At 57.3% G+C, this 139,705-nt stretch overlaps 3 protein-coding genes across 16 annotated transcripts in view; 2 read left to right on the top strand and 1 right to left on the bottom strand.

Annotated features, from left to right (window-relative positions):
- TRAF3 (TNF receptor associated factor 3) overlaps positions 1 to 3,852 on the top strand; it is a 129,035-nt gene extending 125,183 nt beyond the window's left edge. For all 9 annotated transcript variants that reach the window (XM_062181742.1, XM_062181750.1, XM_062181748.1 and 6 more), the window contains one exon: positions 1 to 3,852. This exon is cut by the window's left edge and continues 1,745 nt beyond it. The gene's annotated coding sequence lies outside the window, so the exon portion shown is untranslated.
- Positions 3,853 to 10,819: 6,967 nt separating this feature from the next.
- AMN (amnion associated transmembrane protein) lies at positions 10,820 to 16,958 on the top strand. Its single transcript, XM_062181418.1, has 12 exons — positions 10,820 to 10,879; positions 11,334 to 11,452; positions 11,534 to 11,578; positions 14,042 to 14,129; positions 14,320 to 14,531; positions 15,209 to 15,346; positions 15,413 to 15,521; positions 15,625 to 15,704; positions 15,792 to 15,954; positions 16,357 to 16,543; positions 16,626 to 16,713; positions 16,791 to 16,958. The coding sequence occupies exons 1-12, from the start codon at positions 10,837 to 10,839 to the stop codon at positions 16,875 to 16,877; spliced, it is 1,359 nt and encodes a 452-aa protein (XP_062037402.1). The 5' UTR covers positions 10,820 to 10,836; the 3' UTR covers positions 16,878 to 16,958.
- A 7,346-nt stretch (positions 16,959 to 24,304) lies between these two features.
- CDC42BPB (CDC42 binding protein kinase beta) lies at positions 24,305 to 124,302 on the bottom strand. Of its 6 annotated transcripts, none has more exons than XM_062181144.1 (37): positions 124,099 to 124,302; positions 83,513 to 83,604; positions 75,840 to 75,923; positions 74,108 to 74,203; positions 70,339 to 70,487; positions 61,689 to 61,782; positions 59,712 to 59,912; positions 57,582 to 57,830; positions 56,886 to 56,965; positions 53,846 to 54,012; positions 53,639 to 53,758; positions 52,142 to 52,275; positions 50,441 to 50,683; positions 49,474 to 49,584; positions 48,252 to 48,496; positions 48,055 to 48,160; positions 47,659 to 47,783; positions 47,339 to 47,444; positions 45,893 to 46,041; positions 44,878 to 44,972; positions 43,791 to 43,870; positions 40,721 to 40,816; positions 40,493 to 40,570; positions 39,378 to 39,483; positions 38,770 to 38,906; positions 38,232 to 38,371; positions 36,817 to 36,898; positions 35,535 to 35,751; positions 35,356 to 35,418; positions 34,127 to 34,723; positions 32,034 to 32,131; positions 31,866 to 31,950; positions 31,610 to 31,727; positions 31,404 to 31,500; positions 31,007 to 31,112; positions 30,832 to 30,902; positions 24,305 to 25,192 (listed from the first exon to the last, which is right to left on the bottom strand). In XM_062181144.1, exons 1-37 carry the CDS (start codon positions 124,271 to 124,273, stop codon positions 24,956 to 24,958), a joined length of 5,229 nt encoding a protein of 1,742 aa, XP_062037128.1. In that variant the 5' UTR covers positions 124,274 to 124,302; the 3' UTR covers positions 24,305 to 24,955. The 6 variants fall into 6 exon arrangements, 4 of the variants coding, with proteins under 4 accessions (XP_062037128.1, XP_062037127.1, XP_062037129.1 ...); XM_062181143.1 differs by having other exon boundaries at positions 31,383 to 31,500; positions 124,099 to 124,301; XR_009864793.1 differs by having other exon boundaries at positions 25,104 to 25,192; positions 31,408 to 31,500; positions 124,099 to 124,301.
- Positions 124,303 to 139,705: the final 15,403 nt, after the last annotated feature.

The raw sequence follows: 139,705 nt of genomic DNA, 5'->3' as shown, positions 1-139,705 counted from the left end.
AGCCGTGGTTTGCCAGACTTTCTCCACCGCTAGGTGTTCTAGCAAGGGCCCTCAGACAGCTCTGCCTGCCGAGGGGAAGCCGGGCTCCACTGTCGGCCTCCGGAGCCTCCACTGCTTAGTTGTCACAGATTTCAAATCTCTCGGCCCCCGCCCGGCCTGCCCCACCCTGAGGGCGGCAGGTGGGGGGCATCAGCCACACCTCCCCGTGTCCCCAGCTGGGGCCCTGGAAACCCACACAAGCTCAACGCAGAACCCCGTGAGCATTCCAGAGACCGATGCTCTGGGGCGCCTGCCAGGCTGACCCACGGGCGGCCCTGAGCCACCGCGCTGGCGGAAGGGATGGCTGGGGCCCGCTCTCCCAGCCTGCGCCTGCCCGGACGGCACTCTCCACCACTGTTTACTGTTTCTCAATGGTCCAACTGTGATTGAAGCCTGGAGCCCTGCCCTGTGCCCCTTTTGCTATGCACCACGCTTCATGGTGCTCTTACCACTGATGGGTGCTACACGCAACGGGTGCTTCTTAGACAGAACCAATGTGTGCGAACCACATCTGTGCCACTCGCCCAAAAGACGCGCCCACGATTGGCCAGCTGGGCCGCGCACTTCAGACTGCCTGCCTCTGGGCTCTCCCCTTGGTGGCACGGGGACAGCTGGGTTGGTGCCCGGTGGCCCACCTTGTCTCTGGTGCTGCCATCTGTCCTGGGTGTGCCTTCGCCCCAGTGCCTGCTGGAAGTGCCCTCCCCCACGCACACCTGTCCCTGTGACCTCCTTGGTTCAAAGCACCTGTCCTGCCCTGTCGTGGCTCCAGCGCGCAGCCGTCCTCTGCTTCCTCCACCCTCCTGGGATGGCTTTCCGGCCAGAGCCTCGTGTCCTTGCACAGAGGGGCCGCCCATGCTTCGTGGGTGCCCCGGCTTTTCCAGGCCTGTCCGCTGGGTTCTGCCCTGGAGATTGGAGGAAGGGTCGCTGCTTGGCTGGCCTCCGGTTTCTCAGGCCAGGGAATCACAACAGAGACCTCCCTGCGACTCCTTGCCCTTCGCAAGAAGTCTGTACGGTTCCAGCAAGTGTAGGATGAGCAACATCTGGGTCTGGTGAAAAACCAACCATTTCCCCTTCTCGGGTTGAAGTCCTGGCCGGGGATTGGAAAGCCACCCTTGCTTTTTCAGCAGCTCCTGGGGGTGTGATGGGCCCTCCCCGCCCCCACCAGAGCCCCTGGGATGTGACTGGAGCAACTGGTCCTGCCCCCTGGGAGGAGGGCACGACCTGGGTCTTGTGATTAGGTGACAGCAGAATTGGGGGGTGCCCGTGCCTTTCTGCCTGTGTTCTGTGTGCGACACTTGAGGCCCAGGACCCGCTGGCGTGGTCTCGTGGACGCTGGAAGTGCCCTCCTGCTCCCTGTGCTTCAGGCGGCCCCGTCCCAGGACTCCTTGGTACCCTTGTTTGGTGCTCGCCGCGGGGGCCAGCCTTGGGCTGGGTCTCCTTGCGGCTGAGGCCCAGCTGCCCTACCTGGCAGCAGGGGGCCTCCCTACTTCACAGGGTCCTGGCAACAAGAAGTGAAGGGTGATGGCACGCTCTGTGTCTGGGTGTGTGCGTCTTCCTACAGGTGACAAACCCCCAGAGGTCACGGCCCACCTGAGTCCCTCGGCGTGAGTTCCGCCCTGTGTCCCTGGCCCTGTGCAGGTTCTCTCCAGTGCTGTGACTCTATCGCTGCCGCCACCAGGGCCACAGGGGCAGCAGGTGGTCCTGGATTGGACCCAGCTGCCGCTTGTGTGTGTGCAAGCCCCCCGTGGAGCTCAAAGCCCACCGCACCGGCTCTGGGGCTCGTGCTAGGGGAGCCTGAGGAACCAGAAGCCGTGGTGTGTCCGCAGCAAAGCTGAGTGGGCCCTTGCTCTGTGGACGCAGACAGACCCAGCCGCGCGTGGGCTGGCGTTGCCATGTGGGCATTTCTTGGGAGCTGGGCTTCTCGGCTGCCCGTGTTTTTAGTGGCCCAGAGGGGGGCAGGAAAGGAGTGTGTGCAGTTGTTTGTCCCCCGGACACCAAGTCTTGCAGGAGCCTTGGAGGCCTTGAATGCCAGCTGTGTGCTGCTGTGCAGGTAGGGGCTCTGGGTGAGGCCCTGAGCCGTAATCCACACCCCCTCCCCCCAGCAGCCTCCTGCCTGTCCCACCTTCGTTCCTCCCCGGGCAGTGGACACCTTGCCCACAGGGACGCCCACTGAATTGGCTCTTTGACAAGATGTCCCCTTGTCCACATGTGGCCCTCCCTGGTGAGGATGTGGGTGTCCAGTACAACCCCATGGGGACAGCCACCTCCTGACCGCCAGTCTGCCTCTGGGCTGCCAAGGTCCGAGGCCTCGTGTCCTGGCTGATGCCTGCTATTTATGGTGCCCCCTACACTTGACAGTGCCTGGACAAGGTTGTCTGGACAGATCTTTAAACATAGGTGGGTCACTCTGTCAGCCCAAGGGGACACCAAGGGGTGAGCTGACTCCAGCGACCAGGCCCACCTCCGCTTTCTCCCTCTGCACCTAAGGGGTGGTGCAGGGCCCCGCAGGGTGGCGGCGCTGCGCCTCCCTGAGCGGTCACAGGGTCGGTCAGAAGCGCATTCTCTCTGGGGGCCTCCTGGCGCCTTCCTCCGCTTGGGGTCATCGGCACATTGAAAGGGCTCGGTGGAGCTGTAAAATAGTGGTTTCTTACTTTTAGTCCAGAGCTTTACTTACTAGACTGCGGAAGGAGAGCTGGGGAGAATTCTGGGAGCTCCTTCATGTTGGATTGTGTGCGAGACGAGAGAGGGTCTGTCACTCAAATCACTTCTCAGCCCAAGACCATGGTTCTGTCTTCCGTTTGCAAATCTCTGTCACTCTGTCCCCAAAGTAGAAGAGGTGCCCACGGCGGGGTGGGTGGAGGGCAGTGTCTCCAGCACGCAGACGGTTCCCATCTTGTCCTGGCTGCCCTGCGGGTACCGTTGTCACCTGCACAGGGGTCGTGGGCAGTGGCACGTGGCAGGGCGGCCGCGGTGCGGGCCAGGAGGCCGGGGAGCAGGGCTTGCATCTCATTTCTCCTGCTGCGCTGTATCTAGAGTCTGTCCGTCCGTCCGTCTGTCCTGTGAATTCTCGCCGTGAAAAACGAGGCTAAGAGTCCCGGATCGCTGCACCACTCCTGTAGTTAGTGGTGATTGGTTTCTATAACTCCGTCCCCTTAGACAAGTAAGATAACCTTCAACAGCAACTCAATGACTAAATTGGACATCGTCAAAGCCGGCACCGTCCCAAGGATTTCTGTAGGAAGTAGCTCTAGAAGAACGTCTGTGACACAGAAGGCGTGCGAGCCACGTAGACACCGTGTGACCCTGTAGGATTGCATTTTCTGATGGCACACCTCTTGCGTTCAGTTCTGTTACCCACAAACAAAGACCAAAGAAGGCCAATCTCCCATTTGACTCTGTATTTTTAATCTGCCTGTTTAAAAAAAAAAAAACAAAAAACAAAAAAAACAAAGCCGTCCGTAGTAGCTGCTCGCTGTGAGGACCCATCTGGACAGTCCAAGTGATCGTGACCAGTGATTCACGTCCTGTGTTTTTCTGCTCTTCTAAGAAAAAAACAAAAAGACAGTCTAAGTTATTGCTCAGCAATAATCATGTTGTTAATATGCGTTAGCAACATGTCTGATCTCTGATAGCATTATCATGCTTTATATTTCTGTTTACTGTATATTGTGTGTGGTTTATTTGGTATTTATTTGTGTTTTTGAGGTCTTGCAATGTTTTTGTGTTTCCTATGCTAATAACTAAAGTTTGTAAGACTGTAGAATGCAAAACTTTGAAATGCTGAACTGTCTTATTAGAGGAAAATAAATCTGATTAAGGAGTCCTGGCTTCTTGTCACACTGCGTCTCCCAGGCCACACGCTGTGTGGGTCTGCCACCTTCTAAAACACTCAGACTTCAATGAGGACCCTGCACATTGTGTGCGGTCCATGGTGTGGCCTCGGGGCCTCCCTTGAAATCCCAGGCCCCGGCTTTCAGGGTGGCTGGCCGAGGAGCCTGTGCCAGCATCTGGCATGGGAGAGGCCAGCCCGCACTGCCGGCCTGGGGCTCTCATTAACCCTTTGTGGGACTTGGCGTCTCTGGGCCTGCTTCCACATCCCTAAAATGGAAGGGCGGCCTCTGCTTCCTTCCTGGAACCAGCGGTCACTAATCAGCGGCGTGGCGAGCAGGGAGGTGTGGCAGAGCTTAAGCTGCCACTTGAGACGCCTGCGTCCCATACGGGAGTCCCTGGGATCAAGCCCCACCCCCAGTCTCCCTCCCTGCTGACAGGCACCCCTGAGAGCAGGCGAGCCCCTGCCACCCTGAGGGGAGGCCCAGATGGAGTCCTGGCTTCGGCCTGGCCCAGCCCCAGCCATCACGGAGTGAACCTCTGGATGGAGGTCATGCGCTCCTCCCCCACCCTGTCGCTTCCTTTCAAAAGCCGAAACCCGGCAGTGCTGACCCCGCTGACCGACATCTAGGTGGACGCTGGAGCCCCGGCTCCCCGCCCCGCGGCCAGCTGCCCTTCTCTCCAGCAGTTGTCTGGGGCAGCTCGGGATGAGGAAACCCCACCTCGCCCGAGGCGCCCCAGATTCAGTGACGGAGCCATCCGAGCACCCCCGCCCCTGGAGTACACACTGTCCCGCAGCCTGGGCAGCGCCCTGCCCAGCCTCACTCCCTTCATGGCACACCATGGGGCCAGGGCCAGAGATGCCGGCAGCCATCCAGTGTGGCCCATCAAACAACCCCCCCCCCCCCCCCAGTCTTCCCTCCAGAGCCGAGGCTGCTCCCAGAGGTCCTGCACCGTTCCAGCCAGGCCCACGCTCTTAGCCCAGCCCCAGGCTGAGGCAGCCATACTGGCCTCGCCACAGTCCTGCCAGGCCGTGGTGCCCAGAGGCTGTCCTCATCCTTGAGGCCCTGAGTCTGTGAGCCCCTGTGCTGGTGGTGGGGGCCCATGCTTCAGCCTTCTCCCTGGCCTCTGGCCCAGAAAGCTACAGGTGTGGACGCTGCCACCTGTGACCCAGGCCAAGCCAAGGGATGGGCCAGGCCGGCTGGGGTGGCCGACCAGGGTTTCAGAAACTATCCTTTGACCCTTCTGGAATCTTTTCCCCAGGAACAGAAATAGATAGTAACCCCCGAAACCTGCTGGACTTGGGCCGGGGCCGGAGGCAGATGGGGCCCCTGCAGAGCCGGCTTCAGGTGGAGCTGTGCCAACGACACAGTTGTCCGGCAGCAAGAACAGGTTTGGGCAGGGCGTTTGGTGCCGTGGTTAAGTCGCTGCTGTGTCACCTGCCATCCCTGACCAGAGTGCCCAGCAGCTCTGTTTCCAGCGCAGCTTCCGACTCTCACCCTGGGAGGAAACTGGGAGGGCCCAAGTACTTGGGCTCCTGTCACCCACATGGGAGACCTGGGTGGAGTGCGACGCTTCTGGCTTCAGCCCGCCCCAGCCTTGGCTGTGTTGTACCATTCCGAGGAGTGAACCATCAGGTGGGGGATGCATCTCTTTCTCTTTCTGATGAAAATAAATAAAAGCTCAAAAACACAACATGATGGGGCCAGCACCGTGGCAAAGTGGGTAAAGCCACCGCCTGCATGCCAGCATCCCATATGGGCGCCGGTGCTCCACTTCCAACCCAACTCCCTGCTAATGGCCTTGGAAAGCAGCGAAGGTGGCCTAGTGCGAAGGCCCCTACACCTCCGTGGGAGATCCAGATGAAGCTCCTGGCTCCTGGCTGTGGCCTGGCCCAGCCCCGGCTGTTGTGGCCATTTGGAGAGTGAACCAGTGCATGGAAGACCTCTGTCTCTGTCTCTCTCTAACTCTGCCTTCCAAATAAATATTTAAAAGAAAAAAAAAAAAAAAAACACAAGAGAAACGTATTCTAGAGCCACAGGCCCCTGACCACAGCCTGACACCCAGACCACAAGGGGCAGGAGGGTGGGTGGCCCTCTGCACACCCCGCTGCCGCCTTCCCCTGCCTGTGGGGGTGCTCCCAACTCCGACAGTGGACAGGGCCGCTGAGACTGCTGTCCCACAGCCTGGGGTGCAAGGGCGTGTCACTGAGGGGTCAGCCACTAGTGCAGGGTCACCTGCCGGCAGCTCCGCCCACGGAGGCCAAAACCACCTCAGCCGGACCCCAGCGAGGACCAGACCTCCGGCAGAAGCGGCTGTCCGTGGCCAGAGCGCTCGGTGGAGAGCTCTGCAGAAGCGTGTGTTCCAGTAAGAAGGGTGAGGCCTGGAGAGGCCAGGGTTCGCGCAGGGTCTGGGGCGGCCCCGCCTGCTCTGGCCTCTAGGACAGCCAGGGACCAGCGACTGCAGCACTGGGCCCAGCCCACCTGCTCCCTAGAACCACAAACGAGTGAAAAGCTCAGAGGTCAGACCCCGAGCCAGAGTCCGGGGTGACACCAGCAGGAGAACCGCAGGGTGGTGTGGGAGCAGGCACAGCGGCTGGCTGTGCCCTGAGGCCCCGGCCCGAGTTCCTTGGTGAGAAGCTGGGGACCGAGGGCAGCACAGCCTCCAGGAGCCACCCCGGACCCACTCCCTGCACTCGGGCGGCTCTCGGTGGACCCAGGAGCTCAGATCCCTCCTGCGCAGGTCCCAGGGAGGGTGCAGTGCCGTGCACCCCGCGTGTCCCATCCGTCAGGGTAACGTTGGCGCCTGTGCCCGCGAGCCTGGACCCCTGCCACCTGCCTGCGGCCTTAAGCCACCAACGGCGCCATGGTGGGCTCCACGGTGTCTGGGGGCATGGCCTCTGTGGGCAGTGAGGCTGGCCGAGGAGATCCCAGTGAGCAACCCTCTCACTGCTTTGGTGCGGTATCTGGCTGGGGTGCCGGCGCTGCCCAGGAGACCGCTCTTGGCCAGCCATGCTTTGGCCCCTCAGACCACCCTGAAGTGGCCCCTGTCACATGCGCTCCTGTCCTGGCCGAGGCAGTGACCCCGACCTCCAGCTGGGGGCTCCTTTCCTTCATCCCCAGGGGCCTGTGACCCCTGTCCCTGCCTCCCGTCTGGAGGGGAGAGGTGGAGGCGGGACAGGGCTGGCCCCGCGAGAACCCCTCGCATCTCAGGACAGCGCTGGCCCCGCGAGAACCCCTCGCATCTTGGGGTGCGGCTCCCGCAGCGCGCCGAGGAGCAGCTCCTTTTCCCTGCGTCCGGGGGTGCAACAGGGGTCAAGAAGCCCGCGGCTGAGCGTCCTCTCCTGGAGCTCTGTTCCCCTCCGGCAGTCCAGGGCTGCAGCGCGAAGGACCCCAGGCCCTTGTGCCCCGTGAGGCGGGCGCAGCTACCTCCCTTTGCAGGCGAAGGATGGCACAGGTTGAGCGAGTGGTGGAGCTCACACAGCGTTCGAACCAGGGCCAGGCTCGGAGCTGGTGCAGCCGCTGCTGGACGCCCCCGCCTTGGCTGAGAGCCCGTGGCAGCCCCTGGGCCCGCAGCCTCCTGGGCCCAGCTCTCAGGCGTCGTCGAACGCGGCCCCAGCAGCAAGGCGCCCTGCAAACGCCCGGCCGCCCTCCCGCCCCTCCCCAGCCTAGGAACCGCTCCTCTTCCTGCCAATCAACCTCCCGGGCAGGGCCGCGAGCCCGGCTGGCCAATCAGAGCGTAGCAACCCTGGCCCTCGGGGATTTGATTGGTGCAGCGTGGGAAGCAGAGGCCAATCAGAGCTCACGGAGACCCGGGCGCGGGGGAGCGTCCGAGCGGACCGACCCAGCCCGGAGGGCAGCCGCCACTTCCTAGCAGCGGCCGGCAAGCCTGGCCCCACGTGTGGCCGCCGGCGACTCTGCCCGAGTGCTTGGCGGTAGTCCTGTGGCGGAGCCCCGCCGGAGGCCGGGCCGACCCCTGCAGCTGGCCCCACCGCGCCCCCCAGCAGCCTCCCCCTGCCCCGCCCGCCCGCCCCGAACGGTGGGCGCAGCCCCGCGTCCGGCCGGCGTTGAGGCTGCCTGCCCAGCAAGCCCGGCTGGCCGTCCGCGCGCCCCACTGCCCTCCCCAGCCGGCACAGCTCCTCCAGGTGGGCGGCAGTGGCCGGGGAGTTCTAGTCCCCAAGGCTCAGCGCCCCCGGCCCTGCCCTCGGGGCAGTCCACTTCCGACCTGCGCAGGAGCCCCCACCTCTGGCCATGCCTTCCTAGCCTCTTGGGCCCTGTGGTGGAGTCCACTCGGCCAGCCCCTTGCAGCCGAGGGTGCGAGCCAGGGAGGCCCAGTCAATCAACCTGCTTTCGAGAGATGCGAGATTGAGGGGCAGTAGGGTGCGGCCCAGACTGCCGCCAGAGGCCGGGTCTGGGAGCCCAGCAGGGGCCGAGGCCAAAGTCCAGGACTGTACCGTCCTCTCCCCCACCCGACTCTGACGGGCCGGCACCACTGAGCCAGAGAGAGCCGAGAGTCGGGGTCTTGAGGGCAGCTCCTCCCTCCGATGGAAGGTCTGTGCCCGCAGCGGCCAAGCCCAAAGCAGGGCTGTGGCACCTGTGCCCCGGGTAAGGGTGAGGGTGGAAGGTCCCACGCGTGCCCAGGCCTTCGTCCACCTCCACCCACCCTTCCCCGTCTGCTCACCCAACATCCAGTCCTCTAACCCAGCGCCCCAGCCCCCATCAGCCATGACCACTGGTCTCCCAGCACCCTCTGCTCATGCTGTCCCCTAGTGTCAACTCGTCATCCTCCCCACCACCCTTCAGCCAACTGCCACACACAACCCACCCACGGTCCACCCACAACCCATCCACAGGTTCACCCACAATCCACCCACCCACAATCCACCCACGGTTCACCCACAATCCACCCACACACAACCCACCCATGGTCCACACACAACCCATCCACAGTCCACCCACAACCCATCCACGGGTTCACCCACAACCCACCCACGGTCCACCCACAACCCATCCACGGGTTCACCCACAATCCACCCACGGTTCACCCACAATCCACCCACCCACGGTCCACCCACAATCCACCCACGGTTCACCTACAACCCACCCACGGTCCACCCACAACCCATCCACGGGTTCACCCACAACCCATCCACAGGTTCACCCACAATCCACCCACGGTTCACCCACAATCCACCCACCCACAACCCACCCACGGTTCACCCACAATCCACCCACCCACAACCCACCCATGGTTCACCCACAATCCACCCACAGTCCACCCACAACCCACCCACGGTTCACCCACAATCCACCCACCCATGGTCCACACACAATCCACCCACGGTCCACCTACAATCCACCAACGGGTTCACCCACAACCACCCACGGTCCACACACAACCCACCTATGGTTCACCCACAATCCACCCACCCATGGTCCACACACAACCCACCCACAGTCCACCCACAACCCACCAACGGGTTCACCCACAACCACCCACGGTCCACACACAACCCACCTACGGTTCACCCACAATCCACCCACCCATGGTCCACACACAACCCACCCACAGTCCACCCACAACCCACCAACGGGTTCACCCACAACCACCCACGGTCCACACACAACCCACCTACGGTTCACCCACAACCCACCCACGGTCCACACACAACCCACCCATGGTCCACCCACAACCCACCCACGGTTCACACACAACCCACCTACGGTTCACACACAATCCACCCACGGTCCACCCACAACCCACCCACGGTCCACCCACAACCCACGCACGGTTTACCCACAATCCACCCACGGTCCACCCACAACCCACCCACGGTCCACCCACAACCCACGCATGGTTTACCCACAACCCACCCACACACAACCCACCCACGGTCCACCCACAACCCACCCACGGTCCACCCACAACCCACCCACGGTTCACCCACAATCCACCCACGGTCCACCCACACCCCATCCATGGCTTCACCCACAACCCACCCACGGTCCACCCACAACCCACGCACGGTTTACCCACAATCCACCCACGGTCCACCCACAACCCACCCATGGTCCACCCACAACCCACGCACGGTTTACCCACAACCCACCCACGATCCACCCACTCACCCTTTCTGTGCCTCCCAGGACACAAACCCAGATTCCCTCACGACCCGGCCATCGCCAGGTGCGTGACACGAGATCCAGGCGTCCATCCTCTCGACACAACCCTCCACCCCCGATCACCCACCCATCCACCCACTCATCCACCTGCCTGCACCTCTCACCAGCTGTCCACTCCCAGTTCACCAAAGTCCATTCGCCGCCCTCGGAGCTCCCCTGCCACTCCCCTCCCCTCATCCAGAGCCCACCGCCTTTCCCGGCCACCATCGGCGTCAGCCCACTGCCCACAGATACACATCCCCCAACACCTGCAGTCGCCCTGCACTCATGACCGTTACCCACCTGCCCACTGCCCACTGCCCACCGTTCTCCTCCGTCCAGCCGTCCACGCGTTCTCCATCCCCTCATCCTCCACCCAGTGACCAACACACACACCAGGTGGCCACTCTCGGACCACTGCCCGCCACACGCTGCCACACCCACAACGCCGCCCGCCGGCTGTGTGCTGGCCACCCGCTGATGACCGCTCACGGCCCACAGTCCGGCACCCTGGGCCATCCCCGGTGGCCCCGGAGGCGGGGGCGGCCCGGGGGGAGAAGCTGTGTCCGACTTCTGCAGGCCGGCAGACCGGACAGAGAGGGGCCTCGCTTGCCAATCCGCCCCTGCACCCGCCCCCCTTCCCAGGGCCCCTCAGACCCCATGGGTGGGTGTGGGGCTGCCGGGAGGCCCCTCCGGAGGGGCCCGGGCAGGTCCGGAAGTAAATGTGTAACCGGCCCGGCGCCCCCACCCGGTCACGTGGCGCCCCGGCGGGCAAAGTCTGCGGGCCGCGACGCGGGGCGCAGAGGCGATGGGTGCGCCGGGCCGGCTGGTGCTGTGGCTGCAGCTCTGCGGTAAGCGGGGCGCGGGCGGGGTCCCCCGAGATGGCCTGGCCTCCAGCGGGGCCCCCGGGCGCCCTCCCCTAAGTCCCGGGAGCTGCGGAGGCACAGCGCTGGCCCTGCCCGCTTCCGCGAGCCCCGGCACCTGCCGAGACCCAGTCCCAGTCCTGCGCCCCCAGCCCCTTCTGCCGGGCAGGTCCCAGGTCAGACTCCTCCAGGAAGCCCTCCTGCCCATCCCCTCGACCGACCCTGACCTCTACTCTCGCTCCGGACATACTGGGGCGGGGCGGCCACGCGGGCTGGGTCCCCCCGGGCGGGGGCTGGGGGCAGGAAGGCAGGGACGGGGCTCCCATAGGGCCGGCTCGAGGCGCGCAAGGACCCTGGCCCGGGCCGCGCGGGACTTGGCCGCGCCCGGCGGGGACCCTCGGGGGCCGGGGCTGGGGCGCGCACTGAGCAGCCCCCTCCCCAGCGCTGGCCGGTGCTGCCTCCAAACGCTGGGTTCCCAGCACCGACTTCGACGCCGCCGCCAACTGGAGCCAGAACCGGACGCCGTGCGCGGGCGGCGCCGCTCAGTTCCCGGCAGACAAGGTGCTCGGGGCCGGGGGTCGGCGGGCGGCGGCGCCGTGGCGGGGTCCTCCCGCCCCCTCGCTGACCCGCTTCTCCCGGCAGGCGGTGTCGGTCCTGGTGCGCGGAGACCACGCCCTCTCGGACTTGGTGAGACGCGAGGCGGCGCGGCTTTGGCTGGAGGGGAGGCCTGGGGGGTCCACAGCCACAGGAGTTGGGGGATTGACCCCGCGGCCAGGCGCGGCCCTAAGGATTCTGCGGCTGAAGGCTTATTTATTTCCATCTACTTGAAAGAGAGAGAGAAGAGATTCTTCCATCCACGTGTTCACTCCCCAGTATCTGCACCGGCCGGGCTGGGCCAGGCCAAAGCCAGGAGCCAGGAGCTTTACCCGGGTCTCCCGTGTGGGTGCAGGGGCCACTGCTTTCCCACTGTCAGCAGGGAGCGGGTGGGACGTGGAGCAGCCGGGACTCGAACCGGTGCCCGTGAGGGATGCTGGCGCTGCAGTACGCCACAGTGCCGGCCCTGATTGGTTTCTACCATGAGTGGTGCCCTGCTTTTCCAAACGCGGCCCTTTGGCTGGCCACTGTCCCCTTGTTTCTCTTCTCACCCCATTGGCCGGGACCCCCACTCCTGTCCAGCAGCGTTTCGGGTCTGTCCCGAGTGTGCGGCTCTCGGGTCTTCAGCGTGATCAGGCTGTGCATGCTCTACTGCTAGTTGGATGGCAGGTTTTCAAGTTTTTGAATTAACTTATCTGAAAGGCAGAGAGACCTCCACCTGCTGGTTCCCTCCCCAAATGCCTGCCACAGCGAGCTGGGCCAGGCCGGAGCCAGGGGCTCCCCGGGTGAGCGCGGAGCCGGGACTCGAACCCAGATCCATCGCAGTCCACACGTGCCCGCTCGCCGCTGGGGAAAATCCCACGCAGGCCATGTCCCGCGTCTTTCCCATCCCTTGAGGTGCCTCACCCCGCCCTGTAGCCCGGGAATGAGGAGCTCTGAGGTGACCCCGGGCCACAGCGGACACTCCGGGACCCTCCAGTCCGGGCCGGTCGAAGGTCGAAAGAGGCGGAGAGAATTTGCTGGCCCGAGACTCCGCACTGCCCTCTGCTGGGCTCCCCCAGCCCCGCAGCCGGCACCTGAGCAGTGCCGGTGCCTCCGGTCAAGCACTTGGGGGATCTTGATCACCATGCATTTACAACTGAATTTTTTTAAATGGTTTTTTTTTTTTTTTACAGCAATTGGGTTCACAGCAAAATAGAGAGGGAGTCAGTCCCCTATGCCCCTGCCCCCCAGTCCGACCCCGCTGCCACCCCCCAGGGAGCTGCACTGGTGCAACAACGCCCAGCCGCCAGCCCCCCAGCTCTGTCCAGAAGTTCTGCATCTGGATTTCTGAGTAAAATGAACTCGTTCTTTCCTGTCCTGCAGTGGACTCGCGGCCACGCTGACCCCTCCAGGTCTGACCCTGCCTGGGACTCCCGGGTCTCGGACAGAGGCAGAGTGCCGTCCACTCTGCACACCGGGGGCAGCAGGGATGGCTCCAGGGCTTGGGCCGCGGCCACCCACGTGGGGCCCTGGCTCCAACCCGGGCCCAAGCCTGGCTGTTGGGGGCAGTTGGGGAAGGAACCAGCAGGTGGAAAATCTCTGCAGCTTTTGTTCAAATAAAATGCAAAAAAATATTAAATTTCAGCCCTCTAACAACTGGCTGACCCTTTTCCTTTCCTTTTTTTAGTTTTCCAGAACAACTTCTGGAACAAGAAATTGGTGCAGCAGAGCTCACCTGTAACGTGTCGGGCCGGGTTTCTGGGACTCCATGGCCTCTAACCTTTTCATTTTGTAATGCTTAGCGATCCGTTCAGCTTCTCTGTTGCTTCTTGTGTCAGCTTTGACACTTTAGAATTTACTAGAAACTAACATTTCATCCAACTTTCCTCCTTTTAACCAATTTATTGGTTTGAAAGGCAGAGCTACAGAGAGAGAGGTCTCCATCCGCTGGTTCACTCCCCAGATGGCCGCCACGGCCAGGGCTGAACCAGGCTGAGCCAGGAGCCTCCCCCGGGTCTCCCACGCGAGTGCAGGGCCCACGCACTCGGCTGTCCCCCGCCGCTCTCCCAGGCGCGGTAGCAGGGAGCCCCCCCTCTGGAATCCTTTAAGAAACAGCATTGCTGCTCTTGCTTCCCGCTGCTCGCCTGTCCCCTCGGGTCCCACTGTCCCTGGACGGGGCAGCCCCCAGGCCTGGGCGCACTTGGCCGGCGGGTCAGGCGCGGTGCTCCTGCAGGGGGCCTGGCACAGCGCAGAGGCGACCTCTCCCAGCCGCTTCCGCGAGCGCCCCTCTGCCCAGGGGAGCTCAGAGCCCAGCGGCTGGTGAGCGCTTTCTGACCCGGTTCTGGAACCCAGAGCCCGTGGCCTGCAGAGCTTCTGGTGGGGGCCCGGCGAGGCGGCGGTGCTGCAGCCTGGCCCCTCCCAGAGATGGGACGGCCCCCGCCTGGCCCTGACTGCGCCCAGTCCTCTCCCGGTCACCCTCTGGGCTCCTCGCACCTGCGACTCGCGGATCCAGGGTGGGCGCGGGCCGGGCTCGGACCCCCCCCGAGGCGCCATCTCAGCTCGCGTCTTCCGCAGCTCCTGCCGCTGGACGGGGAGCTCGTCCTGGCCTTGGGAGCGGGGTTCAGCGCCAAGGACGCAGGCTCAGGCCCGGACTGCGGCCCCGGTGAGACGGCGGCCGGGGCGGGGCGGAGGGCGGGGCCGGCGCGGTGCAAAGGGGCGTCGCGTGGGCGGGGCGGGGCCTGGGCGGTGCAAAGGGGCGTCGCGTGGGCGGGGCGTGGCCTGGGCGGCGCTCGGGGCGGTGCATGACGGGGCGGGGCGTGGCCTGCCGGCGCTGAGGGACGCGCGCCCCGCAGGTGCCCGCGCGCTCTTCCTAAATCCCGACCGCTTCCTGTGGCACGACCCGCTCCTGTGGCGCTCGGAGGACGAGGCGCGCGGCCTGTTCTCCGTGGACGCCGAGCGCGTGCCCTGTCGCCACGATGACGTGGTCTTCCCACCCGACGGCTCGTTCCGCGTGGGGCTGGGCCCCGGCGACGTGCGAGTCCGCAGCGTCGCGGCGCTCGGCCAGGTGAGGGGGCGGGCGCGGGGCGGGCGGGGGGCGGGGTCAGACGGCGCTCAGCCAGGTGAGGGGGCGGGCGGGGGGCGGGGTCAGACGGCGCTCGGCCAGGTGAGGGGGCGGGCGGGGGCAGGGTCAGGGCGGGCGGGGGGCGGGGTCAGGCGGCGCTCGGCCAGGTGAGGGGGCAGGCGCGGGGCGGGGTCAGGGCGGGCGCGGGGCGGGGTCAGGTGGCGCTCGGCCAGGTGAGGGGGCGGGCGGGGGCGGGCGCGGGGCGGGGTCAGACGGCGCTCGGCCAGGTGAGGGGGCGGGCGGGGGGCGGGGTCAGGCGGCGCTCAGCCAGGTGAGGGGGCGGGCGGGGGCGGGCGCGGGGCGGGGTCAGACGGCGCTCGGCCAGGTGAGGGGGCGGGCGGGGGCAGGGTCAGGGCGGGCGCGGGGCGGGGTCAGGTGGCGCTCGGCCAGGTGAGGGGGCGGGCGGGGGCAGGGTCAGGGCGGGCGCGGGGCGGGGTCAGGCGGCGCTCAGCCAAGTGAGGGGGCGGGCGGGGGCGGGCGGGGGGCGGGGTCAGGCGGCGCTCGGCCAGGTGAGGGGGCGGGCGGGGGCAGGGTCAGGGCGGGAGCGGGGCGGGCGGGGGGCGGGGTCAGACGGGGGCGGGGCGGGCGCGAGCTGAGGCGACGCCCCCGCTGCCCCGCAGACGTTCGCCCGCGACGACGACCTGACCGCCTTCCTGGAGTCCCGCGCGGGCCGCCTGCGGTTCCACGGCCCGGGCTCGCTGCGCGTGGGCGCCGCCGCCTGCGCCGACCCGTCGGGCTGCGTCTGCGGCAACGCCGAGGTGAGCGCGGCCGCGCGGGGGGCGCCTCCGGCCGGCCCGGCCCGCCGCTGACCCCCGCTCCCGCAGGCGCTGCCCTGGATCTGCGCGGCGCTGCTGCAGCCCCGGGGCGGCCGCTGCCCCCCGGCGCCCTGCCTCGACCCCCTGCGACCCGAGGGCCAGTGCTGCGGCCTGTGCGGTGAGCGCCCGCCCGGCCGCCTGACCCCGCCCCCGCTTCCTGACCCCGCCCCCGCCCCACCCCGCCCCCGCCCCGCGCCCCCTGACCCCGCCTCCCGCCGCAGGAGCCGTCCTCTCGCTGACCGTCGGGCCCGCCTTCGACCTGGCGCGGTACCGCGCGCGGCTGCTGGACGCCCTCGCGCCGGTAACAGGCGGGGCGGGGGCGCGGGGCGGGGGCCCTCAGCCTCGGCCGCCGCCCTGACGCCTGCGCCCCCGCCCTCTTGGCCCCCAGCCCCGGTATGAGGGGCTGCGCGTGGCCGCGTCCAAGGTGCCGCGTCAGTCCCAGCCGCGCGAGGCCGACACGGAGATCCAGGTGGTGCTGGCGGACTCCCGGCCAGAGGCGGGCGCTGCGGGGCGCCTGGCCGGCGAGCTCCTGGCCGACGTGGGCCAGCATGGTACCCCCCTGCCCCGGCCCCGGCCCCTGCCCCGGCCCCCGGCGGCGCTCGGCCCCGACTCCCGGGCCCCGACCACGGCCCCGGCCCCCGACCCCCGGCTCCCAGCCCCCGGCCCCTGCCCTGACCCCCGGCCCCTGCCCCCGACCCCCGATCCCCAGCCCCCGGCCCCGACCCCGGCCCCCGACCCCCGGTCCCCGGCCCCGACCCCCAGTCCCAGGCCCCGGCCCCCAGTCCCAGCCCCCGACCCCCAGTCCCCAGCCCCCGGTCCCTGCCCCTGACCCCGAGCCCCCTGCCCCCTGCCCCCTGCCCCCGATCCCCAGCCCCCGGCCCCGACCCTCGGTCCCCAATCCCCGGCCCCCAGTCCCGGCCTGCGCGGAGACTGAGCCGGGTCCTCCCTCGCAGGAGCGGCCCTGGGCATCTTGGCGGCCACCGTGCGCGAGTCCGGCGCGCCGATCGGGGGCGGCTCGGCGGCGGGGCTGCACGGGGCCGCGGCCGGCGCGGGGCTCGCGGGCGGCCTGGTGGCGGCGGCGCTGGCGCTGCTGGCGCTGCTGGCGGCGGCGCTGCTGCTGCGCCGCTCGGGGCGGCTCAGGTACGGGCCGGGCCGGGGCGGGGCCGGGGGCTCAGGGGGAGGCGCCGCGTGGGGCTCACCCGCGACCCGATCCGATCCACAGCTGGCCGAGGCGGGGGGAGGAGACGGCCACGGAGGTGCCCATGGGCTTCCGCAATCCCGTGTTCGACGCGGCGGCCTCCGAGCAGCTGGTGAGGGCTGGGAGCGGGCGGGGGGGGCCCCGGGGCAGGGCTGGGAGCCCCGGGCCCCTGACCGTCTGCTCCCGCAGCCCCCCAGCGCAGCCCCCGAGTCGGAAGCCGGCGGCGCCAGCCACAGCTACTTCGTTAACCCGCTCTTCGCGGAGGCCCAGGCCTGACCACCGCCCACCGAACCCGGGTTCCGCTCCGCCACCCAGGCCGAGGACCGCGTGGCCTTGCGCAATAAAGGGGTTCTCTGATCTGCCGTGTGGCTGCAGTCCCTCCTGCCCCCGCGGGGAAGGGCCCTGGGCCGAGACGGCCCCACGCAGGCAGCCTGGGCGCGGGTGTCCAGCGTGTATGGGTGGGGCAGCGGGCACCACCGCGCGCGGGAAGCCGCAGGCCCGAAGGCCCACTGAGGTGCAGGGCTGTGCCTGGGCAAGCTGGGCGGGCTCCCCGGGAGGTTGTGTGCGTGGCCCTGTGCGTGGGCGCGCTAGCAGGCACACGTGGGGTGTTCTGATTCTCATAACTTTCACACTTGCATCTTTTGATCAAGGTCTCTATCCACAGTGGTGGTCAGTCATCCATACTGACCTCGCTGCCCTTGGTGTGCACCCAGGGTGGGGCCGCGGGGTCAAGGGTGGCTCTGTTGTCCCTTGTGTAGGAGCCTCCACTCTGCTTTCCATGTGACGCCACCCAGGGTGCTCCACGCCCTGGACAGGACTGAGCTATGTGAAAGGAAAGCGAGAAGTCGCTCTGTTCTCTCTGCTGGGGGGTGCTGGCCCCGGAAGCAGCAGCTTAACTGCACAGCAACCCCAGCCCCGGCTTTTGTTTTGTTTTGTTTTGACAGGCGGAGTTAGAGACAGGGAGAAAGGTCTTCCTTCCGTTGGTTCACCCCTCAATGGCTGCTATGGCTGGTGCGCTGCGCCGATCCGAAGCCAGGAGCCAGGTGCTTCCCCTGGTCTCCCATGGGGTGCAGGGCCCAAGCACTTGGGCCATCCTCCACTGCACTCCCGGGCCACAGCAGAGAGCTGGTCTGGAAGAGGGGCAACCGGGACAGAATCTGGCGCCCCGACCGGGACTAGAACCCGAGGTGCCAGCGCTGCAGGCAGAGGATTAGCCAAGTGAGCCACGGCGCCGGCCCCTGTTGCTGTGGATTGGTTTCTGAGAGGAAGAGTGTGGTGGGGGCAAGAGGCCTGGAGTCACCACACAGACCCCGGGAGTGGGGTAAAAGCAGTCTTGAGGCAAGCAGCCCACAGGTTCGTTTATTTCAGTTGCTACAGCAGCTTATATAGCCGAGGCAGCCAATCCGGTCAAGGGGCGGTCTATGCCCCAACCAACCAACCAGAGTCTGTTGCCAGGCAGTTTCCAAAGCCATCCAATCACAGCCTATTGCCAGGCAGGCTCCATTGTCATGTGGTTTCCAAAGCCATCCAATCACAGCCTGTTGCCAGGCAGTTTCTATTGCCAGCAGCCATCTTGGCATGGCCTTCTCATTCCACCACATTTCCCCCTTTTCATTTATTTTTGAGCAACAGGAGGCATGATTCTTGGCCATACCATTGTTGACCCCGTTTCCATGTGGTCTCCGTACGCGGCTGTGCCTGTCTTAGGTTGTCCCCCAGGCGATCTTACCGTCGTTGACTAGCCAGCGCTCAAAACAGAGACCACAGGAGTGCTTGCTCAGATGGGGTGGGGATGAGGAACAATGGTAATCCGGGATGGCATGACCACACACAGGCTGTGGGCCGTTTGAGTGGCTGACCAGAGCTAGCGGGGTATAAAGCAGTAACAGATGTGGCTATGGGCAGTTTCTCGGGGTAGGATGATAGGGCAGGTGCGTCCACTAGCAAGGCGGACTCTGTCTTGTTCAGCTGGTTCTGGTTGACTGTCCGTTGCAGGCTTGATGTTTCTGGCTGGTACCCAAATGGGCTGTCCCGCATCCTCTGGAAAGACACAAGTGTATCCTCGGCCCTTGGTTAGCAGAGGCCTTTCTACGGACGTTGGAATCCAGGGCCTGAATTCTGCATCTGCTCCTACATTTACGGCAAACATGCGGGTGGGATGGGGTCTAGCAGCTGCCCTGAGAGCCTGGGGTGCCTGGGGACTGTCACAAACGTGGGGATCCTCACTGGGTGTGGATGGGATGACCTCACATGGGTTATTGCATCGAGGTCGTCTAAGTTCATCCCACGGGTATCTGGGGGTGGCTGACCAGGCATTGCTGCATTGTCTGCTGTCATGTCATTTTCACTGTCGGAGCTCTCTCTCCCTAAGTCATCCACTGTTGTCTGTGAGGCAGCGGCCTGGAGTGACAGGCTCTTACCATTCACAGATTCATTATGTTTGGTAGTATGTGTGTGCTTCTGAGAGGGGGGTATCTTTCCCATGTTTGAGTTTTAAGAGCGGCACGCCACGCCAACTCTAACCAAAGGAAAGACACGCACCGCACTGCTGCCATAACAAAGCAAATTCCTAGCACCTCAGCTGCTGATGGCATTCAGCAGGTGGTTCCCTACCCTAGACAGACAGTGATGTATCAGGTCGCACGTATGTCCTGTGCTTAGTGGGGGACTTCCTTGATTCGTTAGGTCAAGGCCGTATGCCCACACGGTGTCTCCAGAGCGTCACCTCTCTCGAGTGAGGGAAGATGACTTGGTTCCAAATTCTGGGATGATCAGTCCCTTATGTGAATTCACCAGGCGAACCGAAAGTAAAAGGAGGAGCCGAGAAGTGGCGTACACTTCTGGGCGGTGTGTGCCTAACCTGGGGTCACTTAGACCGAGGACAGACAAGGAAAGGGGTGTAGGAGGGGGTTCTGTGCTCACCCTCACAGACCCGAACAGCACACAAAACATCAAGGGGCCTACTTGCCGAAATCCAGGGGGACCTTGCCGAGTCCAACACACTTTTTCTCAGTCACGTTGGCGCGCCAGATGTTGAAGTTGATTTCTTTTGAGGAGGAGCGTGGTGGGGGCAAGAGGCCCAGAGTCACCACACAGACCCCGGGAGTCGGGTGAAAGCAGACTTGAGGCAAGCAGCCCGCAGACTCGTTTATTTCATTTGCTACAGCTGCTTATATAGCCGAGGCAGCCAATCCGATCAAGGGGTGGTTTATGCCCTAACCAATCACAGCCTGTTGCCAGGCAGGCTCCGCTGTCATGTGGTTTCCAAAACCATCCAATCACAGCCTGTTGCCAGGCAGTTTGTTGCCAGCGGCCATGTTGGCATGGCCTTCTCATTCCACCACAGGCCCCCTCTTGTTTTTCTAATAAGAGCTAGTCTAGGGGCCGGTGCTGTGGTGCAGGTTAATACTCCACCCACAGTGCTGGCGTCCCATAGGGGTGCTGGTTCGAGTCTCGGATGCTCCACTTCCAATCCAGCTCTGCTATGGTCTGGGAAAGCAGTCAAAGATGGTCCAAGCACTTGGGCCCCTGCACCCACATGGGAGACCCGGAGGAAGCACAGCTCTGGCCATTGCAGCCACCTGGGGAGTGAACCTTCAGATTGAAGACCTTTCTGTCTCCACCTCTCAAAATTTAAAAAAGAACAGTACATTGAAGAGCCAGTCTAACGAGTGGGATAATACATCATTGTAGATATATTTGTAAAATTTGTTTCGAAAGAAAGATCATCTGGTTCCCTCTCCAAATGCACCCAGCAGCCAGGGCTGGGCCCAGGGCAGGAGCTGGGAGCTCAGCCTGGGTCTCTTACGGAGACTGAGCCCTCCTCACGCGCCCCAGGGCTCCCGTGAGCAGGTACCCACGTGGTGGTAACTTGCCAACGCCTGCCCCAACCATAGCTTTGTAATATTTTAAAGTCAGGAATTGTAATCCTTGCTTTGTTCTTTTTGTTCAAGGCTGCATTAGCTATTCAAGGTCTCTGTAGTTCTGCACGAATTTTAGTATTTTCCTAGTTCTGTGGAAAATGGTACTTTGATAGGATTGCATGGAATCTGTGCATGGCTTTGGGGGTGACACGCGTCTTCCAGTGAACTCGGGGTGTCCTGTTTCTCCAAGTCAGTGTGACGGCTCCCCTTCCTCAGCTCTCTCACCTCTGGCCTAACTGCTCCTAGGTTTTAGTTTTGGGGGGGCTACTGGAAATGGGATTGTCTCCTTGATTTCTCTTGTACTTATTGTGCTACTGGAGTGTGACAGTGCTGGCGGTTTCGTATGCCACTTTGTCCCCCGGTCATTTACCGCGTCGTTGGCAGCAGCAGCAGGTGACGGCCTCCCACCCGGTCTGGGTGCCCAGCTGCCGTGGCAGGGACTCGCAGGGCGGTGCTGCGTCAGAGGGCGCCCTTGTCTCGTCCAGGTTTGGGGAGAATGCTTCAGCTCTTCTTCACTGTGGAGGGTTTGTCACCCATGGATTTTATATGCGCAGGCCCATCCCTTCTGTTCCTAATTTGTTGAGAGTTTTTAATCATGAAGGGATGCTGGATTTTATCCAGTGTCTTCTGAGGTGATCATATAATTTTTATATTTCTTTTTTGAAAATTTTATTTGAAAGGCAGTTACAGAGAGGCAGAGAGAGAGGTCTTCCAACTGTTGGTTCACACCACAAATGGTTGCAACAGCCGGAGCTGGGCTGATCCGAAGCCAGGAGCTAGGAGCTTCCTCCAGGTCTCCCATGCAGGTGCAGGGGCCCAAGCACTTGGGCCATCTTCTACTGCTTTCCCAGGCCATAGCAGAGAGCTGGACCGGAAGTGGAGCAGCCAGAATTCAAACTGGCACCCATGTGGGATACTGGTATTGCAGGCGACGGCTTTACCCACTGTGCCACAGCACTGGCCCCACTTTGTTTCTCTCTCTCTCCCTCCCTCCCTCCTTCTCCCTCTCCCTGCCCCTCTCTCCCTCCCTCCCTTCCTCAGAGTTACACAGAGAGAGGAGAGGCAGAGCGAGCGAGCGAGTGCAAGGTCTTCCATCCACTGGTTCACTCCCCAATTGGCTGCAACAGCTGGAGCTGTGCTGATCTGGAGCCAGGAGCTTCCTCCAGGTCTCCCACATGGGAGCAGAGGTCCAAGCACTTGGGTCATCTTCTGCTGCTTTCTCAGGCCACAGCAGAGAGCTGGATAGAGCAGCCAGGACTCAAACTGGCACCCAAATGGGATGCCGGCACTGCAGGCAGTGGCTTTATCTGCTACACCACAGCACCAGACTCGGACCCACTTTTTCTTTTTAAAAATGTATTTACTTGAAAAGCAGAGTGACATAGAAGGATAAAGAGATCCTCCATCTGTTGGTTTGTTCCCTAAATTGCCACAATGGCTGGGGCTGGGCCAAGCCATAGCCAGGAGACAGGAGCTCCACCTGGGTTTCCCATGTGGCTGCAGGGGTCCAAGACCTTGTGCCATCATCTGCTGCGTTCCCAGGCACAGACAGGGAGCGGATGGAAGCAGAGCAGCCGGAACGTGAACCAGTGCTCCAGTGTGGGATGCGTTGTCCCAGGTGGCAGCTTGCCCCACTGTGCGGCTTGCTGGGTTCTGCACCTGTGTCGGCAGAGGTCCTGCCTGCCTGTGGCGACCCTCCCCAGTGCTGCTTCATAGGATGAGTTTGCAGGTTCCTTCTTCTGTTTTGTGGGGTGAGTTCAGAGGATTGATGCTAATGATTCTGTAGCCTTGGGCAGAATTCAGCTGTGAAGCCATGTGGCCCTGGGCTTTCTTTGCTGGGAGACGTTATTGCTTATTTGATGTCATTACTCATTACTGGTCTACTTAGGTATTCTATTTCTTCATGATTTGGTTGTTTCTTTTAATTTTTGAGAACTACTTTAATTTTTATTTGGAAGCCAGAGTTACAGAGAGAGACAGGAGAGATGGAGAGAGAGAAACAGATCTTCCATCCACTGGCTTACTTCCCAAATGACTGCAAAGGCCAGGACTGGGCCAGAGCGAAGCCGGGAGCCAGGAGCTTCAGCCAGGTCTCCCACGTGGGTGCGGGGGTCCATGTACCCAGGCTGTATTCTGCTCTCCCAGACGTTATTAGAGAGCTGGATTGGGAAGTGGAGCAGCCAAACTCCAGTGTGCACATGGAATACTGGCATGGAAGGCAGCAGCTCTACCTGCCACGCCACAGTGCCGGCCCCAAGTAACCACACAGCCAGAACAGACCTCGGCCAAAGCCCTGAGTCCAGAATTCAGCCTCAGTCTCCCACGGGAGTGGTAGGGCCCCAGTACTTGAGCCGGTCTCCTGCTGGCAGCACAGGGGCGCAGCCATGACGGTTGCACGGGCAGCCGGGCCACCAGGCTGGGAAGGGTCCGGGACGGGCCCTGTCACACACTGGTTTGTATCTTAGTGGTGCTGGTGCTGTGCTACTTGGAGCTGGAGGACGTAGGCGTCTCTTTCTGTCTTTGCCACTGTAACAGCTCCCTATAGTATCAAAAAGTAGCTGTCGTGAAGGGATGCTGTGGCATCTGGGGAGATGACCCAAGCAGCTCACCCCGGCGCTGTGGCTCAGGTGCCTTTGTCCTGTGGTGTGGGGAAATGACTGGGAATGGCGAGACAGCAGGGTATCCTCGGGCCAAGTCGCCCGGAGTCTGTCACTGGGGTCAGCCGTGCTCTGCAGCAGTCTCATGGCACAGTGCCAGCCAGGCGACAGGCATGAAGTGTAAAGAGGAAGACATCAAACAGAGTGGAGAACGTCAGGCAAAGGAAGCCAAGCTGCACGCTCTCCGGCACGTGCGTGGGGCTCAGCTCCCCCAGGGATCGTCCAGTGTGGTCTTAGCACCTTACCCAGGAAGTGACCTACAGCAGTGCTGCCACTCGACCTCCGTGATTAGGCTGAATCAAGTGTTACTTTCGAAGTTGCTCTGATGGCCTGGCCCGGGCCACCCAGCAGGTAGCCCCAAGGATTCCTCAGGTCAAGGTGTGTCGGCACCCACAGGAGCTGCTCACTGTGAGGTGCGTGCCGCATCGTCCTGCCGACGGACAGGGGTCCTGGGTGGGTTCAGGTCAGCCAGTCCCTGCACACGTGCAGACCTCAAGTCCAGTGAGCACACTCCCCACAGTTGCTTTACTCGAGTCATCAGCACAGGTGGGAAAAGCTTAGAAACGGTTTCTGTTGTTTTGTTTTTCCCTGGCCATTGTTGTGCCAGATAGAGCCACTACTGACGTGAGTGCTAGGTGTCGGCCAAGGTCGTGAGGGTCGTTCTGAGAAGTGTTTGAGAGTCACTTTTACATTCACCTAGGGTTTTCCTTGTAGATTGCTATTTTTAAAATTTATTTATGTATATGAAAGGCATTTTTGGGGTGACCCATCTGCTAGTTTTTCCTCAGATGACCACAACAGCTGTGGCTGGGCCAGGCTGGAGCCAGGAGCCAGGAGCTTTGTCCTGGTCTCCCCTGGGAGGCGGGGGTGCAGTAGTGGAGCCACCAGCTCTGTTGTCTCAGGTGCATTAGCAGGGACTAACAGGATCCAGGCGTCCCACGCACGTCCCACGTTACTCCTCCACCACCCTGGCCACTGCTAGCCCAGGCTAAACTTTCATTTCCCCAAGGGGGGACTCCTATGTGCTGGGTTGCTGTGGAGTTACTGTAAATCGCAAAACCATTCATTTGAGGGTTTTCCCCCATCTTTGCCAAAATGCCATAGGAAAAAGTTGCAAATAGGCTTTGTCCGATTTTTAATTTTTTAAAATTTATTTGAAAGGCAGAATTTGAGCTTCCATCCACTGGTTCATGCCCCAAATGTCTGCAATGGCCGGAGCTGAGCCAGGCCAAAGCCAGGAGCTTCATCCACATCTCCCATGTGGGTGTAGAGGCCCAAACACTTGGGCCGTCTTCCTCTGCTTTTCCCAGGTGCACCAGCAGGGAGCTGGCTCGGAAGAGGAGCAGCTGGGGGTGGAACCGGCGCCCACATGGGAAGCCGGCGCTGCAGGCAGAGGCTTTACCCGCTGCGCCACAGCGCCGGCCCCTTAGTTTCTCTAAATGAAAAAGCGGAGTCAACGTAAGCAGAGGAAAGAACCCAGAACTATACATGCTCCTTCTTCACATGTATACATGTAACCTTCACGTTTGCCTTCTCTTTTAAATTTTTTATTCTGTTTATTTGAAAAGCAGACAGATCTCCCAGCCAGCGCTTCATCCCCCAGACGCCCACAACAGCCCGACGCTGGCCAGGCTGAAGCCAGGGCTAAATCCAGGTCTCCCAAACGCGAGGCGAGGGCCCAGAATGCAAGTCAGCAGCTGCCGCCCCCAGCAGGCAGACCAGCCGAGCTGGGGCCCGACCCGGGCTGACAGCGGTCCGCGACCCTCGGGGGCTCTCAGAAGTGCCTTTCCCTCGGACTACGAAGGGCGGTGGTGAGAAGGGCCTTCTCTGTGTGACCGAGAGTCCTGGCGCCCAGTCGGTCGGTCTCCTGAGGAAGAGAAGGTCCCGTAGTACTTGTCTGGGTTTTCAGGGCTGGGCCCATGGTTGGCTTCCTGGTCTTCGTGGTCCACGTCTGTGGCGCTCGCCGTGGTGTGTGGTGGTCAGCGTCTCGTGGTGAACTACTGCGTGCGTCCTACAGCAGGCAAGGCTGTGTTGTCAGGTGTCGCTGGCCCCTCACCACCGCGCACTGGGCACTCGCTGATGCCCGCGAGCTGTAGCTGCGCTGCCTCGCCTGCGCGGGGTCAGTGCTGCTCCCACCACTCAGGGACTGTTCTCTGCCCCCTCAAAGGCCGGGCGGCCCCTGGAAGGGCAGCTGTGGGAGTAAGCGGGCTCACAGGAGCTCCTGGGCAGAGCTTTGGCAGCGGATGCTCCTAGATTTTGCCATGTTCCTTCTGGGCTAGGATCATGGAGCCTGACTGAGGTGGCCTCGGCCCAGGGTATAGGACTGCTGGCCAGCATGGGCTGTGGAGGCAGAAACTGCGTTCCCATGGGGGGACCACGTGCTTCAGCCGTGGCCCCGGCCAGCACTCCTGCTTCCGTGCACCCCTGTGGCGGTGCCGCTGTCCTCTTAGGAAGCGCTGGTTAGCCGGAGCCTTCCGTGAGTGGCAGATCTCAGGCTACCTCGGCCCATCAGGCCAGAGCCCCACCCCCACCCCTTGGCTCCTCTCCGTGCACTCTGGCCTGCCCATCCATGAGGCTGCTGAGGGGGCAGGAGTGCGTGGGACAGTCCCCCTGCCCTGACCCGCGGCGTCTCTCACTGATCCCTGCCTGAGTCTCTAGTGGGACTTGGAGGCCTGGCAGAAGCAGCTGGCCAGTCAGCCCTGGCAGGTGTCCCCCTGGACACCCCCAACCTGGGTCTCAGCAGGTGGAAGCTCCAGTTATGGGAACCAGCTCCTGCCCCAGGGCTGCGAGTGACTTTGTGTGTGGCTTCTGACCTCGGTGTACGTGAGCGAGGACAGCTTGGGCAGGCAAGCTGGCTTCTGGGAAGGAATTCCAGGAGCCCGGACACGGGGCACAGCCTCGGCACAGGAGACCACTGAGAACTTTAAAACTGCCGTCTCTGCTTTATTGACAGGTAAATTGTTCAAAAATGTTCTCACGGTTCAATAATTACAAAGACTCAGACTTACATTAAAAAATTAAAAACCAGAACCCCCAGCAGGTGCCCGCCCCAGCAGAAGGCCCAGGAGGAGCGGGCAGCCACAGCACTCAGCACCGCCCCCAGACGTGGAGGGCGGGAGCACAGGCTGTGTCTGCTGCCAGTCACAAGCCTTTAAAGAGACAGGGCCACACACTTGATCACTCGACACTGGCTACAGGAAGCAGCGCAATTAATGTGCGCATGGGTGCTGCCACGCCCAGGCTGGGGCCGGAAGCAGGAGTGTGTCTGGCGGTGGATGCTATGGGGCTCAGGGTGCCATGCGGGGTGGGGCAGGTGTCCCCAGGCCTCCCCTCGGCCCAGCAGGGTGCAGACAGAGGACCCAGTGACGTCAGCAGGTGCTGGTGCTACCTCGTGGTTGTGACCCAGCAGGAGCTAGCATGCAGGGAAGCCATGTCCCTGGTCCCAGGCCTCGCCATAACCAGGCGGTCAGCAAGGACATCCACAGCTGACTATGCAATGACCACATGAGGAAAAAGGCCAGATTAACCTGCATCCGCCCCCCCCCCCCCATCTTCAAACTCCTAGTGACTGGGTGACCCTCCCCGCTACTCTGCCGCGGTGTTAGGGAGGCCGTCCAGGAGCGAGCTGCCGGATCAGCGCCTCCTGAGGCGACCTCGGCTCTGTGTGCCTTTTGGGAGGGTGTGGGAGGGAGAGGTGTGTGGTCCTTCATGTGCAAACGAACAGTGTCACCTCACAGCTGTGCCGAAAAGGATCTGGTCTGCTGCCATGAACAACACAGCATAAAACTGACCACTGTGACATAAAGGTCTCCGCCATCTCCGTGTCTACATTTCCGTGACCACCGGAGGGTCCGCTCAGTCTTGGCACTGACGCTGGGGGCCGTCCGGACTCCCGGCCCCGTGGCAGTGGTGGAGGGCTGGCGGCCTTAGGCATCGCAAGGCGGCTGCTCCAGGCCTGCGGGGGGGAGCTGGCTCCTGTGGGGGGAGTTGGGGCTGGGCGGGCCACTGGGGTTGGAGCTGTTTGACGGGGTTGAGTGTTTGGTGGAATCCGAGTCGGGCTGTAAACAAGAGGGGACACGTGAGAGCCGCCTGCCCATCTAGGTGCTGCACTGTCTCTTCCTCCCCAAGCGAGCTGCTCACGTGGAGGAAATGAGACGGCCACACACAGCCATCAAGTCCACAGTCAGAGTCCGGACACACGACAGACAGCACTCCTGAGAAGCCCACGGCCCCATCCTCGCTCAGGAACAACACAAGGACACTGCTCTCCCCAGTCTGGCCAGAGCAACCGGGCCAACAGGGAGGAAACCTCAACACACACAGAAAACACCCATCTGCCAAAGCCTGCTCGAGCCAGCAGTGCAGCTTCAAGGTCACCACAGAGCAGCAGTGAACAGCCTGAAAAGGAACTGTCTACAATGTCCAGAAGAGTAACATCCAGGAATGGACGTGCCCAAGGAGGCCAGAGACAGCCGCAACACGAGGAGGGCGAGCGTGCTCGCAGGCTGGGGTCACAGGGAGCTCGGAGCAGCCCCCAGTACTGAGAGATGAGGGAGCCTGTGTCTAGAAGGGCCCTGTCCAGACGCGTGTGCCTGCAGGCAGCTGACTTTCAGCAGAGGGCTAGCATCATCCATTGGAGAGAGCAGACTTTTAAACACATGGTGCTAGACGTCCACACACAGACCGAAGCTGGAATCCTACCTCATGCCACATACAAACATGAACTCGACATGCATCAGTGGGCTACATATAGAAGCTTAAGCACCTAAACTGGTAGATGAAAACCTTTGAGGGGCCAGCGCTGTGGCCAGCATCCCATATGGGCGCCGGTTCTAGTCCCAGCTGCTCCACTTCCAATCCAGCTCTTTGCTATGGCCTGGGAAAGCAGTGAAAGATGGCCCAAGTGCTTGGGTCCCTGCACCCACGTGGGAGACCCGGAAGAAGCTCTAGGCTCCTGGCTTCGGATCGGCCTAGCTCCAGCCGTTGCGGCCAATGGGGCAGTGAACCACCAGAGGGAAGAGCTCTCTCTCCACCACTGTCTCTGCCTCTCTGTAACCCTGCCTTTTATTTTTATTTATTTATTTATTTATTTATTTTTGACAGGCAGAGTGGACAGTGAGAGAGAGACAGGGAGAAAGGTCTTCCTTTGCCGTTGGTTCACCCTCCAATGGCCACCACGGCCGGCACCCCACGCTGATCCGATGGCAGGAGCCAGGTGCTTCTCCTGGTCTCCCATGCGGGTGCAGGGCCCAAGCACTTGGGCCATCCTCCACTGCACTCCCGGGCCACAGCAGAGAGCTGGCCTGGAAGAGGGGCAACCGGGACAGGATCCGGCGCCCCGACCGGGACTAGAACCCGGTGTGCCGGTGCCACAGGTGGAGGATTAGCCTAGTGAGCTGCGGCGCTGGCCTAACTCTGCCTTTTAAATAAATAAAAGTTCCAGGCTCCTGGCTTCAGACTGGCCCAGCCGGGTACCACTGCACACCCACAGGGCAGCCACTAAGAAAGGAGAGAAGTGCCAGGGAGGGTATGGAGGAGCTGCACTCCGCCTGCCGCAGGGGAAGTGCATACACACAGGGGACACAGGTGCCCAGACACACGTTCCCGAGGACCCGAGGTGGGGTCAGCCCAAAAGTCTACCTGTGGGAGAACGGAAAAACTCATCCATACACAGAGAGGAGTGATGTCCTGACACACGTCACTATGTGGTGCTCGTCCAGAGGAAGACGCCAGACACAAAGGCCAGGCACCCCAGTGTGTGACAGAGCAGAAGGTCAGTGGTGGTGTGGGGGCTGGGGACGGAGGAAGAAGGTGCTTATGGGTGGGGCTTCTACTCTGGAGCAATGGAGCTGTGCTCGGTGCTAAGGAGGTGGCCACCTGTGTCATGTGCGTGTCCCCCCAGTTTGAGAGGAGCACACGCGGTCAGGGCGGAGCATACACAACCCAGCGCCCTGACGAGGACTCAGCCTGTGACACAGCCTGATTCATGACAAAGTAAAACACAGCAGGGGTGGCCACAGAAAGATGGCTGACCTCCCGGAGTGAAGTGGACGCGTGACTGGGGGGGGGTCGTGGTGAGGACTCTGCCGCCGTGGCTCTAGGCTGGACGTTAGGCCCGGGAATGTGCTGGCCCCACGCTGGGACAATGTCTTCCCTAATCTCAGCAGAGGGGGCGTGGGAAAGCTGGGGTGCTGGGGCAGAGGCATGGGGGCCTCTCACTGTTGAGGTAAAAGAACCTGCTTTTCAGAAATGGGCAACAAAAAGGCTGGCCAGATCAGACTGGAGACGGGACCGCCGTGCACACAGGGTCCTTGCTGGGACTCTGGGCAGGCAGGCGCCCCCTCAGGCACACACAGGCACCGTCAGCTCGTAGGTCACTTCTAGCCGGTTCTCCCCCAACACAGGGCTAACACGGGTTACGGCACCTGTGTGTTGTTCATGCCACTCATTTTCATTGAAAAGGCAGACAGCGCAACAGAGGGGTAGAGGTCGTCCATCTACTGGCATTTCCCAGATGCCTGCACCAGGCCGAAGCCAAGAGCCAGAGCAGTCTCCCATGTTGGTGGCAGTGACCCAAGCACCTGAGCCACCCTCTGCAGCCTCCCAGGGTGTGCCTCAGCGGGAAGCTGGAGCGGCAGGAGAGCAGCCAGGACTCCAGGATGGGATGAGCGTCCCAGCCGTGACGTGACCTCTGCACCACACATCTGCAGCTCCTCTGGAGGTCTGACAACAGCGTTCAGAGAGGCCTGCGGAACCTCCCACCACAGAGCTCGGGGCTGCATAAACAGCCCTGACCACAGCTCGCAAGACAGCAGAGAAAGAAAGGCGCGGGCCCCCTTGCCCAGCCCGCACTGAGCACAATGGCTGCGGCGGCACGAGTCCTGGCGCCCTGGCTTAAGCCCTGCTAGGGCACCTGGACGGGGGGGGGGGGGGGCCTGCCTGGCACACATCTGGCTGCTGAGCACATCTAGGGAGTGGACCAGGAGCTCACTGGCTCCGTCTCTCCCTCCCGTCACTCTGCCTTTCCAATGAATGTCTAACTAAACAATTCATAATCCAGAGTGCAAGGAAATCCACGACTCCCTGCATGAACGGGTACGAGGGTCGCTGAGTAAAGTGTGAAGGAGGCATCTGGCGGTGCACTGGGAGCAGCACCACACGCGTGCTCCAGGACAGAAGAGGAGTCCAGGAAAGCTCTCGAAGAGTCTACAGGAGCATTCGTCTTCGCTGAAAAGGAGAATCTAGACTGCACAGAAAGTACAGATTTCTGCGTGACCAAGCACGGGGAGATCAGCGCCAGCGAGCGGCACCTGCAGCCGACGCCGCTCAGACTCCCGACTCTGGGCGAGGCCACGGCTCAGCAGCACCAGACAGGCAAGGGTGTGACACACAGCGGCCCTGCTGCCACCTGCAGAGCGGGCTCTCACACCCTCTGCTGGGCAATTCGTAGCCCACTCGCCTGCATCTCACACCCCCCCCACATAGGGGAAACTGAGGCACAGAGCAGTGAGGCCTCGGTGGGCATGAGGCGTTGGCGCCCATCGCCTGCTGCCCAGTGCTTCCTCCTTTCTTCCCACCCTCACCCTCAGCCCCAGGACCCAGGGGCTGCTGGGAGGGCCAAGCACCGTGGCCATGGCACATGCGCCTTACCTCTCGGTCGAAGTCCTGGTCAGGGTCGGACATGCTTCTCAGAGGCCCTGTCACCCCGGACTCCGACCCCCCTAGGAGACACAGGCAGCGCTCGTCTTAGGGGGTCACCATCAAAGCTGAACTCAGAACCTGGCTCCCCACTCCAGATGCAGCCTGTGTGGCGGCCCCTCCCTACCTGACGAGGGCCATGAGACGTAGGGCTTGTTCCTAGACGGAGGCTGCCGGGACAGGCCGGCAGGAGCAGGGCCAGGCTTTTCCTCCTGGGCAGTGGGCACAGCACTCTGGGGAGAGAACGGCTCATGAGATGGGCCAGGGGGCCAGGTGCAGGCAGCCCGAGTCATGATGAGCGAAACAGGGCCGAGGGTGGCAAAAACCAAAGCAGCCCAAGTGAAATCCTATAGAAAACAGTGCTGACGTAATGAAGGACAATGTGTGTGCACGCTGACAGCTGTCTCCTTAGAGGACAGCACTAAAGACACAGATGAGGGCATTCTGGTGGGGACAAGGTTGCATGGACACCCTGGGTGAGGGCTGTGTCCCCGGGCACGCACCAGAGGCAGGTCCATGAGCACCTGCCTGCCGTCGCCGGGGCCCATGTGTGCCACGTGGTTGAAGTTGGTTGGGTTGGAGATCATTTTGGATCTCAATTCTGGATCTCTGAGCATCTCTCTGGGGAAAAGAAGATCATTTTGAGATTTGTGACTATGCAAAAACCCTCAACTCCAGCCTACCTGCTCCCAGGGGAGAGGAGGCCAGGCCAGCGGGGTGCCACTCTCACCGCCGCTGCTGCAGCCGCTCCTCCTCTGGGACCTTGAAGACAAAGCGCCTTTTGCTTCTGGTTCGAAGCATCTGCTTCCTGCTGTTGTCGGAGGTGTCGGGCACATTGAGCGTCGCACCTGCAGGAGGGACACAGGCCCTGCAGCCACCACCACAGCCTTGATGCAGGACAGGTGGGCGAGGGGAGCAGCCGGCAGACAGCTGGGACCAGTCCATCTGAAAGGTCTCCCTCCTGCTCCCTGCAGAGCAAGGCCTACCCGCGAACTTGCTCTTGAAGTAGATCAGGCGTGGGGGCTCACAGCCGAGGAGGTTGAGGGAGCCATCGGAGTTCAGTGGTCTTATCTGCACAGGGAACCAGACAAGGTTGGGACACAGGTGGCAGGGCCCCGCCTGCCCACACCCAGGAGGGCACCCGGAGGCCTTACCCTCCGCAGGCCGATGGTCTGCACCCACTCCATGGTGCGCACGTCAAAGACGTCGACGCCATACTCGCTGTACACCGTGACGTGGGAAGGGCTGCAACCTGACCAGATGGAGCAAGGCGAGGTGAGCGGCTGGCAGGCTCCAGGCCTCACCTGCCTCCCTCCTGAGCCGGCCTGGAGCTGGGCAGGGTGCCCCCGAGGCGCACCTTCAAACCCTTCTGCCCTGGCCCAGGGTTCAGACAGTGTCCTGCGGCTGAGCCCGTGTGAAATTCCGAGGCGGCTGACTGCCCTGCTGGGAAGCTGACCCCTCCCTCAGACGCAGGGACCAGGCTCCTGGGAAGGCACCCAAAGCCCCACAGTGGACTACAGCTCAGCCCCGTGCGCCCCTTGTAGCTGCAAGCAGGTCCTGGGGGAATGTTCTAGGCCCCTCTCGGCGTCCCGTGTGCGGTCTGAACAAACACGACAAGGACACTTCCCCTTCCGAGCTGCAGCACTGCCGTCTTCCTCTTCCCAGGCCTCTGCAGCCAGCCTCCTACGTCGATTCCAATCAGGCTGTGCGACCAGCCTCCCCCCACGCCACCCCCCTTTAATAAACAAGAAAACAAAACCGGTTTTGGTAGATAGAAAGGAGATGCTTAACTGGTTACCAGACCGCCTCAGAAGTGACATTTCATAGACAAGCCCGTGAGGCCCTCTCTGAGCACCCACGGAAAACTGACCCCGGGCTCACTCTGCCGACAGAGCAATCCACTCACAGCCAGAGAAAAACCTCGACTACAGTTACAAGCGGGACGTGGCTGTGGAGCAGCCGAGACCAGTTACAGAAGCTCTGGGGCAAGGTGCGCCGGTCAGCACCTGCCCGGAGACGGACGCATTTGACCGGAGTTCCTGGGCTTGAGCCCCAGCCCTGCTCCTGGTTTCAGCTTCCTGCTAGCGGGCACCCTGGGGGCAGCAGTGAGGGCCCAAGTGTTTGGGACCCCGCCCCCGACGTGGAGACCAGACTGGCTCCAGGCCCTGGCTCTGACCTGGCCCAGCCCTGGCCGTTGTGGCCATGAGGAGAGTGAACTGGCAGATGGGAGACCTCTCTCATCTCTCTACTCCTATTCAGATAAATAAAAGTAAACAAACGGACTTGGCATCTACTGTGCTCAGGGCGGGGGCGAAAAGACCCTCAGCAGTGGAGGGCACAAGAACATCTGGTGTCCGTCTGGGTCGCTAGGGCCCTGCTGGCTTCTCGGCCCTCAGCCTTCTGTGCAGGGGAAGGACCCTGCTCCCACGAAGGCCAGCATCCTGTACTGGCTGCCATGATGGGGTGTGGTCCCTCTCCTGCCTGCGCTGCACACTGGGGCTGCCAGCTCACTCACAGGCTGGGTGTCAGTCCCAGTCCCCGGGGACACTGCCGGCTTGGCAAGGCCAGCAGCAGACAGACCCAAGCATTTCACTTCAGGTAATTCAGGAAAGGTGAACACCCACCTGACCCCAGCCACCTTCCCTGCCCCACAGCCCCACAGACGTTGCCCACTGTGGCCTTCTGCCCGCCTGATGTGGTGACGCAGGCCCCTCTGAATTCACCAGTGCAAGCCTGGGGCTTAAGGCTTCAGCGTGGAGCCCAGACCCCAGGTGGTGCTGGCTTTTAGCTTCCCAGACGGATCAGGGCTCTGGCTTCTGCTGGGCGTCCCCGTCCACAGAGGAGTCTGGAACTAAGCACACTAAGTGACGGCACCGATTTCCAGATGCTTGACCGAGAGGCACTGGGCTGGAACCCAGACCCCAGACTTGAACTGGCCACCGGACACCTTGAGCTGTTTCTATGCTGGGCCAAGAACGCCAGGTGCCTTCTCCTTCCACCAACAGGTGCTGAGCAGCAGGAACTGCTCAAGAGGGGAGGCCCTGGGTGCCCACCACGCCCACCCACGCCACGTGGACACATGCTGTCTATACACGCTGCACGGTGGGGCCCAGGGAGCCCACCGCTCCTGACACTTCCGCAGCGACAACTAAGGGAACTGGAAGACAAGTACAGCAAAATAGAACACAGCCGACTGTCGAGGTGAAAAGCAGCAGCAGGGGTATGGCAACAGAAAACATATACATACTACAGGCGACAGGAGCCGCAGGCCACATGAGCTCCTGCATGCGTGACCTCCGGCCTTGTGGGTCCACGTACAGTCCCATGTGGCTGAAGCAAAGCAGGTACTCCTCACTTTTGAGCTCCACAGCACAAAGGGCATCAAAAGACTGTTGTGAGAGGAACGTAAGCGAGGGGTCATTGGGATTTACCAGGTTGAGAGACTGCCCGTCTCCCTGGATGCTCAACAGAGAGAACCCAGAAGGGTAGCCAACACACAGCCTGTCCTTGAACACGGCCATCCACTGCACATGTCCGGGGGCCGCGAGCTCACTGAACTTTCTGTGGAAGGGCTTAGTCCTCTGGATCTCATAGCAGAGGACGAGCCGCTTCACGGCCACAAAGAGGCAGGTCGCAGAGCTCCTCTTCAGGGTGGCCGTGGCTATGAGCTGGCAGCCTTTGGTTTCCGGGAGCTTGATGTCAAAGCTGCCTTCTGCTCCATCCAGGGAGGACCACGGGTAGAGGTGCACGTGGTGGCTGCGGCCACACAGGAGGACGACCATCTTCTCTTTGGGAGCAAGCTCGATCTGGTGCACTTTCTTACAGTCAGCGGCGCGGACGATCACTGGGGTGGGGACAGGAGCGTGAGCCCCGCGGGGTGGCCCTGGGCTCTGACAGACACGTGAGCGCCCCGATTCCACCGGCCTCTGCCCAGCCCTCTCACACCCCCAACATACCAGGGCCCTGCTGGAAGCTCCCACCCCAGCCTGGAGACCGCCTGCTGCCCGGAGCCTGGGGGTGGAGCCTGAGCTTGTTCCAGCTCACCCTCAAACCAGAGCGTGTGGGGAACAAGGGTGGGATGCGGCCTCACTGTTCCCACACTCACCACACGTGCACTCCACACTAGGAGAGCCAGGCCTAAAGGACAAAGCCACCCTGGGCCAGCCACGGCTCACCCTCGTTCCCCGGTCTGATCCCTTGGGGTGCTTCTAGGGCCCACTCTGGTCCCGACAGGTCAGCTTCTGACCCTGGGCTGTGTAGCAGTCTGCCGTGATTGTCACAATGGGATGCCAAGGGGCAGCATTTCGGAGAGTCCCAGAGCACAGGAACCAGCCAGACGTACCCCAGGAGGCACTCCCTGACCCCACCCGTCCGTCCTCTCCTTGTGGACATCAACTGTGGGCTGGCCACTGAAGGCCTTTCCCTGTGTGACACGGGGACATGCACCCGGCCGTGGCCTCGCTGGGCCGCACTCACCGTCTCGGGTGACCTCAATGACGTACAGTCCCTCTTCCAGGCCAACTGCTATCCGGTCTCCATCTGCCGGGGATAGGAAGATGACAAAGATGCACGGAGGAGCTTGTCGACGAGTTCAAGGGCAGCACCTCGGAGACCCCCCTGCCCAACACCTGGCTGGATGCGTGCTGGGGACCTACCCACGATGGCCGCCGCCAGCACAGCCTTGATGAGCGGCAGCGAGCTGTCGTAGGCTTCCTGCGGGACGTGTACCACCTGGTTCCTCAGCCGGTTTTTATGGAGGATGGACTGCAGTCCTTCTAGAATCCCCACCCACTTCCTCTTCTCGTTCTCGTTCTCTGTCAGAATGAGCAGGGAGCTGGTCTTGGAAGGCGTACCTAAGAGAGAGGCCGTCACCTTCACGGTGGGAGACAGACAAGAACAGAGAGCAGCTGTCAAACCAAGCAGAGCCCAGGCTTGGTCCCAGGGCCCCTCTGCGCTGGGCCAGGTGGACAGCACAGCGCCCGCATGTGGTGGCTCCCAGGGCAGTCAACAGGAGGGCGGAACACGACCACCTCTGCACACCCCTTCCTGCTCAAGGTTGCAGTTAATTCTGCTCTTGCCAAACTCAGGCTTTCTTGACTAATTATAATTAAAAAGTAGATTATCAGAACGTGTGCCGGGAGAACAGGATCCAAGAGACCCCCCACCCCCGCCCTGGACGCCTGGAAGGCTTCAGTCCCACAAGGCGCCCATGACTGCAGCATGAGGACAGCCCTTTAACAGCGATGTGACTGGGCAGGGAGTGGTTCTGGTGTGTCTAGAACAGTGCCCAGCAGAGGCCCGGGGTGTCTGGTGTGTCTAGAACAGTGCCCAGCAGAGGCCCGGGGTGTCTGGTGTGTCTAGAACAGTGCCCAGCAGAGGCCCGGGGTGTCTGGTGTGTCTAGAACAGTGCCCAGCAGAGGCCCGGGGTGTCTGGTGTGTCTAGAACAGTGCCCAGCAGAGGCCCGGGGTGTCTGGTGTGTCTAGAACAGTGCCCAGCAGAGGCCCGGGGTGTCTGGTGTGTCTAGAACAGTGCCCAGCAGAGGCCCGGGGTGGCTGGTGTGTCTAGAACAGTGCCCAGCAGAGCCTGGGATGTCTTCTTCAGCTCCTGGGAGCTCCCTGGCACACAGACTCCAGCAATGGAAACACCACGAAACAAGGTCTGCGTGTGTCTCCGGCCCTTTCCTATCTCGGGCGACTGGTGCTAGGCAAAGGACATGAAGTGGGACAGTCACGGCTGACCACCAAGAAGCTGCTCTTGGTGCTGATAGACCTAGGCCACGTGGACACGAGCTCCAAAGGTCGGGTGAAGAGCAGGCTGTGGAGCCGGGCAGGCGTAGGCTGGCAGCCGGACTGTGGGGGAGGCAGGCACCCAGACTCCCTGTATTTTAACCATGGGATTTTCTTTTAGCGACTGGAGAAACAATCAGACAGTCCTACCCTGAATATACACGGGACGTCTCGGCGCGTGGCGTGGATGACATCTGAGGCCAGGACTGAGCTCACGGAAAACTCTTCGTCTCTGACAAGAAAAAAACTATTTAGAGCCCCGTGCAGATGGGCATGGCCTGGCCCCACCCTTTGCCAGCATGGTGCCTGCCAGGAAGGGCACGTCCACCCCCAAGGGCAGCCCCTCTGCAGCCCAGGGCTCCGGCAAAGGCACCAATATCTTGGAGGGGTGGGCACTCCCATGCCGGTGTTACACTATAATGTGCCCAAGTCCCACAGCAAAGTGTGGCCTGCACTTACCACAGGTCAACCCTGGGCTCTGTGTCTGTCACAGAGCAGGCTCTGCCCCAGACGGCGCTACACTTGAGCCCATGCCAGGCCAGGGCCACAGAAGCGGACAGCGTCACTTTGCGGCTGACGCGCCATTGGCTCTTGCAGTCCTGGGGGATGCCTGCCTGGCACTCCTGCTCCCAAGAAAATGCTGGAAACTGGGTCTCTGGGCCAGGCCATGTGGCACTGGGCTGACGACACAAAGTGGCCCTCACGTACGGACGGCCTGTGTGTACTGTGTGCAGCGCGTCCCTCACGTACGGACGGCCTGTGTGTACTGTGTGCAGCGCGTCCCTCACGTACGGACGGCCTGTGTGTACTGTGTGCAGCGCGTCCTTCACGTATGGACTGCCTGTGTGAACTGTGTGTAGTGTGTCTCCAGTAACTGGCTTGACCTTCAGCCCAGCCCTCTGCGTGGGCAGTGGGGTCCCTGCCGGTGTCACAGACACTGTCTGAGGACAGAGACGCGGGTGCAGGGCCACTCTCGCACGGGTCTGACGCTCAGCCCTGGCGCCAGGCTTCCGGCACAGGCTGTGCCTCTGCCAAGTTCCTGCTGTTCCTGGGCACAGATCGCACGCTAAATGTCGTCTATCTGGCAATTTTTTCCTAGTTTATTTATTTTTCATTTATTTGAAAGGCAGAGAAACAGAGAGATCTTCCATCCTCTGGCTCACTCTCCCAACGCCTGCAATAACTGGGGTGGGCTAGGTTGAAGCCAGGAGCCAGGGCGTCCATCTGGGTCCCCCACAAGCTGTCTCGAAGGTGCGCATTAGCAGAGCCTAGATAAAAACCCAAGGTGGGACTTGATCCCAGGCACTCCCGATACGGGACGTGGGTGTCCCAGACGCAGACAACACCCACCCCAGCAATCTTTCCAATGCACAAACAGCCAAAGCAGTGACGCTCACAGCCTCTCAGTAGTAACTAAACCTGTCCCGTGTTTGGGCTCCACAGTAATTAAGGAGGTGAAGGTGTCGATGAGGTTGAGGGTCACCAAGCAACCAACTCTCCATAACAGCTGCCGACATCTAGTGGGATCCCAGCCAGAGCCCAGGCCAGCACCCCGACACACACACCTGAGGTCCAGGACCTGGCTGGCGATGACCCCGGGCTGGGTGGACTTCCCCTCAGGCAGGTCGTACAGGAAGAGCTTGCAGTCACACACCACCGCGTACGCCCGCTGCCAGCCCTTCTTCACCCCGCTGGGCTTTGGGACCTAGAGACGCACAGCGACCACGCTCCGCTGGGCCAGGGCAGCGGCAGTGGAGGCCGCAGGGCCCAGCTCACCGCCTGCCTCTGGCTGCTGCGCACGTCCCGGCGGCTAGGGCTGTATCTGGGGAAGGCTCCGTGTGTCGAGTCCACCAGCAGCTGGGTCACAGTGGACAGGAGCCTTGCAGTCCTCCCACCCCACCTGACCCTGGACACCTGACCAGCCGGGGGGGAGGGGCACCCAGTGGGTTCCGGTCCTCAGGACTCCCTGCCTCCCAGGAGCACCCCAGGTCACCTGGCACAGGCACCGGCTTCAAGAGCAGTGGGGTGGTCCTCAGCCACTACCCCGGGACACTGAGGACTGAGTGGAAGGGGCCACCAACTGGAAGGCTGCAGCCCTCTTACCTTGACGTAGCCCTTGTAGGCTGTTCCTATGCCCCTCTGTACGTCCACGCCAAGAGGCCTCTTGGACTGCTCGGGAGGGATGGGGCACACCTGGGGGGCGCTGTCTCTGCAGGAGACGTGGCACGCAAAGGAACACACTGGGAAGGACAGAAAGACACATGTGACCCTTGGGACGTGCCCAGGGCAGCGTCACCACAACCCCAGAAGCCCAGCGATCTGGTGCTGCATGGACGTCCACCTGGCTTATAGGAAGGCCATCCCACACAGGCAGATCCCCAGTCTCCCAGGCCTGCCGTGTGTATAGACCAGGGTCCTGGCAAGCAACCCAGTGCTTACGAGTTGAAAGGAAAATGCTCCTGCTATCACACGGAGAACCAAGAAAACCACGAAGGCGGCTTCTGCACAGCCCAGGGGTGGCCGCAGGCTGACCCTCACCACCACTGCCTCGGGCCAGCCCCCCGTGTACAGCCTCACCCACAGGGCTGCAGGCCAGCGCACCTGGCCAGTCCCCAGCAGAGGGGAAGCGACGGTGCTCGGCCCTGGACTGTGTAAACCCCGTCTCTTCCCTGCTGCTCCAGGCCGGCGGGGAGGCGAGGCCGGACACTCACCCTCGCAGGCGTAGCCCTGGCGAATGAGCCCGACCATCAGGGAGGTGCAGTGGCTGCATTGTGTGGGGCTGGAGAAGGACTTGATGCTGAACTGGTGGGCCTTGGGCTGGGGAAGAGGCCAAGAACAGAGGTGAGCACGGCTGAGCAGCACACGGTCCCCTGAGGCCTCGCCACATGAGCCTGGAACCTCCTAGGGCGTGTAGGCCAGAACACATCCACCTTTGCTCGCTTCAGAGACACAGGTGGGCTGAGCCGCGGCCCTGGGAGGCGGGGCTGACTCTGGCATAAGCTCCCCAAGACAGACTACGCTGGGGCCAGCTGCCCTCCGAGCAGCCCTGCACGGAAGTGCTCCCAACAGGAAAAGCTTGGCAGGCCCCAGCACCGCAATCCACGGACCAGAGACCAACACAGGGCAGGGCGTGAGTCCCACAATGCAATCAGCGTGACACAGGTGTGAGATCGCTGGGAAGAAGCGAGGAGTGGGCGACCTAACACCCAGGGAGGGGCACGGGTAGTGGCTGGGCCGGTCACAGCTGTGCCGTGCAACACCCCAGCAGAGCCTGGGTATCGAATAGGTTCACAAAACGTAGGACGAACCTCTCGATGTGGTCCCTGACTCTTGAAGGCTCTTAAGTCCAAAAGCCAAAGGCCAGTTCATCTTAAATGAACCTCACTTGTTCCTCAGCGGGAACCAGGCAGACGTCAGGGCCACACCAACAGCGGCATCAGAGAGCCCTTGCCACGTGGGCTCGGAGTCAGTCAGGAGGGCTGGGCACACCTCCTTGTCACCACTGTGAACTGAGCGCTCTGTGCTGTCTACACCAAACACAAAGGGGGCCACGGAACGCAAGGCCATGACACAGAATCAGGGAGGCCTGCCCGTGCCAACTGCAGGGCCAAAATGACAAGGCTCAGAACCGTGGAGCGACACCCTCAGCATGAGCACAGGCTGTGTGGATGGCTGGGGAGGTGTGGTGACGCCAACACAGGCTCCCAGGCCGCCACCGACCCAGACCAGCTTGGCACAGGGCGCGAGATCCTACTGTATCCAGAACACTCTGTCTTCTTCACATCGGTTATTTTCTGATCTTTCTGAATGACGCACGAGGCCCTACCTTTGGTCCAGCCAGGGCGAGGGCCGGCGTGGTGGGCAGCGGCACGGCAGGCAGCCTTTGTGGCGGTCGCGCCAGGTCCTAGGAGACAGGCAGGAGGTGAGCGTGTGCACCTCGGCGTAGGACTCCCCTCTCTACAACGGGCTGCTAGCAACATTTGTGCTGAAGGGCGAGGCTCCCGCTGCAGGCTGGGGGACAGGGTCTTTGCTCCCCAAGGCAGCACCACCTTACCTCCTGCTGCTCGGTGCTGGTGGCCACAGAGGGCGAGGGTGAGGGCGAGGGCTCTGGCTTTGCAGCCTGCGCTTCCTGCTCACTGGCTGAGCTGCTCTGCAAAACAAAGGCGCACACGGTCCCGTGCAGTCCACACCTGCTCCACTCCCCGGGAGCCCGAGTCCCAGGCCCGCACCCTACCCCCAGCTCTCCTGCCCTGGGCACGCCCACGCAGGGGAGCCAGCACTGGGGCACGTGACCTGATTCTTCCGTGATTTTACCTCAACCTGGCAGTGTGAGGACGAAGGAGAGGCTCACCTGGGCAGAACCCCCTGAAGCTCTCGTGCCTCATGGCCATGTTTTGTGTTGTTGCCACAAATTAATTATTGTTTACTACGCATTCCTGAGAATAAACTTTCCTCATCAAGCCAACTGTGTTTACTCTGGTGGGCGGGGCGGCTGTGCTTCGGGACCCACAACAGAACCCCCAGTGAGCCGCAGCTGATCCCCACTTCCCATCAGCTGTGGGGCGGGCAGCCAGAGAAGGAGCACAGGAGACACGCCCACAGCTGTGCACTGAGTGCAACAACTCGTAAACAAATCACGCGGGAAAGGCTTGCTCAGTTATTGTCAAAGCTAAAATATGTAAGCAAATGTGCCCCGCAGATAAGGCTCGTTAGATGAGCTCAGGTCTGCATGTGCAGACGAAGGAGCAGAGCATCAAGTATGCAATCTTAGCCACGGGAAAGTCCCACTGGTTCCAGTCACTCGGTGAGTTAACTGAAAGGACCAGTTGTGGAAGAGCAGGGGTAACAAGCTGTCTGCCAACAGGGGAGGGAGTGGGGGAGGCGCCACGGCAGTCACGCACTTCTCCCAGAAGGCTGGCAGAAGTCAGGGACGAGGAGGAGAGACAGGAGGAACAAAGCAGTCACGGGCCACGCGGCGCCCTGGCACACAGACACCGGCGCGGCCTCGGCCTCAAGCCCTGTTCCGGCTGACCGGGCCACGTGGAGCAGACCCAGAGCTGGCCCCACCTGCCCCCGGGATCAGGGGCAGGAAGGAGGGGCGGGCCACGACGGCCACGCTCTCCTCACCCAGGGCCACTCGGTGCTGTCACGAGCTCTGGGCCTCTGCTACCTGTGCTCACTTCCTGCAGGCACAGGGAAGGCGGCCAGCTCTGCAGCCAGGGGTTCGTCAGAGTAAACACACTCGCGCCTTAAAGTGGACTCCAGCAAAGAGACAAAGGTCGAAAATTTTGCTTATCTCTTAATTAATGCTTTCTTCCTTTTGTAATTTTTTATTCATGTATTTGAAAGGCAGAGACACAGAGATTTCCATTTGTTGGTTCACTGCCCCCAGGTCAAAACAGGGAGCCAGAACCTCAAGCCAGATCTCCATGTGGGTGGCAGCCTTTGCCTGCTGCCTCCGGCAGTGTGCAGTAGCAGGAGCTGGAATCAGAAGTAGAGTCAGGACTTGAACCCAGGCACCTGGTTAGGGGATGCGGCATCGTAACCACTGCGCCCAACGTCCACCCACCAATTAAGATTAAAAACAAAAACAAAAACAAAAAACAAAACCACATTTTGGCAAGAGGTGGTCGACACTGTGTGCCCAAAATGGCTGCTGGCCTTGCCAACCTGCTTGGAACCTGGTCTGGGCCAGGATGGTGGATGATGCCGGTCCCCGAGAGGGGGACTGCACGGACACCTGCTGGCTGCCCCACTGATGACACAGACAAGTCTGGCGCCACTGTCTCAACCCAACAGCAATCGCAGCGTAGGCACTCTGGTCTCAGGGCCCTGCCCGGACCTGGCACCCAGCCGTGCACCCAACACGGCATCAGCAGGGAACATCAGACAGCTCCAGGCCACAGCTGCTCCACCAGACAGTTGGTCTGGACACTCGAAAAGTATCAACGTCACAGACGAGGGGAGAGGCAGGACAGTATTGGAGATGAAAGAAACGTGGGGCCGGCCCCGCAGCACAGCTGGCAAAGCCACCATCTACGATGCCAGCATCCTGTATGAGCACCGGCTGGAGACCCGGCTGCTCCACTTCTGATGCAGCTCCCTGCTAATACACCTGGGAAGGCAGTGGAAGATGGCTCATGGGAGACCCAGATGGAGGCCATCTGGGGAGTGAACCAGCAGATGGAAGCCCTGCCTCTCCAACTCTGCCTTTCAAACAAATAAAACAAAAAGTGGGGGAGCGAGCTAGGAAGAGCGAGCAGTGAGATCATCTCTGACTGGAGAGACCCTGCTTTGAAGGGGCTCACGGGGTGAGGGTGGCACAGGGTCAGTGCCCTCCCCCCCCCATGACAGCAGCAGTGTGCTGAGCTGAGGGAGTGCCCTTGGCCTTATGCATGCCGTCACTGTCGGACAGCTCAGGGGACGTGGGTCTGTGTGTGCAGTGAGACAGAAGCACCAGTGTGCTCCCTGTGCTACAGCGTCCAAGTTTCCTAAATAAAAAAAGTTGGAACAAGAAGCCCCCCAGCGGCAGCCCCCACCGTGTGGTGTGCTCTCGGAACCCCGACTCCTGCTGGCTGCCGGTGGGTGCTGCTCTGGGCCTCTCCACGCCATGTCAGACACCATGGAGCGCCCATGTGGCCTCCTGGAGCCGCCAACAGCAGACAGCAGAGGGTGGGAGCAGGACCAGGACCTGCTCTGTTGGCAGGTGCCACGTCGGACGCCGGTGCCAGGGTCCTGGCCAGGTGCTCAGTGCCGAGTTCATCTCATAACTCACCCTTCCCCACCAATCGTGAGACCAGGGACAAAACCCGAACAAGCCATGGACATGACGACACGACTGAATCGTGCTACTCCAAACATTTCCCGGAAACACTCACTCCTCTGCCGGAGGCCTGTGCAGATTCCTCCCCGGAGACACCCAACACTTCCGTCACCGACTGTTACCTCGTGAGAGCGGAGGAAGCCTCTTCGGGAGCAGCAAAGGCCTCAGGTGTCCCTAACCTTGCAGCTGACGTCCCACGTCCGTGACGGGGTCGGCAGGACATCAAGCTAAACAGATGTCCACTCACTGGTGCATGGTCAGGGGCTGTTATACTACTTCTAATTTATCTCAGTTTACTTACTCTGAACGTCAGGTCATGTGCAAGAGGTGCAGTGTTGAAATATTCAAAAATAGCATCCTGAAAGTCTGGAAGTTTGAGCCCTACAAGAAACAGAACGGTGCACCTGAGTCCCAGCACTCCTGGGAAGACGACTCAGCGTCACCCACGTCAGCTCCCCTACTGCGCGGACAGAGGGCTCTGATGGGATCCTGGCCAAGCGCGGAGCAGGAGCCTCTGCTGGGCTCTAGTGAGCTCATGGCCACCTCTCACACGCCACGGTCACGTGTGTGTCGGAGCCATGTGTGGTGGAGGTAAGGGAGGTCTGCTAACCATGAACAGAGAGATGCAGCTGGACGGATACAGCTACTGCTCAAGCTACACATTCGCGCACTCCAAAGGGGTCAGCCGTCTAACCTGAGCACCGGCACCACGCAGGTGGCCGGAAGCCAGGCGTGAGCCCCTGCACAGCTTGGGGAGGGGATGGCTTCCCACGACTAAGGGGGGGAAAGCCTGACAAAACACTTCACTAGGAAAAAAAAACTAAACAAGTGAAGATAAACTAAGAAATAATCAAAAGGCTTTAACCTCTAATATATAAAATACCTTCCAAAAACTAACACGGGTTCTTACAAACAGGCAAAAGATACAAATACATAACTCACAGAAGAAAACACAAATCGCCTTAAACACACGAGGAAGCGCTCAACCTCGCGTAAGAAACACAGATAAGCCTGCACTGGGATGCGATTTCTCACTTATTCAGATTGGCAAAAGCCAGACCTCCCAGCTGAGCGGTGGGGCAGGCGCCCTCCCACTGCGCGGCAGGAATCCATCGGCCCCTGGCACACCTTGCGCCCGCTTGCCCTCCGACCTGACAATCCCACTTGAAACACACGGAGGTTCCGTGCACACGGCTGGGAGGCCCTGCGGTGATGGCGAAGCCAGGAAACAGCCCAACAATGCCACAACCCCCAGCACGGAGGGCACGCAGACTCGTGCCCGCTGCACGGTTTCAAACGTCGCCTTCAGAATCACCCAAGTGCACTCCCAGCTGAAAAGCAAATCTGAGAAGAAATCTTGCACTTTAAAGCTTGTCATTTTAAATTACCAGTGTCTGCTCTGAATTTTTCTTCCATCTTTTTCTTCAAATTTTCCATCTCTTCTAGTAATTCCCTGTTTTTGGCTTCAGAGTCCTTCAGTTTGCTAAAATACAAAGTGAACGGCTGTGAGGGGTGGGGGGCTTCTCACTGGCGCCCAGGACAGTAGAGATCCCACAGTAACAAATGCTCCAGCGTGGCTCTGGCACGCGGCCAGGAGACTCGGGCTAGGGTAGCCCTCCGAGTGCCTGGCATCCCTGTGTCCCCCGAGGGTGTAGGGCCCAGGGGACACTGATGCTGGGGCATGCGGGCTGTGAGAGCAGAGTGGCGCCAGGTGAGTGGAGGCGAGCAGCCGGAGCTGGGTGCTGCCACCGTCAGTGGGTGACACTGGCCAGGGACCCTACCTCCCAAGCCCCTGCACGCTGGTCAGGGGACAAGAGAGTGTGCCTGACATGACAAGGTGGGGTCACGGCAGTCCCCACTGCAGAAGGAGCGTGACCAATATCTGTCATTATTAGTTTTCTTAGCCCCAAACTAAAAGAATTTTAGTTCTGCCCCCACCACCCAGCAGCGTGCCCTGCCTGTACCCCGCAGGGCAGCCGGAACAGCACCTGCACGCGCCACACCCCACAAGCTCTTGCTGAACTTGTCACAGGAACTTGCCACTGCTGCCACTTCGACTCAGGGAAGCTTCTCAGAGGCATGCCATCTTCTGCCTCCATTTCTAAATATTAACTTTCACTTAGCAAACTTCTGCGCTGCCAACGCTAAGAGCGCTGAGGTGGACAGGAAGCCACAGAGTGCGGCTGTGAGTCTTGTCGCCCAGCACAGGGGACACAAACAACCAGGCGCCCAGCCACGCTCATTTTCTCTGGGGAACACCAAGCACACTGGCAGCAGAAGCCACACCCTTCTCAAGCCCCCTCCTGTCCTCATGGCGCCCTGCCCACCGTGAGCTGGGCTGTGCCTGTTTTCCGGACAAAGGAGGCAGGGTTCAGCTGTCCCGCGTCAGACCCACACCAGTACCTCTCGAAGGAGAGATTTGCGTCTTTGACCTTCCTCAGCTCCTCCTGCACGAGCTGCTTGGCCCGGATCTCTGCCTCAAGCGCCGACTGCAGCTCCAGCCGTGCAGACATGTCCAGCTTCTGACTGCGCCGCACTTTCCAGAGCGGGTCCTTCAGACGGGGTTAGACGTTACAAACGTACTCATATATATATAAACTATTCGCAAAAAACTAACGCTAATCTGTAAGATCTCGTACTGTATTATTTGTTTTAAAGATTTGCACATTTAGTGGCAGAGCGGCAAGACAAGGCGAGACAGAAAGCATCTTCCAATGACCAATTTGCTCCTCAAACGGCCACAATGGCCAGGACCCCATCCGGGTCTCCCAGATGGGGAGCAGGGACCTGGGTATTGAGGCTATTTTATTTCCCCACGTGCATTAGAGCTGGATCAGAAGTAAAGCAGCCAGGACTCGAACTGGCGCCCATGAGGGATGCTGGGGTCACACGCAGCGGCCAAGCCACTGCACCACAAGGCCAGCCTCAACATTTTGCTGTGTCATCATCGTTTGTTCCTAGGTTCTAAAAAAAAGCTGAGGCTGGCATTATGGCGTCGTGGCTTAAACTGCCACTGTGACACTGGCATCCCCCTTCAGAGGGCTGGTTCGAGTCCCAGTTGCTCTGGTTCCAATCCAGTTTCCTGCTAATGCAGCTGGGAAAGCAGCAGAAGATGGCCCAAGTACTTGGGCTGGGATGGAGTTCCTGGCTTCTGGCTTTGGCCTGGCCTAGTCTTGGGTGCTGTGGTCATTTGGAAGTGAAGCAGCAGATGCAAGATTTCTCACTCTCCGTCACTCTGCCTTTCAAATCAGTAATGGCCTGGCATGACGGGACAACAGTGACACCAGCAGAATGGGCCACATTCTCCCCGCTGCGGAGCTGCCCCTGCGCCATGAGAAGGAAACTGGGGGAGGCGTTTCACAGTCATCAGTCCAAGGTGGGAAGGAGGCCGTCGCCTGCGGCCTGCCGGGGGCGCACGGAGCAAGGACTGGACCCCGGCACTGCCGCAGAGGACACGGACGCCCTGATGGCACCAACCCCCCGCCTTACATCAGATTTAAAGGGCAAACTGGCCCTGGAAAGATGGCGACAACAGGCATCTGGCCTGTGGTGAAGGCGCACAGGTCAGGCTGCCGAGTGAGCCTGGACGGTCCACCCACTGCGCCGGGCTCCTCCTGCTCATCTGAGATTCTGCTTGCCCGTGCTCCACGGCGCTTTCAGAGGAAGCCGTGCCCTCCTGGCAGCTGGCCAGAGGCAGACCCTTCCAAGTGGACTCAGCGTCAGGGGTCATATGCAGGCCTCGCCGCGCAGGAGCACCTGGGATGCCCTCAAACATGGCCTCGTGCTGGACGACAAACCCATCAGGGCGGATGTGGGCAACACAAACGCCGGCTTCGGAGCAAAACCTACCAGTGTCCTGGTCCCCAGGCTGGAGCTCCGCAGAGCCTCGAGCTCCTCCGCCATCTTAGAAGCCAGAGCCTGAAGGTAGCCCCGGGCGTCCTTCTCGTCGCTGACCCTGCAGGAGGGTGAGACACTGCCTCAGTCAGGCAAGATGGCGCTCTCTGCCGTCGCCGCTCTCCCCAGTCTCCTGGGCACCAGGCGTCCACCTCCACCTGAGGGCAAGAGGGCGGCGTGGACAGCACAGCTCCGCTGGCCCCGGTGATGCCCTCAGGGATCTGGGGAGACGGCGGCCGGCCCTGCACCCTGCCCTGGGCACGGCGCAGACATACCACTGAATGATTTCTGCGATCTGGGCTTCCCAGTGCGCGGCGGACTCCTTCTTGGAGGCCAGGTCCTGCAGCTCGCCCTCCAGCTGTCTGTTTTGAGCCGTGAGTTTGTCCACAAAGGAACAAAGCTGAAATTAAACAATTTCACCACAAAACCCATTAATTTGGCATCCTTTAATAGGACAGCCCCATTAAAATCGAGACAGCGGCAGTCGGTTCAGGACAGGACTTCGGCCGAGCCACTTCCCCACAAACAGAAACCGAGTGGAGACGGAGCCCCGGACTCCAGGTCGCTAGCAGCTGTCAGCTGCCTGAAATCCCGTTCCAAAGACCAAGCACATTACTTCAATTACAAACTCAGTACTTGAAGCAAACACTGGACGTCTACACTGAAAGCACCTTTTCATTCTCAGCTGTTAACTTCTTGTTTTCATCGACCAGCATCGCTCTTTCCCGCTCATACTTGTCTCTGATGGTGCCCACCGCCTCCTCCATCTCAGTATGCCTGTGGGGTGAGGGGAGACGCGGCTGAAGCTTCAGCGCGGCTCCTGCCCGTCATGGCTCTCCCCTCCCGCCAGGGGCTCCTGGAAACTCACCGTTCCCGTTTTGCCTTTTCCAGCTTGTCTTTCAGCATCAGGATCTCCTTCTGCAGGGCCAGCTGCTGGCTCTCTGAGTCATGCACCTCCTTCTTCACGCTCTTCACCTCCAGCACGTGCGAGGCCTCGCGCCGGACCAATTCCTCTTCATAAAACAAGACTTTCTTCTCCAGCTCAGACTTGATTTTGGAGATCTCCTGCTGATGTTCCAGGGCCGCCCCCGGCCCCCGGCCGCCCTGCTTCCCCTGGACAGAGAGGAGACACGTTGGCGGGCTCTGCGCTGCCCCAGGCCACACCCAGCCTCGGCGTCCCCAGGACCCCGGGGCCCTGCTAACAGCTGTGCAGCAGACTGCAGGGGGAGGCGGGGTCTGCCTCGCAGGGGCGCTCTGTGCCACACTGCCCGAGTTGGCATCCACTCTTCCGTGTGACGATGTCCTCCTGAGGGCTGAGGTGTCACGCTCCCTTCTGGTGACACCAAGGGCTCTGCAATCGTGGTGCAGGGAGGTCACTGGCACAACTGGCACGGAGATGAGGCAGTGCGATCAAGTTTGCGGGTGGGGAGTGAGGGAGACGGTTAGGGAAGGCATCTGTGAGGCGTGACTTATGGAGGAGGTGTCAGGCCGGGAAGGTCTTAGCCCCGGGACAGGCGGCAAGGGCACAGGCAGGAGCCCGGGTGCCGACACGCTCACTGGCTGCTGAGAGCAGAGAGCGAGGGAAGGAGGGAGGCTCAGCCGCAGGCATGCAGGGGGGCCAGTGGCGAGCAGCCTGCACCAGGGGGAGATGACAGGGTCACTGAGTGGCAGAGAGAGGCCCTAGCACGTCCACTTCACAGAGCCACTTGTCAGGGGCCACAGTGACCCCTCGCCCAAGCCCATACACAGCCCTCTCGGTTCCCTTCCCGGTCTCCACCGTCAGCACAGGACGTGGGCTTGACTACAGAGCTTTTCCAGAACTGGACACAGCTGAGCTTAGAAAACCAGACCACAGTTGAGGCGTAGATGTTAGCTTACCAGGATGACCGTGAACGGCCTGGAACTGGTACACAGGGAGGAAAGAAGTGCGCTCGGTTTTGAAAGGAAAGCTAGCATGGAGGCTCTGCAAGCTCTGCTGCCAGCCGGGGCCTCCCTGTGCCGTCCAGCGATGACCAGTCAGCGGGGTGGGGCGAGGCCCCGACCGTGCGCTACCCTGAGGGGTGAGAGTGCGGGCCCCGACCGTGCGCTACCTTGAGGGCCTCCAGCTCGCTCTCCATCTGCTTGGAGAAGCTCTCGCTGTGCTCACGAAGCTTGCGTTCCTTGGAGGCCTCGGCGACGGCGTCTTCGAGCTGAGCCTCCAGCTACAAAAGACCCACGGTTCATTAACACAGAGCGAGCACGGCCTCACCCGACACACACAGGACCACCACCAGGAAAGCTGGGAAGCACAATTCCGGGCTTCACCGCACGGCTGGTGGTGATGCAGCAAGCTCTAACGTAAACTGAGAATCCGAGGCTACATTTCAAGACCGGACGCTGATTCCTGAGCGCAGGCACTGCTGGTACCTGCAGAACGCTGCTCAACGTCCATGGGAAGGAGAGCAGTGGCCCGAGGCCCGGCTGCCGGACAGGTGGCTCTGGCAGCGGCCGGAGCTGAGCCCACTCCCACGTCACTTACAGGAAACCCAGACCCCAGGCCATTTCATCAGTACCTGCAGTGGCAGTCCGCAATCAGGGGTTTCACTAACTTAGCTGTACTTGACTGTACTACCAATATGTCTGGCTAGCAAAATAAGCTAAGAAGAAAATAAACAGGCGTCCTGAGGCATGATGAGGAGAGACCCAGACCTAGGAGGAACAAGACCTTCAGGCCTTCGACCGCGCCGGCTTTCTCAAGCACCTCTGGAATCAGGCACTGTCTGGAGCCCCTCACCCGCGGACCGCAGGGTGCTCAGAACGCCCAGGGCAGCAGGTCCTCTCAAGTGCCCAGCCAGGAGCCAAGCCTTCCTCAGTGCCACACTTGCGAGGCCATGGCATCGCGCATCACCACTCAGATACTGTCCTTTTGCTTTAAAGGGGAATTTTCAAAATTAGTTGGAATCTCAGCAACTTCACAGACACGGGGGTCGAGACCTAAAACTAACTGCCTGGCAGGTCCATTTACGTGGCTTCGCGCAGCATGTGGGACCCCGGGCAGCCTGCTGGCTGAAAGGCTACCTCTTTCCTGAGCTTCTCGGACTTGCGCATCTCCTGCCGCAGCGAGTCCATCTTCTGCATGGCCACCTCCACCTCCTCCTCTCGGTCCCGCAGCTGCCGGGACACCTTCTGCTTCTGGGAGCGGAGTTCCGCCATGCGCTCGTTGAGCTCGGAGAACTCCTGCAGGGCCAGCTTCCGCTGCTGATGCGCATCTCTGAGTTCTTTGGCCTGGGATTTCAGCCGCTCTGACGCTTCTACCAGTTGCTGGACAGAAAGAACGGCAGCTGTCTCCCGTGAAGGACAGCTCTAGCTGTGGGGTTAACTTACAGCCCTGATAACCCTGGGGAAGGCCCTCCACCCTGCCCTCCACACAGCCCGGAGCACTCCAACCAGGACCTGCACCACTGTCTCAGCTGCACAACCACACGGACGAGCACGAATCGGTTACACACAGCAGAATCAGAGCACACGTATGTGCAGATGCCCAAATGTGCAAATTCTCAAAGTGAGAGCCAGGTCCTCAGCAGAGACTGCAGCCCACTGGGTCCACCATCCAGCTGTTCAGTCCCTGTCACTGCTGGTCTGGCATCTGGAGCAAACTGGCAGAGCAGCTCCCCCAAGGCAGCAGGGAAGGATCCCCGTGAGGCCTGGGGCGATGCCACACATCCCCACCCATACTCTAGACCCAGCACAGACAAACTTCAGAAACTGTGGGCTTGAAGCCCCTCTCACTTCAGAGAACAGATCATGAACCACAAGTTGAGGGCGAAGTGGAAATGAGTGCGCTGCAGGAAACAGGGCTGTGTGTGGCAGGCGGAGTCGCCGCCTGTGGCACCGGCATCCCACGTGTCCCTGCTGCTCCTCTTCCAGTCCAGCTCCCAGCTAATGGCCTGGGGAAGCTGTGGAAGATGGCACGAGTGACCGGGCCCCTGCACCCACGTGGGAGACCCAGATGAAGCCCCTGGCTTCGGCCTGACTCACCCTTGGCCACTGCAGCCATCTGGGGAGTGAGCCAGTGGATGGAGGCTCTCTCTCTGTCTCTCCCTCTCTTTCTGTAACTCAGAGTTTCAAATAAATTAATAAAAAAAAAAAAAAAAAAAAGAAAATAGGGTATGACTGTGGTTCTAACATGAAGAACATTCAAAATATTAGTGGAAAATGGAATGAAAAGGCAAGTTAACTTCAGTGCAAAAAAATGAAATTCATGAAGTTTTTCCTATAATATGCATTTTCTGTGAACTTTTTAACAACCCTCACAGGCAAGGATTTCAAAAATGTTTTTGCACCAAAACAGATGTGTCTTTTAACTTCATTTCCTTTCTGAAGTGGCACTGAGCATGTAACCTGCCGTATCTCACTGGAATCAAGTTCCCACCGGCTGCAGGGCCTCAGCGGTCACGGCTGCCTGTCCTCACTAAGAAGCCCCTCCAGGGAGGCTGCTGCAGGAGGCCGGGGTGGGATGGGAGGACAGGCACTCAGACCAGCCGGCGTGGCTCTGTGGGCGCTGCATCAGCCTCCAATTCCTGCTGCCCCCCTCCGAGAATGGGGGTAGGGGTCCTGCTCCCTCTGCAGGGCTGGGGTGCAGACCGATAATGCCAGTCAAGCAGGTGCCAGCAGCAGCCAGGGCACTGGCCACAGCACAGGGATCATCCCTGGGTGAGGGTGCTGAGGTCTCTGGAGGTCTGCAGGGATGCAACCTGACGCACACCCAGCCCCGGGTACCTTGTGCAGGTCCTCCTTCTCCTGCCGTGCCGTGCGGCACTGCTTCTCCAGGCCCTTCAGCCGCTGCGTGCAGTCCTCGTGCTCCTGGCGAAGCGAGACTGTGTCCTCCAGCTGCCGCTCCAGCCTGCTCGAATCTGGGCACAGAGAGACCATCGTGCTGCTTTGCCCAGACGACTTCACGTGCTAACCTGGCGCATGGCCTCAGTGCCAGGGAACTACTGGAACTACTAAACAGTGTGCTGAGCTCAGAGCTGACCAGGCTGCCACGTGCCCAGTGCCCACGGCTTCTGAGGCCTGGCAGGACACCCCTCTCCTGCGTGGCTCTCCATGCTGCAGCTGGCCCGGTGCGGGCCCCTCTCACGTTAAGTGTGAGAGTAACTGGTTCTTTCAAAGCCTTTTTCCGGAGAGGCAGCAAATTCAAGGTGTGACTTGGAGAGGGTGAAGCTTAAACATCACTGGAGTCTCTGGAACTCTTGGTACCCAGGGACCTCCACAGGAGACGGCACAGGCTTAGCACTTCAAACACTGGACAGCCCACCCCACTGGTGAAGGCTCTGGCTACAGAGACAGGGAAGCACCAGATGTTCTGAAAGTTTGTGGATAAAACAGTCGAGACTGGGGTCAGTGCTGTGGTGTCGTGGGTAAAGCCACTGCCTGTGCTGCTGGCATCCATATGGGCACCAGCTCAACTCCTGGCTGCTCCATTTCCTATCCAGCTGCCTGACAATGGCCTTGGAAAGCAGCGGAACACGGCCCAAGTGCTTAGGCCTTCGCACCCACTTTGAAGACCTGGATGAAGCTCCTGGCTCCTGACTTCGGCCAGGCCTGGCCCAGCCCTAGCTGTTGTGGCCATTTAGGGAGTGAACCAGCAGATGGAAGATTCTCTCTAACTCTGCCTTTTAATTAAATAAATAAATATTTTAAAAAGATTTATTTATTTATTTGAAAGGCACAGTTACAGAGAGAGAGACAAAAAGGCAGAGACAGAAAAATAGCTTCCATCCGCTGGCTCACTCCCCAGATGGCCACAGTGGAGACGAGCCAGTCCAAAGCCAGGAGCTTCCTCCAGGTCTCCCACGTGGGAGCAGAGGCCCAAGCACTTGGACGATCTTTCCCCGGTACATTAGCGAGGAGACGGATCAGAAGTGGAGCAGCTGGGACTAGAATGGGTGCCAATATGGGATGCTGGCACCCCAGGCAGTGGCTTTACCTGCCATGCCATACTACCAGCCCCTATAAATAAATCTCGAACAAATTTAAAAAGCAAGGAAATAGTAGGAACTGAGCCTAGCCAACTGGGGGGAATAATTTTAAATACAATCAAGTACCAGAACTCCAAGCAGCTTTGCTAGAGCTTCAGGGTTTGGGGCTGCTCCACCTGATGAAATGCACTATGCCAACGTCCACCAAGGAGGTCATGGCCAGGAGCAGAAGAGCCGCGAGGCCTCAGGGCTGCTCTGCTGCCTCGTCCTTAGACCGCCTTCCCTGGGGTCTTACCTGCTACCTTACTCCTCAGACGTTCAATCTCTTCGTTGAGCTTTTTGATTTCTTTGTCTCGGCTGGAACTGCTCAGGGCCCGAGTGGAGCCGTGAAGAGACTGCACGGTCTGGGTGGACTCTGAGGGAGGGCACAGTGTGAGTGCGGAGGCCACAGAGCACGGCTGTGGACACGCAGCCCCCGCCCACGGGGCCGCCCAGCACGTACCTTGCAGCTTCCGGCTCAGCTCCAGCTTCTCCTGCGCCAGCCTGCGGATCCTCCTCTCGTAGGCCTCGACCTGCAGGCTGTTCTCCAGGTCCCGCTGCACGTCCTCGTCCTCGGCTAACGTGTGGGTCTGCATGGTGTTCTTCAGACAGCCTCGATCAGAGAAACAGCTGCGGAACAAAGCAGCCGGCTGTTCTCACCTGCTGAGCACCAAACCCATTCCGCACCTCTGAGAAGCCTGCCTGCAGTGACCCGTGGGAGCGAGTCAGAGGACGAGCCTGCAAAGCAGGAAGGGTGATGTCGTGTGGCCACAGACACTCAGCTAGAAAGGCAAAGACAGAGCTGCCTGTGGAACGGCTGGGCCTACTGGGCAGCACAGGCCACTAGGGCCTCTCCAGTTCTGCCTCTCACTGGCTGGGCGATCCGGGGATACCTGCCAACCCCCTAGGGCTCACTGGCCCCCACAGGCTAAAGAGCCCACTCCCCTGCTCTGAGCTGCGTGCACCGGCAGCAACCACACTCGTGGGCCAACACACAGCTTCGTTCGTGGGCTGTGTCATGCATTATTTAGTTTGTGGGGTGATGTCAGGGAGACGGTTTCGAGTTACTGCACAGAGTCTGACAGAGGCACCAGCACTCACGCACACATTACGCCACTGTTTCTCCAAGCTTGGTCCGACAGGGTCACAGGAAGAGAACCCTGCGATCCCTCGCACCAAAATGAAGCCTTGGCAGGCGGGCCTGGAGCCACGAGAGTGACACATGTTTGGTGGTGGTGGGGCCCCATCAACCTGCCCACCCAGAATGCACCAGGCGCTGTCTAACCCTGTTACCCCACACTGAGACCTTGACAAACTCAGCAGAGGGGCCCCTCTCTCAAATTTCACCAACTCAGGTGTCAGCTGCCAGGAGAGGCCACGAACCCCACCCCCGACCTCCCCTCAGGTTCCGTCACTCTTCTCCCTGCTCCCCTCAGCCCGCCTTCTGCTCCACACCCCAGGGGACACCCAGGCAGCAAGGCCTTGCAGAGGCCCACCCAGGACAGAAGCCAGAAGGCACCAACAGCTCAGCAGCCGTGGGCTGGGAGCCCACGTCGGTGGACACTCGGCGCTCTCCCTCAGCATGACGGCAGGTCCCACAAGGGCAGTCCCAGGAGTGGAAACAAGGACACTGAAGCCAACATCCTTGAAGCACCAAGCAGTGCTCGCACGAGGCCGGCCTCAGCCGAGCACAGTGGAACCTGCAGCTGAGGCTGCTGCTCCAATGTCACCAGCACAAGTTCTGCAGCACCAACAGCCGATACGGTCAGAAGCCAGCAGAACACAGCCATGGGCCAAACCCCACCATGGCCTGTTCTCAATGCCAGCGTGCACACGGCCTGTTCTTATACCACACGGCCTGTTCTCACGCCAGCGTGCACTAAGAATGGCTGCTATGATTTCAAAGGGTTGTAAGACGAGAAGACTGTGTAAAAGAAACCACAACAACTAAGCCACAGTCAGGCAGCACTGAACAACAGGCACAGTCCTGAGATGTCTGTGTCATATGAGCACCACGGAGCACACGCATGCGCGCACACACGTGATCTGACAGGACGAAGTAAGGAAGCGCGGCAGTCAGAAGGAACGCACAGTCTGAAGCTACAACCTGTGACACAGGCTGGAAGACATGCACCCCAAAGTGAGAGGAGGCACTGGTCTGGTGTGAAGAACATGTGCCCAGAGCCACGGCGGTCTATGGCCCCCACCTAGCACGCTCACACACGTGGCAGTGTGGCAGGTGGGTGAGCCAGCACCACCACGGCGGTCTATGGCCTCCATCTAGATGCAGCAGTGTGGCAGGTAGGTGTGCCAGCACCACCACGGCGGTCTATGGCCTCCATCTAGATGCAGCAGTGTGGCAGGTAGGTGTGCCAGCACCACCACGGCTGTCTATGGCCCCCACCTAGCACGCTCATACGTGCGGCAGTGTGGCAGGTGGGTGCACCAGCACCACCACGGCGGTCTATGGCCTCCACCTAGCACGCTCATACGTGCAGCAGTGTGGCAGGTGGGTGTGCCAGCACCACCACGGCGGTCTATGGCCTCCATCTAGATGCAGCAGTGTGGCAGGTGGGTACGCCAATACCACCACGGCGGTCCATGGCCTCCACCCAGCATGCTCATGGGTGCACCAGCACCACCATGGCGGTCCATGGCCTCCACCTAGCACGCTCACACACGTGGCAGTGTGGCAGGTAGTAGGTGTGCCAGCACCACCACGGCGGTCCATGGCCTTCACCTAGCACGCTCATACGTGCGGCAGTGTGGCAGGTGGGTGAGCCAGCACCACCACGGCGGTCTATGGCCTCCATCTAGATGCGGCAGTGCGGCAGGTAGTAGGTGTGCCAGCACCACCACGGCGGTCTATGGCCCCCACCTAGCACGCTCATACGTGCAGCAGTGTGGCAGGTGGGTGCGCCAGCACCACCACGGCGGTCTATGGCCCCCACCTAGCACGCTCATACGTGCAGCAGTGTGGCAGGTGGGTGCGCCAGCACCACCACGGCGGTCTATGGCCCCCACCTAGCACGCTCATACGTGCAGCAGTGTGGCAGGTGGGTGCGCCAGCACCACCACGGCGGTCTATGGCCCCCACCTAGCACGCTCATACGTGTGGCAGCGTGGCAGGTAGGTGTGCCAGCACCACCACGGCGGTCCATGGCCCCCACCTAGCACAGTCACACACGTGGCAGTGTGGCAGGTGGGTGCTCCAGCACCACCACGGCGGTCTATGGCCTTCACCTAGCACGCTCATACGTGCAGCAGTGTGGCAGGTGGGTGAGCCAGCACCACCATGCGGTTTTCCAGCCCCACTGTGACCTCAAGCAAGGTAGCACTGCACTCACTGCTCAGCCCTAGACAAAGACTGGGGACCCGACCCAGGGTGTCGCCCACGGTAAGCAGCTGTATGCTTTCAAAGGACAACAGGCGCTCCTGGGGTGAGCAACGCTTGTGCACGAAGTGCTCTGTTTCTTTCATGGGGAAGGCAAACCCAGACATACCTTTCTGTTGTAAATGTAAAACCAATGAATGGCAAATGTAATCCAGAAAAACCTGTGTGAGAACCAGGAGGTAGGATTTCCTGCAAAAGAACACAGACCACACATATTAAACCCATATTCCCATGGGGAAAAAGAAATGCAGGGGAGCTAACACAATACCGATGGGACACAGCTTTGAGACAAAAGCAAAAGTACTCCACTAAGTCCAAAACAAGGGGCCAGTGTGGTGGCTCAGCAAGTAAGCCATCCCCTGCAGTGCCAGCCCCATGTGGGCACTGTTTCAAGTCCTAGTGTTCTACTTCTAATCCAGTAGAAAATGGCCCAAGTATCTGGGCCCCTGTCACCCACATAGGGGACCTGGATGAAGCTCCTGGCTCCTGGATCCAGTCTGACCCAGCCCTGGCCATTGTGGCCATTTGGGGACTGAACCAGCAGGTATAAGGTCTCTCTCTCTCTCTCTCTCTCTCTCTCTCGGGGACTGAACCAGCAGGTATAAGGTCTCTCTCTCACTCACTCACTCTGCCTTTTAAATGAATAAACAGATACATCTATAAATAAATAAATGGCCACTGAGGACCCAGCTGAAGGCTGGAATGAAAGGTACTTTCCTAGCCAACTGTTCCCATTGTTCAGGAACCCATGCAGCTCGGAGGCTGACCTGACAAGCGACAGGGGCACTGCGACCCTCCCACTCACAGTGTTTCTCAGCACGTCGTCGTCCACGTCGAAGTTGGAGGTGTCGGAAGGGCTGCTCACGTCAGGGATGTACGGGGCTTCCAGGTTCCGGATGTTTTCCCAGTTCAGGCCTTCAAAGAACGCGTGCTTTTTGAAGTCCTCTATCCCATTCTGCCCCAGCCGGCGCTCTCTGCTGCAGATCAGCCTCTGGATGAGGTCCTTGGCTTCTTCAGAGACGTCCGTGACATGGGAGGGGAACTGAAATCGCTCCTGGGTGGAGCCGCGAAAGGAGAGAGAGAAGGTGCTCACACTCAGAGCGCCACGGCGTGCAGGCGCCACAGGCAGAGTGCCACGGCGTGCAGGCGCCACAGGCAGAGAGCCACGGCGTGCAGGCGCCACAGGCAGAGAGCCACGGCGTGCAGACGCCACAGGCAGAGCGCCACGACGTGCAGACGCCACAGGCAGCAGCACGAGGCGCAGCTCCGAAGCAGCGCAGCTCGTGGGAGCCAAAGGCACACCCAAGCCAGCCAGCTTCAAATCCTTAGCTGGCCAGGTTTTATTCATTCCAGACTTGAGACCGCACTGCTGTAATTTGCAACAGGGATAAATATCCACCTGTCAAAGTGGCAAAGGAGTCTTAGGACATGGGCCGTGGCCAGGCACTGCCTTTTCAGGGTGCTTCTGGCAAATACCTGGACCATTCCACTCCTAGAAATGCACTCTACAGAAACATTCCCAAAAAAACCAGGATATATTCATGACTGCACCATATTTTGGCCATGAAAACTGCAAATTTCCTAAATCCTCATCAAAAAGGGAATTGTACAAAAAGATACAGAACACACAGAAAGGCTTATCTCTGTCAGAGCAGATGCTGAAAATACATAGAGCATTTCACTCCCTGCCTATTTGGCCAGGCCGCGCCTAAGAACTGATCAACCGCTCGCTGCCTTGCCTTGCCTGCGCTACCCCCAGAAGGAGACAATGCAAGTTATCACCTGCTTCACGGGCTGTGTGCGGAGAGGCCAGCCCGCAGCCCAGCAGGCTTCCTGCTGCTACCAGGCGCTGTTCCCACCGCGCCTCTGCAGCCCTGAACGTGGACGGGGCCACCTCCACCACCCACCTTACGTGCTTTTCTGGGCCCTGAAGGGTTGATGGGGAAGTAGAGATTTCCACTTTGGGAAAGATGGTTTTTAAAATTTTAGCTTTGCCTTGATTTGCAGTTCAATGGAAAACTTTATCTATCATAGTGCTATCTGCTTCTTTACAAGAGCATTGAGGGACGGCAGCTGGAGGGGGGCACACACGTGCTCACAGCACTGACACACAGCTGGAGGGGGCACACACGTGCTCACAGCACTGACACACAGCTGGAGGGGGCACACACGTGCTCACAGCACTGAGGGAGACACAGCTGGAGGGGGCACACACGTGCTCACAGCACTGACACACAGCTGGAGGGGGCACACACGTGCTCACAGCACTGACACACAGCTGGAGGGGGCACACACGTGCTCACAGCACTGACACACAGCTGGAGGGGGCACACACGTGCTCACAGCACTGACACACAGCTGGAGGGGGCACACACGTGCCTGCAGTAAGGACACATGAGCACACATAGGGGAGCGTGAAGCCAGCGTAGGAAAGATGTATTTGACTAGAAAAAGAATGCAAGGAAGATACCAGATAAAAAATAATAATAATAAAGAAGGCAAGGGAGAGACAGAAGGAAGGCAACACCGAAGTGAAGAATGAACAGCTCCGAAAGGAACAGAAGAGACTGGAGACCGTGGAGGGCGAGGAACGCCCCCTAGGGACTTGTGGCCATTTCTGAGAGCTGCCTCTGGGGAACGGCTCTGAGTCGTGGCGGCTGTCTGACCACGCTGGAGGCACAAAGTGCTCCACACATGGACTTCCCACGTCCTGTGAACCTGCCTCTCTGCCAGGGACCCCAAGCTCAGCAAACACCAGACCCCACTCCCAGGGAACGCCCACTCCCCTCACGCCAGCCCAAAGCTCTCCCAGGTTCTGTTCGGCCCAGCCAGCCCAAACCCCACCACTCCATTCCAAAATACTAGACCTCTTCCTCGCTGCTCGCCCACCCTCCCTCCCGGCCTGTGCCAGGCACCACAGCGTACACTGTCTTACCTCATGGTTCATGATCTTGCCGTAGGTCTCCACCAGCGACTCAGCATAAAAGGGGGTTTCTCCATAGAGCATCTCATACATGCAGACGCCCAGAGACCACCAGTCACACTCGGGCCCGTATGCGCCCATGCCGTCCTCCATGGCCTGCAGGATCTCTGGGGAGATGTAGTCGGGCGTGCCCACAGCCACAGAGGATTGGACCTGGGGGGAGAAGAGCATCTGTGATCATGTGTCTCTAACGACATTCTCTAAAACCCAGAGCAACAGAAAATGAAAAGGCAAGGCACCAAAGTGGTGAATGACCACGATTTAAGGACCTGATGGCTCACAGTTCAGCTCTGGCCGTTCTGAACGCTGCAGTCCCCCGGGAAGCTGGGGAGTCTTGCACTCCGTCTCTCAAAACCCACATGCGGGTTCAGCGCTGTGGCATAGCGGGTAAAGCCACTGCCTGCAGTGCCGGCATCCCAAATGGGCGCCAGTTCAAGAACCAGCTGCTCCACTTCCGATCCAGCTCTGCTATGGCCTGGGAAAGCAGTGCAAGATGGCCCAAGTCCTTGGGCCCCTGCACCCACATGGGAGACCTGGAAAAAGCTCCTGGCTTTGAATTGGCCCAGTTCTGGCTATTGTGGAAGTGAACCAGAGGATAGAGGACCTCTCTTCTCTCTTCTCTCTCTCTCTGCTTCTCTGTAACTATGTAACTCTTAAAAAAAAGAAGAAAAGGCCGGCGCCGCGGCTCACTAGGCTAATCCTCCGCCTTGCGGCGCCGGCACACCGGGTTCTAGTCCCGGTCGGGGCACCGATCCTGTCCCGGCTGCCCCTCTTCCAGGCCAGCTCTGTGCTGTGGCTAGGGAGTGCAGTGGAGGATGGCCCAAGTGCTTGGGCCCTGCACCCCATGGGAGACCAGGAGAAGCACCTGGCTCCTGCCATCGTATCAGCACAGTGCGCCGGCCACAGCGCGCTACCGCGGCGGCCATTGGAGGGTGAACCAACGGCAAAAGGAAGACCTTTCTCTCTGTCTCTCTCTCTTACTGTCCACTCTGCCTGCCAAAAAAAAAAAAAAAAGAAGAAGAAGAAAGCCCACATGCCCTCCCTGGCAACACCGGACCACCCCTAGTCTCCCAGGGCTGCATTTCCCACACTTTCCACCCCTGTTCCCTTGTGGCCTAAGGAACCACGTGTGCCAGGCTGGCCTCCTGCCTGTCCCACGCAACACACAGACCTTGTTTGGGGCTCTCATCAGCACACAGCTGTGTGTGGGGTCTGCCTCAACACTCCCAGTGGACAAGCACCCTCTTTGCCTCCCAAATAAATTAGATTTCCAAACATCTAAGAACAGAGTCTCAACCACAGCCACAGGACGTGACCTGGACCAACAACCCCCAGGGCAGTAAAAGGCACACGGCAAGCAACTGCTGCATCAGATTGGGCAGCGTGGATGGACACGGCTGGCCACACCATGGGGTGGTGGCTCCATGGAACAGAGGCCTAAGCCTGGGCCCCTGTGGACAGCTGGGGCAGGGCCAGCACCCTCATCAGCAGTGGGGACACCAGCTGCCCTTGCAAGGCTCCAAGCACCAGGGACCCCCATGCCTGGATCCACAAAACCCTCAGAGGAAGGCGCCTGCCCACAGGAAATACCTGTCAACAAAACCAGGAACCCAGGGCCGACAGCGGTGCCGCCCACCTGACCAGGAACCAGCGGTGCCGCCCACCTGACTACCCGGACAGGGCATGTACGGGGTGGGAACCGCCCTCATGCTTCAGTTGCCTGGGGATTTGAGGAAGCCGGAAAACTCCCCATTTTAAAAGGCACCCATGTGACTTTTCTGAACATAAAAAACAGTAAAAATGTTAGTAAGAGGACTCATTTCTTAATCATACTAATAAACTTGGCTTCTCAATTCTAACCCAAATTCAATGCAAAGCCCTTTCTGACCACAAGGCAAACCCACACCGAACAGAATCCACAGAACCTACAGTTCCATCATCGTTCATCTTCAAACACGACCCAAAGTCGGCCAGGCGGATGTGACCATTCACGTCCAAAAGTACGTTGTCAGGCTTGATGTCCCTGTCACAAAACACACAGAGAAATTAGCTGTCTCCGTGCCACACACGAGGTGCTCAAGTCCCCAGCCAGGGGAGAGTGGGCTGAGCGTCGGCTGTGACAGCCACACCACCCTGCGCAGTCTGTCCCCAGGGGCGCAGTCTTGCTCCAACCCAGCTAACGCAGGATCTGGGCCTCTCCACCCGCACAGCAGGGCACGGTACAAGCTACGGGGAGCCCCAGGAAGGAGACAAGCTGAAGTAAGGAACGAGGAGCAGCGGGGTGGGGGCCTCTGTGGAAGAGGGCGTTGGGCGGGGCAGGGGTCGGGAGCCAACCTGACGCCAACTGCACCCACAGGTGTGGAGCGGAGCTGCGGCTGTTCAGAGTGCGAGTTCCTGACTATCAGTCCGCGTCCTTCCTAACCGTGTGGTGGGGCACAGACATCCAGCCTGGGCCTCGAAAACTGACTGAACAGTGTGGAAGGGAGAAAACTTATAAAAAAAGAAAAGATTATATATTTATTTGAAATGCAGAATTAGAGACAGACAGAGAGAGAGAGAGAGACAGTTGTCCATCTGCTGGTTCTCTCCCCATATGGCTACAAGGGCCTGAGCTGGGCCAGGCCAAAGCTAGGAGCCTGCAGGTGCATCTGGGCCTCTTCTAAGGGTGGGACGGGCTGTGTGTGTGTGTGACAGAGACAACTAGTTGGGCCGTCCTCTGCTGCCTCCCCAGGCACAATCAGAGGGACTTGGATCAGAAGTGGAGCAGCTGGGACACAAACTGGCACTCAGATATGGGGTGCCGATGTTGCAGGCAGCGGCTTAGCTCCCTGCACTACAATGCCTGCCCCAGAATAAACCTGAAAGGCACGAGTGGGCATCTGGCCTATTGGTTAGGCTCTGTCGGACACCTGCGTCCTGTGTCCGAGTGCCTGGGTTCCAGTCCCGGCTCAGCTCCTGACTCAAGCTTCCTGCTAACGAAGACCCTGGGAGGCAGCAGTCGACGGCTCAAGTAACCGGGTTCCTGACATCCTCGCGGATCAAGCTCCCAGCTCCAAACTTCAGACTCCCGGCTGTCGTGGGCATTGGGGGCATGAACCTGCAAATGGGACTGAGTGCTCGCTTGCTCTCTCCCTCTCTCTCTGTTTCTCTGTCTCTCAGATAAAGAAACAAATAAAATGTAAAAGTGAAGGCAAAAGAAGACATCCAGTACAAGACCAGTACAAGTGTGCTGTCAGCTGCTTACAACCGGCCAAAGCAGCAACCACCTCGACACCCACCTGCAGGACAAAGGGCACAGGAACCTCACCGGGAACAGGCAGACCGAGCATTCCCAACACGAATGGGAGGGGGGCAACAACTCCTGCCAGAAACAAAGCCACAGGCCCGGGCAGGTGCTGTGGCGTGGCAGGGTAAAGCCGTAGCCTGCAATGCGCCAACCCAACATGGGCGCTGGTTCGAGTCTCAGCTGCTCACTTCCAATCCAGCTCCCTGCTAATGCACCTGGGAAAGCAGTGGAAGACGGCCCATCTGGGAAACCCACAAGTTCCTGGTTTTGCCATTGTGGCCATTTGGGGGAGTGAACCAGAGGATGGAAGCGCTCGCTCTCCCTCTCTCTCTCTCTTTCTCTCTGTCCCCCTTTCTCTATAACTCTGCCTTTCAAATAAATAAAATAAATCTTTAAAAAAGAATTAAAGGTATCAATGTGAATACCTGATTTAAAACACACACACACACACACACACAAAAATCCATGGGCAAAAGAAACCTGGAACACAGCTCTTCACCCTGAAATGAAAGCCCTCAAAAACATACAAACAAAACAAACAAAATTCCACAATGAACTTTTTTTTTTTTTGACAGGCAGAGTGGACAGTGAGAGAGAGAGAGAAAGGTCTTCCTTTTGCCGTTGGTTCACCCTCCAATGGCCGCTGTGGTTGGCACGCTGCGGCCGGCGCACCGCGCTGATCCGATGGCAGGAGCTTCTCCTGGTCTCCCATGGGGTGCAGGGCCCAAGCACTTGGGCCATCCTCCACTGCACTCCCTGGCCACAGCAGAGAGCTGGCCTGGAAGAGGGGCAATCGGGACAGGATCGGTGCCCCAACCGGGACTAGAACCCGGTGTGCCGGCGCCTCAAGGCGGAGGATTAGCCTAGTGAGCCGTGGTGCCGGCCCACAATGAACTTTTTAAAAAAGAACTGGACAGAAACAGGAAGAAAACAGAAACAGTTAACTCAGGGAAGGAATAGCAGGAAAAAAATCTTATCAGAAACGAAGACTAAATCATAAGATCCTCAAAGGAAGATAAATTCAGAGAAAAGTTGAACGAAAGGCAAAGAAACAGGGAAGCAACAAGCATGAGCGAACCGCAGGAGACTGAAAGGGAGGATGGGAAAAATGGCCCAACACACACTTAACTGGAGTCCCTGAGGAAAACAACAAAGACCGGGGCTGACGTGGTAGGTGAGGCCGCTGCCTGCAGTGCCAGCGTCCCACGTGGGCACCAGTTCAAATCTCGGCTGCTCCACTTCCAATCCTGCTCCTGCTAATGCCCTGGCAAGAAGACTGGAAGATGGTCCAAGTGCTTGGGCCCCTGCACCCTTGTGGGAGACCTGGGGAAAGCTCCTGGCTCCTGGCTCTGGCTTGGCCCACCCCTGGCCAATGCAGCCATTTACTGTAGGAGTGAATCAGAGTATGAAAGATCTTTTTCTATAAGTCTTCAAAAAAATAAATAAATCTTTTTAAAAAATTAGAAACTGTAATCTAAAAGAACTTTCCAGAAATAAACAAAGGAGCTGAACGTATAGACTGAGAGGGCCCCTCAGATACAAAGCACATCAGCACCCTACGTTTTGAAGCCCCAGAGCTGACACGAAAGCACAGGCACTGCATGTGTGGGCTCAGCGCTGGGCTCGCGAGCCTCCCCCCAGAGGCTCCACTCGGAAGGACGTGCTGGCTGGTAGACAGAACAGCCACGTGGAGAAGCTGGGCGACAAAGACGGTATTTCAAATCGCCGAGGAAAGAACGACACAGAAGTCGGCCCCGTGACAACCAGAAAGCCATTTAGTTATGAGACAGAATCAGATCGGCCCGTGTATCATACACAAGAGACTGCAACTGGACCAGGGACAAACATAAGAGAGGAAACTACATTCATGAAAAAGGAAACTACTAGAAGAAAACATGGTTTTTTCTCTCAGGATAAAAAAGGATCCAGACAAAATAAAAGACCTGTACATTTGATCATTTCAATTTTTAAAAATCTTTATGGAGAAAAACAACAATAAAGTCAAAGCAAAGGGTAAACCGGGGGGAAATTTTGCAGCATGTATCAGACACAAGACAAATACTGCGAGGAGCACTCGGCACCATGGGTTAAGACGGGACCGGAGTGGCTGTTCTGCTCCAGATTTAACTTCCTGCAAGGTAGCAGACGACAGCTCAAGTACGTGGGCCCCTGCCGCCACCGGGAGACTCAGCCTAAGCCTGATCCGGCCCCAGCTGTCACCCCTGCCGCCACCGGGAGACTCAGCCTAAGCCTGATCCGGCCCCAGCTGTCACCCCTGCTGCCACCGGGAGACTCCGCCTAAGCCTGATCCGGCCCCAGCTGTCGCAGGTGGCTGGGGAGTGAACCAGTGGATGAGACAAACACTTTTTAACAATTAAAGGGAAGAAGGGATAGACACATGGTAAAACTATGAAATAAACATCTCATATAGCACACCCACACACAAACATATGAAAACGGGGCCAGTGTTGCGGCTTAGCGGGTTAAACCACAGCCTGTGACACCAGGATCCCATACCAGAGCCTCACTTTGAGTCCCAGCTACGCGGCTTCTGATCCAGCACCCTGCACATGCACCTGGGAGGCAGAAGATGGCCCAAGTGCTTGAGCCTCTGCCACCTGGGTGGGAGACCCAGATGGAGTTCCCAGCTCCTGACTTTAGCCTTGCCCCAGACCTGGCTGTCTCCGTCACTTGGGGAGTGAACCAACAGCTGGCAGATTCGTCTGAGTCTGTGCATCTGTCTGTCTCCACCTCCCTCTCCTCCACCCGTTTCTCCCTAGCCTTCTGTTGCTCTGCCTTTCAAACAAATAAAAATAAATCTTAAACAAATAAAAATTATGTTCAAGTGTTTAGGAAAGGTGAAAAAATAAAATACTTTTTCTACTTCTCTCGTCCACCAGAGGACAGAAACGCAGAAGTCTGCAAACTCTGCTGCAAGGCCAGAGCACAGCAGGTGAGACGGGGGCTCTGGCACAGCAGGGAAACAGCAGCCTGCACCAAGGCTGTCAGGTGTCTTCTCCCCCAGCGTCACAAACACAGAGGAAGAAGAGATTAAAAAGACAAGACACGGAAATGCAACATGTGACCCCAGACTGCATTCTCCAAAAAGATGCCCCTGGGTTACTGGACAAAATCTGAACTCAGGAATGAACAGGAACAAACCCTCCCGGGGCATTCAGTCTCCAGAAGTCACGTGGCCCACGCACGGGAACACCCAGCACACAAGCGAAGAGAAAACCGCACACGCTGTGTGTCTGTGTGTGTACGGGGAGGGCAACATTCACATCAGGTGCACCTGGGAGACGCTACGTGGGTGTCCTGGGTACTGTTCTCGCAATCTGTGTAAATCTCAAGTCAGCCCTTTTGAAAGTGGGCAAGCATTTGGTCTAGTAACTAGCCCCTCATTTAAGACTCCTGCATCCGACATCAGAGCCGACGCTCAGCTCCAGCTCCTGGCTGCAGGCTCCTGCTAACGCGCACGTGGGAGGCAGTGGTGCTGGCTCCAGGGGCTGGGACCCTGCCACCCCCATGGGAGACCTGGACTGAGTTTCTGGCTCCCAGCTTCAGCCCCAGCCTAGCTCAGCTGTTGTGGGCATTTAGGGAGCAACCAGAGGCTGGGAGCTAGGTCTGCACTCACACTCCCTCTCTAGGAAATTATAAGTAAATATTTTAATAATTCTGATATTTTAGTCATAATATTTAAATAAGAATATAATATTTTAAAACAGGCCAAGATGATTTATGGCAGTCCTTAGCCACCATGGCTATTGAGGTTCAAGTTAGGCTAAATAAAATGAAGAATTCTGTTCTTAGCTGCACAGCCACATTTTGAGTATTCAGTAGCCACATGTGGATGTGGCCGTGGACGGCACAGTACAGATTACTGAGCAATCCACCACTGCAGAAAAGCTCCAACGACCGTGGGGGGCGGGGGCAGGGGCAGGGGCAGGGGCAGGGGCAGTGACCGGGAGTAGTGCAGGGCTTCTCACACGGCTGCCGGCTGCCAATGAATGCATTACCGATCTCACACACTCCTCCATGCCGCATCACACACAGATTCTAGGATAACAGCCTTGGCTAGCGGTCTCAGGCCCTTCTCAGAATAGCAGCTAAGTCAGGTCTGTATAACCAAACTCAAATCAGCCACAGCTCCTCTCTGCAAACTTCCTCGCCCGCCATGACATCTGGGTGAGCGCCAAGCACCAGATAGCTCCCCAAACTCACACAACAGTGACCCTGCCTGTGCTTGCTAAAGTCCCTGCTGCAGCAGGAAGGAGAGCTATGGGGGCTGAGGTGGGGGCGAGAGGGGAGGACGACGTGGGGGCCAGCAGTGGCGTCTGCTAAGCTGCCCCCAACTGCCCTTCTTTGGGCAGCCGTGACTCCGGTTAAGAGAGGCGGCAGGGCTGGCTGGAGGCAGGGCGGAGGGGCCGCTGCCTTGGCTTGGCTTTTCCCACCCCCTCTTTCTGGTCTGCTGAGAAGGGAGGCTGGTCTTGGCCCACAGGGAGCCGCTTCCTGCTGACCAACAAAGGGGGTGCTCTCACGCGGTGGGGGTAGCTCCTGAGCCCCTCGGACCCCTCGGCTTCGCTCTCCAGCTCCTGCCTTGCTCAGATTTCTTCTACATTTCTTCTGCCCTCTTCTCACGTTATTTTTCCACATTTTTGTTTTCTGAGATCCTTTTCTTTCCTTAGGTTTGTATCCCATTCTTGCTTCATCCGGGCAGCACACCTGGGCCTCTGTGGAGACCCAGTGCCCCGTTCTGCTTTTGGCTGCAAGGTTCTCCTGGTGAGCTGTCCTTCCTGGGGTCCCCGCTCCCACACCAGGCAGAGCTGGGGCACAGAAGGTACTGTCCACAATCACCGCAACAGCAGCCTCCAGCCCCTCACAGCTCCTCCGAGGCTCCCGTAGCTGGACTGCCCACACAATCTAACTTTGTTCTCTTTTTAGACTGGGTTGTCTAGGCACCGGGTCTGGGAGCGGGGGATAAGAGCTCCGTATTTTCACGTCTTTGCGTCTGGAGGTCCAGCCAACAATGCAAATCAAGAGCAGGCATCCGCCTTGGAGACAGAGGCGTGAACGACCAGCAGAGCGGTCAGGCTGACACCCCTGGACCCTGGGCTGTGTGTCAGGGGACGCCTCGTCAAGAAGACAGAGCAGGAAACCTGAGTTCCAGAACCACAGGAAGTGGTTTCGCTACACAGAGGCCACACTGACAGAAGGGCACTGCCTGGAACCTCACAGCTCGCAAAGTGGCGGTGTGTCCCTGGGGCAGCAGCCCTGGAATCTACACCCCGAGCTCCACTCTGTGGATGACCATCACAGGCGTGGGTGGAAGGAACAGAAGATGTCCAAAAATGACCTCACACCCCTTTTCCAGAGGCCACTGATGGAGGTGTGCTACCCAAAAAGGAAATAAGCCAGAGAAAGGAAGATGACTCAGAAAACAAGGATCCAGGCCCAGAAAGGAGGGCTCTCTCCCGGCAAACAGTCTCGGGATGGGCACGGCACGGTGAGGCCAAGAGCCACCGAGGCTGATGGGGGGAACTCAGACCACAACCGCCTGGGAGGCCTGGGAGGCCTGGGAGGCCTGGGAGGCCTGGGAGGCCTGGGCTGGGAGCTGGGTAATTAGTCCCTGATATTTAGGGATAATTAGCAATGGTTACACAGAAAAGGATGATCATAAAAAGCAAGAACATTATTAACTTCAAAGAAAAGAAAAACTTGTGAGTATCATATACTACAATGCTCAGTTTTAATATTTATGCAATCATTATATTATAAACACAAAATACCGATTTAACAGAAGTTGCCATTTTACTAATTGAGACCATGTGGGAGAGGGGAGAGAGAATTATGCACAAGAGCTAAATCCCCATTTTAATCAGTGTCGTTTAACACCAACACAAGGGGCAAGCCAGGCTGCTATTCAGAAAAATGACGGTGACTGGGGAGGAACAAGTCCACACCGTGACTTCAGCAAGGGGACCATGACGGGACGGGCAGCGGAGGCTCCTTTTTTGTTAGAAGCTCTATAGAACGACTTGACTTTTAAGAACTATTACCATAAAATCACTTCAAGAAAAATGAAACTCAGGACCGGTGCTGTGGCGTACCAGGTAAAGCCGCCACTTGCAGTGCTGGCATCCCTTATGGGTGCTGGTTCGAGTCCTGGCTGCTCACCTTCCAACCCCATTCTCTGCTGTGGTCCAGGAAGGCAGTGGAGGATGGCCCAAGTGCCTGGGCCCTGCACCCACATGGGAGACCAAGAGGAAGCGCCTGACTCCTGATCAGCACTGCTCTGGCCATTGCAGTCATTTGGGGAGTGAACCAGCGGATGGAATCTCTCTCTGTCTCTACCTTTCTCTGTAACTCTGTCTTTCAAATAAATAAAATAAATATTTTAAAAAAGAAAAAGGCCGGCGCCACGGCTCAAAAGGCTAATCCTCTGCCTTGCAGCACTGGCACACCGGGTTCTAGTCCCAGTCGGGGCGTCGGATTCTGTCCCGGTTGCCCCTCTTCCAGCCCAGCTCTCTGCTGTGGCCAGGGAGTGCAGTGGAGGATGGCCCAAGTGCTTGGGCCCTGCACCCCATGGGAGACCAGGAGAAGCACCTGGCTCCTGCCTTCGGATCAGTGCGGTGCGCTGGCAGCAGCGTGCCGGCCGCGGCGGCCATTGGAGGGTGAACCAACGGCAAAAGGAAGACCTTTCTCTCTGTCTCTCTCACTGTCCACTCTGCCTGTCAAAAAAAATTTAAAAATAAATAAATAAAGAAAAAAGAAAAAAGAAAAAAATGAAACTTAATAAAAACAGAAATAAAACCAACTCCAGGACCGAACCTTGGAGTCTCAGAATGAGATCAATGTGAAAGTCACGGCAGCTGGGACTTACGGAGCTGCCTCCCCGCAGAGGGGACAGGCACTGAGCCAAGCCCCTTCTGCTGCTGACCCAACACTCCCTTCCGAGTGCTCCGCAGGTTCATGACTGCAGGCTCTCGTGGAGTCACAGGACGGACTGAACAGGGCTGAGATGAGTGGAGACACGGTGGGGATCCAACACGAGGCACGGGGACGGCAGGCATTTTGGGGAGGGGATACGGGCAGGGAAAGCCGAGCCACTGTCACATAAAGGTCAGAGGTCAAGGTGGCTTCCGCTGGCCGGCGTTAGACACATCAGTTAGACCGACAGATGCTGAGGTCCAAAGAGGCTGGGGTGAATCACCCCACGTGGCAGCTGCTCCAGGGGGCTCAGAGTGGCTTCCTGGGGAGCCCTGGCTCTGGGGTGCTCGCAGGTGTGCTTACCTGTGCACGTAATGGAGCTGGTGGATGGAGTCGATGGCCAGCACCATCTCACCAATGTAGAACCTCGCCATGTCCTCCGGAAGCTTGTCCTCAAACTTGCTGAGCAGGGTCAGCAGATCGCCCCCCACGTAGTAATCCATGACCAAGTACTGCAGGGTGGGGTGAGAAGAGAAGACACGGCTGTCACCAGGGAGCCCACAGCGAGGCCGCGCCTCCCCCGGGGGCTCCGTGGCTCCTGGTCTCGCAGGATTCTCCTCTCGGAACACAAACTCCCTGCAGTGCAGCTGCGATGTTCAGTTACGCACAGGGCAGAGAAGACATCAAGGAAGCGGAAATGAGCGCAAGGTGAGGCTGCAGGCAGCGTTCTGACGCTGCGGATCAAAGCAGAGCCCAGTCCTGCCCCATCAAGCCAGCCCTGCCGGGCTGACGTCCGTCTCCAGGCCCTCAGGGCACGGGCGCAGGGTGACCCCAAACCACTCGTGCGTGCATCAGCAGCTCCTCCTGGCAAGATGCTGCCACCCGGGACTGAAGGGTGAGTGCTCACGGGGTCCCTCCTATGGACAAATCAGAGAAGCTGTTGCCTAATGAGAAGTCAGAGCAACAGGAGAAGAGCCAGCTGCTCCCAGGGCTTCGTCGCCTTACGGGAGCTCACTCACCACGGGCAGCACAGGCCGGCCCAGGGCGGGCGCTGCAGGCCCCACGTGAGCCCTGCTCCTCAGAAGGCTCAAGCCAGGGTGGGCCTTGGGCCTTGCGGTTCAGATGCCAGTTAGGACCCGAAGAACCTGGGTCTGATTCTGTTCCAGCTCCAGTTCCCTGAGGGTGTGGACGCAGGGACACAGCAGTGAGCTCGTGTACTTGGGTCCCTGTCACCCTATGGGAGACCTAGACGGAGCTCTTTGCTCCTGGCTTTGGCTTCAGTCAAGTCCTGGCCTCTGTAGGCATTTAGGCAGTGAACCAGCAGACAGGAGCTTGGCCTCTCCAATAGATATAATTAAAAACAAAACCAACTGTGGGTCAGGCCCTGAAGCTGAGGGCTCAGAAGTCCCGGCGGGCATGCCTCCCGGAGCCAGAAGCCCAGGTCAGGGTGGCGGCCAGGGTCACAGAGCTTCCCTGGAGCCCAGGTGTGGGGAGCTGCCAGGGCCCCCCTTGAGCCATCTCCTCTCAGGATGAGTGCTCTGGCTGCCCAGCCAGCCTTCATCACACAGGCAGGAAATGCCACTTCCTGGTCCTTTCAATTCGTTAAGGGCCACTGCTCAGTGCCACCAGCCTGTGCTGGGCCCTCAAGCACATGAGCTGCTCTTCCCACACCTCAGGTGGCATTCAGGTAACATCCTGCTCAGCACGTCCCAACCAACCACCCGCTGCGGGGCCTGTGTGGGAGAGGCAGCTCCGGGCTGTTCTCAAACAGATCTCCCAAGACTGTCCCCGAACGCAGCCCCTCAGCAGAGGGCAGCTTACGGCCTCCCTCCTTGCCAGCTCTTCCCACCAGGGTGGGGCAGGCGCCCAAGGGGACCGGGACACTGCCTCTCCCACATCTCGCCTGCCTCCTGCCACACTAAATGGTCAAGGGTGGTCTGGCCAGCAGGCCCCTGCCTTGTTGGCTCACTCTCACCACAGTCAACCTCTTGGAACCTCCTGCTCCTCGGAGCTCGGTTAGTAGAGAAGGCCAGAGAACGAGAAAAGCCATGGAAACAGCAGGTCCGGGGAGTGGCCAAGCATGGAGCACCTGGTGGACACCCAAGCAAGGGCCTGGGGGGCGGCCAGGCTGTGCTCCAAAGGGAGGTGCAGAGAGGCCAGGAGCAGGTGGAAATGGTGGCTGTGGCTGGCGGGGAGCAGAGAGGGCCCTGTGTGGGTGCCGTGTGCAGAGGGCAGTGGAGAGGGAGGACACAGGATGGGTCCTGGAGGCACTGCAGGGGCGGAGAGCAGCGGACGGGTGTGTAGGGGTGAGGGAGAGCAGTGGGAGCAGCAGCCAAGACCTCAGGCCCCTAAAGCAGCAAGTCGGGCAGCACAGTGAGCTGGGCCCAGTGGTCTTCACATCTGCCCAGAGACCTGCAGAGACAAACACAGCCTGCACAGCAGTGCTAATCCGGGGGCGGTCTTCTGGAAAACAAGTCTCTAAGAGTCAACGGCCATGGCTTCGGAGGCAGACAAGCAGAAACTTATTTTTGGAGTAAGAACAAGACCAGCTATTTCCTCTGTCACATGACACACGCAGTGGAAAAACAGGCTGACTTCTACGACATGCAGAGCTGGACACTGACAGCAGGAACCACACCATGACCCAGCTCTGCGTGCTGAGGGCACCGACGCCCACCCAAGCCCAGCCACACGCACCGCCCTTCTAACGGGGCAATGCCACGGACTCTCACCAGGAGTCCTAACCAACGCCTCTCAGCTCAGGATAAACCTGGTGACGTCCAATGTCTCAGGAAGCAGCATGCTATTCTGACTGTGGAAAACATTAGAACAACACAGAAGCCACAATCGCCCTCTGTGCAGACCCACACTGCCTGGAGTTTGCTGCCAACCCCGCTCACTTCTCATCGCAAGAGGAAACGGGAAGCAGGCACTGGCGAGAGGCCACGCGCTGAGACGTGTGTCTTCCCTACCAGAGTGCCTGGGTTCCAGTCTCCACCCTGACCCTGATTCCAGCCCCCACTAATGCACCTGGGAGGCAGCAGATGATGGCCCAAGTATTCTCATGGGAGACTCAGACTGAATTCCTGGCTCCTGGCTTGGGCCTGACCCCCAGGCATATGGCATAGGAGTGAACCGGTAAATGGAAGCCTACTCTTTCTCCCCCACCCCCGCCGCCTCCTCTCCGTTGTTCTGCTTGTCGACTGTTGAATAAATCAATCTTTAAAGAAAAATTAAAAATCAGCATTTCCATGAACTTTTTGAAGCCCCTTGTATACCGTATTTTTTTTTTTTTTTTTTAAGATTTCTTTATTTATTTGAAAGGAAAAGTCAGAGAGACACACAGAAAATTTTCATCCACTGGTTGGGGAACCAACCAGGGCCAGGGCTGGACTGGGCCAAAGCCAGGAGCCAGGAGCACCTGGGTCTCCCGCATGGGTGCAGGGACCCAAGCACTTGGGCCATTAGCACAGAGCTGGATCGGAAGTGGAACAGGCCCAACTTGAACTGGTCCTCACACAGGATGCCAGCATCAAAGGCAGTGGCTTAACACAAGGGTCTCGGCTCCTGCTGCCCACACAGGAGACCCAGATGAGGCTGCTGGCTTTGGCCTGGCCCAGCACTGGCCACTGCAGCCATCTGCTGGGTAGATCAGCAGATGGAGGACCTCATTCTGTCTCTCCCTCTCTCTGTAATTCTGACTTTCAAAATAAATAAACAAATCTTATATATTACAAAAAAAAGTGTAAGAATCCCTTTATATAAAAAACAAGTGGGCCCAGCTCACGCCAAACAATGAAACAGATGACATGAGCCTAGAAACAAGCATTACCCAGCCTGAGTGACAAGGCCTGCAGGCTGGCACGGGGCCCTGCTGATGGTCCACTAGGCAGAGGGAGGGACGCCACAGGGCCAGAGCCAGGGTCTTTTAAGTTCCTGCGGCAGTTTCTTAGTCTTCTGTGGAATTCAAGACAGGAAACGTTCACTCAAACATAACAAACCCAGCGATCAGAGGGAAAGCACTCACTCGCCCAAGGCTTTCTCACGCTCACTGTGCAGTAACAGCACAGAGCAGTGCAAATACTGATCCCTCCCAGAGCCAGCGCCCTCGGCCCCCGGCGCCAGCGCCTACCAGGTAGTTCTCGTCCTGAAAAGCGTAGTGCAGCGTGGTGATCCACTGGCAGTCGCCGTTCACCAGCACGTCCCGCTCCTCTCGGAAACAAGCGGTCTGCAAGGGCGAGGGGACAGTCAGCCCGTGTTCACCCGGAAATCTCCCCCAGCACTGGGGGGGCCCTGCTGTGACACAGCTCCAGGGACAGCATCACCAGTTCCCCAGGCTGCACGGAGCCTGGTCTTCATCTCCCCTGGACCAAAGAAACTCTGGCCCTGGATGGCCCCTGCAGTCCCAGAGTGCTGCCCTGGATGGTGTCACGCCCCGCCGCTTCTCCAGAGCCGCCCACCCTGCACATGGACTCTCCCAGCCCAGGGCCGCACCAGCACCTGCAGCTGCCTGTGGGGAACGCCCTGCCTCACCCCACTGCCGAAAGCACACACATCTGGTTAGCGACCCGAGTCAGTTACGTTCCAGAACGGTGATTTCTTCCCGCACCCTGGTGAGGGCTGCCACCCATTATGGACAGCCGGTGGCACAGGGGCGAGGCTGCAACGCCGCCTGGCAGCCTGGCATCTCCACAAGTAACCAGTCTCTGGCTTGACTGTAGCAGAGTTTCTTCTCTACTGAGCACACAACATACTAAGATTTAAACTCATTCTTCTATCTAAAACTTACAAAGATGAACAAAAATCAAACCACTTTCAGGGCGAGGGTTTTAGCAGCTCTCTCACCAGAGTCTTGGTGGCATTTTTCATTCTGAAACTTTCTAAGTCTTTTCTTTCAAAATGAAATGACTGGGGCTGGTGCTTGGCGCAGTAGGTAGTCCTCTGCCTGCAGGGCTGGCATTCCATATGGGCGCCAGTTCTAGTCCCCGCTGCTCCTCTTCTAACCCAGCTCTCTGCTGTGGCCTGGGAAAGCAGCAGAAGATGGCCCAAGTGCTTGGGCCTTGCACCCTCATGGGAGACCTGGAAGAAGCTCCTGGCTCCTGGCTTTGGATGCTCCGGCTGTTTCGGGAGTGAACCAGTGGATGGAAGACCTCTCTATCTCTTCCTCTGTCTGTAACTCTACCTCTCAAATAAATAAATAAAACCTTAACAAAAAAATGACTGATGTGCCTCAATTCTACTAATTATCACATGGCGGGAGGGAACCAGCAGTCCGCTGAGGACATTCTGACACAAAGGGACAAGCAGTTCCCCGAGAGACTGCCTCCCACAGAGAACGGTGTCACAGCAGAAGCCTGTCGCGTTTTACACTCAGATGGCTGCCTGTCCCCAGTTCTAGGTGCAGACAGCCGCCTGTCCTGTTCTATGTGTACATGGCCACCTGTCCCATTCTGCAAGTACTTACAGCCACCTGTCCCGTCCCACGCACTGACGGCCGCCTGTCCCCTGCTCTATAGACGGCCTCCTGTTCTCCATTCCACAGATGGCCGCCTGTCCCCTGTTCCACGTGCTAACAGCCTCCTGCTCCCCGTTCCACACAGACGGCCGCCTGTCCCCTGTTCCACGTGCTAACAGCCTCCTGCTCCCCGTTCCACACAGACGGCCGCCTGTCCCCTGTTCCACGTGCTAACAGCCTCCTGCTCCCCGTTCCACACAGACGGCCGCCTGTCCCCTGTTCCACGTGCTAACAGCCTCCTGCTCCCCGTTCCACAGACGGCCGCCTGTCCCTGTTCCACGTGCTAACAGCCTCCTGCTCCCCGTTCCACACAGACGGCCGCCTGTTCCTGTTCCACGTGGGCGGTTACCTCTGCTCTTTTAAGCATCTCCCACTTGTTGAGGATCTTCATGGCATAAATTCGTTCAGTGTTCTTCATTTTGACAACAGCAACCTAAAACACAAATGTGAGTTTAACAGAAAGTTAACAGACACTGTAACACAGCTACAGCCAATACCAACTGCCTGAGAGCTGTCAAGAAGGAGCAGCTTTCTACGTGGACAAAGCTTTGTCCTCCTGTACCTCAAAACTCGCTGGAACCATCCTGCTACTGGAATGCCGCCTGGCTCAGCTCAGCTCAGCTCAGCTCTCTCCCCAAACCATGGGCACACGCGGCTCTCTGCACTCTGCTTGGAGAGACTCATTTAAAACAAAAAGTTTCAAAATTCATTCATGACTCCCAAGCTTCTGTCCTGCATACCTAAGCTCCCTCCCACCCATTTCTGGCTCTCACTCTCTAGCCAATCTGTGCCTGTGTCAGCTCCTGCATCTGGAATCTTCTCTCCACAGGGGCAGCAGTTTCTGGTGCTCAACTTGGCAAAACTGACTTTCATGGCTCAGTTTCCACAACTCCAAAAGGGGATCAGAGCAGGATTGGCCTCCCAAGACTGCGGTGTTGGTCACCTGAGTCATTACATTTCACACCCTCAGACCAGCTAGGCACAGTCAGCACTCAGCATGACAGCCAGCCATGTACTTCAAGGTAAAACTGAAAGGCCACCTCTCCCAGGAAGTCCTCCTGGACATTTCAGTCTTTGCCAAATCTTGAAGGAGCTCTTCCAACACCATCAACGCCCAGGCACCCACGACGGTGTCTGTGCCACTGCATGGCTGTGTCTGAGCCTCCGCGTCAGCCACACACTGGCCTACACGCCTGCCTTGACACGGCTGCAGTGCACCTGGCTGCCAGTGTCAGGGGTCAGCACTGTCTCCTGAGCACAGGCGCCACAGAACAGAGCTCCTCAGAGGAAGCATCTGCTCCCTGCCTTTTTTTTTTTTTTTTTAGATTTATTTATTTAGTTTGAAAGGCAGAAGCAGAGAGAGAGAGACAGAGAGAGAGAGACAGAGAGACAGAGAGAGAGAGAGGAAAAGACAAAAAGAGAGGTCTTCCACCTGCTGGTTCACCCCCCAAATGGCTGCAACAGCCAGAGCTGTGCTGATCCGAAGCCAGGAGCCAGGAGCTTCTTCCAGGTTTCCCACGCAGGTGCAGGGGCCCAAGGACTTGGGCCATCTCCTACTGCTTTCCCAGGCCACAGAGAGAGCTGGATCGGAAGTGGAGCAACTGGGACTTGAACCAGCATCCATAAGGGATGCCAGGACCACAGGTGAAGGCTTTACCCACTGAGCCACAGCGCTGGCCCCTGCTTCCTGCCTTTCTAAACATCTCCACTCACCCAGTAACATCGCCAAGGTAACTGTGGGTGCCAACACACCCAGAGCCCTCTCCACGTACCAGGAACGGCACGAGGCAGTTCCCCGTCCCCTCATTTAATGCTCACGTCAGTCCTGGGTGGTAGAGACTTTTAACACCCATGTTTTTTCCCACGTGTGGAATTTGAGACTCAAAGTGTTCACATGAAGCAGCCAGGCAGCTCCCTTTCAGACACGCGCTGTTGTAGACCGCACCGTGACCACGGTGACAGCGCAATCAAGTATGCTGCCCTGGGCAACAGCTGGGTCCACAGTGACCAGGGCTCACAGAGGCCTGGGAGCCCCCTACTTTCCCTCTGGTCCTGCTTTTGTGCTATGGTCTCAAAAACTAACAGCCAAGCTTGCTGAAATTCTGCATTAATCAGAAACAAGTGGAGCTCTCTGATGTGTCAGGAGTAAGGACTCAGAGGCACACACTCTCCTGAGAATCGCTACAACCCAGGTACGTGGGTATTAGCATTTTAAGAAGCTAGAGAGTACTCCTACAGAAACGCTCTAACTGGAAGGGACGGCAGTGGTGGGGACTTGCTAAGGAAACACTGAAAAATAAAGGAGACAGCCGACCTCACGGGGAACCCGAGTGTGACGCGGCACGAGGGGCTCCTGCCACAAGCTCCCTTCCTCAAGGGGCAGTGCGGGGCAGCGCTGTGGTGTAGCAGGTGAAGCTGCTGCCTACGATGCCAGCATCCTACAAGGGCTCACATCTTGGCTGTTCCGCTTCCGGTCCATGTCCATGCTATGGCCTGGAAAGCAGCGGAAGATGGCCCAAGTGCCTGGGTCCCTGTACCCAAAATGTAGTTCCCAGCACCTAGGTTTGGCCTGGCATAGCCCTGGCCATTGTGGCCATTTGGGAGTGAACCAGTGGATGGAATCGCTCTCTCTTTGTAACTCTGCCTTTCAGATAAATAAAAGAAACTTTTTCAAAAATTTCTTAAACAGGAGGCGATGAGGGCACAGAAAACAGGCAAAGGGCTCTGGTAAAATCCATGAGGAATGGATATGACCTCAGAGATCTTGCCAAATCAAGAATGCATGGAAGTGGCCAGCGCCACGGCTCAATAGGCTAATCCTCCACCTGCAGCGCCGGCACACTGGGTTCTAGTCCCGGTCCCGGTGCTGGATTCTGTCCCTGTTGCCCCTCTTCCAGTCCAGCTCTCTGCTGTGGCCTGGGAGTGCAGTGGAGGATGGCCCAAGTGCTTGGGCCCTGCACCCGCATGGGAGACCAGGAGAAGCACCTGGCTCCTGGCTTCGGATTGGCATGGTATGCCGGCTGCGGCAGCCATTGGAGGGTGAACCAACAGCAAAGGAAGACCTTTCTCTCTGTCTCTCTCACTGTCCACTCTGTCCAAAAAAAAAAAAAAAAAAAAAAAAAAAAAAAAAAAAGAATGTGTGGAAGCAAAATTTAACCCGGAGAACAATCCTGTGCATTAAACAAGTTTCCTCTATTACAAAACAACTTATAAGCAACTTGTAGAAAATCTTGCTTGGCTTACTAAAGAATTCTTCCTGTCCAAAACCTCAACTGTGAGTGCTTCAAAAGGAGATCAAGGGGCTGGCGTTGTGGCACAGAGGGGTAGGTTGCCACCTGAGACACCAGCATCCTGCTTGGGCACCAGTTCAAGTCCCAGCTATCCCTCTCCTGATCCAGCTCCCTGCCAATGGCCTAGGAAAAGCAGCAAAAGATGGCCCAAGTGTTTGGACCCTTGCCACCCATGTGGGAGACCAGATGAAGTTTCTGGTTCCTGGCTTCAGCCTGGCCTAGCACTGGCAGTTGTGGCCATTTGGGGAGTGAGCCAAGAGATAGAAAATATCCCCTCCTCCCACCACATTCTGATTTTTAAATACATACATACATATATACATGCATCTTTTTAAAGATTTTTTATTTATTTTTGAGAGGTAGAGTTACAGACAGTGAGAGAGAGACAGAGAGAAAGGTCTTGTGTCCATTGGTTCACTCCCCAACGGCTGCAACGGCTGGAGCTGCACCGATCCAAAGCCAGGAGCCAGGAGCTTCTTCCAGGTCTCCCATGCAGGTGCACAGGCTCAAGGACTTGAGCCATCTTCTGCTTTCGCAGGCCATAGCAGAGAGCTGGATCAGAAGAGAAGCAGCTGGGACTAGAACTAGCGCCCATAAGGGATGCTGGCACCACAGGTGGAAGATTAACCTACTGCACCACAGCGAATGCCCCTATACATAAATCTTAAGATGGCCCAAGTACCTGGGTTTCTACCACCCACATAGGAGAGACCTGAATGGAGTTACAGGCTCCTGGCTCAGCCCAACACTGGTGGCCATTTAGGAAGTGAACCAACAGATGAAAGATTCTCTTTCTCCCTTCTCTCTCTCTCTCTCTCTCTCTCTCTCTCTCTCTCTCTCTAACTCTGCCTTCCAAGTAAATAATCTTGGGCAGGGGGATGATCAGAGTGGGTATCGTGGCAGTGAGTTAAGCCACTGTTGGAGATGCCCACATCCCAGACAGAATGCATGGTTCAAGTCCAGGCTGCTCTACTTCAATCCAGCTGCCTGCTGATGTGCCTAGGAAGGCAGCAAATGATGGCTCAAGTACTTGGGGCCCTGCCACCCACATGAGAGGCCCAGACGGAGTTGGAAAGTGAACCAATGGATGAAGATATCTGTCATTCTACCTTTCAAATAAATAAATCTTAAAAACTAAACTAGTTTCATCCTAAAACTATCTCCAAAATTAGCCAACTAGAAAAAAAAATACAAATAACTTTACACAACGTTAAAAAGTGATCCAAGGGGCTGGCGCTGTGGCATAGTGGGCACAGCTACAGCCTGCAGTGCCGGCGTCCCATATGGGTGCCAGTTTGAGTCCTGGCTGCTCCACTTCAATCCAGCTCTCTGCTTTGGCCTGGGAAAGCAGTAGAAGACAGCCCAAGCCAAAGGAGGCTCCTGGCTCTTGGCTTCAGACTGGTGAAGCTCTGACCGTTGCAGCCATCTGGGGAGTGAACGAGCAGATGGAAGTCTCTTTCTCTCTCTCTCACTGTGCCTCTGCGTAACTCTGCCTTTCAAGCAAATAAATAAATCTTAAAAAAAAAAAAAAAAAAAAAAAAAACAACAGCAGCAGAGCAGCCAGGAGTCCACCTGGCACTCTATATGTCACACTGGCACAGACAGCAGCTTAACCCACTGTACTGCAACACCAGCCCCTGGTCCCTGTGCCAGCGGCTCAGCACCTGGCCCTTCTCTGCAGCAGGGTTCATGGGCAGCGCCTGGCATGGCCACAGTGCCCAGGTGCACACACAGCAGCCTCTGGTCCAGCAGTAACTTAGGACCGCATGTGAGGAACACTTCTGTCTCCAGAGCTGACGCCTCCCTCACATCTGTGAGGTGCTCAGTGTTTTCAGAGACCAAGACTGAACTGGGATGTGACTACAAGAGCAGCCCGTGGGGGTCCCAGGGGAGACAGCAACACAGCTGCAGAACCTAAAGGCCTAGCTCACGTGGCAGGGGAGGGCTGGTGCGAACCTGGACACAGGAGCAAGCAAGAGAAGGAGTGGGCAGCAGCAGGAGCTGGGTACGGAGGGCTGGGGCAGAGTCCAGCCACAGGGGCCCAGAGAGGACACCAAGGGATGACCTGGGGGGGAGATCTAGAAGTTGCTAAGGGGGCAGGTGTGGCACAGTGGTTAGCCCATCGCCTGCACGATATGGGTGACAGCACCCATATCGGAGCACAGGTTCACTAAGTCCTGGCTGCTCTGCTTCTGATCCAGCTCCCTGCAGGCGGGCCTGGCAGAGATGCAGTGATGGCCCCTGCGTGGAGAGACCCACGTGGGAGACCCAGAGGAATTCCTGGCCCCTGGCTTCAGCCTGGCCCAGCACCAGCTGTTATAGCCTTTTGGGGAGTGAACCAGTGAATGGAAAATTCTCTATCACTCCACATTTCAAATAAATAAATAAAATCTTAAAAAAAAAAAAAAAAACAGCCAACCACGGTAGTTGCTACAGGCTATACAGGCTACGCAGGGAGGAAAGCAGGGGGGGGGCTAGTAGAGGCAGGGGCCTGGGCAAGCCCACGCTGCTCTTGGGCAGCAGGAGCCTCCCAGGGGCTGACTCCTCACAGACTGGGCTCTGACAGCTGTCTCTGCCCCTGGTGGCCCCTTCCTCGACTCCCGAGCACGCCCCCGGTCAGTGAGGCTATCACTGGGCCCTGCACGGCCCTGGCTCTTGCACCGGCACAGGGCCTGCTGCAAGGACGTTGGGCTGTCAGCAGACAGCCTCGGTGCAATCTGGTCCCACTCTGAACGGCTTTCTGGGTCCTCTCGCCAGCACAGAAGCCTCGCGTCACCACCGAATGAACTGTGTGCCCCCAGGAGGGCTCCTTCGTGTGGACTCGATCCTTTCTGTGGCTCCTTTTATGGAAACTTCCTTGCTGGTGGCAGAGTTGTCATCTGGCACTGGGCAGGGCCTGGCACAGGGAGAGGCCCAGAGAGGACTGGGGGACTCTGTATTGACGGGAGTGCGGGTTACACAGGGTAAGCTGTCAAGCTCGAACTACACACTTAGAGCTGGCATTTTATGTAACTATATTTCAATTTTTTTTTTTTTTTTTGACAGGCAGAGTGGACAGTGAGAGACAGAGACAGAGAGAAAGGTCTTCCTTTTGCCGTTGGTTCACCCTCCAATGGCTGCCGCGGTAGCGCGCTGCGGCCGGCGCACCGCGCTGATCCGATGGCAGGAGCCAGGTGTTTATCCTGGTCTCCCATGGGGTGCAGGGCCCAAGGGCTTGGGCCATCCTCCACTGCACTCCCTGGCCACAGCAGAGAGCTGGCCTGGAAGAGGGGCAACCGGGACAGGATCGGTGCCCCGACCGGGACTAGAACCCGGTGTGCCGGCGCCGCTAGGCGGAGGATTAGCCTAGTGAGCCGCGGCGCCGGCCTATTTCAATATTTTAAAAAAAATTTTATATTTTCTGTCCCACCCCAGCCCAAAGTAAACGGAATTTGGTTGGGGAGTCCTGAGCCCATGGTGGGCCAGGCCAGGCCTGGGGGGAAGCTACTCCCCTCTCTCCCTTTGGAGACAGTCAGAGGTCTGGTGCTCAAAGACAGGGCTGGGCCAGACAAGAGCAAGCACAAGCACAAGAGACACGGAGCCAGGCCGGGGTCTAATCTGAGGCCACGGCAGTTTTCAAGGGAGAAGCGAAGGCAGGCTCGGGCAGGCAGAGAAGTTACTCATTCAAGTATCCCTGGAGCACTTCCCCAGGAACGCTTTCTTCCTGTGTAACCTACATTAGACCTGAAGGTAAGGAGGCGTCAGCAGGGACCTTCCGGTATTCACAGAAGACACCGGGATGTTGCCCACAGCAGCCGCAGGCCTGGCTCTCCTCAGTATTTACCTGTGAGAGTATCCCAGGCCAAAGAGGCAATGTGAAACCATGCTGCACCACACTGGTGGCTCTTCGGGGGGCTGGGCAGAGCAGCCGCCACGACGCGACTCGGGCGTCTGGCGTCCAGTCGTCCTCAGTGAACAGCACACACGCTCCACAGCTGGACAGAGCCTCGGGGTGAACGCACTTCACCGCTTACGAAGCAAAGCTCTTAGGATGCTGTGGGCTGCGCGGGGTCTTGGCAGAATGCCAGGCCATGCGCCCCAGCCTCCCAGGCAGGGCCCTGATGCGGCTCCCCCAGCCGGAACCCCGCACTCCTTCAGCATGAGGCCGGCAGCACGCTCCACACCGCAAAAGCCTCATTGAACCCTCCGACGTGTTTTAGGAAACGCCAAGAATTCTTCAGTTAACGCATTTTTAAAAATTTGTGTTTTTAAGAAACTATATTTGGGGCCGGCGCCGCGGCTCAGTAGGCTAATCCTCCACCTTGCGGCGCCGGCACACCGGGTTCTAGTCCCGGTCGGGGCACCGATCCTGTCCTGGTTGCCCCTCTTCCAGGCCAGCTCTCTGCTGTGGCCAGGGAGTGCAGTGGAGAATGGCCCAAGTTCTTGGGCCCTGCACCCCATGGGAGACCAGGAGAAGCACCTGGCTCCTGCCATCGGAACAGCACGGTGAGCCGGCCGCAGCGCGCTACCGCGGCGGCCATTGGAGGGTGAACCAACGGCAAAAGGAAGACCTTTCTCTCTGTCTCCCTCTACTGTCCACTTTGCCTGTCAAAAAAAAAAAAAAAAGAAAGAAAGAAACTATATTTGGTCCACACAATGTTCAGGGTTTTTTTTTTTTTTTCCCCTCTCAATCTCTTTCAGAGTTTAAGGTTCAAGAACTCTCCCGACACGGGAGAAACGGGATGCATCTTACCTCACCGAAAGCGCCTCTTCCGATCACTTTGATTATCTCAAAGTCTTCTCGATGGAGCTGCATTTCCTTCACCAGCTGTGTGAACGGTTTAGCTGCAAATTTTTAAGAAAAGTAAAGTTAACACTTTCATCTAATAGACACGATATAAAAATGCAACTGACTGGGCATCTCACTATATTATACTTTTGTTTTAATGTTTACTTTTTAAAATATTTACGATGTGAAAAGCCCTGGGAAGTCTGTTTATGCTAATGAGCGTAGATGAATACCACAACTCTGAGGGGTCTTCAAACAAGTTCATAGAAACATGACGACCAACATGAAGAAACCATGCGTGGAGTGCATGCAAACTGTTTTCTGCCAAAATAGCTCACTTTCTAAATTCCATTTTCCCACAAACCTTCACAAGCACCCACGAGCATGTCACCATCTTCTATAACCAGCGCCACTGCTACAAAGTTTCCTGGTAGAAATCTATTCCCCTCCAGGCCTAAGTCCGGGAGTGACACAGGCAGGTGGGCTGCACTGCCCTGGGAAGGCCACCTGCCCAGGCCAGGCAGCTCTCAGCCCCACGAGCCACACAGGCTCCAGGACCACAGCAACGACAACCTCGAAAGTGCTGGCCACACCCAAGGACCTAAAGGGTCCTGAAAAAGCCAGGTGGAGTCTCACAGGGACACGGAGACCAGGCACTTTAGGCTGCTGCTCACACCCTCCGTGCAGGGGCTCTCTGAGCCTAACCTGTACTTAGCATGTTTCACACACAGAACACCCAGCCTTGCCGCTGCAGACCATGCACGAGGGAGAACAGTGTCCCCACGAAGTGTGTCTGCACAACCACGTTCAGATGAGGCCACAACCTGGAAGAGGGTGGCCCTAGCTGCGACATCACTGGTGTCCATACAAAAGGGAGAATTCTGAAGCAGAGACAGAGAGGGGAGAGCCGTGTGAAGACGCGGGCCGTGGCTGGAGAGATGCAGCCTCACCAAGCAGGACAGCCAGCAGCCACAGAAGCTGGGAGAGGCAGGCAGGATCCTCCAGCACCCGGGGCGCAGCCCTGCCCACTCCTCCTGTGACAGGACAACCTCTGCTGCCTTCGGCCCCCCAGTCTGTGGTCACTGTCTCAGTAGCCCAGGACACGCCTACAGAGAGGTTAGGTAGCTTCCTCCCAGGAGCACGTCCTCATGGCCACGCCCACTTGCCCATGGTCCAGCCCGCCAAGCTGCCAACTACATTTCTTTCTTTTTTTTAAAGATTATTTATTTTAAAGTCAGAGTTACACAGAGAGAGAAGGAGAGGCAGAGAGAGAGAGAGTCAGTCTTCCATCCACTGGTTCACTCCCCAATTAGCCGCAAGTGCTGGAGCTGTGCCGATCCAAAGCCAGGAGCCAGGAGCCTCTTCCAGGTCTCCCACATGGGTGCAGGAGCCCAAGCACTTGGGCCATCTTCCACTGCCTTCCCAGGCCACAGCAGAGAGCTGGAGCAGAAGTGGAGTAGCTGGGACTCCAACCAGCACTCATATGGGATGCTGGCACTGCAGGCAGCAGCTTTACCCACTATGCCACAGTGCTGGCCTCTCAATTACATTTCTTACACCCGCTCCTATATCACCATCGGACCCAAATCCTTAAGTGTTCTGCTAACTTTTATTGTTCTACAAGGCTGTTTTTCAAATCTCCCATTAATGGTTTGATAGATTATTAGCACTGGGAGAAACTGGGCCAAGTGTATAGGAGATCTTTTTTTTAATTTTATTTAATGAACATAAATTTCCAAAGTACAGCTTATGGATTACAATAGCTTCCCCCCCCCCCAATAACTTCCCTCCCACCCACAACACTCCCCTCTCCTCTTCCATTCACATCAAGATTAATTTTCAATTATCTTTATATACAGAAGAGCAATTTAGCATATATTAAGTAAAGATTTCAACAGTTTGCACCCACACAGAAACACAAAGTGTAAAATACTATTTGAGTACTAGTTATAGCATTAATTAAACACCCAAGAATAATTGTGTATTAATTACAGAGTTCAACCAATAGTTTTAAGTAGAACATAAAAAATACTAAAAGGATAAAGTATTAAGTTCTTTTTTTCTTTTTTTTTTTTGTTTGTTATATAGTTATTTTTTTTTAATGCAATAAATGTGAATTTACAAAGTGCAACTTTCGTATTGTTGTGGCTTCCCCCCCCCAACCTACCTCCCTCCCGTGGTCCTCCCCGCTCCCACTCCCTCTCCCATCCTGCCCTTCATCGAGTTTCATTTTCAATTACCTTCACATACTGAAGATCAACTTAGTATATACTAAGCAAGGATTTCAACAGGCTGCACTCACACAACCGCACAAGGTATAGGGTATTGTTCAACTAGTAGTGTTTTTAAGTTTCATAGTAAAACACATTAAGGACAGAGATCCCACGTGGGGAGCATGTACCCAGTGACTCCCCTTGTTGATTTAACAATTGGCACTCTTATTTATGATGTCAGCAATCAACCGAGACTCTTGCTATGAGCTGTCTAGGCTATGGAAGCCCCTTGAGTTCACCGACTCTGAACTTGTTTAGTCAAGGTCGTATCACAGTGGAGGTTCCTTCCTCCCTTCAGAGAAAGGCGCCTCTCTCCTTGATGGCCTGTTCCTTCTGCTGGGGTCTTGTTCACCAGGATCTTTCATTTAGATTGTGTTTTGCCACCGTGTCATGGCTTTCCATGCCTGTGAGACTCTCATGGATCTTTTAGCCAAATCTGAATGTCCCAAGGGTTGATTCTGAGGCAGGAGTGCTGTTTTGGGTGTTTGCCATTCTATCTGTGTGTCCTGCTTCCCCTGCAGGATCATTCTCTCCCTTTTAATTCTATCCTTCATTATTTGCTTACAGTGGTCTTATTTGTGAAATCTCTTCGACACATACCCTATCTTTTTGATCGGTTGTGTATTTATACTTATCACTTTACCAAGTGCGCTGGCATTGGTGAGATCTCTCTTTTACTTCATTTTTTTTTTAATGATTTATTTATTTATTCGAAAGTCAGAGTTACACAGAGAGAGGTGGGAGGGAGAGAGGAAGGGAGGGAAAGAGAGAGAGAGGTAGAAGAGAGGTCTTCCATCCGCTGGTTCACTCCCCAGTTGGCCTCAACAGCCAGAGCTGCGCCGGTCCGAAGCCAGGAGCCAGGAGTTTCTTCCAGGTCTCCCACCTGGGTGCAAGGGCCCAAAGACTTGGGCCATCTTCCACTGCTTTCCCAGGCCACAGCAAAGAGCTGGATGGGAAGTGGAGCAACCGTGACTAGAACTGACAGCCATATGGGATGTTGGCGCCACAGGCGGAGGATTAACCTACTGCGCCATAGAGCTGCCCCCTAATGAGTAAGCCTTTTAAAAGTAGAGAGAGGGGGCCGGCACCGTGGCTCACTTGGTTAACCCTCCACCTACAGCACCGGCATCCCATATGGGCGCCGGGTTCTGGTCCCAGTTGCTCCTCTTCCAGTCCAGCTCTCTGCTGTGGCCCGGGGAGGGCAGTGGAGGATGGCCCAGGTGCTTGGGCGCCTGCACCTGCATGGGAGACCAGGAAGAAGCTCCTGGCTTCAGATCAGCGTGGCGCTGGCTGTGGCGGCCATTTGGGGGGTGAACCGGCGGAAGGAGGACCTTTTTCTCTGTCTCTCTCTCTCTGTCAAATAAAAAAATTTTAAAAAATAAAAACAAAAAAGTAGAGAGAGGGCACGTAGGCTGTAGCCTTGGTCTTGAGTTGAAAAACCTCTCTGCCCTTTTACGGGTGAGACTTAGTTCCAGAAGTCAGGCGGCTTATCTGAGGCAGCGTGGCTGCTGATGGGCGGCACGTTGGGACTGGCAGGTGCCAGTGAGTACCTCTGGGAGGAGGAGCAAACAACTTAACCAAGAATGGCCAGACCACGCTCAGCACGAGATGGCTGCTGATCCAGAGACGGGCTCACGTTTCTCTGCGTAGACTCTGAGTGACAGAGTATCTTCAATATTTTTAAAAACCATTTAACAAAAATTGGAGTTAAACAGCAGATCTTCAAAGGGATGAAATTTTCTAAACCTTAATAATAATAAAATGATAGGAAATGGGAACCAACTTGATTTTATTAAAATTTAATTAAAGATTATGATTTTTTGGCCAGTGCCGCGGCTCACTAGGCTAATCTTCCATCTGCGGCGCCGGCACCCCAGGTTCTAGTCCCGGTTGCTCCTCTTCCAGCCCAGCTCTCTGCTATGGCCCAGGAAGGCAGTGGAGGATGGCCCAGGTGCTTGGGCCCTGCACCCGCGTGCGAGACCAGGAGGAAGCACCTGGTTCTTGGCTGCGGATCAGTGCAGTGCGCCAGCCGTGGCGACCATTTGTGGGGTGAACCAGCGGAAGGAAGACCTTTCTCTCTGTCTCTGTCTAAAAAAAAAGATTATGATTTTTTAAAAAATTTACAGGCAGAGTTACAGACAGTGAGAGAGAGAGAGACAGAGAGAAAGGTCTTCCTTCCGCTGGTTCACCCCCTAAATGGCTGCCACAGCTGGCACTGCGCCGATTCGAAGCCAGGAGCCAGGAGCTTCTTCCTGGTCTCCCATGCGGGTGCAGGGCTCTAAGCACCTGGGCCATCCTCTACTGCCCTCCCGGGCCACGGCAGAGAGCTGGACTGGAAGAGGAGCAATCGGGACTAGAACCTGGCGCCCATATGGGATGCTGGTGCCACAGGTGGAAGATTAACCAAGTGAGCCACGGCGCCGGCCCCAGATTATGATTTCTACGAAGTGACATAGTTAAATGAAAAAAGGCAGTAACATGGAGGAAAGGCATATACAGCTATTGCATCTGACAAAACCAAAATCAAACTGTCATACGCCGGTTAAAAAGACACAGAAGCGAGGCAGGTGCCGGGGTAGCCGTGCAGAGGCCATTTGGGGTGCCTGCGTCTGCCGGACTCAAGTCTCGGCTCCACTCCTGCTCCATCTTCCTGCTGACGAGCTCACACGTGAGATGTGGGTGGGATGCCTGGCCTCGGCTGGCCCAGCTGTCTCTGGTAGGCACTCGAGAGATCTCTGTCTCCTTCTCTCTCTCTGCCTCTCCAGTAAATGAACAAATAAAAACTCTAACAAATAAAAGGCCAAGATGCGGCCCATGAGTAGATGTGCTGGGCAGACGGTGAACAGGGCGCGTGTGGGCAGCCAGGCACTCGGCACTGGGCACCAGGGGCTGTGCCGCAGGGCAGAACTTTGGCGCCTCCTGTTTTGGAGACAGACTGGAAGCCGCAGAGCACGTTAACCCTCTAACTGCACAGGCCAGGAACATCACCCTTGCAGCTGGCGAGGACGGCGAGAGAGCCGTGTCTGTGCAAGTGTGCGCTGTGAGGAATGGGAATTAAGCTAACCGTGTCCAGCGGACACGATTCAATCGCGCGAGATGAGGATGAGCGCCGGATGACTCTCTGAGTTCTGGCTCAGGGCTTTCTTTGCCCTGGACTTTGGTTTTCCGTGGTTCAGGGCTCTGCCACCTCCTGTGTGCTGGTGCAGGGCAGGGCTATGCAGTCCCTCGTCCGGTGGACAGAGCGTCTGCAGAGCTCCTGTGGTGGTCCTCAGTGCTGTGAACGTGGTGATGACACCTTAGGGCGACCAAGTCGGGTCTGGTGTTGCGGTGCAGTGGGTCCTGCTGCAGCTCCTGCTGTCAGTATCCCATGTGGGAGGGCTGGTTCAATCTCGGCTACTCTGTTCCAGCTCCCTGCTAACGTGCTGGGAAGGCAGTAGAAGAGGCCCATTGGTAGGCTGATTTGGCTCCTGGCTTTGGCCTGCCCCAGCGTGGGCTGTTACAGGAATTTGGGGAGTGAATCAGGGGCTGAAAGATCTTTCTCTCTGTTGCTCTGCCTTTCAAAGAAACAGGTAAAAAATTTTTTTAAATAATTTGGAACTCAGAAAATTTTAGGTTGTACATTTTTAAAAAAATACTTACTTATTTGAAAGTCAGAGTTACAGAAAGAAGGGAGAATTATATAAAGAAAAATCTTCCATCCACTGGCTCACTCCCCAAATGGCTGCAATGGCTGGGGCTGGTCCAAGCCAAAGCCAGGAGCCAGGGGCTTTATCCGGGTCTCCCACGTGGGTGTAGGGGCCAGAGGACTTGAGCCATTTTCCACTGCTTTCCCAGGCCACAGCAGAGAGCTGGATTGGAAGTGGAGCAGCCAGGACTCAAGCCGGCCCTAGGTTGTACAATGTTGAGGAGTGAATTATAGATACACTTGCAGTAGTTAGAAATAAAAGAGAGAGGGGGTCGGCGCTGTGGTACAGTGGGTTAACGCCCTGGCCTGAAGTGCTGGCAGACATGGGCACTGGTTTGAGCTGGCTGCTCCACTTCTGATCCAGCTCTCTGCTACGGCCTGGGAAAGCAGTAGTAGATGGTCCAAGTGCTTGGGCCCTGCACCCACTTGGGAGACCTGGAAGAAGCACCTGGCTCCTGGCTTGGGTTCAGTGCAGCTCCGGCCACTGCGGTCATCTGGGTAAGAACCAATAGTAGGAAGACCGCTCTCTCTCACTGTCCGTAACTCTACCTCTCAAATAAATAAATAAAATCGTTAAAAAAAAAAAAAAAAGGCTTAATCATTCATTTAAAAAGCAGAGCAACAGACAGGGAGAGACAGAGAAATATCTCCCATATGCTGGTTCACTCCCCAGATGGCAGCAACGGCCAGGGCTGGAGGAGCCAGGACCTCCACACTGGTCCCACGTGAGTGGCAGAGGCCCAAGTGCCTGGGTCATCATCTGCTGCCTACACAGGTGCATGAGCTGGATCAGAAGCAGGGCAGCCTGGACTTGAACTGGTGCTCTGACATGGGATGTCATCGTCAAGTGGCAGCCCCACCCCCTGGACCAGTGTCAGCCCCGGGTGCCCCTCTTTCCATATTAATTAATTCATTATCCTAAAGTCATCTATCCCCTCTATCAATCATTTCCCTCACTCTCTAATTTTGCTCCTTATACATTTTAACAGTTTGGCACAAATTCCCTTGAAACTGGGTAAACACGGATCCATCAGGGCCTGCCTGATACACAGGAAGAACCAACAAACCCGAGAGGAAAGTTCAAAAAAGGAAGAAAACGCAAGTCTCCAGCAACGGCAAATCATCTATGTGAATGAAAGCTGACTTCTTTAAATAAAGGGCATTGTAAAGAATGATCCACAGAGTCTAAGGGGAAACACTTCTTCAAAAACACGTATTTTCAAATAGATGTGAGAACCAACTAACAGCACTGCACTAGGTTGTAAAAACTAAGCTGAATGTAGCTAAAATCGAACGACAAGAAAACCCAATCAGAGAGCAGTGCTGACCACACTGGTACTAAGGGGAGGGGGGGCCAAACAGCGTGGACGGGGTGCAGCAGCTGGAAAGGACAGAAGGGGGTGGCGCTGTGGGGTAGCGGGTAAAGCCCCCACCTGCAGTGCTGCATCCCATATGGGCTCCAGTTCACATCCCGGCTGCTCCACTTCCGATCCAGCTCTCTGCTGTGGCCTGGGAAAGCAGTAAAGGATGGATGGCCCAAGTGCTTGGGCCCCTGCACCCCCATGAGAGACCTAGAAGAAGCTCCTGGCTCCTGACTGACGCAGCTCCACCCGTTGCAGCCATTTGGGGAGTGAACCGCTGGATGGACAATCTCTCTCTCTCTCTCTCTCTCTCTCTCTCTCTGCCTCTCCTTCTCTGTGCAACTCTTTTAAATAAGTAAGTAAATCTTTTTAAAAAAGACAGAGGGGCACGCCAACGTGAGGACAAGGTGTCGCAGGGATGGAAGGGACAGAGCCAGCCAGTTATCTGAACAAAGAAAACTCTGCATAAAGGACTGCTAACCAGGTAACTCAGAGCAAACCAGGGCACCCACGTTTCATGGAGGCCGCACTGCCGGGAGTAACCGCAGTGATCCTTAGGCTCGGGGGCCAAAGGGGAAAGGTTACAGACACCCGAGCCAAGGGCCCCCAAGCTGGAACTCCATCTCCGGGGTGGGAGGCCACAGGCAGGCCCCCTGTGCCGGGCCCCGCCCCCGTGCCCGTATCAAAGGGGGTGCCGGCTGGCTGCTCTGTGAGTGTGGGGAAACGTCCACTCCCAGAAGGGCTGCACTGCCAGGACAGAGGGGTGCCAGGGTGTAGCTCAAAGGAAGCGGACACGGGCAGTCTCTCTGTAGTGCCCCCTTCAGGCTGAGCACAACAGGAACAGGCCAGAGCCTGCCCCACTGGGGGCTGATACAGCGAGGACAACTACGCTGCGATGGGGAAGGGGTGTGGGCAGAATAAGCAAATTCTGCTCCCATGAAGAGAACTGAGTCAGACGAGGGAGAAACTCGGGTGAGACCTACAGGCCTTGACCAGACTGGAGGTACCATTACAATCTCCTGTCTTCCGTATGCGTGGACAGACACAGAAGTGACTACAGACAGGGGCAAACAGCCCAGCGCTGTCCACTACATGGACCCTAACAATGAGTGCATCCTATACCAGACCCCGGTTTCCAACACCACTGTCCAGCACAGGAACCAGGGTCCCCTGGGCAGTTCCAGAGCTGAGTCAAGAAAGTACAAGGTGGAGCAGGCCTTGTGGCGCAGCAGGTTAAGCCACCGCCTGCAGTGCTGCATCCCATATGGGTGCTGGTTCGAGTCCCGGCTGCTCCAGTTCTGGTCCGGCTCTCTGCTGTGTCCTGGGAAAGCAGTGGAGGACGACCTATGTGTTTGGGCCCCTGCACCCACGTGGGAGACTCAGAAGCAGCAGCTCCTGGCTCCTGGCTTCGGATCGGCACAGCTCCAGCCACTGAGGCCATCTGGGGAGTGAACCAGTGGGTAAAAGACCTCTCTTTCTCTCTCTGCTTCTATCTTTCTCTGTAACTCTTTCAAATAAATAAAAGGGGTTCACATTCTTCATATTAGAGAGAGAGAGAGAGAGAGAGAGAGAGAGAAAAGAAACCAAAGCTGAAGGGGCATTCTGCAAAGTGACCAGCCGACAGTCTCCAGAGTCATGGAAGCCAAGACGGCCCAAGGAGCCGCTCACCCTGCAGGGCCTGGGACACAGTGCACAGTCACCTTCTGCTGGTGATGCCACCCTGCCCTGTGAGACGACAGCAACAGAGCAGTGAATCCCTGATTTTGATAAAGAGAGCCCCCGTTTGGAGGAAATGCTAATATATTCAAGGAAATGGGGTTATTGTGAAAGCAATTTAAATACTTGGGGGGAGACAGTTCTTTGTAACTTGCTACATTTCCATAAGTTTGAAACCATTTAAAAAAATGTTTAGCTTTTTAAAAGGTCATTTGTTGGGAGCCAGCAAGGTGGTACAGGGGGTTAAGCCACTGCCTGTGATACCAGCATCCCATATGAGCTCCAGTTCAAGTCCCAGCTGTTCCACTTCCAATCCAGCTTCCTGCTAACATGCCTGGGAAAGCAGAAGATGGCCCACATGCTTGGGTCCCTGGATCCATGTGGGAGACCCAGACAGATTTCTAGGTTCCTGGCTTTGTCCTGGCCCAGGTCTGACCATCATGGCTATTTGGGGAGTGAACCAGCATATAGAAGAAAGCTCTTTCTCTGTCTCTCCCTGTCACTCTGCCTTTCAAATAAATTTAAATATCTGTTCTTAAAAAGATTTATTTTTATTTCAAAAGCAGAGTCACACAGAGAGAGGGAGAGAGAGAGGAAGGGGGGGAGGGGAGGGGAGGGGAAGAGGGAGAGAGAGAGAGAGAAAGAGAGAGAGAAAAAGAGAGAGAAAATGAGCTCTTCCATCCTCTGGTTCATTCTCCAAATGGCTGGAATGGCCAGGGCTGGGCCAGGCCAAAACCAACAGCCAGGAGCCATGAGCTTCCTCCAGGTCTCCCATGTGGGTGCGAGAGCCCAAACAGTTGGGCCATTCCCCGCTGCCTTCCCAGGCCATCAGCAGGGAGCAGGCTCGGAAGTGGAGCAGCCAGGAGTGGAACTGACGTCCATATGGGATCCCAGTATCACAGGTGCTAGCTTAACCTGCCACACAACACCACCACCCCAATTTAAATATCTTCTAAAAAAATAAAAAAGGGTTATTTGTTGCAATCTGGAGAACAGAACAGGCTGTAGACGGACAAGTCTGGAAAGAAAAGCCCAATGGATGGAGCCCACTCCAGCAGCAACCATCACAACGCAACTGACTGATGCTGAAGATGGTTTTCTTTTTTTTTTTTTTTTTATTTTATTTTTTGACAGGCAGAGTGGACAGTGAGAGAGAGACAGAGAGAAAGGTCTTCCTTTTGCCGTTGGTTCACCCTCCAATGGCCGCCGCGGTAGCGCGCTGTGGCCGGTGCACCGCGCTGTTCCGATGGCAGGAGCCAGGTGCTTCTCCTGGTCTCCCATGGGGTGCAGGACCCAAGTACTTGGGCCATCCTCCACTGCACTCCCTGGCCACAGCAGAGAGCTGGCCTGGAAGAGGGGCAACCGGGACAGGATCGGTGCCCCGACCGGGACTAGAACCCGGTGTGCCGGCGCCGCAAGGCGGAGGATTAGCCTGTTGAGCCACGGCGCCGGCCGCTGAAGACGGTTTTCAATGGGCCAACACCACTAAGCTGCAGCCTGGGACGCTCCTCCGTAGGGACACAGCCACCAGATCCTCGCTATAAGTATCTTTATACTCAGATCCTCTTGGCAGACGGGAGACAGCGATGGCTTGAAGAAAACCGATCAGCGTGAGACAATGCTGGACTCACACAGCAACAACAAACTTGCAGGTTTCGAGGTAAGCCCAATATAGCTATATTTTTAAAAAAGGTTTTTTTATTTATTTGAAAGTCAGAGTTACAGAGAGAGAGAGAGAGAGAGAGAGAGGCCTTCCATCCACTGGTTCACTCCCCAAACGGCTGCAATGGCCGGAGCTCGTCTGATCAGAAGCCAGGAGCTTCTTCCAGGTCTCCCATGCAGGTGCAGGGGCCCAAGGACTTGGGCCATCTTCCACTACTTTCCCAGGCCACAGCAGAGAGCTGGATCGGAAGTGGAGCAGCTGGGCCTCAAACCAGCACCCACATGGGATGCCGGTGCCTCTGGCCAGGGCGTTAACCCACTGCGCCACAGCGCCCACCGCCCCCCCTCCCAATTTTTTTTTAAGAAACCTTATCAGGCCGGGTGGGAGGAGCACCCCGGAAGAGGCAGGGTCATATCGCAGGGCAGCAGCCCACAGGGCGGCAGCCAGGAAGCCCGCAGCCCCCTCCAGCCAGAGCCTCACTCAGCCCCGTCATGCAGTCTCCCCACCGCTGTGGCCTCAGCCTCCTGTGCTCAGTCAGTACACAAGGACCTGGAAACACGCTTACATACTGTCCCGCAGAGACGAGCCATGCACCAATGAAGAAACAGGGCCCCAAAGGCCAGCTGACATGCAGAGTTCACAAGCGACAGGTCAGTCACCCCTGCCACGGGCTCACTCCCCTTGTGTCTGCCACTGAGTTCTGCCCCTTCAAGGGACAATAAAACCAGCACTGCCCAGGTAGTTGCTTCAAGCCGGCTGAGCAGTGGGTGGCCAGAGGGAGGCACCTGTGGAGGCTCTGCGAGGCCCGCAGGTGAGGCCCAGGGCTGGCAGCCAGGCCCCAGCGTGCCAACCTCCACAGAGGGAGGAGAGGGGCCAGAGCAGCAACCCAGTGGCCAAACGATATGGACAGGGAACAAGTTCACCTCGCTGAGGCCCTCAGGTAAGCCCCACGAGGGTGTGAGGCCAGAGCCGAGGGTCACGCTTGTCTCTGCCATGTGACAAGCGGCACACCACATCTCACGGTGAGTCCAAAGTCCCAAAACCACCTGCAACTTGGACAGCTCAGGCTGCTGATACATCAGACTCCGCCTCTCATCACAAAGGTTTTGAAAAGTGTGTTCAAACTGCATAAATACATTCTGTCCGCTTCAATAACTAAGATCCTTATAAAATGACGGAACGTCTTCTCAGCCCGCCATGAATCCTCTTCGTGGACCTTCCAAGAAGCCCCACAGATGCCCGAATGAAGCTCTAAGCATGGATTCGTCCATGCAGGCTGGTAATCAGGAACCATGTGTTAAAAGAACATTACAACTTAATTCACTGTAATTTAAGGTTTTGGAGGATTCAGAAGGAAGCCCTTTAATAACAGTGACTCAGGAAGACACAGCTGAGTCCGTGAGATCCTGAGCCGCTGTGTCAGCTGAGACCCAGGGCTCGCGCCTGCCGCCTGCTGCCACAGCAGGGTGGCCGGCACCGCCTCGCTCCCACCCCGCGTGGTGACGAAGCACTGGGCCACACGCCCCTGTAGCTTTGCCAAAACTCGGTATTTCACAGGTTTCTTTCCTCAGCTCGCTTTCGTCTGGTTGGACTCATGACTCAGTCTGCTGAAGCGGTCTGTCCTGCTCAGAATGGCTCGTCCCACCAGGCCCTGAGCCCCACAGCACAATTCCTGTGGCAAAGCCAAGGGCCTGTGCAGTGAGCTCACAACAGCTGGCTGCCCGCTATAGGACAGAAATACAAGTCCAATGTGCAGAAGGACAAGAGCCACAGGGCAGTCCGGTGCCACGGCTCAACAGGCTAATTCTCTGCCTGCGGCACCGGCACACCGGGTTCTAGTCCCGGTTGCCCCTCTTCCAGGCCAGCTCTCTGCTGTGGCCCGGGAGTGCAGTGGAGGATGGCCCAAGTGCTTGGGCCCTGCACCCCATGGGAGACCTGGATGGAGCTGTAGACTCCTGACTTAGGCCAGGCCCAGCCCTGACCATTGTGGCTATTTGAGGAGTGAACCAGCAGAGGGAAGATCTTTCTCTTTGTCTCTCCCTGTTACTCTGCTTTTAAAATAAATAAAAATAAGTCACTTTGAAAAATTATAAAATAAATTTAAGGATTCTAAAATATACCAGAATCCACTAAATAATTACTACTAAACATCTGCTATTTGGCAAGAACTGCTCCAGGCAGCAGACAGCTCTGTGAACAAAACCCCACTTCTGTGGAGCTTACATTTCAATAGAGTAAGACAACAAGGAAACAGAAACCACGAGGAACCAGTAAGCTGGGAAACCCGGCCAGCAGGACAGGCTGGGAGCAGGGGCTGTGGTTTGGACAGTGTCTCCTGAAGGTTCCCTGTGGGAAGCCCAGGTGCCCAGGGAGGCAGTGGGAGCTGCTGGGAATGCTGGGGGGCAGGGCCCCCCCCCGCCGGAGGCAACACTGGGTGCTGGGGGGCAGGAGTTCTGAAGACCTGAGCCTGACCCCTGGCCTCTCTCCGGTCTTCTGTTTGCAGATGTGAGCTCTTCCTCCCAGCTTCTAAAACTATGAGCTAAATAAACCCCTTCTTTATAAAATGGATCAGATCTGCTCCAAGGACTTTTTTTGGTAGCAAACACTATTTTGTTATTAAAACAGTTATGCAGGTATTTATTCGTGGTGTCCCCCTCAAGGAATTTCTTATACACAGAATATGAACGAATACAGTTCATGACACAAGGGGGGCGGCGGTCCGTACAGAGCAAGCGAGCTGCTGGACTGGCTGTGCCCAAAGGAACCAGCCAGTGCCACAGCCTGAGCAGCTTGCAGGCTGAGCTGGCCATAGCCAGGAAGGGAGGGATGGAGGCAGGGGTGCGCTGTGGTGGTGCAGACAGAGGGAGGCAGTAGGATGAGCGTGTGTGGGCACTCAGTGTACAGCTGGGATTAAATTTCCAGCCTGGAGAATATCACCCATGCAAGTGGGGGCGGGGCTACATGAGGAGGCTGGGAGAAAGGACACACCCACAGGTGCAGAGAATCCAGGACCTCCACTGGGAAGGCAGGGAGCACAGAGGATTAAGATTTTGCCACATGGAGACTATAAGTGCCCTTGACCAAAGTGGCAGCGAGAAGAGAGAGGGGACAAAAGTCTGAACAGAGAGGCCAGCAATGTGGTTCGCAGGTTAAGTCGCTGCCTGCAGCGCTGTCATCCTGCATGGGCGCCCTACTTTCGATCCAGCTCCGTGCTAATGCGCCTGGGAAGGCAGCAGAGGATGGCTCAGGTCCTTGGGCCCCTGCACCATGTGGGAGACCCAGAGGAAGCTCTGGCTCCTAGCTTTGGCCATTGCAGCTATTTGAGGAGTAAACCAGAGGATGGAAGACCTCTCTCTCTTTCTCTCTCTGTAACTCTCACTTTCAAATAAATAAATAAATCTTAAAAAAAAAAAAAAGCCTGACTAGATTATATTTGCAAGTTGGAAGGTAGGAGGCGGGACTAGTAAGGATTGACAACTCTTTAGTCTTACTGTTAACAAACAGAAAAAAAAAAAATACCACAGGCTGGATGCCTGAAATCATTCTCATCAAATATTCTTAAAAAATTAATTAATTAATTAATTCAGGGGCTGGCACAGTGGTGTAGCAGGTTAGGCCACCACCTGCAATGCCGGCATCCCATATGGGCACCAGTTCAAGTCCTGCCTGCTCCACTTCCAGTCCAGCTCCTTGCTAATGCACGTAGTGGCAGCAGATGACAGCCCAAGTCCGCAGGTGCCTGCACCCATGTGGGAGACCCAGATGGAGCTCCTGACTTCAGCCTGGCCTAGCCCTGGCTGTTACGGGCATTTGGAGAGCTATCCAGCAAATGGAAGATGTATTTCTTTCTCTCTCTCTGCTTTCAAATAAATCTTTAAAAAAATCTTCATTTTTTTCTGGCTTACAGACTAACAATAATTCACAAAATCCTAGAATTACAAAATAAACATCCCAAGCTTCAACAAGCAATCAGCAGAATACAGCCACTTCCTTAATGAACTTGACCAGCACTCGCTCCAGCGGTGACCATGCGCCCACCTGGGGCAGCTGCTCACCCTGAGGCCCACTGTGCCCATCCTAACTGTGCTACTGTTTAATGGGCTGTTACCTGCCACACCCAAGTACAGCAGCAATCACACAGATGTAGTAAATTTTTTTCCTTTGATAGAAATTAATGATTTCACTTACTTGGTTTTTCTTGATCTTTCTTTACTGAATTCTGGTGAAATACATTCACAGACATACACACTGTTTTATTAAAATCAACTACCAGGAATATATGCACACATTTGATGATACACACCAGAGAGAGGCCTCCGAGCTCACACAGGACAACAGCTTGCTCTAGAGAGGACTGTGTAACTCCAAGTCTTGTCCCACTACCTGGATATCCAGGTGTCGTGCCCGACTGATTTTCTCCTTAGCATTCCAAGGAGTTACCGTGAAGACAAAAAGCAGCACGCAGTGCTGGGCACCCTGTGGGATGGATCAACTGCCAGACCAGCAGGGCAGGGCTCTGCTGACCAGCACAGGAGCCTGCGAAACCGGCTTGGCAACTGCCCTGCAGGGACAGGAAACAGGAAGGGACCTGTCTACACCTCTTCCTCCAGGGAGGACATCAGGGAGCACCAGAGCTCTGCCCTCAGATGCCCCTCCCCCAGGCCTGAGACTTGCTGATCCGTTCCTAGAACTCACAAGATTCCCGGCAAAGTGCACTGGTAAAATGGAATCTTTTCTTAGCTGCGACTGAGGGAGTAGGGAGAGAAATAGGATGATCTGAGAAGCATCAACACAGTCATAAAATTCAAATGAAGATAATTTAATTTCAGTCATCAGTAAACTAAGAAATTTTGGTGGGGCCCGTACGGCCACTGCCTGCAGCACCCCATCCCATGTGGGCAGCCGTACTGGTGAACGTGCAGCGTGGGGGAACCCTGAAGTCACTACTCAGTGAAAGAAGCAGGCACAGGCACGTGGCTGACGCCGTCGGTGTCAGACCACCTGGGCTCCGCTCGGATTTCCTACTGAGGAGCACCCTGCGAGGCTGAAGGCTCACCCACCTGGGAGACGGAGCCTGCCTCAGCTCTGGCTGCTGTAGGCATTCGGAGAGGTCAATCAGCAGATGGAAGACTTCTGTCTTTCAAATACGTGAAAATAAGCAAAAGTTTTTAAGAAGAAAAAAAAAGCCATGCACAGAAGGTACACATTGTACAAGTGTCCTCAACAGGCAAACCCAGAGACAGAGAGAGCAGCGGCTGCCGGGGGCTGCAAGTCACGGCCGACGGCACCTTCCACTGAGGTGATGGCACCATCTAGATGAGCCAAAGGTGCCACTGCGCCAACAACCACCGGACTGCCTACCTGAACAGAAACAGCGCCAGGCACTACCCACCCGGAACACGGACCTCCGGGGGGTGGGGTTACCCAGCAGGGCTGCACAACGCACCACTCACTCACCCTCACTGCCAGGAAGCGAGGGACAGGGTGGCCGCACACAGGCGCCTGAGCTTCCCACAGAACAAGGTGGAAGCGCTCCCAGGGACACACCTCTGTACCCACAGCAACAGCACCGGCCCCTCGGTCCCTGCTCAACCTGCCCCGCGTGCAGGCCACCGGTCCTCCGGCCATCCCTCTGTACTCTCTTCACAGCACTTCGGAAGGCCCACTCCACGCCAGACCCGAAGGATGCTGAGCCAGCGAGAGCCCCCACCTGACCCAGAGGCCTTTCTCAGAGACACCACCGGCCCTCCCCGTGTCCCTGCTCAGGCCTACGCTTCGGAGCAGGCTTTGATCTGAATACATGCGTGCGCTCTCACTTAGCGGATCTGTTCCTTATTTTTAAGCTCACTGAAATCGAAAACACTACTAACAAGAAACACCAGGAGTTTTTTTTAAATTCTAGCATAATCCTGAAATCAGTAGACTCTACCTAAACTAGTCTGCCTATAAACCATTAATCAATGATCTTAAAACTGCTCTGAGCCAAATGCTCAATGATCCAAGTGTTGAGTGCCAGTCTTTGGGAACTACACAACCCACACCTGCAGGCAGGAAGGGCTCACGGACAAGGATCCTTCAAGTCTCTACTGTGGCTGGCAACTAACCCCGTACTTCCTGCACAACGAGTACGTGTCTCTGGAGGGGGAAAACTGTTTCTAACGAAATTGTGTGAATGTTCCAGAGCCTGACCCACGACCAGACAGACACCCAGGGCTAGAAGGAAACACCAGACTGAGGCCAGGGCAGGAGGTAAGAATGAGGGCCTCAGGCAGGCGCCGTGGCTTAACAGGCTAATCCTCCGCCTTGCGGCGCCGGCACACCGGGTTCTAGTCCTGGTTGGGGCCTGGATTCTATCCCAGTTGCCCCTCTTCCAGGCCAGCTCTCTGCTATGGCCCGGGAAGGCAGTGGAGGACGGCCCAAGTGCTTGGGCCCTGCACCCGCATGGGAGACCAGGAGAAGCACCTGGCTCCTGGCTTCGGATCAGCACAATGAGCCGGCTGCAGCGGCCATTGGATGGTGAACCAACGGCAAAAAGAAAGACCTTTCTCTCTCTCTCTTTCTCTCTCACTATCCACTCTGCCTGTCAAAAAAAAAAAAAAAAAAAAAAAGAATGAGAGCCTCAGAGCAGCCTTGCAGCCTGTCCACAGTTCCAGGATCCCACTGACTCCCAGGCAGGGGCTTCTGGGCCGGGGCAAGAGCGAGCTGCTCAGGCAGAAGCACTTCCCTCTCCCCAAAACGCAAAGACAATGTGCAGCTAGCAGGCAGGAGGCTGCCCTGGCGAGGAGCTGCCGCGGGTGTTCCACCGCGAGGCCTGCACTCTGGGCACCACAGACCCAGGGCCCTTGCTGCTGAGTCTCTGGGGTACCAGCGCCTTTTCAAAACACTCAGGAACCTATGAATCAAGTGAAAACAGCTACCTGCGCTACTGTCGTGTTTACAAACTGCTAGAGGATGTGTACTGAGGTCCACAGCAGTGGGCTACGGCAGTGGGCACTGCCGCTGAATTTCACTTGCTTCCCTCCTGCTTTTGTTCATCAGTATCTCTAAAGTTTCACAGGAAAATAATACACAGCTTGTGTGACTAAACATACACCATATTTATATTCAAACTGCCTTTACCAATCAGTTGAAAAACCAACATCAGAGTAAAATGGACGAGACGCAGGCAAGCAATTTATCAAGTAAATAGTACAATGGGAGAGAGCACAATAAAAAAAAAGTGCCAAACGTCTTAGTAATTAAATCAAACAAGACAATATGCCATTCTTCCACGTTGGATCCACAAAAATAATCAACTGTATGTAGGAACAGCATTCCTCCAACAAAGGTAGCTGGACTTGCTGATATAAGCATTTTGAAGGTGTTTTTTGTCAGTAAAGAACAAAAACTTTTAAAATGTGCACATCCTAGGGGCAGGCGCTGTGGTGCAGCAGCTAAAGCCACCTGCAGGGCTGGCATCCCACATGGGCGCCGGTTCATGTCCTGGCTGCTCCACTTCCAATCCGGCTCTCGGCTGTGGCCTGAAAAAGCAGTAGAAGATGGCCCAAGTCCTTGGGCCCCTGCACCCACGTGGGAAGAAGCTCCTGGCTCCTGGCTTCGGATCGGTGCAGCTCCGGCAGTTGTGGCTGGTTGGGGAGTTAACCAGCAGATGGAAGACCTCTCTCTCTCTGCCTTTCCTCTCTCTGTGTAACTCTTTCAAATAAATAAATAAATCTTTTAAAAAATAATAATTATTTTAGGAAATAATCAGACAAGGGTAACAAATTGTTTAAGAGTATTCAAAAAATATTAACTATGGCTGGCGCCGTGGCTCAACAGGCTAATCCTCCGCCTTGCGGCGCCGGCACACCGGGTTCTAGTCCCGGTCGGGGCACCGATCCTGTCCCGGTTGCCCCTCTTCCAGGCCAGCTCTCTGCTGTGGCCAGGGAGTGCAGTGGAGGATGGCCCAAGTGTTTGGGCCCTGCACCCCATGGGAGACCAGGATAAGCACCTGGCTCCTGCCATCGGAACAGCGCGGTGCGCCGGCTGCAGCGCGCTACCGCGGCGGCCATTGGAGGGTGAACCAACGGCAAAAGGAAGACCTTTCTCTCTGTCTCTCTCTCACTGTCCACTCTGCCTGTCAAAAAAAAAAAAATATTAACTATGAGATGTCAGAAATAATCTCAATGCCAGTTGGTTAAATGACAGTAAGTCTATGTTATAAAGAAATGCTGTGCAACCATAAAAACAACAAAACCATTGAGGAGGCTGCCACTGTGGTATAGCAAGGTAAAGCCGCTGCCTGCGACACCAGCATCTCACATGGGCGGCGGTTATGGGCACAGCTGCTCCACTTCTGATCCCGCTCCCTACTAATGCGCTTGGGAAAGCAGAAGAAGATGGCCCAAGTCCTTGGGCCCCTGCACCCATGTGGGAGACTTGGAAGAAGTTCCTGGCTCCTGGCTTTGGTCTGGCCCAGCTCCAGCTGTCACGGTCATTTGGGGTGGGGGTTGGGGGGAAACCAGTGGATGGAAGACCTCTCTGTGGAACTCTGCCTATCAAAATAAGTAAATCTTTTTTAAAGAGCCCATCAAAGTATCTAGCCTGTTAAGAGAGAGGCATATAATGCTGTTTAAGAGATTCAGGATCAAATGGCTTCCTGCACTTTCAACACTATAAGAGACTCAACAACTACATTAAGAACTTGTGTCCAGGGGTCGGTGCTGTGGTGCAGTGGGTAAAGCCATCACCTGTGATGCCAGCATCCCTTATGGGCACCGGTTCAAGTCTTGGCAGCTCCAGTTCTGATCCAGCTCCCTGCTAATGTGCTTGGGAAAGCAACGGAAGATGGTCCAAGAGCTGGGAGCCCTGCACTCACATGAGACTGGGAAGAAGCTCCTGGCCCCTGGCTTCGGCCTAGCACAGCCCTGGTTGTTTTGGCCATTTGGGGAGTATATGAGTGGATGGAGGATCTCTCTCTCTCTCTCTCTCTCTCTCCCTCTCCCTCTCCCTCTCTCCCGCCACCTCTACAGCTCTACCTTTCAAATAAGTTTAAAAAAAAAAAAAAAATTGTGTCCAGACTACATCCCATCATCCACACTGAATGGTATCCCACTGAGCTATGCATTTCTGAGATACTTTTTTTTTTTTTTTTTGACAGGCAGAGTGGATAGTGAGAGAGAGAGACAGAGAGAAAGGTCTTCCTTTTTGCCATTGGTTCACCCTCCAATGGCCACTGCGGCTGGCGCATTGCGCTGATCCGAAGCCAGGAGCCAGGTGCTTCTCCTGGTCTCCCATGCGGGTGCAGGGCCCAAGGACTTGGGCCATCCTCCACTGCCTTCCCGGGCCATAGCAGAGAGCTGGCCTGGAAGAGGGGCAACCGGGATAGAATCCGGCGCCCCAACCGGGATTAGAACCCGGTGTGCCGGCGCCGCAAGGCGGAGGATTAGCCTGTTGAGCCACGGCGCCAGCCTCTGAGACACTTTATTAAAATAAACAAACCAACCTGTGCTTGGTATTTTCTCATTAATATAAAAATGTCAGCATAAGGAAATGAAACACAAAGGAGAACAATCCAGCCACCAAGCAGATAAAAAAGCAGCGTGTCTTCCTGCATCTTCCGTCTTCAGCTCATCATCCCCAAGACAACCGGATTCACAGACAGGAAGGAGAGGAGGCTGCGCTTCCACAGGCCGAGTTCACAGAGGCACTGGGCGCTCCCAGAGCCGCCCTGCCCCCCAGGGCCTGGGATGGGACGCAGAGCCTTCCAAACCATCACCAGGATTCCACTAAAGCCTGGGAAACGTTCTGACATTTTAAAAAGGACGACCAGCCTGTGACTGCGCCCATCTACAGCTGGACGGGCGGGGAGCCACGACCCTGCCCCTCAAACAGGCAGCAGAAACGGGAGAGTCACAGCAGGAGCATTTCATGAATTTCATGATAAAAAAGGTCCTGACTGCCAGGGAGCCCCACGCCAATCCACACCCACACTCAGCCCCGACATCTCAGAGGCGCAGCCGTGGCTCGGCCTCGTGTGCAGGTAAGAGCTGCATCACGGAAACAAATTAAAGAGCTGAAAGCAGTGACCCTGTAGGTCACAGACACAGGGGTGGCTCATTCTTCTTAAGCTCAGTAAGAAAACATCACATCACAATTTGCAAAGCAGTCTCCACTATCATCAGCTCCAGAGAGCTGGCAGTGGAAAGTGCCGCTCACCTCGGACCTGCCTCTCTGTGTTCCTGCAAGCCAAAGGCCGCATGCCCAGCGCTTTCCTGCTGAACAGGCACGCTGGGTGTTCACAGCACCGGTCACCAGGGCTACCTGGTGTCCTCCAGGAGCGTGGGCACTGCTGCCCTACTCACGCTGCGGCTCCTTGCCCTGGGAGGACCCAGGACTGAGATTGAGGCACCCCAAGTGTGATCTGGCCCCACAGTCTCCTCCCAACCCCATCAGCCACACACCCACCTCAAGAGCTGCAGCGCCGTCCCAAGAGGACACTGAACACTGGCCCTGCCAAAGGGCCTGTGGCTGGCGCCGACTCCCAGCGAGACAGGAATGCTCCAGGGAGGTGGACGCCTGGCCCACCCTGAGACAGCAGGCTGCAGCTGAGGGGGTGGCAGGATAGGCTGCGCCTCCCATCACAGCCCAAGACCCTGGGCTCTCCAGCAGCCTCTCCAGCACGCCTTGGCTTCACCTGCCACCAAGATTCCAGCCCTCAAGAATCCCAGGGGTCAGCAGTTGGGGCAGGAGATCAGAACACATGTCCCTATGGTGTCCCAAAGCAATGAGCCTGTCAGGAAAGGTCCCAAACTGGGTAAAGAGGCCTCCGGGACAGACAGGTGATGACCTCAGAAGGTGCTGGGGAGGCCAGAGGGGCTGCATGGGTCTCCAGATGGGCACAAGAAAGCGACACCAGGACACGTCCTAGAGGACAGAACTGGCTAAAGGAGATTTTTTTTAATATTTCTTTTTTAAGATTTTATTTATACCAAGTATGTCCAGTTAGGAAAACAACAGAAATGAGTTAAAATGTGGGGCACAGGGGCCAGCGCTGTGGCTGGTGGGGGCATCCCAGCCATCTCAGAGTGTCTGCGTCACAGCTGCTCAGCTTCTGATCCAGCCCCCTGCCAAGGTACATGGGCTGCAGTCCTTGGGCCCCTGCCACCCATGTGGGAGACCAAGAGGGAGCTCCTGGCTCCTGGCTTCCTCCTGGCCCAGATCCGATTGCTGCAGCCATTTGGGGAGTGAACCAGCGGATGGAAGACCTCTCTCTCTGTCTCTACCTCTCTCTGTAACTCTTTCAAATAAATAAAATAAACCTTTAAAAAAAAATGTCATGTGTAGACTTTGTTTTGACTCTCACAGAACAAATCACCTTTAAAACCTTTAAACAATGACCGAATATTTGAAGACACTGAGGAATTACTGCTTTCTTGGCTGTGTTTGTCATGGCAGCGCCACGGCTGTGTTTGTCATGACAGCGCCATGGCTGTTTGTCATGGCAGCGCCACGGCTGTGTTTGTCATGGCAGCGCCACGGCTGTGTTTGTCATGGCAGCGCCACGGCTGTGTTTGTCATGACAGTGCCATGGCTGTGTTTGTCATGACAGCACCATGGCTGTGTTTGTCATGACAGTGCCATGGCTGTTTTTGTCATGGCAGCGCCATGGCTGTGTTTGTCATGGCAGCGCCATGGCTGTGTTTGTCATGACAGCGCCATGGCTGTGTTTGTCATGACAGCGCCATGGCTGTGTTTGTCATGACAGCGCCATGGCTGTGTTTGTCATGACAGTGCCATGGCTGTTTGTCATGACAGTGCCATGGCTGTTTGTCATGGCAGCGCCATGGCTGTGTTTGTCATGGCAGCGCCATGGCTGTGTTTGTCATGACAGCGCCACGGCTGTGTTTGTCATGACAGCGCCACGGCTGTGTTTGTCATGACAGCGCCATGGCTGTTTGTCATGACAGTGCCATGGCTGTTTGTCATGGCAGCGCCATGGCTGTGTTTGTCATGGCAGCACCATGGCTGTGTTTGTCATAATAGTGCCATGGCTGTGTTTGTCATGACAGTGCCATGGCTGTGTTTGTCATGACAGCGCCATGGCTGTGTTTGTCATGACAGCGCCATGGCTGTTTGTCATGACAGCGCCACGGCTGTGTTTGTCATGACAGTGCCATGGCTGTTTGTCATAATAGTGCCATGGCTGTGTTTGTCATGACAGCGCCACGGCTGTGTTTGTCATGACAGCGCCACGGCTGTGTTTGTCATGACAGCGCCACGGCTATGTTTGTCATGACAGCGCCACGGCTGTGTTTGTCATGACAGCGCCACGGCTGTGTTTGTCATGACAGCGCCACGGCTGTGTTTGTCATGACAGCGCCACGGCTGTGTTTGTCATGACAGCGCCACGGCTGTGTTTGTCATGACAGCGCCACGGCTGTGTTTGTCATGACAGCGCCATGGCTGTGTTTGTCATGACAGCGCCATGGCTGTTTGTCATAATAGTGCCATGGCTGTGTTTGTAAAGAAGCCCTTCTCCTTCTTGGGATACATGCTGAGATATCTGCACACGAGATAACAGATGTCTGAGATGTACCTAAAAAATAATCCTTTTAGGGAGCAGGAGGGATAAAAATGAAGTGCATCTGACCAGAGCAGGACCACTGAGGGTACGCTGTTCTATGTTCTCAACTTTTTAATGTATGGAAGATTTCCCATAATAAAAAAAATTATTTGAATAGAAAATAGTGCCAATTACAAGCACTTTTATTAGTACTAATTACACAAAATAAATACTGACATGAAAAATGCAATGCACTTCAAGAAAAGAAAAATGACATTTTCATGCATGGCACCTTTTACTCTTTTATAATATTTTTAAATATTTATTTATTATTTGGATTTTTACTTTTTTAAAATTTATTTGAAAGTCAGAGTCACACAGAGAGAAGGGAGGCAGAGAAAGAGAGAGAAAGAGAGAGAGAGAGAGAGAGAGCGAGAGAGAGAGAGAGAGAGAGAGGTCTTCCATCCGCTGGTTCACTCCCCAACTGGCTGCAACGGCAGGAGCTGCGCCGAAGCCAGGAACCAGGAGTTTCTTCCGGGTCTCCCATGTGGGTGCAGGGGCCCAGGGACTTGGGCCATCCTCTACTGCTTTCCCAGGCCATAACAAAGAGCCAGATCGGAAGTGGAGCAGCAGAATCTCGAACTGGCTTCCATATGGAGTGCCAGCGCTTCGGGCCAGGGTGTTAAGCTGCTGTGCCACAGTGCTGGCCTTATTTATTATTTGAAAAGCACAATGACAGAGAGAGGGATAGACAGAGATCTTCCATCTGCTGGATCACTTCCTCAATGTCTGCAACAGCCAGGGCTGCCCCGGGCCAAAGCCAGGAGCCAGAGCTCCATCCGGGTCTCCTACGTGGCTGGCAGGGCCCCAAGCACTTGAGCTATCGTCTGCTGCTTCCCAGGCGCTTTAGGAGGGAGCTGGACTGGAAGTGGATGTGGCTGGGACCTGAACCAGACACCCCGATGTGGGCATTCCAAGCTGCGGCTTCACAGCTGTGCAACACCCACTCCTACTATTCTGTTAACGTGGATCTACTGCAAGAAAGTTGAGGGCACAACACGGGATACTGCACCAGAAACCTTTAAAAACAAGTTTCCTTTTGCAAATACTCAAAACAGGAAGACTGAATCCAAGTCTACAAGCTCTTGTCCCACACACGGCAGCTTCCACCCTGGAAGCGCATGACAGGAAAGCCAGCTACACGCCCAGCCTGCTTGTTGTGAGCTCATCTGTTTTACTGCTGGCATCCCTTCTGGGCCATACAACAGTGTTACGAGCTGGTAAGACTCCTGTACAAACCCTCGAAGCTGGTATGACTCTTGGTCTCGGTGCTCACCAGAACTCACCCATGCCTGCTGACCCCGGCAGGACCCCCCTGCAGCACTCCGCACTGGCTCTCCAGCCTCTCACACAGGCTGCCACACACGGCAGGAGGCCCCTTGACACACCCACGACACGGGCCACAAGGAAAAGTGAGAGACAGTAACATTCTCCACGTAAACTGTATTTTTTAGAACACTGAAACTTCATTTTACTGAAGAATTTACTGAAAACAGTTCTCTGATATCGTAAATGTAGTATTTTAAGCACCATTATATTAGTTTCAATCAGCAACCAGAAGTCTATGGCAGGAAAAACTAAGCCATCAGAAAAAGGTGCTGTGTGGAACTACAAAGTGTGTATTAAGTTTAGGCCAGCATGAATTTTTAAAGTTTTTCTCCCTGGGGCTGGTACTGTGGCACAGAGGGTTAAGCCGCTGCCTACAACACCAGCATCCCATATGAGTGCCTGTTCAAACCCCAGCTGCTCCACTTCTGACCCAGTGATAATGCACCTGGGAAAGCAGCAGCAGCAGGTGGCCCGAGGGCTTGGGCTCCTGCACCACGTGGAAGACCCAGACGGAGTTACTGGCTCCAGGCTTCGGCCTGACCCAACCCCAGCTGTTGTGGGCATTTGGAGAGGGAGCCAGTGGACGGAAGATCTCTCTCTCTCTCTCTCTCTCTCTCTCTCTCTCTCTCTCTCTCTCTCTCCCCCTTTCTCTCTGTAACTCTGTTTTTCAAATGAATAAATAAATCTTTAAAAATAACAAAGTTCTTTCCTTGATATTAAATGATGCTTTATTTATATTAAAAACCAATAGTTAGGGGCCAATGCTGTGGTGTGAAGGGTAAAGCCACCGGCTGCATCCCATATGGGCACTGGTTCAGATCCTCTCTCTCTCTCTCTCTCTCTGTGACTCTTTCAAATAAATAAATAAATCTTAAAAAAATTAATAGTTACCAAGAATGCCATTGCAAAAGAAAACTATAAAATCTGATCAACTGAGGAGTACTCGAAAATGTCACCATTCAATTTCCTTTTTTTTTTTTTTTTTAAGATTTATTTATTTATTTGAAAGTCAGAATTACACAGAGAGAGAAGGAGAGGTTGGGGGGGGGGGGGGTTCTTCCATCCAATGGTTCACTCCCCAGATGGCCGCAACGGCCAGAGCTGTGCTGATCTGAAGCCAGGAGCCAGGAGCTTCTTCCGGGTCCCCTATGTGGGTACAGGGGCCCAAGGACTTGGGCCATCTTCTACTGCTTTCCCAGGTCATAGCAGAGAGCTGGATCGGAAGTGGAGCAGCCGGGTCTTGAACCGGCACCCATATGGGATGCTGGTGCTTTGGGCCAGGGCGTTAACTTGCTGTGCCACAGTGCCGGCCCCACCATTCAATTTTCTAAGCAGTCCAGGCAAAGCAGACACCTGGGACACCAGTCTAAAGGAGAACATTTAGACGAAACAGAAAATGAACAACGAAGTGACCCAAGACACATAAGGGCTCGGCACTGTATGCTTGCAAGTAAAACTGCCGCCTGCAACACCGGCATCCCATATGGGCGTCAGATTGTGTCCCAGCTGCTCCACTTCTGATCCAACTCCCTGCTGATGGCCTGGGAAAGCAGAGGAATATGGCCCAAGTGATTGGGCCCCTGCACCTCACATGGGAGACCTGGAAGCAGCTCCTGGATCCTGGCTTCAGATCGGCCCAGCTCCAACCATTACAGCCATTTGGGGAGTAAACCAGTGGATGAAGACCTTCCCCCCACCCCCGTCTCTGCCTCTGCTTCTGCCTATGTAAAACTTTGTGACCTTGGATTTAACAATGAATTCTTAAATATAACACCAAAAGCAACAATAAAAGTTAAATTATACTTCATCAAAATTAACTTTTGTGCTTCAAAGTCTACTATTAAGAAAGCGAGGGGTGGGCACTGCAGCACACCAGGGTAAGCTGCCACTCGTGGCACCCAAACCCCATACTGGAGTGCAAGTTTCAGTCCCAGCTACTCCGCTTCCAACACAGCTTCTTATGAATGCATCCTGGGAAACAGACAATGGCTCAAGTACTTGGGTTCCTGCCACCCACATGGAGACTCATATGAAGAGCCAGGATCCTGCCTTCAGCCTGGCCCAGACCTGGCATTTGGGGAATAAACCAGCAGATGGACGACATCTCTATCTCTATGTCTCTCTCTGTCACTCTGCCTCTCAAGTAGGTGAAAAAAAATTTTAAGACTTACTTGTTTGAAATGCAGAGTAACAGAGAAAGGATGACAGAAAGGGGCGGGGGGACAGGGCTCCTCCATCCACTGGTTCACTCCCCAAATGGCCACAACAGCCGTGGCTGAGCCAGACCAATGCCAGGAACCAGAGCCTCTTCCAGGTCTCCCACGTGGGTGCAGGGGCCCAAGCAGGTCAGTCGTCCTCTGCTGCCTTCCCAGGCCATTAGCAGGGAGCTGGATCAGAAAGGGAGCAGCCAGGACTCGACCGGCACACGTGGGATGCCAGTGCTGCAGGTGGCAGCCACAGTACTGGACCCCAAGGTAGGTGAAAATAAATAACATTTTTTTAAAGTGAAATTAAGAATCCAAAGATTGGGAGAAAATATTTTCAAATCATGTCAGATATCAAACTCATACCGAGAAAAAAATATATATATAAAATTCACCAACAAAAAGACAAATACATATAAAATTAAACAACAAAAAAACCAAATACAGGGCCTGGAGTTGTGGCACAGCAGGTTAAGCTGTCACCTGCTAGGCCTCTATCTTATGTGAGTGCTTGTTCCAGTCTCGGATGCTCTACTTCCAATCCAGCTCCCTACTAATATACATGGGAAAGCAGCAGAAAATGGCCCAAGTGCTTGGGCCCTGCCATCCACATGGGAGACCCAGATGGAGTTCCAGGATCCTGGCTTCAGCCTGGCCCAGCTCTGAACATCACAGGCATTTGGGAAGTGAACAAGCAGATAGAAGATACCTCTCTCTCCCCTTCCCCTGCTCTGTAATTCTGCCTTATAAAATAAAAATGGGCAAAGAGCAGGTGTTTGGCACAGTGGTTAAGACACCACTTGGGGGGGCCAGCGCTGTGGCATAGCGGGTTAACGCCCTGGCCTGAAGTGCCAGCATACCATATGGGCGCCGGTTCGAGACCCGGCTACTCCACTTCCAATCCAACTCTCTACTATGGCCTGGGAAAGCAGCAGAAGATGGCGCAAGTGCTTGGCCCCTGCACCCACGTGGAAGACCTGGAAGACGCTCCTGGCTCCTGGCTTCCAGATCAGTGCAGCTCCGGCAGTTGGGGCCACTTGGGGAGTGAACCATCGGATGGAAGACACCCCCCCCCCCAACACGCGCGCCTCTCTTCTCTCTGGTAAACTCTGACTTTCAAATAAATAAGTAAATAAATCTTAAAAAAAAAAAAAAAAGAAAAGAAAAGAAACCGCTTGGGGGGCCAGCGCTCTGACATAGTGGGCTAAGCCCCTGCCTGTGGAGTCGACATCCCATGGGGTGCTGGTTCAAGTCCTGGCTGCTCCACTTCCGATCCAGCTCTCTGCTATGGCCTGGGAAAACAGCAGAAAATGGCCCAAGTGCTTGGACTCCTGCACTCACATGGGAAAACCCGCAGCTCCGGCCACTGCGGCCATTTGAGGAGTAAACCAGCAGATGGAAGACCTCTCTCTCTGTCTCCCCTTCTCTCTGTAACTCTACCTCTCAAGTAAATAAATAAAAATCTAAAAAAAAAAAAAAAGAGAGACACCACTTGGGATGCCCACATCCCATATCGGAGTGCCGGGCTCCAGTGTGGCTCCGTCCTCCATTCCCACTTCCTGCTAATGGACGTCCTGGTAAGCAGTAGGTGATGGCTTGAGCACTGTGTCCCTGCCACCCATGTAGGAGACTGCATGGTGTTCTGGGCTCCTGGCTTCAGTCTGGCCCAGCCATGGCTTTTGTGGGCATCTACAGTGAACCAGCAGATGGAAGATCTGTCTCTCTCTTTCAATAAAATACAAATAATAAAAAAGAAACTTTAATCTTAACTCTTAGGCTAGGTGAAAATAAGTCAGCCACAAAGGCCACATCTTGTATGATTTATAAGACATGTCCAGAATTCGCAAGTTGATAATGAAAGTGATCAGCGGTGCAGGGGAGAAGGTTGAAAATGTTCTGGATTTAGATGCTGGGGAGGTTCCATGACTCTAGAACACACTAAAACCACTGAAGCATACATCAACTGTATCTCAATAAAGTCGTTACCGAGAGAAACCCCTGGTGTCGCAGAGGAAGTTCGCTTCATCTGTTAGCCGTGTAATTCAATTTAGATCTCTCACACTGCTGGGAGACATCCGGCTTTTGTTCAGTAACGCTCTGAACATCCTATCTCACAAGGATTATTTAAACTTCATAAACACTAAGCTTGCTTCCTAAAAAAATAACTAAATATTTGCAGAAGGAAATACATCCAGGCTTATCACTTTAGTTACATAAAACCATGAAAATGCCTGTTTTGGGAAACGCGTCTATGCTGACACAGTACATGTGCAAACAACACCCCTGACACTTCATCATCCGGTGAAACTGGAAATACACATTCCCAACAACTTCCTTATTTGCTGCCAGCTACACAGTAGTTTTTACACATCTGAAAGCAGAAATGTATCAGTATCTTCCCAAATTCACTTTAAAGGTACATCAAGAAAACTGTTTTGTCAATATAATCCCCAGCAAACTAGCTTCAAGTCCTTCAGGTTCAAAAACAAACACCCGGGGCTGGAGCTGCACAGAGACCTAGGCTGCCCCCTGCAACCCCGGCACCCCACACGGAAGCTCCAGCTCAAGTCTCAGGTGTTCTGCTTCCAATCCAGCTCCTCGGGAGGCAGTGGTGGGCCAGGTACTCGGGCAACTAGCACCCACGTGAAGAGCCGGAAGAAACTCCTGGCTTGGGATCAGCGCAGCTCCAGCTGTTGCAGCCTTTTGGGGAGTGAACCAGTGGATGGAAGACACCCCCCCACCCCTGGTGTGTGTGTATGTATGTCTGATTCTCTCTCTCTCTCTGTAACGCTGAATTCCAAATAAATAAATAAATAAGTAAATATGTAAATAAATAAATAAGGGGCAAGGGAAGGAAAGGCATGGAGAGGCTCTTGGTGCTGAGACCCCACATCCCATACTGCAGTTCCTGGGTCCAAGTCCCAGCTCCGTTCTCATTCCCGCTTTCTATGAACCCCGAGAGGCAGCTGCTGACGGCTCAAGTACCTGAGTCCCTGTTACTCAACCTCAGATTGGAGTTCCTGGCTCCTGGCAGTTACAGGCATTTGGGGAGTGAACCAGTAGATGACTGATCTCTGTCCCTTTGCCTTTCAAATAAATAAATAAAATTAAGAGGAAAGGGGCCTGGTACTATGGTGCGGTAGGTTAAGCATCTAACTGCAGCGCCGGCATCCCATATGGGTACTGGTTCGAGTCCCGGTTGCTCCACATCTGATCCAGCTCTCTGCTATGGCCTAGAAAAGCAGTGAAGGATGGCCCAAGTCCTTGGGCCCTTGCACCCATGTGGGAGACCCAGTTCCAGCCTCTCAAGTAAAAAATTAGGAGAAAAAAAAAAAAGAAATGAAAGATATGACAGCAGCAACAGAAGGTCAATGTAAAGACTAGAAGCTGGGCTGGGCATCTGGCACAGCGGTTACGCTGCTGCCTGGGAATCCTACCCCACATCAGAGTGCCTGGTTCCCTCCCAGCCCCTCAGCGTCCACTCCATCTTCCTGCCAATGTGCATCCTGGGAAGCAGCAGACGGTCCAGGTGTTCAGGTCCCTGCCTCCCACACCGGAGTGCTGGGTCCTGGCTTTGGCCTGGCCCAGCCCTGACTGTTTGCTGCAGACATCTGGGGAGTGAATCAGCAAATGGAAGATCTGTGTGTGTGTGTCTGCCTTTCACATAAAACAAAAACTAAATAAAATTTTAAATGTTTCTCCTTTTAAAATAACAAGAGAAGATAAAGTTATGGACTCGCCCCCTCAAAATAAAAAGACAATGAAATAGAAAACTGGGAGTTCAGCCCCACATCTGAACAACACGAGACGTCTGAGAGCCAGAGAACAGAAATGCTTCCCGGGGCTGAGGACCCAGGACTCCGACTAAAAAGACCCACAGGGGAACACGAGGACTAAATGGAACAGCCTGGAACCTTCCAGATCGAACACCAGCAATCAAGGCCTGGGAACCACAACGGCCCCAGACTGCTCCTTTCAATCTTCTCTGACCTAAAATTCCATACCCAGGCAAACTATCTCTCACGTGAGGGAAGAAAAGGCATTCTCAGGCCAGGCCTCAAAAACCACGCCTGAGTCCTGCGCAGGAAGGCCTGGAAGACGCCCTCTACCAGAAGGTGCCAGGCTGGCTCCAGACGCAGGACTCCCAGTAGGAAGGCAAGGAAATCGAGGCGCCGCTTAGGGCAGGCCTACAGGACAAACGGCCCAAACAGAAACAATGCATGGAAGACTCCGGAAGGGATGAAAGCGCCAGACCGTCCGCGGTGGCTGCCGGTGCTGGAACTGAATTCCCGAGTGCACTGAAAACCACGCCAAGCCCAGGAATTAACTGTGTCCTGTGTGCTGAATGTCAAATTCAACACACTGGTATCCCGTACTGGGACAGGGGAGAGCGGAAGGGCGGTCTGTGCGCGGCAGTGGGGGAGAGGGGATGGTCCCATGGGAGCGCCGCAGCTCTTCCACGCCAGGAAGTCACAGACGACATCTAAAATGGAAAAACCAGAAACAGGGAACCCGAGGCAGGAACTGCAAGATCGTTAACCACCGCCGTTCCAGATTCTTCCACAGTAACACAACACCTCCATCGATGGGAGGGTGGCCCTCACAGATGCTGGGGTGCAGGGCAGGAGACCCAGCCTCCCAGAGGCTGTCCTACCAGCCTCCCACTGCTGACACTCGATTTAACACAAGGCAGAAATCGTTACTTGGTTCTCCAGTACTGGAAGCTGAGTGTGGTCCTAAGCAGAAGGGAAGCTGCAGCCCCAGGGCGGCGGGGGCGGGGACCAGGAGGCCTGTGTTCAGCACTCAACTTTGTAGCATCACTCGGCTTCTGAAACCACCAAGAGCGGTAGGCATGGTGGCCAGTGAACTAAGATGCTACCTGGGACACCAACATCCTGTATCAGAGCGCTGTGGATGGACAGTCCACCTCCACTTCCGATGCAGCTTCCTGCTTTTTCACCTGGGAGGCAGCAGATAACAGCTTCCTGCTACGGGAGACCAGACTGAATGCTGGGCTCCTGGCTTTGGCCTGGCCCAACCCCAGCTGTTGTGGGCATTTCGGCAGTGAACCAGCAGATGGAAAGTCTGTTTCTCCCTCTCTGTGTCACTCTGGCTTTCAAATAAATAAACCTAAAGAAATAAAAATAAAACTTGGGGCCGGGCCGGCGCCATGGCTCAATAGGCTAATCCTCCGCCTGCGGCGCCGGCACACCAGGTTCTAGTCCCAGTCCCGACGCTGGATTCTGTCCCGGTTGCCCCTCTTCCAGGCCAGCTCTCTGCTGTGGCCAGGGAGGGCAGTGGAGGATGGCCCAAGTGCTTGGGCCCTGCACCCCATGGGAGACCAGGAGAAGCACCTGGCTCCTGGCTTTGGATCAGCGCGATGCGCCAGCTGCATCGCGTTGGCCACGGCGGCCATTGGAGGGTGAACCAACGGCAAAAGGAAGACCTTTCTCTCTCTCTCTCTCTCTCACTGTCCACTCTGCCTGTAAAAAAAAAAAAAAAAAAAAAAAAAACTTGGGGCCGGTAATGTGGCATAGCAGGTAAAGCTGCTGCCTGTAGTGCTAGCATCCCATATGGGCTCTGGTTTGAGACCCAGCTGTTCCACTTCCAATCCAGCTCTCTGCTATGGCCTGGGAAAGCAACAGAAGATGGCCCAGGTGCTTGGGCCCTTGCACCCACATGGAAGACCCAGAGGAAGCTCCTGGCTCCTGGCTTCCGATTGACCCAGCTCTGGCCATTACAGCCACTTGGGAGTGAACCAGTGGATAGAGGAACTCTCTCTCTCTGCCCCTGCCTTTCTGTAACTCTGCCTTTCAAATAAATAAATATTGTTTTAAAGAAATAAATAATAAAAAACCAAGGAAATGTGTCATGTTAATAGAGGTTACATTATATTTAGGGAAAATCACCCCATCAGGTAGGTAAGTCAGAAGTGCCATCACCCTCAACTTCCAACGCTAAGATCAGATGATCTCTCCAGGTCCATTTTAAATGCCAACACTGGACTGTGGATTTCAGACCTGATTTGGTTTGTTTTTGTTTGAAGGCAACAGAATATGAACCACTGTAGAAGTATCTGAACGAGGGAGCCATGAAATGAAAGGAAGTGCCTAGGACTGATCTGACAGAGGTATTGAAAACTCCACGGCGTGTGCGGGGGAGGGGGACTCTGATGCAGCAAGTCACGCTGCCGCTGGGATCCTGCTCCCTATGGCACAGTTGCCTGGGATGCAGTCCTGGCCACTGTGGAGCCACCCAGCGTCCTGCTAATGCAGCTAGGAGGCGCAGGACAGCTCACCAACTTGAGGCCTGCCACCCGTGTGGGAGACCTGGATGGAGCTCCAGTCTCCTGCTTCATCCAGGCTCAGCCCCAGCTGCTGCAGGCACGTGGGGAGTGAATTAGCAAATGGAAGATCTCGCTGTCCCTCCCGCTCTCTGCCTTTCAAGTAAATATTTTTTTTTTTAATTAGCGATGTGGAACAGCAGATTAAGCCATGGCTTATGACACCCGCATCCCATACAGGTGCTGGGTCAAGTCCCAGCTGCTCTGCTTCCGACCAGCTCCCAGCTAATGCACCTGGGGAGGCAGCAGAAGACAGCTCAAGTACTTGGGTCCCTGCCACCCATGTGGGAAACCTGGATAGAGCTCCAGGCTCCTGGCTTCAGCCTGGCCCAGTCCCAGCCATTTGGAAAGAGAACCACTGAATGGAAGATAGATTCTCTCTCTCTCTCTCTCTCTCTCTCTCTCACTCACTCTGCCTTCCAAATAAATAAATCTAAAACTAAAAACTTCAAGTAGGAAAACTTTAAAAACTAAAACTTTAAGTGGGAAAAGCATTCACTTAGGTCTGAGGGCCTGCAAACTTCAGGTAGGCCACTCACAAGAGGACTGGAAAGAAAAAGCACGAGGCCAGCAGTGGTGTAGCGAGTAACGCCACCGCCTGCAAAGCTGGCACGAGCACTGGCTTGTGTCTTGGCTGCTTCATTCCTGGCCCAGCTCTCTGCTGATGGCCTGGGAAAAGCAGCAGAGGATGGCCCAAGAGTCTAGGCCCCTGCTACCCAAGTGGGAGACCCTGATGAGACTCCTGGATCCTGGATTCGAACTGGCCCAGCCCTGGCCATTGCGGCCATCTAGGGAGTGAGTCAGCAGTTGAAGAGTTCTCTTTCCCTCTCTGTAACGCTTTCAAATAAATGAATAAAAACTGAGGTATTTCAGAGCAGGCACCAGTGAGGTGGGCAAGAGTGCGATGCTGCTGCTGTCGGGGAGAAGCCCTGGCCAAGGAGCGGTGGGGCTGGGGACCGTCCCACGAGCTCTCAAACGCCCAACAGCGTCCCCACCCGCGATGATGGCAGGGGTCAAACAGGCACCAACCCCAGGACAGAAAGTGAAGGATATTATGATTCAATTCAAATTTCTCTTTGAATTTCTAATTCTTCCTTAAGCATAACAAAAGTCCAAAGTTCCCTAATATGTAATCAATGCTTTTAGGAAAGCTTTAATTCAAAAACAATTTTGCTGCCACAGTTAGCTACCAATCGATAAAGCTGACCAAACCCCGATTGCTTAAAATCAACCTACAAGGTGTGTGTGACCTTTACTTCATAGGTAATATCTATTCTATTTGGGGGGACTATTTGGTAATTTTAACTCCAAGTGAAGGATTTCCATGAGACGGCCACACAGAGCTCACCCTGTCCGACACCTGGGACGTGTGTTTTCCTCTCCCCATCTTCATCTGTGAGAGCAGCCTGCGGGAGCTCCTCACACACTTTTTTTTTTTTTTTTGGACAGGCAGAGTTAGACAGTGAGAGAGTGAGAGTGAGAGTGAGAGTGAGAGAGAAAGGTCTTCCTTTTTCCGTTGGTTCACTCCCCCCCCCCCAAAGTGGCCGCTACAGCCGGCATATTGCCGCCAGCGTGCTGTGCCATCCGAAGCCAGGAGCCAGGTGCCTCCTCCTGGTCTCCCATACGGGTGCAGGGCCCAAGGACCTGGGCCACAGCAGAAAGCTGGACTGGAAGAGGAGCAACCGGGACAGAATCCGGGACAGAATCCGAACATTCCAGGACTAAACACAGGACGAGGACCCAAAGGGGCTGTGACACGGGTACGGTGACCACACAGCCACGGCCACGCAAGGTTTTCTGCAAAGCTTATTTAAGCCCCCTTTTGTGTAAAGAAAGTAAAAAATCCATTATTTGTTCTCTTCCAGCAGGATCCTTCCACTCAGGCTCAAAAAATACTTCTTGCCTCTACGTCAGAAAACATTCACTGGCTTCCCCACACTTAACAGGGCTGGGAATTAACAGCCCCGCCCGCCCAATGTCAGCACAAACAGGAGACTCCTGGGGGGCCCTGGCTCTGTGAGAGGTGCTGCCTGTCAACCCTGCGCTGTGGGTACTTTAACTCACACTTGAGTGTCGGGCTGTCCCTGTGCGTCATACACTTCTCCAGGCAGCTCAAGCAGCAGTATCAACTCCGATCCTACTGAACCAAGTCCAGATCTAACCCAGGCACCGCCGTTCACCGTGAAGCTCAACCGTCCCTCAAGGTCTCCAGCAGACATGCCCAGCTTCTTCACGGCTACAGCCCCAGCTCATGTCCTGTGGTCTACAGCTGCTCAGAAAATCCAAGCCATACCAACCTAATTTTTATCATGCAATCCTGACATCACCCTACAATTTAGATTTTATTCAAAAGACTTATTTCCTAAATCTGTTATTAAAAAAAAAAAAAAAAAGCATGCCCATGTTACACAATCTACCCAGAGAAAACATGAAGGTTATAATGTATTTTTTTAAAAGATGTATTTATTTATTTGAAAGTCAGAATTACACAGAGAGAAGGAGAGGCAGAGGGAGAGAGAGAGAGAGAGAGAGAGAGAGAAACAGGTCTTCCATCCGATGGTTCACTCCCCAATAGGCAGAAACGGTGCCGATCCAAAGCCAGGAGCCAGAAGCTTCTTCTGGATCTCCCACGCAGGTACGGGGGCCCAAGGACTTGAGCCATCTTCTACTGCTTTCCCAGGCCATAGCAGAGAGCTGGATCAGAAGCAGAGCAGCCAGGACCCAAACTGGTGCCCATATGGGATACCAGCACTGCAGGCGGCAGCTTTACCCACTATGCCACATGACCGGCCCTGTATAATGTACTTTGTTTGTTTTTATTTATTTATTTTTTTGACAGGCAAAGCGGACAGTCAGAGAGAGAGAGAGAGAAAGGTCTTCCTTTTGCCATTGGTTCACCCTCCAATGGCCGCGCACCGCGCTGATCCGAAGCCAGGAGCCAGGTGCTTCTCCTGGTCTCCCATGGGTGCAGGGCCCAAGCACTTGGGCCATCCTCCGCTGCCTTCCTGGGCCACAGCAGAAAGCTGGCCTGGAAGAGGGGCAACCGGGACAGAACCCGGTGGCCCGAACAGGACTAGAACCCGGTGTGCCAGCGCCGCAAGGTGGATGATTAGCCTTTTGAGCCGCGGCGCCGGCCGTATAATGCACTTTTAAAAATTATTTTCTGGCCGGCGCCGTGGCTTAACAGGCTAATCCTCCGCCTTGAGGCGCCGGCACACCGGGTTCTAGTCCCGCTTGGGGCGCTGGATTCTACCCCGGTTGCCCCTCTTCCAGGCCAGCTCTCTGTTATGGCCCGGGAAGGCAGTGGAGGATGGCCCAAGTCCTTGGGCCCTGCACCCGCATGGGAGACCAGGAACAGCACCTGGCTCCTGGTTTTGGATCGGCCCGATGCGCTGGCCACAGCGGCCATTGGAGGGTGAACCAACGGCAAAAAGGAAGACCTTTCTCTCTGTCTCTCTCTCACTCACTATCCACTCTGCCTGTAAAAAAAAAAAAAAAAAAATTATTTTCTTGGCCAGCAACATGGCTCAATAGGCTAATCCTCCACCTACGGCGCCAGCACACCAGATTCTAGTCCCAGTCCCAGCGCCGGATTCTGTCCCGGTTGCCCCTCTTCCAGGCCAGCTCTCTGCTGTGGCCCGGGAGTGCAGTGGAGGATGGCCCAAGTACTTGGGCCCTGCACCCCATGGGAGACCAGAAGCACCTGGCTCCTGCCTTCGGATCAGCGCGGTGCGCCGGCCGCAGCGCACCAGCCGCAGCGGCCATTGGAGGGTGAACCAATGGCAAAGGAAGACCTTTCTCTCTGTCTCTCTCTCTCACTGTCCACTCTGCCTGTTAAAAAAAAAAAAAATTATTTTCTTGGGCCCGGTGCTGTGGCACATCAGGTTAAAGCCCTGGCCTACAATGCCAGCATCCTATACCGGTGCCGGTTCAAGTCCTGGCTGCTCCACTTCCAATGTAGGTCCCTGTTAATGTGTCTTGGAAAGCAGCAGAGGATGGCCCAAATCCTTGGTCCCCTGCACCCACATGGGAGACCCAGACCCAGACCCAGACCCAGCTCTTGGCTCCTGGCTTCAGCTCAGCTCAGCTCTGACCATTGCGGCCATTTGGGGAGTGAGTCAGCAGATGGAAGACCTCTCTCTCTCTCTCTCTAGCTCTACCTCTTTCTGTAACTCTGTCTTTCAAATAAATAAAATAAATCTTTTAAAAAAATTAATTTCTCTTTATTTATTTGGAAGCAGAGAGACAGAGACAGACAGATTTCCCATCCAGTTTCAATGTCCAAATGCCAACAACAGTTGGGGCTGGGCCAGACCAAAGCCAGGATTCCACTCCAGGTCCCCCACAGGGGTAGAAGCACATCTGCTGTCCCCCTGGGGTGCATACAGCAGAAAGCTGGAGCAGAAGCAGAGCCAGGACTGAAACCCAAGGACTCTGACATGGGACACAGCCAACCCAAGAGGCACTGTAACTGCTGGGCCAAACTCCTGCCTCCTGAAAGGCACTCTGAGACGTTTCCCACGATCAGTGTAGGCACCGAGGGCTGGGCACCAACAGCTATGGACACTCACACCCAAGAAGGAGAATCGGAGAAGTTTCTGTCCCACTCACGACAAGAGGGAATTAACAGAAAGTCTAGAAAGGCAAAGGGGGGGCGCGTGCTGAGAGACGAGGCCCTGGCAGGGACGGGACAGCAGGTCTGCCTCGCTCCTGCCCCGCGCTCTCGCCGGGACCAGAGCAGAGGTCCCCAGGCTGTCCAACACCAACAGGCTGGGGCTGCAAGCATCAGCTCCATCCAAATGAGACGCTAGCTGTCGCATTTAAGCTGTGAAAAAACCACCCAACACATGAAAACAGTATTTTTACATTTGGTTGTATTTACTCGAGGAAATTTTAAAGTGTTTCATTCACTCTGCTTCAAATGGCATCAAATTTACATTTTAAAAAATTTGTTTAAAGAAATACACATGCAAAACAGAGTGTTTCCAACTTTTAATTAAGGCCTAGGATTTCAGAGGAAGCCAATCAAATTATAAACATAATCAAAGGAAAATTAAACAAAGTCTAGAGAGCGGACTTTCGTCCGGCACACGGGTGCAGCGGGCAGTCACGCTGTACACGTGCATCAACGCCACACCGCAAGTTAGAAATTTAAGGGCCAGAACAAACTCCCTTTAAAACTTCAGAACATGATAAGCTACACTTTCCAAATTCCCTCGAAGTCTCAAAATCTAAATTGAGTCAATTGCTTTCCCTTCTTGGGTGTCAAGAATCCTATGTAACTGTCCCTGGCTCCCTGGCAAAGACGCGGGAGGTGGGGAGAGGCCGGCCGGCTTCCCACTCCCCAGGGCGGCCAGTCCCTCGCTCCCCTCCACACAGACCCGGTGCCCTGCGAGCACCGGTGACCCCCACCCCGGAAGCTGGGTGCTTGATCACACCCTATAATTGGGTCTGAAGAACAACCCTCATTCTCCAGCAGAAATCACCAGGCCCTGCTACTGCACACGGACAACGAGGGCCCTGGTTCGAATCATGCCGTCTGAGTCACGGCTGCGTGTACCTCCTCGAGATTTTCATGTTGTTACAATTTTTTTTTTTTTTTGACAGGCAGAGTGGACAGTGAGAGAGAGAGACAGAGAGAAAGGTCTTCCTTTTGCCGTTGGTTCACCCTCCAATGGCCGCCGCGGTAGCGCGCTGCGGCCGGCGCACCGCGCTGTTCCAATGGCAGGAGCCAGGTGCTTCTCCTGGTCTCCCATGGGGTGCAGAGCCCAAGCACTTGGGCCATCCTCCACTGCACTCCCTAGCCACAGCAGAGAGCTGGCCTGGAAGAGGGGCAACCGGGACAGGATCGGTGCCCCAACCGGGACTAGAACCCGGTGTGCCGGCGCCGGCTACAATATTTTTTTAAGATTTTATTTTATCTGAGAGGTAGAGTTATAGACAGTGAGAGGTAGAAACAGAGAGAAAGGTCTTCCTTCCGTTAAGCCAGGAGCTTCTTTCTGGTCTCCCACACGGGTGCAGGCGCCCAGCTGCTACAATATGTTAATGTCAGCAAAGTACCACCTTAATTCTGCTTTGAATTAAGTTCTGAAGAGTCCTTACAATCATGTAATTCACTTGTGATTCGATTTCCAGAGAGCCAGAACCCTCAGCACACAGCTTTCTTCTGTGCAGCCTCGCAGGCAGACCCCGACACACGGCCTGGACCGCCTGCCCCGGCCCGATGGCGCACACCGCCCCGGCTAACCCAGCCCAACCCGATCCCGCACACCGCCCCGGCTAACCCAGCCCAACCCGATCCCGCACACCGCCCCGGCTATCCCAGCCCAACCCGATCCCGCACACCGCCCCGGCTAACCCAGCCCAACCCGATCCCGCACACCGCCCCGGCTGTCCCAGCCCAACCCGATCCCGCACACCGCCCCGGCTAACCCAGCCCAACCCGATCCCGCACACCGTCCCGGCTATCCCAGCCCAACCCGCTGAGAAGGCCCGGCGGTACGTGTCCCAGAGGCCTCACCGGCAAAGCACCCACGATGTCAGCTGGACATCACGCGTGGATAAAGAACCCCGGAACCTGGATCGGCGGCCCTGGCAAACAGCAGGGCTGCTCCACCACACACCTCACACCAAAGCGCCCACAGCAACTCCAGCTCGAGCACCACGGGGCAGAGGGGGCCCCAGTGCGGACCCCATTCATTTGTCTCCTCGCAGAAATATCAGCTGCGTGGGCCCAGAGATGAGAACTCACGGCGCCGGCTGCATGGTCAGCACCCAGCACCAAACGTGGCCCAGGGAGACGCCTTCCCGAGGTTCGGCCGGAACGGACGCACGGCTTCCTCCTCCTCCGTTCTGGGGTCTCTCCGGTCTCACCTTACACTCCGACCAGCCTTCGGGATTCTAACTGCCCCGCGAAGCCCTCACCAACCTGCCCACCAGCACCCCGGGTTGGCCGGGCGCCGACTGCGGCCGGACAGGTGCCTCCGCGTGCAGGGAGCACCAGCCACACTTCCGGCTACCGCCAGAGCACAGGGGTCCGGCACAAATACAATAGGGGGAAACCGATCGGCTCGAGCGTGGCGTCGTTAACAGAAAGCCTTCGCCCGTGACAACTCAGGAGGGCTACGGCACAGCGGGCGTCCAGGGCCCGGACGGCGCGGGGCGCAGCCAGGCCGTCACCTGCAAGGGGCGGCCAAGCCGGACCCCCGCCCGCGGACCCCGCCCGCGAGGTGGCGGCTGTCCCCGGAGCTGCAGGAAGCGACAGCCGGCCCCGAGGGTGGGTCTCGGAAGCCGCCAGGGCGACGGCCGGGCGGGGCGGGGCGGGGGCGGCTCGCAGGGACAGGACGCGGGCGCGCGAGGGCGCGGCACTCACCCCACTCGAGGAACTCGGCCACGTACTTGTCGCGCCGCAGGGCCGAGTGGCTGCACTCGGTGTACAGGCACACCAGCACGTCGAGCAGCGTCTCCACGCTCAGGGCGCTCTCGTTGCGCCACGGCCCGTCCAGGAGCAGCTGCTCCAGCCTCTTCAGCCGCACCTTGGCCGACATGGCGCCGCGCGGCCCGCTCTCCCCGCCCCGGCCACGCGTCGCCCGCTCGGCCAGCCCGTCAGCGCGAGCCCGGGGCCCGGCGGCCCGAGTCCCCTCAGCGCCCGGCCGCGTCGCCGCGCCCCGGCCTAGGCCGACATCTTGGGCCCCGTGCCCGCGGCTCCGTCTGAGGCGCCGGGCCCCGCGGGTCCATGGGCCGCCGCCGCCCTCGGCCGCCGCCGCCCGCCCTCGCCCCGCCGGCGGCCGCGCCCTCAGCCCGCCAGCGCCGGGCGACGCGGAGCCGAGCGCTGCGCAAGCCCGGCCGGCGCCCGAGCCCGACCCCAGCCCCGACCCGGCGGCCCAGCCCCGCGGCCCGCAGCCAACCAGGGCGCGGCCAGCGCGGCGCAGCCAACCGCGGCCGGGCCGGCCCTCGCCGCGCTGACCTCAGCGCGCCGCCCCGCCCCGCGCTCGCGGCGCGGCTGCTGCGGGCTCGGGCCTCGCCGCTCGCCGTAGCGAGGCCGACGCCGGCGGGGCGGGTGGGCCGCCGAGGTTGCGGCCGGCGCGTGCGCAGAGGCGGCCGGGCCCGCGGGGCGGCGGCGCCTGGGCGAGGCGCGGCCGAGCGCTGCCCGGAGAGCGGCCTCGGGAGGCCCTGGCCCCGGCCGCCCGCGCCCCGGGAGTGCGGGCTGCGCTTGCCCACCGCGCAGCCTGCCCTGCCCGCAGAGCCGGCGGGAGGCGGGCCGAGGCCCCGCGCTCGCTGAGGTTGCGGGGTGGCCGGTGGCCAGGGACGGCGGGGAGGCCGCGGCCGCACCACCGCGACTCCCGCAGACCTTTGGCGTCGGGAGACTGGGGGCGGGTGGCCGGGCAGAGCCGGCCTTGGAGATGGGAGTCGGAGGACGGCGGCCTCCCTCCCGAGGGGGCCCCAGGGCAGTGCGGGCTGCAGGCCGGGTCCTGGAGCTCGATTTGGGTGCGGGGCACCCAGGGGCGTAAGTGCACAGCTCTTCAAGCCGTACGCTGCCATCAGTGCTGTCCCCGTGCGTGTTCGGGCGCGGCCACCTTTGGGGCGTGCCCCGTCCAGTTAGGTGGAGCTGTTCGCACACAGGTCACGCACTGTACCCTAAATATTTGGTCGCTGTACCGTATGTATCAAATCTCAATAAAAAAAAGTAATCCCTAGTCGAAACTCGCGCTTTAGGATAAAGCCCAGACTCTGCCGTGGCCCGTGGGGAGGGTGAACCGGCGCCTGAGTCTGGCCAGGCCCCCAATCCCCCGGTTTTCACCTTTGTCCCCGTGTAGTGACCTCTGCTCCCACGAGTGTCCCTGTGGACAGCGTGTTCTGCCTCCCTGCCCAGCCGCACCCCCTTTTCAGTCTCACTGTCCCCTCGCTGGACCTCCGAGCTCGCCAGCCCTGCCGCTGCTGTCCGTGCTGTTCCTGCAGCAGAGCCTTGGCCGGCGTCCTGGGCAAGACCAGGCCCCCCAGTTCCGCCCAGCCCCTGGCGCCATGGGCGCCTGTGAGACCTGCCCCTAGCCTGGAACCACACCTCTTCCCGTCCCTCAGTGAGCGCGGGCCTAGTAGAGTAACTGGACCTACCTCTGCATTCCACTGAGTTTGAGACAGTTGAGTGTGGGTTAACCCCCTCGGATCAGTCCATACTGGGCCTGAGTGACCGCACGCCAGTGGCGTTTTTTAAGACATTTCATTTATCTGAAAGGCTGAGTGACAGGGAGAGGAGGAGAAACAGAAAGAGTGAGAGAGAGATCTTCCATCGCTGGTTCACTGCGATGGCCAGGGCTGGGCCAGGTTGAACCCATGGGAGCCTGGTCTCCATCAGGGTCTCCCATGTGGGTGGCAGAGGCCCAAGTACCAGAGCCGCCATCTACTGCCTCCTGGGTGCACTGGCAGGGAGCTGGATCAGAAGCCGAGCAACCAGGACTTGAACTGGTGCTCTGATATGGGATGCCACAACACTGGTCCCTGCGCTCTAGTCACTGTTTCGGAACCCAAGGACTATGTGACTAGCTGACGATGGGGCTGGCTGGCTCTTAGCCCCCAGGCCAGAGAGACCCAGTGCACCCGAGAGGTTCCACTGTATCCTGGCCATAAACTCCTCACTTGGGCTGACTCGGTGGATGTCTGATCAGCCCAGAGTTACCCTCGCAACCCACAGTGGACACAACATCTGGTTGTTACACCTCTGAAGTTTAGCTGTGTCCCCAGCTTGGCCCTGAATTGACAGAACATTGCAAGTGTCCCCTTCTGCCCCTCTGGGGCTGTTCCCAGGGAGGAAGGAAGGGAGAGGGGCTGCAAGGGTGGGGTACCATCCGTGCTGGCAGGAAATGAAGCTGGCCCACTGGGGACAGCCACACACCCCGTGCTGGGTCCCTGCTGCTTGCTCCTCTGTCCCCCTTAACCCAAGCACATATCACCTGTCTGGGTAGGGCCCTCCGTCCTCCCAGGGGGACTGCCAGGGCCTGTTAGCCCCTTGCTTGTTCATCCACACGGATCACATGTGTCCACAGGACACTTCATGCACCCCTTGCCCCCAACAAATGTTAGGGAGCAGGCAGCTCCCAACCTGACGTGTTCCTGGCTCTGCTTCCAAAGCAACACGTGCGCAGGTCCTGTTTGGGAATCAGTGACCAGCCACGGTGCCCCCCAAGTGGAGGGCCACAGATTGAGCTCTGCGAGGAATGCCCTGGAACCCCTCTCACCAGGCTGAAGGCAAAGCCCCCCATCCTCTCGCCCTCGCAGGTCCTCTCTTCCACACTCAGCTTTTCTTCCCGGTGCAGGTCAGGTTCCCAAGCGCTTGCCTTGACAACCTACATGGCATGCGAAGTGGGAGGGGCGGCAGAGCTGCTCCGTGCAGTGCCAGGGCTTTGGAGCTGGCCGTGCCACATCTGCCTGCAACTCCCCACTGCTCCCGAGGCGGCTACTAGGTCCTAAGCTGAATGCCAGGGAACTACAGGGAGGTCCTTTGGCCTAGTGGTCAAGACACCTGCATTTCATATGGGAGTGCCTGGGTTCAAAAGGGAGTTACAGAAAGGCAGCGAGAGAAAGACGGGCATCTTCTGTCCACTGGTTCACTTCTCAAATGGCCACAACATACAGGTCAAAGGCAGGAGGCTGGACCTCTATCCAGGTCTCTTCCAGAGAGCTGGACAGGAAGCAGAGCAGCTGGGACTTGAACACGTGCTCCTATGGGATGCTGGCATCGCACAGCACTGGGCTCCTACTGTGCTTCTGATCCAGCTTTCTACTAATGCATCCTGGGGGGCGCCAGGTGATGGCTTAAGTATTTGGGCCCCTGCCACTCATGCGGGAGACCCAGATTGAGTTCCAGGCTCCTGGCTTCAACCTGGCCCAGCCCAGGCTTTTGTGGACATTTGGGAAATGAACCAGTGGATGGGAGTTTCTCTCTCTCTCTCTCTCTCTCTCTCTCTCTCTCTCTCTCTCTCTCCCTCTTTCTCTCCAATAAAACAAGTTTTAAGAAATAGGTGTTGCCCCCACTAAGCTGTAAAACCAGATATGTAAAACGAGACCAGCTGCACACATACACACACACTGGACGGGATGAGTGTCAGCCGTGAGAGGGGGTGTAGCCTCCACCACGGTCTTTGCTCCAGCTGCCTCGCTTACTTCTGCACCTGCAGCTGTGCCCTCGCAGGAGGTTCTCTGTGAACCACCAACAGCGGTTGAAAAAGCTTACACTTGCTATAGAGGGGTCTACCTTGGGTCGGCGCTGTGGCGTAGCAGGCTGCCACCTGTGGCTCTGGCCACCTATATGGGCACCAGTTCAAGTCCTGGCTGCTCCATTTCCAATCCAGCTCCCTGCTAGTGCACCTGAGAAAGCAGTGGAAGATGGCCCAAGTCCTTGGGCCCCTGCACCCACGTGGGAGACCTGGATGAAGCTCCTGGCTCCTGGCTTTGGATCAGCACAGCTCCAGCTTTCACAGCCAATTGGGGAGTGAACCAGTGGATGGAAGACCTCTCTCTCTCTCTCTCTCTCTCTCTCTCTCCCTCCCTCCCTCTCCTCTCTCTGTGTAACTCTTTCAAATAAATAAATAAATAAATCTTAAAAAAAAAAAAAGGGAGGGGCTGGTGCCATGGCTCACTTGGTTAATCTTCCGCCTGCGGCGCCAGCAAATGGGCACCGGGTTCTAGTCCCGGTTGCTTCTCTTCCAGTCCAGCTCTCTGCTGTGGCCCAGGAGGGCACTGGAGGAGGGCCCAAGTGCTTGGGCCCCTGCACCTGCATGGGAGACCAGGAAGAAGCTCCTGGCTCCTGGCTTTGGATCAGTGCAGTGCCAGCCGTAGCAACCATTTGGGGGGTGAACCAACGGAAGGAAGACCTTTCTCTTTGTCTATAACTCTACCTGTTAAAAAAAAAAAATGAACCAACGGATATCTCTTTCCTCTGTCTTGCTGTAGCTCTGACTTTAAAATAAATAAATGAATCTTTAAAAAAAAAAAAAAAAAGGAGGGCTCTGCATGAGGTGCTGGCTCCAGCCAGAGGTGCACGGACCCTGGGTAAAAGCTGCAGTGTGGAAGAGCCCCCCCAGAAGGCAAGACTTTTATGGTGAGGCACAGACAGTGGCTCAGGGCTGAGTCCTAATCAGAGATAAAACGGGTGAAATTTCCCAGGTGGTCTGGGGGAAAGGCGAGTGGGTGGGCTTCTCAGAACGCGGCGTGCCCAAGGGCTGAAGGCTCACCACAGCATTTCCTGTGGTCTGCTTCCTCCCCCACCCCAGTGCTTGCTCCAAGGACACTTGCACTCGTGACCAGGGAGGCAGGGACAGAGGCAGGATGGCTTCCCCTGTCAGGGCTGACTTGGCCTCCTGTGGCTGGGTGCCCAGCCCGCCGAGAGCGCCCTTCTGCAGGGGGACCAGGGAGGTGACACTGGGCCCCTCCACCACGATTCGCTCTCATACACTGTCCCAAGTAAGGACTTGCCTTTCCAGCCACGTCACTTCTACCAGCACCACCATTTGCAGACTCGGAGAATGCTTTATTTATCTATCACCATGGCAACTCCAACACACCGCCTTGGACTGCAGGATTCATTTTATGGTGAAGGAAGTATGGCAGAGAGCTCGTGCCGGTGAAATTCCTGGACTTACCCAGTGTCCCATTGCCCGGAAGTGGCTGCCTTGAGAGAATGGTGGGGGTGGATTGCAGAAACCCTATGAGGTCTACCCACCATTAACGTGGTGTGGCGTCCGCCCCAGCAGCTCAAATGCATGGGGCCAGGAGCCCTCCCACTCTCACTAAAGAACCCGCTGCAGGAAGTCTGCTTCCCTGCCCGTGACCTTGGGCTAGTGTCCAGGAAAGGAATGCTCCCAGCAGGAAGCACAGTCATGGGCCTGTGGTCCGCAGGCCAGGCTGCCCTCCCCCACTCCCAGTTGTGCTGGCTCCTCAGGCAGAGAAGGGACCTCTGTCCTGGCTGGGAGGGTCAGTTGTGGCCGGCAGGCTGCCTCCTGATGCCAGCATCCCACATTAGAGTCCTGGTTCAAGTCCCGGCTGCTCCACTTCCAAGCCAGCTCCCTGCTAATGTCTCTGGGAAGGCAGCGGAAGATGGCCCAGGTGCTTGGGCCCCTGCACCCACGTGGGAGACCCACGTGAAGTTCCAAGCTGCTGGCTTCAGTGTGGGCCACACCTGGTGTTGTGGGCATTTTGGGGCATGAACCAGCAGATGAGAGGGCTTGCTCGCTCTCTCCCCCCCCCCCCTCTCTCCTTTCTCTCTCTCTCTCTCTTTCCCTCTGTGTTGCTCTGCCTTTCAAATAAATTATTTCCTGAAAAACGGGTGTAGACCAAGCGATTCTTCCAAAGCACTAGCAGCTCTGAGCACCCACGCTGCACGGCGCTGTCTCAGGACTGCCAAGCGTCTTCTAGTTGCAGGGGACAGACCACAGAGCCGGCACTGAGGAATAAAAAAAGAATTCAGGCCGTGGGAAGCCATGAGGAAACGGGTGACACAGTGGGGGTGGGGGGGAGCCTCCCTGCGGAGGGACTCTCAGGAGGTGGCAGGGGGGCTGTCCTGAGAGCAGAAGGCGGAGGGGAGCGGGGCCGGGGGCCAAGGCCGGAGCTGCAGGGTGGGCCCGGGCCTGCAGGAGCTCCTGCGGCGGCCCCGGCGCGGTTTCTGAGGTTTCCGGCCGCCTGAGTCTCTGGGTCACAGCTCTTCCTTCAGGGCGTTGCTCTTCCTCGACCTCAACACCCACGCCGACCACAGCGAGGACGCTGGAGGTCAGGGGCACGGGCCAAGACCCTGCCAGGAGGAGGCACACAGACACCCCCGCATAACCCCTGAACAGAGGCAGGAGGCAGGAGAGGGACCCCATCTGTCACAGGGCTTTTGCTTCAGGCCGAGGGGCAGGGGCTTCTCTCCTGCTCTTTGTTCAACTCTGGCTGTGCAGGAGGGGACGATGGAATTGGGGAGCCATGGTCACAGAGGCCCAAGTGGCCAGGCCCAAACCATCCTGCAGACCCCACCAGCCCCCAGGAGCAGAGCCGGACAAAGGCCAGAGAGCCTGCATGTGGATTTAAAACACAGGCGCGGGGGCAGGCATTTGGTGCCGGGGTTGGGATGGCCTGGGGGCACGTGTTGTGGCAGGGTCAGCTGCGTGGCATACTGAAGTGCCCGGGATCCAGCTCTGCCTCCGCGCCTGCTTCCTGTCCAGTTTCCTGCTATTGTGCCTGGGAGGCAGCCATGATGGCTAAAGTGCTGAAGCCCAGCCAACCGCACAGCAGCCCCTGACGCATTCCTGGTCCCCGGCTACAGCCTGGCCTCTGCTACTGCAGGCACTCGGGGAGTAAACCAGCAAGCCAGCAGATGAAAGCGTGCATGAATGTGCACGAATAAATAAATAAAACCACATCTAATCAGTCAGGGGTCCAGCAGGAAGCAGCTTGCACCCTCCAATTAGACTCACTCTAAGAGGTTCTATTTGTAAAGCCCAGTGACAGAGCAGAAGAGGCTGGGGGTGGGGGCTGGCACAGCTGCTGCACCTGTGCCCCATGGCTTCCGAGGCCCCTTGGGGCTCCCTTACTCCGCTACCTGCTCCGTGTTGGCACAGCCGTGTGCAAGCCCAGCGACTCTGCACTGAGGCTCCGATAACGGTGGCGGGAGGGGGGAAGGAGACAGAGTGGGGCGTGCCTCCCCTGCTAGGCCCCTGGCGTGTCCGATCGAAGGTCGAGCTCTGGCGAGTCTCCCTTCTGGGTTCCAGCTGAGGGTGGCCTTGGCCTGCTGCCCCAGCCCAGAGCCGGCAGCTCTGCCCAGCCTGCACAGACAGCCCAGTCCTGAGTGTCCAGGCCCCAGTGCACCCCGCCTTCCTAATCCCTCCCACGTGTCCTTGTGGGTGTGCACCGCCATAGCCAGGGACATGCCTGCATCCGACAGCACTGAGTCCGGCAGCAGCCAACAGTGCCCCTCGGGACGGCCGGGAGCCAGCACCCCAGCTCCAAGAGCCCGCCCCAGTGTCTGTGTGGCTCACGGAGGTCACAGCAGCAAGCAGCCGCACTGGGCACGGTATGTGCACGGAGTTAGCGGTCATCACAGGCAGCAGATGACAACAGACCGGAGGTGCTGTGCGCCCGCGGCCCGGGCCCCCCCACCTGTCCGTCCTCCTGAAACCTGGGGCCGGGGGCTTCAGATGCCTCAGCCATGAAGGCAGCCCCCAGGCTGGTGGCCAGGCGCCCCTGAGCTGCGGAGGGCACTGCTTGTACCTGGGGCGAGGGTTCCCAGCAGTGCTGCAAACACTGAAGTGCACTTTGCTCCCCACGTTGCAGACTGCACTTCCACTGTCAGTGGGAACCTGGGAAGGCAGGGACCGGAACTGCCCCCCTGGCACAGAAGGGCAAGCTGAGGCTTGCAGAGGCGGAGTCCCTGCTGGCCGGTGGCAGGGCCTGGTTTTGAGCCACAACCCTGCCTTTCCCCAGAGCACCAGGATGTCTCCCTCCAAGTGCGGCTGCTGCTCTTCCTTGGAAAGAAAGAACAAGCCCCCCAGTGGCCTCTGGCTGCCCAGCTCTGCCTCCCCCTGACTCTGCAGACTTGGAAACTGAGGCTCAGGGGTTGCCACAGACCTGTCCAGGGGCCCACAGCAAAGCGAGGGAGGAGCCAGGGCTCCACAGATGCCCGGGCATCAGCCCCTGAGCACAGGTGTCCCCAGAGCAGGCCTGAGGGGCAGGCTGAGGATGTCCTGTGCCTCAGGACAGGGCCGGCATCCGAGCACCTGAGAGCTTGGAGAGATGCAAGCAAAGACCCTCTCAGCCAGCCTCCGGACGTGGCCACTGCCCACCGAGATCCAGGACGGCCATGGCCCCTCCCCTACCCCTGTCCTGCTTCGCTCCAGGGCCCCTGGTCACCGTTTTAGTCAGCTTTTGGTCAACACAACAAAATCCAAGAAAACTCACAGTACAAACAGAAAAGGTTCATTTTAGCTCAGTCTGGAGGCTCAAGTCCTAGGCGGCCCACACACCAAAGGGAGGACTCAGGAGTCAAGCCCCCGGTGTCCAACCACCGGGGCTCCACCCTGAAGACCCAACCCAGCTTCGCAAAGGCCTGGGGACAGAGCCTCAGGGAGGTATTCCCCCATAAGACTCCATCCCGACGGCAGCACTGGCCTTCCCCGGGCCTGCCCGTGCTGAGTGAGAGCGGAAGGAGTCGGGGGGCTGTCACCCTAGGGCTGCGGGGGCTCGTGGGCAGCCCGCGGCCACGTTTGCAGCACCCTGAGCAGGGGTGTCGCCTTGGCCCTCGGCGCCCTCCGCCCCTCCCCGCGTCCCCCGCCGCCGGACTCTCCTGGCACAGGAACTCCACGGCCGCTCCCACCCGGATTCCCGGCCTCCTGCACCTCCACCCCAGCACCCGGGGAGCGCAGCGCTCGGGGGTCGGCGCGCCCACTCCCCAGGTTCGCCGGCGAGAAGTCGCCCCGCGCCGCGGGACCCGGGAACGGCGCGGCCGAGGCACCTGCTGCTGAGCTGGGGAGGGCCGGGGCGGGCGCTGCGAGGCTCCCGCGTACTGAGGCCGGGCGGGACCTGGCCTGGACCCCTCGAGGGCGGAGCAGGGCTGTACCGTGGGGGCTGTCGGAGACCGGCGCGCCCTGGCGCCCCCGCACGGGAGGAGAGCGGGGCCGAGCGCAAGCCTGAACAGATGTAAGCCCCCGCCCGCAGTGCCGCTGTGGGGCCGGGGTCCCGGCAGCGAGGTGTGGCCGAGTGACCACGGGTGGTCTCGGCCTCCCCGCGCTCGGCTGGTGGGACGATACCGCCCCTCCGCCCCCACCCGGGCTCAACGACCGAACGCAGGGATGTTGCATCCGGACGTGTCTGTGCGTACGAACCCGTCTGCACGCAGGCGCAAGTATCTGAACCTTCGCGCTTCTCACCCAAAGGAAGCTCGGGCCTCAGCCACTGCCCATGTACCCACATGTCTCGGGCAAGGGTCCGTCCCTGCCGGTGTAACCGGAGCTGCCCCTCGGTGGGATGGGCCTGGGGTGTCTCCGGGGCTGGCAGTGGGTGGTGGCGGCGGTGGCCCTCGGAAGTCCCTGGAGACTACAACGCACAGGGCGACTTGGAGGGGGCGGGCCTGGCCGGCCTGCCAGGCTCTGGTCAGCGCCGCGATGTGGGCTGGGCCCAAAGCCCACCGCTTTCAGGCTCTCGCCGCGCTGCCCCCTCGCTCCCACCCCAGGTCGCCTGTCCTTTAACCGGAAATCAAGCAGCTGCAGGCCCCAGGCCCGAGTCCCCCGGACTTCCCAGGCCGCGCCACGGGAGACGGGTCCCCGCCGTGAGCAGGGGTCAGCACGGCGCGGGCTCCCGGGTCCGCCGTCCGCGCCGAGCCTCCGCTTCTCAGGGGTGGCGCCGAGAGCCACGGGGGCCACCTGGGCTCCCCTCCCTGCCTGGGACCACCGAGCCCGGCCCACCCGCCCCCGCCCCAGGTGGATGGGAGCGAACCCCGAGGCCTAACGCTCCCGGAATCCCGGGGCTCGCGGCGCCGGGGCGGGCGTTGGGGCGCGGAGAGACCCTCGCGCTCGCCGTCCCCGCCCAGCCGTGACCCCCGGCAGCCCCTTCCTCCTCCGTTAACGCTGACGCTTTTCGGGCGGGAACTTCGTGCAGCCACGGCACTCGCGGGCTGAGGATCCAGGGTGGCGGCGGGCAGTGAGGTCCCCGCCGCCCACTGCCGGTCCCCTCCACCGCGCCCTGGGGTGCTTTCTCGCGGACAGTCAGAAGCGGGGACAAACACGCCCACGGCGCTCTCCAAACCGCAGGTCCCGGCCCACGGGCCGCGTGCTGTGCCTCAGGATGGCCGCAAGAGGACGCCTGGCCCAGAGCCCGCGCGCACGCTCAGGCCTTGGGCTGGGGAGGGGGCCCCTTCCTTTACTCCACAGGGAGGCCCCAGAGGGCCAGGGTCCCTAGGCTACACCGCAAAGACTGGGTGTGGCCAGGACGCACAGCTCAGCCTCTCTTTGGAGCAGGTCCCGCGAGGGCAGGAGAGAGGGGCAGGAGCAGAATCTGACCCAAAGGAGGCCTCTGATGTGGGGTGCAGGCCCACTCTGCGGGTGCTGCCTGTCACCAGCCACGCAACGTCGGCCTCAAGGGGCCTGGCAGCTAACACTCAGGCCACAGCAGCCCCTTAGGTGAGGACTAGCTTGGCATTGACACATAAGGAGAGAAATTCCCGTCCAGGGGCAGGAGGCAGGGGTGGCCTTCTGGGGACAGGCAGTGGAAGGGGAGCACGAAGGTACTGGGGTGTTGAGATGGTGCAGGCATGGCCACATTGGCCGGGGTCCCAGGTGTTAGGTCCACCTAGGACTCATGGGATTTGCCTGCTGGGAACCTGCACCCCCACCCCACCGTGAGCTCCTGGCCTCTCCACTCAGAGGCCAAGTCCCTGGGCTGTTTCCCCAGCCTCACAGGATCTCTGCCACCCTCTCTTTCTTTTCTTTGACAGGCAGAGTGGACAGAGAGAGAGAGACGGAGAGAAAGGTCTTCTTTTTTTCATTGGTTCACCCCCCAATGGCCTCTGCAGCTGGCGCACTGCGGCCAGCGCACCACACTGATCCGAAGCCAGGAGCCAGGTGCTTCTCCTGGTCTCCCATGCAGGTGCAGGGCCCAAGCACTTGGGCCATCCTCCACTGCACTGCCAGGCCACAGCAGAGAGCTGGCCTGGAAGAGGAGCAACCAGGACAGAATCCGGTGCCCCGATCGAGACTAGAACCCAGGGTACCGGCGCCACAGGCGGATGATTAGCCTATTGAGCCACGGCACCAGCCACCACCCTCTCTTTGCACTCACATCACCACTTCTGCCACGCCGCAGCCACAGTGCCCAGCGGCTGACCCTGCTGTGCATGGGACCCGTGGGACCCCGGAGACTCCTGCAGAGAGCTGTGGCCAGCCCACGTCCTGGCCTCGGAGGCTGCGACATCCCAGCATTTCTGTTAATAAATGAATGTTTAGTTTATAAATTAATGACAAACGAGTGGTGAGGAAGATGGGTGGTGGAGACAGACATCAGAGCGGTTGACTAATGTTTACATTTTACTATTTATATGCAGATGATGTAAGAATATAGTATAAGGTAGTAGATGAATACAAGGAGAATGACGGGTGGCTGAGTTAGGTGGCTGAATGGCTGATGGGGGCATGAATGACGAGGTGGGTCTGAATCAGTGGGTGAATCACGGAGGCGGTGAGAGTGCGTGTGTGGATGTGTGGATGACGGCTGGACACAGGCTGATATGGGGTGAGAGTGAGTGTGTGGATGTGTGGATGATGGCTGGACACAGGCTGATATGGGGTGAGAGTGAGTGTGTGGATGCGTGGATGACGGCTGGACACAGGCTGATATGGGGTGAGAGTGAGTGTGTGGATGTGTGGATGACGGCTGGACACAGGCTGATATGGGGTGAGAGTGAGTGTGTGGATGCGTGGATGATGGCTGGACACAGGCTGATATGGGGTGAGAGTGCGTGTGTGGATGCGTGGATGACGGCTGGACACAGGCTGATATGGGGTGAGAGTGAGTGTGTGGATGCGTGGATGATGGCTGGACACAGGCTGATCGAATGTGGTAGGTGGTGGTGCTTCGTGGTGGATGGATGGAACACAGTGGGAGCGTCTATGTAGTAGTGGTTGGTCAGGTGATAAGAGCAGACAGATATCTTATTGAAAGATGGGGTGGATGGTTGTAGATGCTGAACTGATGAGTTGGTGGACATTGAGTGACTCTATAGATAGTGAGTCAACTGCAGGTTACAGTGGGTTGACAGTGGATGCTTGGTTTGTGGATGAATCATGGAAGTATGGGTGGATGGATGGTGGGTGCTAGATAAATTGAAAATGGATGACTGTGATGAACTGAGTGGGTGGGCAGATGGTAGATACACGTTTATGACACATGACTGATCGGTGAACCATGAGGTGAACAAATACATGGTGGCAGGGGCCGGTGCTGTACATAGCCGGTAAAGCCACTGCCTGCAGTGCCGGCATCCCATATAGGCTCCAGTTCAGGTCCTGGCAGCTCCACTTCTGATTCAGCTCTCTACTATGACCTGGAAAAGCAGGGGAAGATGGCCCAAGTCCATCACCCGTGTGAGAGACCCAGAAGAAGCTCCTGGCTCCTGGCTTCTGATCGGCACAGCTCTGACTGTTTTGGCCATCTGGGAGAGTGAACCAGTGGATGGAAGACTTCTCTCTGTCTCTGCCTTGGCCTCTCTGTAACTCTACCTTTCAAATAAAATAAATCTTTTTTTTTTTTTTTTTTGGACAGGCAGAGTGGACAGTGAGAGAGAGAGAGACAGAGAGAAAGGTCTTCCTTTTGCCGTTGGTTCACCCTCCAATGGCCGCCGCGGCTGGGGTGCTGCGGCCGGCGCACCGTGCTGATCTGAAGGCAGGAGCCAGGTGCTTCTCCTGGTCTCCCATGCGGGTGCAGGGCCCAAGCACTTGGGCCATCCTCCACTGCACTCCCGGGCCATAGCAGAGAGCTGGCCTGGAAGAGGGGCAGCCGAGACAGAATCCGGTGCCCCGACCGGGACTAGAACCCGGTGTGCCGGCGCCGCAAGGCGGAGGATTAGCCTGTTGAGCCACGGCGCCGGCCTAAATAAAATAAATCTTAAAAATAAATAAATGGTGGCTGTGTGGTGAATGAGTTGGAAATACACGGGAAATATGTGAGTGGTTGCTAGCTGGGTGGCAGCGGGCTATGGAACCAGAGGGGAAATGGACAGTGGCTAGATAATGTGTGGATTCATGATGGATAGATGACGATTATATAATGAAGGTTAAATAGTAGAAAACGGATTAATGGAAGGTGAACCGTGGACGAGGGATGGTGAACAGGCTATGTATGGCTGGAAGGTGCATGGTAGATGGGTGGTCAAGGAAGAGATGGATAGATGTAAAATGGATGAATGAAAGCAGCTGTTGATTGGATAGCAAATGACGGGTGGGGGGTGATCACGGGCAGTGAATGCGGATCGCGCTGGTGGATGAGTGCTCCCTGCGCTCTCTCTTCTCTAGGTAGTACCAGCACCTGGATGAATACGTGGCACTTAGAGGGATGGACGATACAGTACTTAGGTGGATTTGGGATGCATAGTGATTTGTGCTAGATGATGACTACATAGGTAGAGGAAACGCTGAGACTGACACTGAGCAAACAGACATGGCGGTAAGAGATGGGAGGTGGTAGATGACTGGTGGTTGGATGGATGGTGGACTGTTGTTCATGGAAACGTGGCCGGGTGATGCGTGGTGAATGGCTGATGGACGAATTATGGTTGGTTGGATGGATACATCAGGATAGAGGGATAGTAAGTAGATGGGTAGACTGGTGACTGGCAGTTGGATATGTGGTAATGGATGCACGAAGGGTGGATGGACAGATAGCTGTTACCTGTTTGTGGAAAGCTGTTGCACGGTGCACGACAGATGCATAGAGGTGGGTGGGTGGTGAAGGAATGTTGGACTGGTGGCTATTCTCATGTGTGCCGTTGCTTGCAAACGGTGGGCATGGGTAGTCAGCAGCTGAAGGCTCGGTGGATGAATGGTGGCTGGACAGTGAATGGTGATGGGAGGTCACATAATGGTTTGTGGCTGGTAGATAGTGGGTGAGCCTTGGTCATTGGATGGTGATTGAGTGGTGGCTGGTGAACAGATGGACGGTAGTTGGACAGGGGAAGGTGACAGTGGATTTCGGACAGGGAGGATGTTGATGATGGCTGGCCAGTGGTTGATGCTGAATGGTGGCTGAATGGTAGTTGAGTGGCAGACGGCAGATGAGAGCCGGCCGGGTGAGTAAATGGTGGATGGCAGCTGGATGTTAGCTAATTGATGGTGGACATTAGATGGTGAAAGATTGGGAAAGTATGTGGCTGAGAGTGTGCAGCCTGGCGTCACGTGCCAGGTCTCTGAACTGGACTGACACCCATCATCTGTCCTTTTGGGGAACGGGACTGGGGACGGAGAAGAGAGGGGAGCTGTGGGGTGGCTCCCTGCTCCTCGGTGCTCATACCATTTTGAGGTTGTCCTCATCCTTTCCACTCCTCATTCTGCAGTCCCAGTTGTCCTCTGGCTATGTGTTTGGTCCCACTGAACTCCGCACTCCAAATTCCTGAACCCTAAACCTTGGAGCCCAGCATCTTAAGTGGCCGGGGTCAGATTCTCAGGGCACGGACTCAGGGGAGGGGCTCAGCAGGAGGCTGAGGTCCTGCCTGGGAGCCGGAGCTGGGAGGGTGGCAGCGCTGAGGGCTGGCCAGAGTGTGAGTGAGAGGCCAGGCAGGCAAGGAGCAGGGAGTGGGCGGGAGGCACGGGGGAGGGAGGGCTGGAGGGAAGGCCAGCCGGCAGGCGCAGCACAAGCCGAGCGTGGAGCCCCCGGTGCCTGCTTCCAGCACAGGCGGGTGAGTGTGAATGATGCCCCCACTCCGCCCTGTGAGTGCCCCCCACCTCATGCACCCTGGCGACCAGGTGTGGGGGGGCAGGAACAGGGGGTTGAGGAGTTCTGAGTTGGAGCTCTCTGGGGAGAGGGAGGACGTGGGTTCCCCAGGACCTGGGCTCTGGGCCACAGCAATGGCTGCAGGGAGGGGGGACTGTGCTGGGCACACCTGCCCCTCCACACCTGCCTGAGGGAGGCTGCAGTGCCTGCTGCCCACGCTGGCGCTGGCCCCTGGCACTGGTGGAGACTTGCTCTCTGCTGGCCCCGTGGTTGGCTCAGGGTGACAGCCCCGTCACCTGGCCCTCCCGTCACTCCTCTTGGGTGCCCTGGCTCGGATGTGTGTTCTCTCCAGGTTCCCCACCCTGGCCCCGCCCCGTTCCCCTCCCCTCTTCTCTGTGGCCAGTGGTTTTGCCACCTCTTTCCCCCGACTGTTTGCTGCTTGAGTGCACGCAGGCCTCTTGTCCTGGCTGCCCTGGGCTTCAGCCTGACTTCTGGGGTCCTCAGATGCGACCCCAGGAGGGGCTTGATGGAGGGGCAGA

Source organism: Lepus europaeus, chromosome 22 (assembly GCF_033115175.1).
Source record: "Lepus europaeus isolate LE1 chromosome 22, mLepTim1.pri, whole genome shotgun sequence".
NCBI classification, from domain to species: domain Eukaryota; kingdom Metazoa; phylum Chordata; class Mammalia; order Lagomorpha; family Leporidae; genus Lepus; species Lepus europaeus.
Note: the sequence above shows the minus strand (reverse complement) of the source record. Positions and strands in the feature narration are given on the sequence as shown.

Excerpts from the sequence above, each read along its gene's own strand:
- AMN (XM_062181418.1), top strand. The coding sequence starts at position 10,837 with ATGGGTGCGCCGGGCCGGCTGGTGCTGTGGCTGCAGCTCTGCG. Across the intron at positions 14,130-14,319 it reads AGGCCCGGACTGCGGCCCCG|GTGCCCGCGCGCTCTTCCTA; the intron begins GTGAGACGGCGG and ends CGCGCCCCGCAG. Across the intron at positions 15,705-15,791 it reads TGCTGGACGCCCTCGCGCCG|CCCCGGTATGAGGGGCTGCG; the intron begins GTAACAGGCGGG and ends CTTGGCCCCCAG.
- CDC42BPB (XM_062181143.1), bottom strand. The coding sequence starts at position 124,273 with ATGTCGGCCAAGGTGCGGCTGAAGAGGCTGGAGCAGCTGCTCCTGGAC. Across the intron at positions 56,966-57,581 it reads ACGACGTGCTGAGAAACACT|GAAATCCTACCTCCTGGTTC; the intron begins GTGAGTGGGAGG and ends GTTCTTTTGCAG. Across the intron at positions 40,817-43,790 it reads CACATGACCTGACGTTCAGA|AGCAGCTCAGCCAGTGAGCA; the intron begins GTAAGTAAACTG and ends TTTGTTTTGCAG.